The 120,241-nt window shown below is 37.7% G+C and overlaps 3 protein-coding genes and 1 pseudogene across 6 annotated transcripts in view; 3 read left to right on the plus strand and 1 right to left on the minus strand.

Moving 5' to 3' along the window:
- Positions 1 to 923, plus strand: part of LOC117399736 (melanocortin receptor 4-like) — a 2,925-nt gene extending 2,002 nt beyond the window's left edge. For both annotated transcript variants that reach the window (XM_033999093.3, XM_033999094.3), the window contains exon 2: positions 1 to 923. This exon is cut by the window's left edge. The gene's annotated coding sequence lies outside the window, so the exon portion shown is untranslated.
- A 6,007-nt stretch (positions 924 to 6,930) lies between these two features.
- LOC131737024 (uncharacterized protein K02A2.6-like) lies at positions 6,931 to 11,006 on the plus strand (annotated as a pseudogene).
- Positions 11,007 to 51,908: 40,902 nt separating this feature from the next.
- Positions 51,909 to 66,994, minus strand: LOC117399899 (UPF0489 protein C5orf22 homolog). 2 transcript variants are annotated; one of them, XM_059023099.1, is made up of 9 exons: positions 66,880 to 66,994; positions 66,159 to 66,304; positions 65,261 to 65,410; positions 64,338 to 64,821; positions 61,492 to 61,554; positions 55,528 to 55,649; positions 53,003 to 53,069; positions 52,659 to 52,798; positions 51,909 to 52,353 (listed from the first exon to the last, which is right to left on the minus strand). In XM_059023099.1, the coding sequence occupies exons 2-9, from the start codon at positions 66,242 to 66,244 to the stop codon at positions 52,209 to 52,211; spliced, it is 1,257 nt and encodes a 418-aa protein (XP_058879082.1). In that variant the 5' UTR covers positions 66,245 to 66,304; positions 66,880 to 66,994; the 3' UTR covers positions 51,909 to 52,208. The 2 variants fall into 2 exon arrangements, with proteins under 2 accessions (XP_058879082.1, XP_033855224.3); XM_033999333.3 differs by lacking the exon at positions 66,880 to 66,994 and adding an exon at positions 66,734 to 66,871.
- Positions 66,995 to 67,074: 80 nt separating this feature from the next.
- On the plus strand, positions 67,075 to 118,294 carry LOC117399785 (ribonuclease 3-like). Of its 2 annotated transcripts, XM_059023097.1 has the most exons (32): positions 67,075 to 67,251; positions 68,080 to 68,913; positions 69,188 to 69,268; positions 69,465 to 69,699; positions 69,971 to 70,112; positions 70,226 to 70,386; positions 71,110 to 71,190; positions 71,562 to 71,648; positions 71,765 to 71,851; positions 72,746 to 72,817; positions 73,221 to 73,302; positions 74,018 to 74,092; positions 75,203 to 75,372; positions 78,513 to 78,637; positions 78,859 to 78,958; positions 83,700 to 83,807; positions 84,370 to 84,477; positions 87,478 to 87,616; positions 88,062 to 88,122; positions 92,606 to 92,665; positions 96,071 to 96,170; positions 96,510 to 96,612; positions 102,810 to 102,880; positions 103,670 to 103,714; positions 104,774 to 104,931; positions 106,812 to 106,917; positions 109,707 to 109,848; positions 111,369 to 111,451; positions 112,197 to 112,300; positions 112,976 to 113,068; positions 113,668 to 113,714; positions 116,520 to 118,294. In XM_059023097.1, the coding sequence occupies exons 2-32, from the start codon at positions 68,087 to 68,089 to the stop codon at positions 116,648 to 116,650; spliced, it is 3,984 nt and encodes a 1,327-aa protein (XP_058879080.1). In that variant the 5' UTR covers positions 67,075 to 67,251; positions 68,080 to 68,086; the 3' UTR covers positions 116,651 to 118,294. The 2 variants fall into 2 exon arrangements, with proteins under 2 accessions (XP_058879080.1, XP_058879081.1); XM_059023098.1 differs by lacking the exon at positions 103,670 to 103,714.
- The last annotated feature ends 1,947 nt before the right edge of the window (positions 118,295 to 120,241 follow it).

A 120,241-nucleotide genomic window follows, 5' to 3' on the forward strand; every position in this document is an offset into this window, starting at 1 on the left:
TCAACGTTAATATGTACTGTTGTTTATTTGAAAGATCTGTATATATATTTATTTTTTGTGCCATAATTATTTATATTAAATACATTTCTATCACTTGTCTATTTGAAAGGGTAAAGAAGAAAACAATAGATCCATGCAAAAGAAATGACACTCTTTACTATTTTCAGTAACACTGTAATGTAACAGTAATTCAGATGCAATTATGTATGAATTAAATTCAGATGTTTTAATATGTAAGCCCTTGTTTATGCTACATTTACGATATTTAATCAAATAAGACCAGAGGGTCCCAATGTAAAATTGGTGAAATGTGACCCCACAAAAAAAATTGGTCTGTCTTTCTATCAAGAACAAATTACCTGTACCATACTGTAAATTTATTATGGGAGGGCAACTTGCCCACTGGAAAATACACACAGTTACCATAAATATTAATAAAGCATGTGTAAATGATGCTATTACAGTTTATATTGTGGCTTGCTCTATATTGCCTTAATAATACTTTAACGTTAAATTGTAATACCATGACCGTTATTTAACTTACGAATACTAAGAGGAACTGCCAATTCATGTTTATGTTTCTGTTAACACTTTACATTAAGTGTCTCTAATTACTGTGTATTTACATAATATTTACTCAGTAAATACTTACACATAATTACAATGACATTATGTACAGTTAGAATGTACTTCATGTGTGCATCTTTTTACACAATATATGTAAGTACACAATTGTATAAAACAAGCTAGCCGGATATGTAAAAAACTCTCTTTAATTGCTATAGGTACATTTTAAATGTATTGTTACCAGTTAAATATGCATGATGTTTATGTCTGTAACTACAATTCTGGAACTGTTGATACAAACTGCTGTACATTGCAAGTATTACATAGGTTACAAAAATGCTCATGGTGTCAATATATTTTGCACAAATAAACAAATACAAAAAATATGTCGTTTATGTTTAATCACAAACAAATGTGTGGTAATTGATTTGATTTTTCAGGTGTCCATAGCAAAATATAAGGCAACTGTAAATATGCTGGAGTCAATTCAACAGTTGCTTGTAGCTCAGCCTTGTTCTTCTGTGTCCCAGGTTATTTTAGATAGGGGATCAGAGGTGAGCTGCAGGGTACAGGGTGCCACGTAAAAAAAATCAATACCACACAACTGGGTGTGCAAATATGGTCTCTCTCTGCACGTTAGGATTGTTGAACTCTAGGTGTACACACTCTGTAATGCGGTATTGATTTTATTACATAGCATCTCCTACCCTGCTTGTCTCATTTGGTGCACAAATTAGGCAATAGATCCCTTATCTCCCACCCACTTATTCACACACAAGACAATGCTGAGGTTGTGGTTTAAATTAGGTGGCTACTTACAAAGCATGACTTGTCACCCAAAAAGTCACCAAATGCATACATACCAATATGACAATTAATTAATTTCTACATCATGTTATTATTATTATTATTATTATTATTATTATTATTATTATTATTATTATTATTATTATTATTAATTTCTTAGCAGACACCCTTATCCAGGGCAACTTACAATTGTTACAATATATCACATTACACACATCATACATTAATTCACATACAATTACCCATTTATACATTTGGGTTTGTACTGGAGCAATTTAGATAAAGTACATTGCTCAAGGGTACAGCAGCAGTGTCCCTCACCTGGGATTGAACCCACAACCCTCTGGGCAAGAGGGTCCAGAGCCTTAATCATTACTCCACACTGCTGCCCTAGAAATGTTGATGAATATGTACCAGTCTTGATCACAGTTTTGTCATCTGTATGTTTTATAAATTTCAATTCAGTACATTTCAATCTAAAATAAAATCCCATATTTTAATACACATGTAAAACTATGCAGGTAATTGCAATACACAAAGTGGGGATTCATTGCCACTTAACAGACTACAGATAATAACCATATTTCAAACTACTGTACAAAGAACTGCTGTACCTATTTCCTATAGATTTTACTTTTTACGTTTGTAAGTAATTGTCAGTAGCTCTTTATTATCTTTAGTTAGTTATAGCTTTATTTTTTACTTCTGTTGTCCTACATGCTGTACATCTTTGTGCATAATCAGGAAGGTACTATCGCTTTCTGATAAAAAAAAAAGTGGTGCAGCTATCATTATTTCAGCTAATGGTGCTGTTAATGCTAAAGTGCTTTGCTCAAGTTTACATTTTTGAAAGCCTTTTTCTTGTTTCATATTTGAAGATGTGGAGTGCCATCTTGTTTGAGCACTTCTAGAGTTTTTGCTGCAAATACAAAAAGTAAAAGTCTGCATGCATGCCTACCACAGCGCAGGCTCCATGCAATACAAAGAGGACTAAATAATATTAAGATTGTTAAACAAAACTGTAGATTGCTATTAACATAAATTACATTTTTGTAACAAATATTCAAAAACATTATTAAGGGGTACAAAATAAAAGTGGCCAACCCCCGTGCTCACATATTAATACACATTGTATCTGCACGTGAAATGATTGTGCAATTCTCATGCCTAAATACAACTATATATTTTAAATCACTCGTGCGCCACAGCCCCATTATATCCTGTGCACCAATATATACCGACAATATGTGAATGTATAAGTGTGTAAGTGTCTTGTGTTTCCTAATGCTGGCCGCCTGTAAATATTCCCTAAGTAACCAGGTGCTGCTACTTGATAATTATATATATATAGTAAAACAATAGGTGCATCCTACCTGTGCTGAAATGGAATAAAGGTACCATACTGTATAGCCTGTCTGCTAGTCTAGGGTATCACAGATTTCCATTTTGCTAATTATTCGGCAGTGTGGACCACAGGGCAATGCCGAGCAATGAGTACAAACAAATACTCGTAACGAGTAGGCCATTAATATGTGCAAAAATGAACTGAATCAGCTCCTGGCTCCAATAGGGCAGTAATGACTGTCAAGCTCAAAATAGAGAACCATTCGGGGGTAGGGGGTGGGGGGGTTCTATGAGCTACACCTCAATGCTCCATTACACAGCAAATTCCTACATACATCCACATTGAAAACAGCATTTCATAAAGATATACCTGTACTTTCCAAAAACATAAGTTACCAGTATTCAAAACGTTCATATTAGGTTTATTTAGGGATTTTAGCCTTTTTAGTGCAACAGAGCATTTTACTGTGGTATCTTTTCTTCATCGTAACCAGTTGGTACTTGGCTGAAAATTACACAGTATAGATTCTCTTTTATGTGTGTTTGTTTTGACAGAATACTGAAACAATGTGATACGTTGCAACTACCCCTGCAGGTCATTAACTGCCAGTAAAGGACCTCCACGTCAGTCAACACAGTCAAATAAATATGTGTTCCAGAGTCGTGCTCTGAGGTGACTGCTACCACTGAAAAAAGAGATGAGAAACAAGACAGATAATACAAAATAAGGGGCACTGAATTCTCGCTCATTTGTTATGCCTAGAAACAAAATACAGTGGTCTCTGCATATAGGAAAACCTCCTAAGAAAACCCTTCGCCTAAGGGAACACCCTTGTGATGAAACTGATTTTTCCCATTGTAAATGCTCTGGCTAAAGGAACAGGAACTTCGTTTAAAAGAACACCTTTTTGGCACTGATAGCGATTTGTTCACAACAGACATCGTACTGTTTTGTAACCTGATAACTCGTCATCATCAGACTTAAATTAAAATGGTTTATTCAGTCTTTTCAAAAGCTACTTGTCATCGTGGGAGTGTCTTGCGGCACACTGATTGGTTTATTAAATCTATCCAGAACCTCCATCTTATCATTGACTTTTGTATTCTGATTTCCACGAGAGCACCTCATTGCAACAAAATGACATGTAAACAAATGGCAAAATGCGGCGCTGTTTCTTTTACTATAAAAAGTTGGAAATTGTTTGAGCTCTTGAAAAAAAAACTTGAATCAGACACAAGTCACAGAGCAATTAAGTGTTTTCCGTTCTGGTGAGTTGCTTCACCATTCTGTTAAAAAATGTGCATGTCTTGTATATTTTGCTGCATTTTTTAATGTGTGTAGAGGTGCTGTGTTAATTTAGTTTGACAGTTAGTTTATTAACGTTAGTTTGTCTGTTACTTTATTATTACAGTTCATTAACATTCATTTGCCTATTATGTTTTACTTATTCAGTTCATTTCATATGTTGATGCACGTGTGTCATGACAAGTAATACATATTTATTTATTTATTGATTCATATTGTGTCTGGTGGCTAACTCCGTCTCGAGAACACTTCGGCTATAAGAACACTTCACTTGCTTCTCGAGGGGTGTTCTCTTAGCCGGAGAGTACTGTAATGTTCTTAGCAGCTTGGCAAAGTAAGCTACATACAGTAAGTGCAGTTATGTTTCATAATTGTTCAAGTGTTTACTCTACACAGCTATTCTCAAATGTGCAGATGGACATACCATGAATTACCTTCAAGTAATTGTGTCCCATGTAAATAGTAATTCCTGTGTGGAGACTGCCATAATGGCTACTGAATTCGGTAACATACTGTATAAAGAGTAAGGCTGCCACCTTGTAAATGAGTAAATGCCTCTGTTTAGTTTACTTGTAATAAACATTTAGAAAATCCACAAACTATAAACTAACATTAAGCAGCAGACAAGTCTGTATCATTTCATCCCTGATGTATGTTTCTATTATGCTGGAATCGCATACTGACGAAATGGCATTCCGTTTCATTATAAAACAATCTAGCTTTTTATGCGCAAAGACTGGCTGTAGATGTATTTTTCTTTACATACTTCAGCACTTCTTGCCAAATGAATACTGCCCTGTGGCATGTAAATTGCCTTGCTTGTTTATCACAAGGCATTGTCAACATTTAAAAATATTTGTTTAACTACTTTGTGGAACAAAGGATAAGTGAAGTTCAAAGAGTTGTTGTTTCAAATGGCCATCGCTAATAATAAACAATAAAAAAGCAAGCCCGCTTGTTATAAACCTAAAGCAGCTTTATTTCCAAAATAATATTTGTTTATTTTTATTCTTAGTTTGCTTGAGTAAGCTACCAGTAGATTTGCTGAATGTGAAACTTAACCGGCAGCTTGCAAGTGCTTCATAGATTACATAAAAGTGGCCTCCAGCAATGCTTTAATCAAGGGGCGAAGACAAATACAGCATACAGTACCATGCTCTTTATTATCTTTAATGGTCTTCCCCAGATGTGTCTGTTTTAATTTCAATAATTTAGTGATCTTCATTATAATATACTGATTTAAGCCATCTTTTTATACATTTATGACTGAATGTAATAATATAATTCAATCCTGTCATCAAATTCTGGCATTGTTGATACACTGCTTCTTACTTAAGTGTTGCCAGTTTCTGTTACATGTGGGGCAAAACACTTGACGCGCTGTTTAAAAGTATTTTTTTTCACAGTCAAATGGGTTTAACCCTTTGCGGTCCATTGTCGGACTGGGTCCGACATTGCAATTATTCCTCACAGGTCCTTTGTCGGACTGGGTCCGACATCATTATAGCAACGCAATAAACGGGTGTTTAGTCGTTTTTTCTCCGGAAAAAGCCGAGAAAACCATTAAATTGCCGAGTGGGAGCGACAGGAGCCGAGACAAGTCGGAAAAAAAAAAAAAAAAGGCGTATTTCATGAATAGTCATACATGGTATCAGGTATCAGATAATGGGCGTCCATAGTAAACAAGCTGGCTAAGTGCGTCAGCGCACTGAGACTATCATGGACATTTGCAGAGCTTTTTTCAGATGTTATAATAATAAAATAATGACACTGATCGCATTATTGAGGAGTTTGGTGATAAAACGAGTAATCCGGAGATGATCGATCGGTATGTACGACTATTATTATTATTATTATTTATTTCTTACATAGCTGAACGCTATAGCAAACAAAAGGCTGGGGCGGGGCTGGAGATGCCTAGTGTGTGCTTTGTTGATATGCAGGGCCATTTAAACCCGTTTGACTGTGAAAAAAAATACTTTTAAACAGCGCGTATAAAATTAACTGCGCGTGTGAAAATTAATTAGACCTGGCGTGCCTGACGCGCGATTAATAAATGGACCGCAAAGGGTTAAAAGGCCCTGCATATCAACAAAGCACTCACTAGGCATCTCCAGCCCCACCCCACCCTTTCGTTCGCTATCGCTTTCACATATGCTAAGAAATAAATAATAATAATAATAATAATAGTCATACATACCGATCAATCATCTCCTGATCACTCGTTTTATCACCAAACTCCTCAATAATGCAATCCAAGTCATTATTTTATTACTATAACATCTCAAAAAAGCTCTGCAAATGTCCGTGATAGTCTCTGTGTGCTGATGCAGTATCAGCCAGCTTGTTCCCTTATGACCGCCCATATGGGATGCCAGGGGCAGGTATGACTATTCATGAGATACGCCTTTTATTTATTTTTATTTTTTTTTATCGCTTGTCTCGGCTCCTGTCGCTCCCACTCGGCCATTGAATGGTTTTCTCGGCTTTTTCCGTAGAAAAAACGACTAGAAACCTGTTTTTTGCGTTTTTTTGATGATGTCGGACAGGGTCCGACAATGGACCGGATAGGAATAATTGCATTTTCGGACCAGGTCTGACAATGGACCACAAAGGGTTAATGCCAAAACAGCTAAAATGCATCAGAACAGTAGATGTTCATTGTAGTAACGTGGTCTATTCAATGTTTAGGCGGGCTACAGAGGCCCTGAGTAGAGGTCCTGATAGAAAAACATTAGTGGGGTCCTGGGATAGAGATACAATATATACTGTTACATAAATTGTAAGCATCATCCGTGAAGTGAGGCAAGAAAGCAACAGGAATAATAAAGTAGTTTGTGAACCTTTGGGGTGAGTCATACATGTGCGTGTGTTGTATTAAAATACAGACGGTCATGACATTGGCGATGAGGATCACAATTAATACCACTAAAATAAATAAGAAGCAAATAAACTGGAGAATATGGCGACTTCTCGAGCCTGAGGCAGAACAATGGCTGCAGTATGTTGAGCGCCTGGGGTATTATTTTGAATCAAACGAAATAACAGATGAAACAACAAAGAGAGCTATTTTCTTAAGTGTATGCGGCAGTAAAGTTTATGCTCTTTTGCGCGATTTAATTCAGCCCCGCAAACCGACAGACTTAATGTTTGTACAGCTAACAAGTACACTTACAAATCACTTTAATCCAAAAGCCAGCACAATTGTACAGCGTTTTAAATTTCACTGTAAAATCAGACAAGATGGACAAACAGTGTCAGCGTTTGTAGCAGAACTACGGAGACTCACTGAATTCTGTTCCTTTGGTCCATCGCTGGATGATATGATAAGGGACAGACTGGTGTGTGGAATAAATGAAGACCGAATCCAGCGCCATTTACTTGCTGAACCTGATCTAACTTTACAATGAGCTGTGGAGTTAGCAACAGCCATGGAAACGGCGGCTAAGGATGCTTTGGAGTTACAGCAACAATTAAAGCCGGAGCAGACACTCAACATAATCCAGTCTCCTACAGAAAAAACTTCAGGTACACTTCACTGTTTTCGATGTGGATGGAAAACATAGGCCTGATGCATGCAGATTTACTGATGCAGTTTGTCACTTCTGCCACAAGAGGGGGCACTGGGCCCGAAAATGCAGACAAAGAGTAAAGGGCACATTTGCAAGATCACAATTTAAAGTAAAAAAGGAGGCTAGTGGATCAAATTACCTGGAAGAGAGTGGAAGTGAAATTGAAGAGGCCTATACCCTATACCACATGCAAGGAAAAAAAGTTGATCCATACAGAGTTATAATGGAATTAAATGGACATTCAGTAGAAATGGAAGTGGATACAGGTGCTTCCTCCACTATCTTAACCCTCTGCAGTCCATTTATTAAGTGCGTGTCAGGCGCGTCAGGTCCAATTTATTTTCACACGCGCAGTTTAAAAGTATTTTTTTTCCACAGACAAACGGGTTTAAAAGGCCCTGCATATCAACAAAGCTCTCACTAGGCATCTCCAGCCCCGCCCCACCCTTTCGTTCACTATCGCTTTCACATATGCTAAGAAATAAATAATAATAATAATAATAGTCGTACATACCGATCAATCATCTCCTGATCACTCGTTTTATCACCAAACTCCTCAATAATGCGATCCAAGTCATTATTTTATTACTATAACATCTCAAAAAAGCTCTGCAAATGTCTGTGCGCTGATGCAGTATCAGCCAGCTTGTTTCCTTATGGCCACCCCTATCTGATCCCAGGGGCAAGTATGACTATTCATGAGATATGCCCTTTTTATTTGTTTATTTATTTTTTTTCGGCTTGTCTTGGCTCCTGTCGCTCCCACTCGGCCATTGAATTGTTTTCTCGGCTTCTTCCAGAGAAAAAACGTCTAGAAACCCGTTTTTTGCGTTTTTTTGATGATGTCGGACAGGGTCCGATATTGGACCGGATAGGAATAATTGCAATGTCGGACCAGGTCCGACATAGGACCGCAAAGGGTTAAGTGAACATACCTATAGAAGTTTAGGATTAGGAGATCTGGAGAATAGTGGGTTGAACTTGCGAACATATACAGGAGCCCAAGTCCCAGTGCTGGGAATGTTAGTCACGAGAGTGAAATACCAAGGCCAAGAAAAACAGTTACCAGTGCTGGTAGTGAAGGGAAAAGGACCCAATCTTCTTGGCCGCGACTGGCTACAAGACATGAGGTTGAATTGGAGGGCCATATTTAAACTGGAGGCTGAGAAGCCCCCAAAACTTCATTCAATCCTGGAAAAATATCCTCAGGTATTTAAGGAGGGCCTAGGCACACTAGCAGGAACCAGAGCAAACATTTATGTTGAGTCTGGAGTACAGCTGAAGTATTTTAAACCCAGGCCCTTGCCTTATGCTCTAAGGGACAAGGTGGAGGCAGAGCTGCAGAGATTAGAAAAGGAAGACATAATTGAACCAGTGTCTTTTTCTGAGTGGGCGGCACCAATTGTCCCTGTGGTCAAACAAGATAAAACTATTCGATTATGCGGAGATTACAAAGTAACTGTCAACCAAGTTTCTAAATTGGACAATTACCCAATTCCAAAAACTGAAGACTTGTTGGCAGTGTTAGGGGGAAGCCAAAAATTCACAAAACTGGATATGTCTCAAGCATATCAGCAACTGGTACTGGATGAAGGTTCAAGGAAATTCACCACAATTAATACTCACAAGGGCTTGTATCAATATACGAGGCTGCCTTATGGAGTATCTTCGGCCCCAGGCATTTTCCAGCTTACAATGGAAAACCTGTTGCAGGGCATTCCACAGGTGGTGGTTCGTATTGATGACATCCTATTTACAGGGGTGGATGATGCAAGTCATATGTATAACCTGGAGAAGGTTCTACATAGACTGTCGACAGCAGGTTTGCGTTTGCGTTTGAACAAATGCTGTTTTCTAGCACCTGAAGTAGTTTACCTTGGATACAGAATTGATCAAAAAGGGGTTCATCCTGTCGCAGACAAAGTTGCAGTCATCAAAGTGGCTCCCAGACCGACTAATCAGACACAATTAAGAGCATATCTAGGCATGCTCAACTATTACCATAAATTTTTACCAAATGTGTCTACCATTCTAGAACCACTCCATAATTTGCTACGTAAGGAAACTGCATGGAAGTGGGGCAAACAAGAGGAACAGGCATTCCAAAACTCCAAAGCATGCCTCCATTCTGACCAGTTGTTGGTTCATTATGACGCGGCCAAGGATTTGTATTTATCCTGTGATGCTTCACCGTATGGAGTGGGGGCCGTCTTGTCACACAGATTGAAAGGTGACTCAGAAAGACCCATTGGATATGTGTCTCGCTCACTGACGACAGCAGAGGAGGTATTTCCAGCTGGAAAAAGAAGGCTTGGCAATCATCTTTGGGCTTAAAAAATTCCACCAGTACCTGTATGGGAAGCGTTTTACCATAATTACAGACCACAAGCCTTTATTGGGTCTATTCAATCAGAGCAAAGGCACCCCACAGCTGGCAGCCGCCCGCATTCAAAGGTGGGCGTTAGCAGCCTACGAGTACACGGTCTCCTACAAAGGAGGGTCAAAACATGCAAATGCAGATGCCCTAAGCCGGCTTCCTTTACCTGAAATGCCACAGTCCACACCTCAAATTGGAGACATGATATTGTTGATGGAACACCTGGAAGGAACAAGTGCAGCAAATTAAGACTTGGACACGCCAAGATCTGGTCCTTTCACGGATTCATCAGTTTTCACTACATGGATGGCCCCAAACTTGTTCAGATCCTTCTCTGCGTCCATTTTTCATATGCAGAGAGGAACTTAGTGTGGAGGATGGGTGCGTTCTGTGGGGTAGCAGAGTAATTATTCCCCCACAAGGCAGACAGTGGATGGTGGAGGAGCTACATGAGGCTCATCCGGGGATCTCCCGCATGAAGGCACTGGCTCGAAGTTACGTATGGTGGCCAAACATGGACACGGACCTTGAAGCAGCAGTTAAGAAATGCCATCTTTGCCAGCTGAACAAAGCAACTCCTGCTGAAGCGCCACTGCATCCATGGGAATGGCCAAAGCAGCCTTGGATGAGACTCCATTTGGATTTTCTCGGACCTTTCATGGGTAAGATGTTCCTCATATTAATAGATGCCCATTCGAAGTGGATAGAAGTTTACACCATGCCATCCATCACTTCTACACTGACCATAGAGAAACTGCGGAACAGTTTTGCGACACATGGATTGCCAGCCAATTTGAAACATTCCTCAGGAAAAATGGGATCAAGCATGTGAAGACATCTCCTTACCATCCTGCCTCAAACGGCTTGAATGAAGAAAATAACAGGGGTGAGTCTAGAAACAAAGATTGCATGATTCCTTCTAATGTACAGAACAACCCCTCAGACTAATACAGACATTAGCCCAGCTCAATTATTAATGGGACGCCAACTGAGAACACATCTAGACCTAATACATCCCTGTCTTTTTCCCTGAAACAAGCACAGCAAAAGGACCTGCATGATACTCATGCTTGAGAGCGGAAGCTAGAGGAGGCAGATCAAGTCTATGTGTGTGGTTTTCAAACATACGAAAACAAGTGGATCTCAGGAACACTATTGACAAAAACAGGGCCAGTGTCATGGGAAGTCCGGACCGAGGATGGTCGGATCATAAGAAGACACCAAGATCATGTGCGCTTACGCTTGGATGGAAAAGTCCCGGCCATACCACGGGGGCCAGAGCCACAGGAAGACTTCGCTCCCAGGGCAGCCATGGAGGAGTGTAGCATTGAAGCACCCATAGAGCAATGCAACAATGAAGAGGTTCCTCGATCCAGTCTTAGTGACACCGAATCAGAAGTTTGTCCGCGTTATCCTGCTAGAGATAGGAAGGCACCTGCATATTTCAAAGACTGTGTCGTAAAAGGGGCAGAATAATCTCCTTAAGGTGTCTGGAGTATGGGGTAGTCTACCCCCATGTTCCTAGTTAAGGGTTCACACTAGTGTAACAACTGGTAGAGTTTGTTAAGTTGATAAACAGTTGTTGGTGATTCCACTTTGTTATAGGTTCAGATGTAGATTAAGATTTTGGGACTAAGAGTGGAGGAGATGTTCAGGCGAGCTACAGAGGCCCTGAGTAGAGGTCCTGACAGAAAAACATTAGTGGGGTCCTGGGATAGAGATACAATATATACTGTTACGTAAATTGTAAGCATCACCCGTGAAGTGAGGCAAGAAAGCAACAGGAATAATAAAGTAGTTTGTGAACCTTTGGGGTGAGTCATACATGTGCGTGTGTTGTATTAAAATACAGACGGTCATAACATTCATAATTATAAAATGGTATTTTTTGGAATGATTAAGTGCATGTGTTAGGATGTCTCATACAAAACAAAACAAAACAATAAAATTCAAAGTTATAGTTAGTTTATTTTGATATATAGCCTATACTAAATAAAGTCTACAATTGTTAAAGCCTCTAATGATAATCGTGCATAATTAATGACAACAAAATGTTAAATTATATTGTAGCCTATTCAAAAATTGTATAAGTCAATACTAGGAAAGTGACATAGTATGTGAAGGAGGTGAAGAAAGAGATGTATCCACTCCTTCCTAACATGAAGCAGCTATAGTAATTGCAGATATCAGTATGTAGTTAAAAATGTATAAACCGGTTTTGTTTAGGTTGACTGTTATGAGCGATAACCTGCAAACCTGTTTGAGTTCAGCTGATGCGCTGAGAAGAGGATGGAAGACTAGTGTTGAGAATAGATGCACGGCATCAGAGGGAAAAATAAAGGTGCAGAATGTGATTATTGTAGTGGGAAAACAGTCATGCCAAACATTACCTTTATATACCAGTGTGTATAGAGCATTTAAGTTAGCAGTTTTCATTTACAGAAAAATAACACATTCAAACTGCACTAAAAAAATGCAATAAAAAAGTAAATAACTAATTATCGACAAAAATACATGAAAACTTAATTAAGCAATAATAATAATAATAAAGTTCTGAACAAGGACACTTTCATATTTTGTTTTTTTTTTACCTTCCAGCAAGTCCCGATACAGTACACTTTATTTTGCTTGCCTTGAATAAATATTATATTTTTATGCAATTACACATTTATTGAAATTCAGTTACATGATAACAGCATGTAATAGCCAATAGCTATGCAACTGGCAGTTGTAACACATGCACATTACAACATCTCAGTATTATTAAAAACTTAATAAGCTATGTTTTTCATATTTGTTTTTCAATGTTTTTAATATTAGTTGGGGCTGGAAATTACCACTATAAATATTAATAAATATATTCAAATATGAAATATGAAACAACATTTCAGTCGTCCTGTTGCAAAAGGATACACACAAGCACCATTTGCATATTATTTCACCTTTTCAATACATGGGTAATTGCTTATCTAATAAAATAAAGCAGGTCTCTTTTTAAATTAAATTTATATCTATCTTCCAAGGAATAATTAACTTAAAAAAGACCAGACACTTGTCAGGATTTGTAAATGTAAAAGAAACAAAGCCATCAGCTAAAATAGACAGTAATTAGAAAAATAATGAAGATGAAATTCTATCTTATTTAGTAAACTACAGTTATCTGCTCAGAAAGATAAACAGAGCCAATGATTAATACAAATGTGTCCTGTGCAGTTTTTTTTATTGTTTTGTTTTGTTTTGTTTTAATTTGCACTAATATATTGTAATAATCTTCAAAAGGCGAAGTGTACATTTCAAAGTATTTTATGCTTCATGGATACAAAGTGTATCTGGATTAATGTTATTTGCTTAGTATTTATGGAAGCAAATAAATCCCAAAATAAATATTATGTATCTGGGGATTTTGTAGCCAGTAATGAGAAGACAACATTGATAAGAACGTATTCAGTGTAAAAATGAATGAATGAATGAATGAATTTATAGAACCATTGATATGTTAAGTATGCATGTTTAATTTGCATTTTAAGTGCTTATTAATATACAGATAATTTCCCTAAGCTGAGAAAAAATTCAAACAAGCAGATACTGTTTACATTTTCATTGATTATTTGCTATTTTGATAGTGTGAGTAGTTTGCTACTCATCTACAGAACTTCTTCACAGGCTAAAACATGAGGGATCTACCACATTTTTTTGTTTTGTTTTCACATACTACATGTTTAAACAGTAATAACAAGCTATGGACAGTGTTTTGATTTTATAAACAACATACATGTATGTAACTGGACAGTCTGTATATTAAGACATGTATTTTGTAGGTCCCCTATATACTGTTTTACTTCCATGTTTCACAATCTAGATTCTAATGACATGAAACTCAAAACAGGTACTTCTGCAGTAGTATGTGTATTGCTGCGAGTCGGACTGTGCGCTCGCTGTGGCGCCATCTTGTGGACTTTCCGGGGGAGACGGCACAACAAGCCTTGGCTGGCCCAGCAGCTGAAAACCTCATGTAAATAGTAGCTGCAAGCTGCATAGTTACATTTGTTTCCATGTGTGCTGTAAGTGAGTTTGGTGGCTGTTTGTGTGTGAGTCACCTTGATTGATTGTGTAAGTCTGTGATTGTCTTGTGAAGAGGTCAATCTCCCTTTATGTTGCGGTTAGCAACATTACTTTAAAGGGGCAGGGCCTGCCTGAGAGACTCTGGACAGATTGTAAGGCTGAGGACTGCTGCTTAATAAAGAGCTGATTCTTTGAGCCGCATGGTTTGGCTATTCTTCATAGACCCAGTAGATGGTGTCTTTGTCAGGATTGCTACAGTAAGTTTTAGCAAAATTACAGAAAACGGTTTCTGAGAAATGCTGTAAAATGTAAATTAACAAAAAGTGCTTTACGCTTGCGCTGGATTGTGCCATCCCTTTCATGTTGTGATTTTGAGCTGGGTGCTTGCGGGTTTCCGTTAGCGCTGACCAATGAAGCAAAAGTAGGAGTCAGAAGCCAGTCACAAATCAGGAGCTACTGACATTGACTTTAAGAATACATCAGCCCTAGCGTTTGTCTTTGCTGTGATTTTGATGAACAATATGTTGCTCTTTGTTGCCATAGCACCATTTGTTAATGCAGTATAGAAATATTTACATTCATTTAATAATTGAGGCATATGTGTCTGCAGGGTTTCATTATATTTATAAACATTACTTCCAGCCTTTGCAATATAGAGTTTATTTAAGATTTGGAAAGTGGCTTCATTAACTTAAGAGCTGCTGTGAAAAATAAAGTGTTTGTGTTTAAATGCATAGCACTACACCTCATAATTTCTGACAGAAAGCAGAAAACAAATTGGCAAATAACTCTTATTTTATTTAATGTACAATTAAAATCAGGACAAATACAGTAAAATAATCATTCTCTGATACCCTTCTTTAAATCCCAGCTCCCCGCTTATGAATTCCGATTCCTGATTGCCAATTGCTAGGCTCTAACTTCCACGCGGTATAATACTACATTTCCCATTGTTTTGCACTTAACCTTTTCCTCAACTATGACTGAATCATAAATTGCACCAAAAGCACCATGGAACTAGAATGAGTAACTGTCACAAAGACGGCCGGAGTGGGTGGCGTCAGACCAGAAGCAGGAAATAAACAGAGACTTGGGGTTTTGGTGAAGCTGAGCGCGTGATCGCGCTTAGCATATAATAATTAATTGACAGAACAGAAAATAAAAGGTTTGAACACAAAACAGGACACGGCACTTACGCCAAAATAAACAGATAAACAAAACGAACAGACACTTAACAAACGGTGCACGGAGACAAACAAACACGGTGAGTACAAAACACTTCTTCTTCTTCTTCTTCTTCTTCTTCTTCTTCTTATTATTATTATTTTACTTCACTTTACGTTCTCCTTCTCTCTCACTCGTTCTCCACTCTCGAACACCCAACCCCGAGTGAATGAAAAATGTGTCTATATATACTGTTGTGCTGGGATTCAATTACTAATTAATTATTCACTTGAATCCCAGCACGTGAATGAATTACGTGCAACCCCGTGCTCACATATTACATACTTTAAATGCACGTGAAGTGATTTGTGCCATCCTCGTGCCTAAATACAAATCTACATTTTTAAATACACGTGAAACACAGACCCGTTTATATCCCGTGTACCCATCTCTATACACCAACATTAACACACGCAACATACAACACATAACACACACATGCACACAGGGGCGGGTCACATTGCCACAGTAACATATAGTGTAGAACTCTAATCAGTATTTTTTTAATTACCTGATGGCAGATTTCCAAAAGACCTGCCTTCTGCAGAGTTAGCCAAGCAAATCCTTTCATGCATTTTCAATTTAGAAACCATTAATTCAATTCCAGCCATCAAAGCACTACTTGAAATAACGCCATCTTGTTTTCAAAAGTAGCTTTGAGAGTGGGCCTTCACCTGCAAACTAAAGAGGAATCAAGATTTACCTGCTCACCAAAATAGAAGCAACCTGTCATTCAAATACTGCTACCTTGTCAGTGGAGGAGAGTGACACTCGGGTTAGTTTTTTTCTGAAATGAATAGTGACAATAAGCTATTTGAATTATATAAACATTTGCCAATTATTAGTATTAATATTATAGGTATGTTTTCTAGACCTCTGGTGTAAAAGATAAAGTGTAGTCTACGACAGTTATTATAATGTTGTTGCCCTAATAAAAACGCGGTCTGTTTTATTTCTTGTTGCAGCAATGCAGAAAGATACTTTTATGGATGTCTTTCAGAGTTCACTGATAAGTTAATAATCCAATCATGTGTTTGTAAGTTATTGTTCTGTTATTACAGTGTGTGGCGGGGTACACCCCGCCCCTGTGCGTATTTTGTTTCTTTCGTATTTGTGTTGTTATTATTTAAAATGTGTGTATGTATTTGTGCATGGCTGTTTTAGGTCGACAGGGAAGGACATTGCATTCCCTGCCAAAGCAGTTCGCGTGCAGACTGTGCCTGGGCCTGATTGAATGATTTAACAATCAATCGAGCGCAGGCACAGCTGTATAAAAGAGGCACAGATCGCTCACTAGGGGAGAGGGATTGTTTAGAGGTGGAACTAGGGAACGATAGAGAGATAAAATAGTAACAATTGCTACTCGTGCTGGCTTTACACTAGCATGCTACTTGTTTTGTTCTGTCTTTGTGTTGGTTTATTTTGGCCACCGTGACGTTTTGTTTGGTGTTTTGTTTTGTTTAAATCTTTTGTTTTAATAATAAATATGCGCACTAGCACGTCACCCACAGTATTGTTGTCAATCTCTTCCTGGTCTGACATCACTGCAAAGCTATCCGTGACACAGTGACATTACCATATAAAATGAATGAATTAATGTTTTAATAGTTTCTAAAAATACAAAAACGAAGAGTGTCTAAAACCGATAGGCCATTGAGTTCATTCATCACCTATTAACAGCCAGGGTTTGTATTTTAACTGGTGTCACCAGGAAATACAAGTATATAGTACACTGCAGCATGTGACACCAGGCAGCATAGCAATCTACACAACTGCTCTCTGTAAAAAAAATAGCTTGGGGGAACTCTCCAATGAGAATAAAGTTGCAGCTACTGACTTTTGTCAGGGTGCACCATTCTGCTACCTGACCAGAAAGAATGAAGATGATAATTCCAGAACTGCATTTTAAGATTGAAAACAAAGCCACCAAGCTTCTGGATAGACTGGAGTTGCCCTAATCAGTTCATAATTCCGAAAAAAGTACTGAAAGTTATTTCAAGTGATCCAGGAAGATAGGAAACATCACAGCCAGGTCAAATAGCTCTTACAGGTATTCTTATAACTTATATGGACATGCTATTAAATGACTTAAGCAATATAAAAGAAGAAACTGACTCTTCAGCATTTCTATTATTTTTTTAGAAAACATATACAGGTGCACTCCACTTATAATGGATCCTGTTAGAATGGAGTTCCGTTTACAACGTATTGAAGAGGAATGTCCCTACCAAACAACATTGGCTTTAATGGGGAATTACTCTGGTTAAAACAGACTCGTTTATAACGTATATACTGTTTAATACGTACAGTTTTCATGTTCCATAGGCATGTCGTTTAATACGTGCAGTTTAATATACACGGTACCGTTTTTCCTTTTTTAATTAGGTACAGTTTTCATGTTCTACAGGCAGGTCTTTTGCATTTAATACGTACAGTTTAATGCATACAATACAGTTTTATTAGGTACAGTTTTCTTGTTCCACAGGTTCCACAGGTAAATGACAGTCAAAGGCGGCATTTGTGACATGCGCAGGAAAAACAGTTGCTGTTTAATCTTAGTCAATTTTTTTTGTAGGCACAGACATTGCACTGTTTAAAACGTATAACGTATACAATTTTAATTACATTTAGTGAAAATATAAATTTGCTACTACTTATTACATTGCTATTATTACAATGTGTGCCGCCCACAGGTGCGTGTTTTGTATAAATAATATTATTATTATTATTATTATTTATTTCTTAGCAGACGCCCTTATCCAGGGCGACTTACAATCGTAAGCAAAAACATTTCAAGCGTTACAATACAAGTAATACAATAAGAGCAAGAAATACAATAACTTTTGTTCAAGTAAAGTACAAGTTTGACAAACCACAATTCAATAATACAGCAGGTAATAGTGATAGTTACATCAGGATATGATTAAATAGTGATAGTTACATCAGGATGTGATTAAATACAAAGTACTACAGGTTAAAAACTTGGCAGATTACAGTATTCTGAAGTACAGGATTAAATGCAGTAAAATAGGGGCTGATAAGAGCAAAATAAAGCACATTTACATGAAGGGTGATAGTGTCCCAGGATACAAACAGAGGAGTTCTACAGGTGCTCTTTGAAGAGGTGAGTCTTAAGGAGGCGCCGGAATGTGGTCAGGGACTGGGCAGTACTCCCGTTCATTGGCAGTTAAGCTTTTTTGTATTGTTTATATTTAAGATACCGTACTTATGTTCGCAGTTACATACGGAATTGTGTTTACTACGTACTTCGTTTATAAAGTACCGATTCCCATTATTAATACTGTCTTTCACAACAGAGAGTAATCTCTTATTTCAGGCTTTATTTGTTCCATATTTGCAACGGTGTGATGAATGAATTAAAATTAAAGTGCAGCCAGTAATATGCTTTGAACATTACTTCTGAAGTGAAGTGACCTGTGAACGTAAACAATAACAGATCACCTGAAAGTAAGGCAAGACAACTTTATTATTATTATTTTTTTAAAAATGACACATAAGTTTCAGTACTGTACTAAACTAGACGTTATACTGAAAGAAAAGCTAAACAGCTACTTTACCTGCAGTGTAGAGTTTTATATTTGTGCCTTGTAGCATTTAATAATGTCAGCTGTTATGAAATGTCAATACTAGATGTCAGTACTAGAAATTGAGTTCAAATATATGGCTTAACACTTTTGTTTCTGCATACCTACAAAGCTGTGCTATTGGGAAATCAAAAATGTTGGTATTAAATGTACATGTAACATATTCATACTCCTAAGACTTGAGAGAACAAATAGGCTGTGAGCCATGACTTAAACTTAGCCAGAGAATCAGCATTTCTGATGATTCCTGGCAAAGCATTCCAGGGAGCCTGGAGCATGGTGCGATAAACTCCTAGTGTGATGTACCTAGACACTGGTAAAACCAGTAGCCGAGTGGCAAGTGGCAAGGTTTATATGGATGGAGCAGTTCTGATAGATGTGTAGGTCCAAGATCAACAACTTCAAATGTAAGACCAGCATCAAACACTACTCCCAGATTCCTAATTGTAGTAGATGTATAAACAGGGCTTTTATCATTTTTTTTGTTATAACCTACTGGCAGAGTGTAGAGTGTACCATGAAAACTAATATCCACAGAAACAGACTAATTGGATTGAATTGATTCAAGGGACATTGCAATCAAAGAGTTTATTTTGTAGCCCATGCTGACGCAGGTACTGGTTAATAAATGTCTTAATAATAATAAAAAAGAGATTTTACGAAATGTTACCACCAAATTACTAAACCAGTTTAAAGCCAAAAAGGCACCTTTACTAAAACCTGGTTTTGAATGCACATGCAAGTACTGTATTTGCCCAGGCATTTTATTTTCTCAATCTTCTCTTTACCTGGGCAGTTATTTAGAGAAGAGTGTCTATTTGAGAGGAGGCTCTAATGGCCACTGTGAAATCATCAATGCAGCACCAATTGTGGTATATAAATACATGGATGAAGGCTATATTTGCATCCTGAGGTATTGGAAAAAAAGGCATAATACCACAGTAGTGAAGTCAAAAAGTGATAATTCCTCTAGATGAAAATATACTTGAACTTTGACCCATTCGACTCCTCGAGACCATCCCTTCCAATTCAAACAATTTAATCACTCGACAACACCCACAGTACAGAAATGTTCATTAATGATCAACAAAATGAGAATACATTAAAACAAATGATGTAAAGCTGGTACATTCGTATCTCAGAGAAACTGGAGAGGAACGGGAAATTAAAACAAGGGAATCATCCAAATAAAGCTGAAGCACTAACGGATGACGACTTAGAATGTCTATACAGCACTGAAACATTACGTTTAGAAAACCCAACTGTACTGCTGAACAGGCCCGGCAGCAGCATGAACGCTGTGGGGTTAAGATGCTCGCTTGTGGTGTGTGGGGTCGCCAGTTCATGCCCAGCCTCCGTCCTGTTACACATACATCATTAATGCTGCTAATTGTTGGTTTAAATTCCTTTTTCAATTATCATTATTTGGTTATTTTAATTGCTGCCTACATTAAATTGCATCTACATTATACACTGCTGTTTATAAATAATGGAATTTTGATGAATAAACCCAAGCAGTATAAATAAAACATCAATCTCTTTCTCCGATCCATACTCTCTCTTCTAAGCTAACAGCTTTCACAGCAGCATTCCCTGCTGTTCAAAACTCCTGCTTACTTTAGTGATGCACAGCACAGCAGCAGAGTGTCACCCTAAACAAATCTGAAAAGACAACCATTGCATCTGAAAAGACAACCATTGCAAACAACACAAGTCAAAAAGGAAGTTAGAAAGGCCAAGAGAGAGATAGAATATTGCTAAGGGGCCTAAAACCAATTCCAAAATGTTTTTCCAATATTATAACAGCAAGAGAACATTCAAAGAGGAGGTTAAATGTCTAAGAGACACAAATGGCAAAATCATAGACGAAGAAAAAAAAATAGCAAATATATTAAATGATTACTTTTCATAGGTTTTTACAAAGGAGGACACGGACAACATGCCCCACATGTCGACCTGTTCCTATCCAGTTTTAAATAACTTTAGCATAACAGAGGCAGAAGTGTTAAAGGGGCTAGGAGCTCTTAAAATAAACAAATCCCCTGGGCCGGATGAGATCCTCCCAATAGTACTAAGAAATGAAAGAAGTTATTTACAAACTGCTAACCAAGATCATGCAACAGTCTCTTGACCACAGGGGTTGTACCGACAGACTGGAAAATTGCAAACGTAATACCGATCCACAAAAAGGGAGACAAAACCGAACCAGGTAACTACAGACCAATAAGCCTGACTTCTCTTATATGTAAACTTATGGAAACTATAATAAAATCTAAAATGGAAAATTACCTATATGGTAACAATATCCTAGGAGACAGTCAGCATGGTTTTTGGAAAGGGAGATTGTGTCTAACTAACCTGCTTGACTTTTTTGAGGATGCAACATTGACAATGGATAATTGCAAAGCATACGACATGGTTTATTTAGATTTCCAAAAAGCTTTTGACAAAGTCCCACATAAAAGATTAATTCTCAAACTGAATGCAGTAGGGATTAGGGAGTGGTTAACATGTAGAAATCAGAAAGTACTGATTAGAGGAGAAACCTCAAAATGGAGCGAGGTAACCAGTGGTGTACCACAGGGATCAGTATTAGGTCCTCTGCTATTCCTAATCTACATTAATGATTTAGATTCCGGTATATTAAGCAAACTTGTTAAATTTGCAGATGACACAAAAATAGGAGGAGTGGCAAACACTGCTGCAGCAGCAAAGGTCATTCAAAATGATCTAGACAGCATTCAGAACTGGGCAGACACATGGCAAATGACATTTAATAGAGAAAAGTGTAAAGTATTGCATGCAGGCAATAAAAATGTGCATTATAAATATCATATGGGAGATACTGAAATTGAAGAAGGGAACTATGAAAAAGACCTAGGAGTTTATGTTGACTCAGAAATTTCTTCATCTAGACAATGTGGAGAAGCTATAAAAAAGGTCAACAAGATGCTTGGATATATTGTGAGAAGTGTTGAATTTAAATCAAGGGAAGTAATGTTAAAACATTACAATGCATTAGTAAGACCTCACCTAGAATATTGTGTACAGTTCTGGTCACCTTGTTACAAAAGGATATTGCTGCTCTAGAAAGAGTGCAAATAAGAGCAACCAGAATTATCCCAGGTTTAAAAGGCATGCTGTATGCAGACAGGCTAAAAGAATTGAATCTATTCAGTCTTGAACAAAGAAGACTATGCGGCGATCTGATTCAAACATTCAAAATCCTAAAATGTATAGACAATGTCAACACGGGACTTTTTTGACCTGAAAAAAGAAACAAGGACAAGGGGTCACAAATGGAGATTAGAGAAAGGGGCATTCAGGACAGAAAATAGGAGGCACTTTTTTACACAGAGAATTGTGAGGGTCTGGAACCAGCTCCCCAGTAATGTTGTTGAAGCTGACATCCTGGGATCCTTCAAGAAGCTGCTTGATGAGATTCTGGGATCAATAAGCTACTAACAACCAAACGAGCAAGATGGGCTGAATGGCCTCTTCTCATTTGTAAACTTTCTTATGTTCTTATGTTCTTATTGGTGTCACTAACAAAATACTTCCCCAGGCTCTGGCACCCCCATTTCCTTCAGTTTACTGATTGTTTTATATACCAATTTGTTTTTTTATTAATAACTTTTTAATCTAAAGCAAAGACGTACAAGATTATTACTGTGGTTACTGGCTAAAAAATAGAGGACATTAAGACATTAAAACCTTTCCCAAATTATTTATTTTTATATGTATTATTATTATTTTATTAAAATGCACAAAAATAAATCCAGTTGTTCTTTTTAAAGTGCTTGTGGTCTATTCATAAAGGATTAACGGCTGTCGTAAGGGGAAAACAGGAGCACATGATCGGATTTCAACCGTAGCCACTTAAGGACCATTGAGGGCAGCAGTGTGGAGTAGTGGTTGGGGCTCTGGACTCTTGACCGGAGGGTTGTGGGTTCAATCCCCGGGGGGGGGGGATAGTACAAACCCAACTGTATTAATGGGTAATTGTATGTAAAAAAATAATGTAATTGTATGTAAAAATAATGTGATATTTTGTAACAATTGTAAGTCGCCCTGGATAAGGGCGTCTGCTAAGAAATAAATGATAATTGCTATTCATATTTGAAACTAATTGAGATAAAGGTTAATGAATACCTCATTAGCATAAATCATAAACCTGAGTGGCAGCAAAATGCTGTTGGCAACAAGGTGTTATTGAACGCTTGGTGCGGGCAAGTCTAAACTAACGACAGCTTCATTTAAAAATGTCTGGTGATCACCATTGTCAAAACAAGTAATCTGAACATTTAAAAAAAGGTCCTCCCCCCATTCTTTTTTAAATAAACCACACAAATATGTTTTACAAATATTGTAGTATTAGACTGCTGTGCACTGTTATACAATTTGCTGTCCCTGAGATTAACACTGCCTAATATTTTGAAAAATGAAGTCATACCGTATACATGGTGATACTACATCTGTGTTACCCCACAGAACATAACATAACAGTGCCAACAGTAGCACCTGCTCCAGCAGATGCGAATAGACAAAGTCGTGCAGAAAGAAATTGTTTAATAAATGTATTCTTACATAGTTAATACTAATGGCATGTATTGGGCAGTATTTATTTTTTATTTTTTTAATTTAGTCATCGCCAATGACCAGGATTCCAAATATCATATTTAAATGCCACTGTGTTGTATGTTTAAAATGGCCATCCAATTAACATTACTTTGTCCTATATTTACTCACTATAGCAGCTTTTCTCAAATGCAGCCACCAAAGGACTTTGTACGGCCACAGCAGACCCCTACACCCCCTGGTACATCTCAGCAGCCCCTGTCGTAATTCACTTTCAATTGCATCTGTATTCCAAAAGTGGACGCACTACATGGCTCTCATTCAGTTAAAGCCCAATAGCATTGCTGTTGTCACAGTTTGAGCTTGCATTTTGATTCCACGTACTAGTGGTGTACACATGTCATTATTTTATTTGTTGCTCGTGGCTTACATGCTGTATTTCTCTATCTTGCTAGGAGTCGTCTCTTACTGGTTTACATCATCCCTATGCTTCGTTTTACTAAACTCAACTAGCATGTATTATATGTAATACGCGGGAACAGACTTTCAGGAGCGGGTGTGCGCTGTACTCCACAAACCATCCCATATTCAGGAGCATCATCCAGCATTCCCTACTGCAGCTGCCTCCCACATTCTACATTAATAATTCATCTCCCTCAGTTGTAAAAGGGGGGAATGGGCAGTTATGATAAACTGCAGGTTCAAAATGTAATGTTTAGGACAGACTCAGTGAATAACGTTCTTTTCATTTCAAATATCTTCAGTGTGGTAATACAGTATGGGCCTTTTGGTTTTGTATTGAATCTCTCTTAACCATGCAGGTCCACTTAAGATTCCCCTTGTATGTTTATATGCCCTTGTACTGCAATGTCTTTCATGTGCCTCATCTCTTAATTCTACACATGACATACCCAGGGAGTCTAGACTTAACAAGAAGGAAATCAAAGACTCCTTGTATCTTACAGTACATATTCATTCAGGCAACCTTCCAGAACCTGTGAGTGAGTCAGCCATCTATATATATAACAGCTGCATTAATGAGAAGAGCTGCTGAATACATTCAGTTACTGTTGCACAATAAACTAACAAGATGTGTTCTTGCCTGAATGACAGGCTTCCTGTGGGTCCTGTGAGCTGTGCGTGTTTTGCAAGAATTCCCATTCATTCAAGATTCCCATTGTCCATGCAGGACCTTGTTTTTAATAATATTTTTTAGTAATACTGTACGTGCCTCATATGAACGTGCCTCATATTGACCCAGTTACCTTTGTGCTACCATCCCCCTCTTAAATTGTCCAAAGCAACTTCTGGTAGTTAAGGACTTCAGACCCCTTAGATACTAAATATAATCATATACAATTTTAATTATAATTAGGGCTTCTGATTTTCAGTTTTAACCGACAAAACCCGATAAAACACCCCCGATACAAAAAAAATTAAATCGGTTTATAGCCAATAAACACCAGAAAACACCAGAAAAACTGTACAAATGATAAATCTATTCACGTTGACTTTACCCTGTTCCCATTAAAAAAAATAAAACCTATTACAATAATAATAATAAATACATTTTCCAGTGCTGCTGGGCAATGTCCCGCCTTCCTGACTTGTATCTATCATTGATTTGTTCTGAATATTTTAAACCCGTCCCAACTACTTAGTGACAGCACATTCCTACATTTCTATTGCAGACTCCGCTTGTGAGATTTAAAACGAGATTACAATCAGGATGGAGGCTTGCTAGCAGGATTTAAAGCTGTATTACAGTTAAGATACAGAGGATTTAAAACAGAATTGTGGTGAAATGTACAAAAATGCCTACACACAAAAACCCGTTCGTTGTGGAAGACAGCAAAGGAAAGAAGGTACAACTTAAGTGTGCAATTACTGTCGAGTTACTATACATATTGTGACAGAAAAAAAAAACCGCTCAAGCATTTTGGAAATTAACCAAAAACACTAATTTCATACAGTATATCAAAAACGAAAGCCCCGTAAAAAAAAACATAAAACTTGAAAACAGCTAAAAATAAGCACCGAAAAACAGAAACCCTAATTATAATCAATTTTATTGGATTTCTTTTTATTAAAGTTCTACCTGTTAAGGCCCAGACACAAGTACCAAATTCAGCCATATTGTAAGATCTGAAATTGGGAAACAGAGTGGTTGTGTTGGATCTTGACAACAAAGGACCACATATGAAAATAATAATAATGAATTGGCTCAAATATTCAAGAATATGCCACATACAGTAATTGCAGACATCAGTGTGCATTATAATGTAGTGAGCAGCTTTGTTCACATTGATTGCCAAGAGTTCAGCTGTTGCACATAGAAGAGACACAGGCAGCATAAATGAAATAACAGTGCTAATTTGTGATTGTGACCTTCACCGACAAGCAAAATAATATTAAACAGAAAATGTAGGAATCATGCTTCTGCATACATATCTATAACTATTTAAAACACTAGTCTCCTATTGCCAGTATAAATGACCTTACCGCTTAAAAGCACAAATATTATCTTCATATTGAGTGTTTTACTTGCAAATGTGTTGTGTATCTGTATTTATAACAAAGGAATCAGACAATTATAAGATGTGCATTAAAAGGATGACTTATTTTATTTTAAGACTGATGGTTAATGACAATGTTTGCAATGGTTGGACGACTTCAAAGAAGAAAGCAAGAGCTTTATTTTTTCTACATAAATTAATAAATATATGCATCAATGTGTATTCATACATACAACAATTGCACATCTTTTTCTACAGGGGTTGTTTCTGGTTGATTCCATGAAGTGAATTATAATAAGAACATGCTTGCTATATGCCAATAATTATGCCATATCATAAATATAGCTGAATTCTAATAAGGTTGTTGTTGTGGCCCACTTGAATTATAAGCAGTTTTGTTTGAAACCATAATTAAAAGAAATATTACTTGACAACCTGCTCAGTGACTTAAAACTGGAGTGTTTACAGTGGTATTCAATATATGCTTACTCCATTTGTCAAGGGGAAAAACAAAACAAAAAAGATTGCTACAATAAAGCAAACTTCCCTTTGTAATTATTATGCTTTTAAAGTGGTTGAGCAGATTTTTATCTGGAAAGTCCAGGAAAACAGGAAAAATAAATAAAAGAATAATTTTGTAATATAAACAAAATTAAATGAGAGAATGAAAATGAATGGAATTGCACAGTTAAAGACAAAGAAAAATGCTACCCCTTACAAATTAGTTTCATCATGTAACCATGTTTTTAAAACAAATTGTCATATTTTATTACCCCCAGCAATAACATGACCCTCGCAGTTTCAGCGCATTTATGTGCAGGGCTGTCCAGAGGCCCGACCAGGACCCGCGGACTCCTCTGCCTGCCCAGACTGCACCCCAACCCGAGTTGGATGCATCTGTCATCACCACCTGACGACATGACAGGTAGGCTCGCATTGTAAGGGAGTCCAGCCGGAGATCCAAGTAAACTTTACTCTGCACCAGTATTAATTGGCTTTTGACATCGTTGAGGGTGAGACCCAGTCTCGCCAGGTGCTCCGTCATGATTGCCATGTGGGCCACTGCTCCTCCTTCCTGCAACTGGGATCAGATCAACCAGTCGTCCAGGTAGTTCAACACCCTGGTCCCTTTCAGCCGCAAGGGGGCTAGGATGGCATCCATGCACTTTGAGAACGTGCGGGGGGCTAAGGAGAGGCCAAATGGCAGCATGGAAAACTCGAAGACGCTTCCCTGAAAGGCGAAGCACAGATATTTCCTGTGCGTGGGATGAATAGGGACGTGAAAATACGTGTCCTTTAAGTCAACAGTGGTAAACCAGTCGCCCGGCCGGACAGACTGGAAGATGTGACGGTGTTTGACAATTTGGAACCTCCTCTCCTCAAGAACTAGAAGTTTGAGGTGTCTCAGGTCTAGCGAAGACCACTGTCCTTTTTTGGCACCAGAAAATAACTTGAGTAGAAACCCTCCTCTTGAGAGGTGGGTTCTACGAGGCGAATGGCTTATTTGAGAAGTAATGTATTTACTTCTTGCCTGAGGGCCAAGATCTGGAGAGGGTCACTCACGGATGTAACTGATCCCTCAAAAGGGATGAGGGCCCACACGGAACTACAGCAAGTAACTGGTGTGTACGGTGGCGAGCACCCAAGAGTCTGAGGTGCAGTTGCATCAGTATTGTAGATGGTGTTGTGAGAAGGGGTGAGTCTGAGGCCGCAAGCCTTCGGGGCCCTGCTGTGCTGCTGAGGCTGGGGTGGAGGCTGCCTAGGGTGGCGTTGGAACTGCCTCCCGGAGCACTGTTGCGCTGGGACCCCACATGCAGCATTTCCCTGTCCTTGCGTTCAGCCCCTGTTATTAGCTGCAGTGGAAGCCTGAAGGCGATGCCTCAGGTCGCCACACAGCACAGTGGGGATCGGAACCGCGTGGGTCACAATTTGTGTCACAGGCGGATGCCAAAGTCTCATCCTCTCCTGCACCGGAGCATGTGAAGGGAGCATCGAGGCCACCTGTCAGGATGCCTCCCGTTCTTGGTGGGAGCGTTGCAGGATCTCCTCCACTGCTGGCCCGAATGTATGTCCAGGGGAGATAGGCGCATCCAGCAAAACAGACTTGTCTGTATTCGAGACCATTATAATGCCTGCCAGGCTTTGGCCCAGGGCTTGCCCTTGGAAGCCTGATATTTGTAGCAGTGTGCCTGAAACCAAGCGCAGCTCAGGAGCTATTGGTACAGGGTGTGGCGCCGATTGCAAAATGCCATCCAGGCAGGGTTTGAGGAGACCTGTCGTGTTGGCCAGGTGCGTAATTTGTGCTTCAGCTGCATACACCTTTTTAAGGCGGGCCTCTGTTATCCTGTATTGGCCGTTAGGGCATGCAGGGTCCTTAGACAAACCTGCTACCGGAGGGGCTAGACCCAGCGCACCTTCCAAGGAAGCCAGCGTCGCTGCATGCTTTGAGACATTCTGCGCTGAGGCCTGTTGGTGCCAAGAAGACTGTATCTCCTCCAGAAAATCCAGAAACACCGGGAAGATCTGGGGGGTTGAAGCCAGTGGCATTCTGAAAACAGCAGCGCTGTTCAGGCGTTGCCTTCCGGGGAACCTGGAGGAATTTGGGGCTCGCTCCGTAAGCGCCAGCACTGAGCTTGAGGGAGGGGTAGTACCAGTCTCTGAGGTAACCTCAGAGCTGGGGCCTGTCTCCTGGGTCAATTCTTGAACCTCTGTCTCTTCCTGTGGGAAGGAGTAACCATCCCAGGACACCACAATTGAAATCGCATCCTGTTCCTCCTCGCTCATAGCCATGTCTTGCTCTGAGATGTCCGGGGCGTGAGGGTGGGGTCGATCCCGGGGCAGGTGCCAGAGGCGGAGCTGGGGTCAGGTCAAGGGAAAGAGCCTGCTGCTTGACCAGGTACTCCAGAACCTGAGCCATCGAACTATTCATTTCAGAGATGTCCTTTGCCTGCCTCGAGTGTCTCGCTCGCTTACTGCTCTTTGAAGGAGACTTTGAGCGGCTGCAAGGTTGGAGTCTGCACGCAGGGTATGCACGATGCATCTGAGCAGTAAGGGTGCCTAAGCACCAATGCACTGAGGCCCTGGGGTACCGAGGGCACTGCAGCACAGACCGTCCAAGCACCAAGGCTCTGGGGCACTGAGGGCGCCGAAGCACTGAGGCACCAAGGGCACCGAGGGTACTGATGCAGGTAGCGTTTTAGCACCGAGGATGCCGAAGAGTACCGAGGCTCTGGGGCACCGAGGCGCTGAGGTACCAATGCACCGAGGGCACCGATTCAGAGAGCCTCCAAGCACCGAGGCTCTGGAGCACCGAGGCGCTAAAGCACCGAGGCACCAAGGCTCTAAGGCACTGAGGCACCAAGGGCACCGATGCAGGGAGTGTCTAAGGACCAAGGGCGCCGAAGCACTGAGGGTACTGGGCCGGGTGTCAAGTCTGGACTGCATGCAGTCACACAACTGGGGCAGCGCGTAGCTTGTAGTGGTGTGGCGCACTGCTTACAGACAGTACCAGTTTAGACCACGCACAGTCACACAACTGGAGCAGCCCGTAGCCCCAACGCACCGAGTTGGGTAGGTCAATGTATACATGGAATCTACTCGACAGAGAGGCTGGAATCAGGCCCAGTGGAGGAAGCACATGTTGTTGTTGTTTTTTTTTTAAAACTACAAAGCACTGAAAGACAGCACACACTCACACACACAGCAGAAGCTGAAGTGTAGGGTGTTTTTTTTTGGGGCCGTGCGCACAGATTGGGTGGGCCGAGTCAGCCTAGCGGTGTCGACTCAACAGCGGACGAGCCGAGACCTGGTGGAGGAATACACGTGTCTCTTTTCTCTCTTTTTTTTAAAACCACAGATACCGTCAAATTATTAGTAAATGATATCACATCATATATGCCACTGGAGCCTATCAACCTAAAAAAATAATTTAAAAAAAACATTGTTTACCACTTTGTAATATTTAATTGGGCAGACTCCACTTTCTGTGCTCTTTTTAAACAATCCTGTGATTGTGACCGGTATTTGTTTGACCCCATTGCCGTAGTAACCAAATGCACAACATTGATGCCAGACCGTGTACAGCTACTGTGGCGCTGCTTCTACTTGATCAAAGTATAAAATGAACAGGGGAGGTGGAGAGTAATGTAATATACTGTAAGGAAAATAAAATCCATATTTTTCACGGTAGGCAGTCAAATGCACGATTTCTGTGAAATTCGTGATATCGTGAATTTTCCGGGGACCTGCATGTAAGGCTAGTATGATCTGTGCTCAATCTGTATCTAGTTATTACCTCCTCCTCACACAGCTCTAGAAACATCTGCCTGGTCCAAAATACTGTTAGTACTGTTTAGTGAATGAGGCCCTGTGTATGGTACTTGAAAAGTGAACATTCTAAGCCCTTTTTCTGAGCTTTTAAATGACAGCAAAATCAGTGCTATTACTAATGTTGTACTAGTCCCCAGTCAAATTCTATGACTAACCACACATTGTCCTGTGTAAGATAGCGGGTTGTGAGAGATAGCAGGGAGGGGGTTAAAACCTCCCTGCGAGAGAAATGCACCTTTTTGTATTGTTTTGCTTTTTCAGTTAATCAGTTTTGTTAATTGTTTTATTGTTTAGTTTAATTGTTTAATTGTTTTATTATTAATTATCATCCGCACCTAGGCGTTATTGGGGGAATTAGATCCAGGTGCGGGGTTTAAAAGGAGAGCAGTCAGTCTGCTCGAGGCTGCTGAGTAGAAGGAGGCAGAAGAGGTGCTCTGTCTCCGAGTAGCCAGAGAAAGAAAAAAAGTAAGTGCGGTGTCAAACCTGTGGTTTTGTAAGGACGGGAAAACAGCTTAGCTGTCCCGTGTTAGGCAGTGTGTTCCTGAAAGTTGAGTTAGTGCTCCAAGAGGAGTTAGGTGTTTATTTTGATTTTGTATTTGTTTGATTTTTGTGTTTATTAAAATATAGCGCGTCAGCGCTTGAAAAATCCACTTCTGTTGTGCTGGGTCGTGTTTTTAAAGGGGCAACGAACCCGAGTGAGTGCCGCTCGTTTACACCTGCTAGTACAGGTTTTATCAATGATAAATATTTTAGACCTCCATTATTTTGTTATAACACATATCATCCTTATGGTACAGCTATAAAAATTGAACTAAATTTAGAACCAGAATTGCTTCATTATTTTAGGATGAAAATGTGATGACTCTGAGGGAACAATTTGTGCATAAAAAAAATAATAATTTGCAGACACATTTTATGTGGCTCGGGAAGGAGTTAACATTAAAATATCACATTCGATGTTGCTGTTCATATGTACTTTTACATAGAGCATTTTTAACAGTATTGTGCCTTTTTACATATTCAGACATCTGTCACTTCATTCAGGCAATAACAAGGCAAGTGAAAAGAAAAATAAGCATTTAAGTAAACTATGCAGGTCATAAAGTTTCAATAATAGTGTAAGAGGGTTCGAAAGAAATACAGACCAGGCGGGGGTGAAATGCAAGCAAGCCACCTTACACGAACATGGCAAGTTTATTTTAAACAAAACAAATGGAAGTATCAATGCGCAGCTAACTCATAACAAGACTAAACCTGTCTCCCACAAATTCTGTTTTCTCCCCTCACTCACTCTGACATCACGTCACTGGTCAAAGTTCACTTTTCATTCCACACCGCAGATTCCCCACACTCAAGCAAATAACACTAACAATGTAAATTTAGACTAACCACGTAAATTTGTTTCAGTGGCACTTTCTATTCACATCAAATAAACTATCTACCAACCAAACTAAATAATGAAAAATAAATCTCACAATAGATTAAAATAAACCCCCTCCTAATTCTAATGCTGCTTTATGTTCATGAAGGGCTAATGAATAATGGACCATATTGAAAGCCTTCCTATTCAGTGTAAACAAAATTTTTTAAAAATCTTACATTCAGAGATCAGAAGTTAAAATTACCTTATGTACTTAGATTTATACATAATTCAAACATTGTAAGAGACAGAAGCAATATCATTTGTAATGTTAAGGTTTTATTTCTGTATACTGGTAATGCGTTGAAAAGGAGAAGGGCCATTGAAGGCACAAAGTGAGACTGGAATAGGGATGTACTGTAGTCCACTGAAGAGCTTTTTTTCAGAGCATTAGATATTCATTACAGAAACGAAATTGGCATGCAATTACTGACCCCATCTCCAGACCTGGACAGCCATGTGGAAAACTGACTGTAGTTAGAGATGATTTAGAAATCTTATTATGATGAAAGGCTGGTTGGTAACTCGCTGCCCATCACATCAAAACCACTTCCTATCAGGTACTAAATCATGCTGCATGTGTGACTACAGTAATTTACGCCAGCCTACTCAACACTTTGAAGAGGCAAGAGAATTTTTATTGTGAAACAACAGTTAATGAAAAAAAAAAAAAAACCTGAAATGTCTTGGTTAGATAAGTATTCACCCCCCCGAGTCAATACTTGGTAGAACCACCTTTGGCAGCAATAACAGCTGTGAGTCTTCTTGGCAAAATTGTTCAAGCTCTTTTTCCTGTATTTAGCTCCATACTTTTTGCCCTCTACCCTGACAAGCTTCCCGGTCCCTGCCGATGAAAAACATCCCCACAGCATGACGCTGCCACCACCATGCTTCACAGTAGGGACAGTAGGGATGGTGTTACCTGGGTGATGTGCTGTGTTGGTTTATGCAGTGAGTATAGTGTTTTTTTTTTAATTTTGTATTTCTCATAACGTTGAGGGCAGAGCAATTTTTTTAGGGTCAAACCCACAAATTGATCCGTGAGCTCTCTTTATTTCAGGCCAATTCATGAAGGAAAAATTCATGAAGGCATGTTGTAGTTTTTGCATTATAACAACTCTAAATTCAAATGTGTAACACTTGTTGCTCCCTCTGTGAGCTGACAGCAGTCACGTTAACAACTCTTCTTCTAATGTATTTACTTTGTGATGAATTTGAGAGCTCTGTACTTTTTGAATAAAGGTGCTGTTTCTTTGCTATTCAGCACCTTTCTATGGTTCATTCTAGTTACCCTGGTTTGAGTCATTTCTCCATTTACTGTATATTTCAATTGAATAGATTTGTGCCTGCTTTCAACTTATTTGCTGTTTATTAATCTATTACAATTATTTTGAAATGTTTCAAATGCAGTTTGTTTGGACCCATATGTAGGTGGTTTATGGAAGGACTCTGAATTAAATAGTAAGCCACTCTTATAATTGCATGCCTCAGATGTGCACACCCTTGAGTAGTTTATAATGAATACACTGTAATGGACAAAAATTAACTGAACAACATATTGGATTTATTATAAAAAATAAATACAAAAAATGATATAACAAAGGGAAGCAATCACACTGGTACTATATTGTATGTTGGTGTTCCCTAAGGCTCAGTCTTGCCCTGTTACTTTAATCAAATCTCTGTGACAGCTTTCATTCAACCCAGCAAGTTCTCCAGAATCACTAGTGTGAAGCATTTGGAGCTTTAGGCCACAGCATCCGTTGCAGATAATAGAATAACAACACAAATAAAGGGTTTGTTTAACTCTTTAGTTGCTTAAGTATTTTTAAAACAAGGAAAATGTAATTCGCTAACTTATCTCACACAAGCACACAAAATAAATGTAACCACAAAAATGTAATACTCTTACCACTGCATTTTCATTGAGCAATTTTGTCATGGATAGGTGAACATTAGAAGCAGGACAGCTCGCAAGACTTGCATACCGCAGGCATTTTCATGTTGTCATTTCTCAGAGGCATGCCTAATCGAATGCCATCAGCTCCTGTATAGCAAAAAGCTATTGATTATGTAAGCCTGGTAACTGAGTTGTGTCCTTCCTGTCAGTACTTTTATTAAAAGCAAGTGAGAAAGCAATATAATGCTTTCCCAACTTGACAAGCTGCTCTTGCAATCTGGGCAACAGCAATCCATCATCTCTTTCCACATCTATGTTTCTTGAAACACTTTAAAGAGAGTGCCAGAAGCTCAGACACAGCCTAACTTAATTGTGCTTCGGTTTCACATGCCACTAAACACATCTGTTTTCATTTCTATTACACTGATACAGTTTACCTTTCATTTATATTTTCATCTCAGTGTAAATTACACTTTTCCTGACATGTATGTATGTATTATTATTTATTATTATTATTTATTTAGCAGACGCCTTTATCCAAGGCGACTTACAGAGACTAGGGTGTGTGAACTATGCATCAGCTGCAGAATCACTTACTATTACGTCTCACCCGAAAGACGGAGCACAAGGAGGTTAAGTGACTTGCTCAAGGTCACACAATGAGTCAGTGGCTGAGGTGGGATTTGAACCGGGGACCTCCTGGTTACAAGCCCTTTTCTTTAACCACTGGACCACACAGCCTCCTTGTATGTATGTATGAACTGCATATATGTATTAATTTTATTTACTGTATTTCAAGAGAAAATGATTTCATTATTTAGTCACTGTCTATAGGAAACACATACAATTGCAGGGGCAATATTTAGCCCATTAAATTAAACAATATGGTAATTTAACCCAACTCATGTGGAATATTGACACGCGTTTTCAACAAGAATTAGGGGTGATTTAGTAGCTTGTTCACTGTTGCAGTGTTGTGGACGATGCCTCTAATTACATTTCAAACCACATGCTCACTCCAGTAAGCTAGCTGTCTATCAGACTCCTGGCCCCAATGTTGAAATTAGTTTTGGTTCACATTCCTATATCACTGGTTAATGTGGTCTCCACCCCCAATGGATAAGGTGTGAAGGATGTCTTAATGGTCCCATTAAGAGCAATGTGCATATACTGATTTTACATGTAATAGACATTAACTTTGGGGACTAATTACAGTAGGGAAGAAATCAAGTAAAATCAGGTAAGTAAAAGGTATTATTTCAGTGAAATGAGAACAAAAACACCAAAGGGATATTACAGAAAAAAAACTGTGCTGCAGTGGTTAATTATACTTATAGGGTACTTATAGGGTACTATATCTACTTTGGGGGTCTTGTGTTATATGGCCATCAACACTCATTATTACCTGGTACTGAATTCATGTTTGTGAAGTATATTATTTATACTGTCATGTTGAAGTATTTAGGGTTTGTATTGACTGGAAATCATTTCCGATGATGAGTGGGGGTTGTATACGAGATGGAGTGGGGTATAGGGGGAGGGAGGTTCAAGGTTTCTGTTTGTATTGATGAGTTGTGCTGATGTGTGTTTACATGCTTTTGAATTTGAGAGAGAGAGAGAGAGAGAGAGAGAGAGAGAGAGAGAGAGAGAGAGATATGAGTGGGCAAAAAACATAAGCACAAAAAGTATCACTAAAATGTATGAAGCTGGTAGGCCTCTGTCATAATGACTAACATTGTCACTTTGGAGGCTTCCTAAAAGCTGTAACAATACTGTGAAAATATAAGCAAGCCAACCTGCAAAACAAGGTAAATAAAACAGGAGTATATCTGTATGTAACTGGGGTGTACTGTTACTGTGTGAGTATCCGCTGAGAGACGAGAGAGACACAGAGGTTTTGTATTTGAAATGCCGCTCAGGCATCCAGGTTTAATTGGTAATCACAGAGACAGTTGCAGTGATACGTAGCCGCCACTAGGGTACCAGCAATGATAGACCTAGTGCGAAAGGAAACACACACACGTGTATATAATGCAACACAAAACAACTAGAAAACAAAAGGTGGCCAAGCTCAGGCCGTACACTACTCCCACTAAAAGGGAAGTCCTGCATCAGGAACCTTCTCCCTACAAAAACTAAATAAACTGGTGTGGGTTTAAAATTCCCCTAATTTAATCTCTACCATAAACATATGATCCTGGTTAAACACTTGGTGATTGTGTTGTAGCTCACCCTGGTTCCACATCCAGTGGCGAGGATTATTTTCCTTACGTCCAGGCTTGTCGAAGCACCAGACAAAGAACAGCACAGAACAGAGACAGGTGACCAGGGTTATTTGATTATCAATTATTCAATTGACACATGGCCGCCTGCTGCACATGCTATTTCAATTAGACAGGGAGAGGAGTCTAACTTCCCAGCCCTGCCACATCTAATCAAACAAAAATACTTTTTATTCACAAATTTCCACCGATACACACTATTTACAGGGCAGGCCTCAGCCCTGCCACACTATGCTGTAGGCTATTCCTCATGAATTCTATCAGCAAATTCAGCAACTGAGGGTTACTCTCTGTGGACGTTAATTACTTTCTTGTTTGAAAATTTAGGTGATTATCCGAGACGGATCACAAAATATGTGTGTAAATTATTTTTGTATCCCTAATCAGAGTGTGCAGCGTTTCTCCGGTCCCATGTGTGAATAAACATAAGCAACAACGACACCTTTCATCAATGACACAGTTACTGTTCAACCCACAGCAGCCGGCTTATCAATATACAAAAAACTATTTCAAGTATGTGGCTGGGCATTTGTCTCAAAAACTTGTTTTGTCCTGTCAGATTGCTTTTCTCAGATGATGGATGGTTTGCAAAGTATACACAAATAAGCTAGAAGAAGGGAATTCATTTTGTATTACTTTGAACTGTATAGTATGATTGCTTTAATGTGGCATAGATAGAGACCATCACATTCAATGGATTTTATTTGTCAATTGTACTTCTAACCTGAATTAAATATGTACTGCATTGTATGTTGTGCAGGATTGAAAGCAGATCATCAGAATGCTGAAAAACATGATATGCAACACATACAAATAATACACTTGGCAACTGTCTGCAGACAATTACTTAGATACATGTGTAATTTATACAGATGAGTACAAACAAAGCAGTATTACATGTAAACTCTGCTGTACGCCAGTGCCAATTAATGGTGTCCTTATAACAAGGGGTGGTCATGTTCAAATCTACATAGTGAATAGATGTGCAAGGCATGGAAAATCAATGCAATAACTGTATTAACTACAATCACTTTACAGGCCCTTTCACATGTGTGTTTTTCTATGTTTGGTGAGAATTGACAGGAAGTTTGATTAGTTTGAAGGTATTTATGAAACATCCAAAATAACCTGGTTCACACCAAACCAATAAAAATGACAGGACGATGTAAAATCAATCATACTTCAAATTATCTCAAAGTATTGTACCTGCATTAAATTTTGTTTACTAGTGGGGTTGCCTAAGCTTGCTTCCACCAAGCAATGTAGAAGGGCTTACACAAGTTACTGTACTTAAAGGGTATATAAGGACCTATTTATTTTATTGTGTTACATATTCCCATGTGTTGCTACAACTGTTTACGTAAGGTGTGTGTATTGTTTAATTTTTTTTTATTTTTTTTTACATTTTGACCAGTTTTTAAACTTTTAAATTGCATTCCGTGCCTCAAGATGGCTAATGTACCCGCATGGACAAAATGTAAAAAAAAAAAAAATTAAAACAATACACACACCTTACGTAAACAGTTGTAGCAACACATGGGAGCATGTTACACAATAAAATAAAAAGGTCCTTATGTACCCTTTAACATGATAGGGCCAGACTTTATATTCAACAACAGATGAACATTTTCAAAGCAACCACGTAAATTATTCCGGTACTACAAGTAACACACATAACGATTAAATAATTTCAACAACTAATATAATAATGTGGCAGGATGGCTTTGTGGTGATGTCACAAACCAGGAAGAGACAGACACAGTACTGTGGGTTGAAGGGCTGAGCCCATATTTATTATAAATGAAAGGTTTGAACACAAACAAAACACTTTACAAAAATGATGGCCAAAACAAATAGACAAAATACAGTGAACAAACACATAAGTACCATAAATCCAGCACGAGTAGCAATTGTAGTTATATACATTTCCTCTCTCTCTTTCTCTTGTTCTTACTCCCTGAACACCCAATCCCGGTCAGCAAAAGCTGCTGGTTTTTATATCGTCGCCGAGGGATTAACTGTCCATCAGTTACCTAGTTTATCCCTTGACCCCATTCTGCATGGATTTTCTCATATATGTGGCCGACAGCCAATTTGTCAATAAATCATTAGCTGCCGACCACGCATTCTCACGAGATGTAGTCTGGCAGAGACTAGAAACAAACATCATCTCTGCCAAACTATATTAAATTCTAACAATTAAACACACATAAAAAGTACATTTAAATAATAATAATAATAATAATAATAATAATAATAATAATAATAATAATAATAATAATCAATCTATATTTTATATAGCGCCTTTCATAGTGGACCACCATCACAAAGCGCTATACACAAATACAAAATAAATAAAATACACACGGGCATGGTGTACCCCATCACAAATAATAATAAGAAATCTAATGTGATTCAGTTACTTTGGTATTTAACGATTAAATAATTTCAACAGCCGGGGAGCTACGTGCCCAGGTCGGTCTGCTCGCCCTCAGACACTGCAGGAGGCACTGAAGTTGGCAGAAGAGAGGGAGAATGTATGGACTCCATCTGTTTCCTTGTTCATCTGTTCATTCAGTTGAGGTGAAAGTCTTGCTTCTGATCCCTTCTTTTCCAAGGCAGGTAGGAGGACTGGTTCAGGTCTCCAGTATTTAGCATTGCATGTATGCTGAATCAGTTCTGACTGGCCCCAGTAATGTATTGCAATTTCATCTGTATTCTCCCTACACGTTATACATTCTAGGCTTTTAGCTGCTGCCCATTTTATATGATTTTTGCACTTGACAGTTGCCCTCACTATTTCTTTTCTGTCAGGGATATGGATCGGTTCTCCTGGGTTAATTCTTGTATGAGCATGGTACCATTTAGGAAAACATGCTGTACAATCTCCCTTCTTAACTGTGCCCTTTCTTTTCTAATATCTGTGACAATCACAATCTATTTGTCTCGGAGAGGCCCGCATCTTGCTAGAATATATTACCCTTAGCCCAAACCTATATGAATCTCCCACAGGACAGTACTTCTCCATCTCAATCCATTCACACAAGTGTATCACTCTAGGTACTCCATGAGCCATTTTAACCCTTTGCAGTCCATTTATTAAGTGTGCGTCAGGCGCGTCAGGTCCAATTTATATTCACACGCGCAGTTAATTTTAGACGCGCTGTTTAAAAGTATTTTTTTTCCACAGTCAAACAGGTTTAAAAGGCCCTGCATATCAACAAAGCACTCACTAGGCATCTCCAGCCCCGCCCCACCCTTTCGTTCGCTATCGCTTTCACATATGCTAAGAAATAAATAATGATAATAATAATAGTCGTACATACCGATCAATCATCTCCTGATCACTCGTTTTATCACCAAACTCCTCAATAATGCAATCCAAGTCATTATTTTATTACTATAACATCTCAAAAAAGCTCTGCAAATGTCTGTGATATTCTCTGTGCGCTGATTCAGTAACAGCCAGCTTGTTTCCTTATGACAGCCCCTATGTAATGCCGTTTTTTTTTTATTTTTATTTTTTTATCGGCTTGTCTCGGCTCCTGTCGCTCCCACTCAGCCATTGAATGGTTTTCTCGGCTTTTTCCGGAGAAAAAATGACTAGAAACCTGTTTTTTGCGTTTTTTTGATGATGTCGGACAGGGTCCGACAATGGACCGCAAAGGGTTAATGCTCTTAACATAATGTTGGCTCACTTCTATGTCTCCAGAATGTCACACTTTAGAACCGTAACCACAGTCAGTTGTATATTTACCACATCTGGCCAGGCCTAAGGATCTTAACTAGCTCCGTGACATCCCCATGATCCAACTCTCCTGTTCCTACTCGACACGTATGCCAGCAATGAAGGGGTCATAGCAGGGCGCGGACGGAGAGCGGGTAGTGGCTTATTTCAGCTGGTCCCTGAACAAGACAGAGCTGTGGTACTGCGTCACCCAATAGGTTGCTTGCAGTAGTGCCGGCGGTCCACCATTTCCATCACTAACTGTGTGAATTGCCCTTCCTCACATACACGCATGGCTGCTGTAATTTCGGGAACCAGAGGGGCAGGTAGCGTTAGACTGAGCAGCTACAGCCCTTCAATTACCAAATCCAGCACAGAGCCGGGACTCACCACAACAACGTAGACGCACTGTCCCATCGCCGCTGTACTGAGGAAGACTGCAGCCACTGCCAAAAGCGGGAGATCTGGGAGGAAGAGCTGGTTGCGACCGAGCAGAGAGGAGGTAGGGGTTGAGAACTGCTGGAGGAACACCAGAGGCCACTGTGGGACAGTATAGCCCTGTCATCACCAGCGACAAAGGCACTGTGGGCACAGTGGAGCAGTCATCAGGGACGGGGTACTACGGCAGCGGTGGAAGGAGCCAGCAGACTGGGAGGTGAGGTGGCAGGTCGTGGTGCCACACTCACTACAGACGGTGGTACTATACGCTCATCATGGCATGCTGGGTACAGGACACTTTGGGATCACCAAAACACTCAAGCGGTTCAAAAAGGCATTCTACTGGGGCCACTGCCGTCAGTATACAGCGTTTTTTCAGCAGGCGCCGTGATGAATGTGTCGCATGCCTTACTGCAGAATTTTCTAGCCAGGGAGCCCATGGGACAGATCAGGATCAATATCCTGGGCCCCTTTACACAGGCTGATTGGGGGAACCCCAATTGTGGTAGCTTTGGACTACTTCACGAAGTGGCCAAAGGTGTATGCAATCCTGGATCAAGAAGCGGAGACAGTGGTAGAAGTACTGCTGTTTTGGATATCACAGGAGCTGCACTCAGACCAGGGGCTCACATTTGAGTCCTGGGTCTTTGTGGAGATGTGCTGTTGCCTTGAGTTACAGAAGACCCGCACCACTCCACTGCACCCCCAGAGCAACAGGCTAATGGAGTGGTTTAACCGGACCCTCTCCGCCCAGTTGGCTATTGTCACCGCTAGCCACCAGAAAGACTGATATGTATTACCTGGTCCTGTTAGTCTGTGTCTGAGGGGGGATAAAAAGGGGTGCACCAGGTGTGCAGATTTAAGAGAGTTGGACATTGTGTGCTGTGAGCTGTGTTACTTGCTATGAACCTGTTGCTGCAAATAAAGAGCCTGCCAGCTATTGAACCGTGCGTGCTCTGCTGTCTACTTTTTTCCAATAGCAATTTCACCCTCCGCTACAATATGAAAGTTCCCTGGGGATAGGCAGTCCTTCATACCAAGGCTATATTTTTGTACCCCTTACAACTTGCTCTTTTACACACAGTACCATAATCTTGGTACTTACATGCTTCGTTTATTTAATGGTAGTTGTATAAATGAGGTTTATTACAGCCTAATATAAATAATATTGGTTTAAAGATGTATTTTAATGTTGCTAATATAAACGTAAGTATACTAATCTAATCATCCTTGGTCTACCAAAAACTTGCAGATACCTGTACACACAAAATGGATAAAGATAGCTTTTAAATAGCTACACTGCAAAAACATTTTGAACGATGATACTAGATAGAGATATAATTTATGAAGTAGCAAGTTATTTCACCAAAGCCTTTAAAAATCATGTATAAAAATATATTATTCTGTTCTGTAGTCAGGCTGTCCTAAACTGAAATACAGTGATCCATAAATAAGATGCCAGACCATTGGATTTGAAAATTAAGCTGGTGGGTTTTGATACCAGGTATGGCTGTACATCAGATGCATTGCCTGAGCTATGCCCCGACACATGAGTCGAACGTAATTTATTGGAACCTGCAGAGAACTGACTTGACAGATGTTGCTCACTGCCTGACTGAAATGTTTGTTGACTGAGCACTGGGGTAATATTTATGCTTGACCTTTCTATATCACAGACACAAGCTTCCAATAGCAATATCTGAATAGTGTATAAAATGTAAATATGGTTAATGTACTAATGACCACTACTACAGTAGATAGAAGTGTACTGTAGTGTTAATGTAGCTGATCTGAATCAATACTAACAATTAAGTGGCAAAGTCTATAAAACAATTAACAGGTTTCATGATGTTTCGAAGAATACGGATACGTTCCTCTAAAAGGTGAGTGATTTATTGCGGTATTTAGGGCACTAACATATTGTCCTCCCCCTTAAGAAATAACCTGAGGAATTACCAATAACAAGTACACATTAAACAATACGTTGTTACCCCAACAGCACTTTTAATGGCTGCAAATTTGTATGAATTTTAATAGAATTTTGTAGGTAGGAGTAACATACCTTGTTTTCTAGCTATTTTCTCATGAATTTTCTGATCATACAAGTTTCAGTTTGTTAAAATTGAAGAGGAGATCTTTTTTTTGTCGAAAGTTACATGTGGGGTCCCCCAGGATTTGATTCTTGGCCCAATTCTATTTTCTCTTTATATGCTCCTCTTGGGTAATATTATTCATAGACATAGAGTTAATTTTCACTGCTATGTTGATGATACTCAGCTTTACCTGTCCCGCAAGCAGGGTGATGGATCTGCTGCTAAAATTTTGAATACTTGTCTTGCTGACATCAAAAAGGGATGTTTAAAAACATCCTAATCCTAAATTCAGACAAAACAGTGATGATATTGGGACCTTAGAAACAATACAAGAGTATATACTCGTCAGTGTTGTGCTTTACAGTCTTTGTACATATTTTAGAACAGAAATAAAAAATGTAGGTGTCATTTTTGACTCAGACCTTTCATTTGAGGCACACATTAAAAATGTTGCAATTTTTTTTTTCATTTAAGAAACATTGCCAGATTGAGAGGTATTTTTTCCAGACAGGATGCTGAGAGATGTATGCATGCTTTAATATCATCAATAATTGATTATTATAATGGTCTTTTAATTGGTATTGGTAGCAATGTGATATCTCGTCTGCAACTTGTACAAAATGCTGCTGCACAAGTTTTAACTGGGACTAAGAGACAAGACCATGTCACTCCTGTGCTGTGCTGGCATCCCTACACTGGCTGCTTGTCCAATTTCGGATAGATTTTAAGGTGCTGTTATTAACCTGTAAGGCTCTAAATGGCCTTGCTCCACCTTACCTTAAATATCTTTTAGCACCATATGTCCCCAATCAGCCACTCTGATCTGAGGATGCCAGGTTACTTTCTATACCCATTATTCAGAAAAAAACAGGTGTAAATGTTTCAGCTATATTGCACTGAAATTATGTAACGACCTGCCCAGTACTATAAGGGAAGCTCCCTTGGTTGATGTTTTTAAATCTCGATTAAAAACACATTTTTATACCTGGTATATCCAGTTATCCAAAATGATATTCTCTCGTCTCTATATGGCATATTTTACTATTTAGCATTATTTTACAGTTTTATTTATTTTAAATACTTTTAACTATTTTAAGGGTAGTGTTAATGTTGTCAATACCATTATTGTTATTAGATATATATCATCATCATCATCATCATTATCGTCTTCAGCCTTTTTCAATCCACTGCTGGATGAAGAGCTCCAGTGTGTTTCCTAATTTCACCTTGCCATCTTCCTGGAGGTCTTCTTCTTGGTCGTTTTATATCTCTTGGGATTCAGTCTAGTATCTCTTTGGTCCAGCAACGGTCTGTTCTTCTTGCTACATGTCCGGCCCACTGTCATTTCAGTTTTCAGTTTTTTTGCTCTTATCCATTCCTTCCTTTTCCTGTCTTCTTGTTATTCACAGCATGCATCTTTACATACTCGTTTGTAATGTTTGAGTCATTTTTGCATTGAGGGTCCAGTTAGTTAGTTAGCACTGGCAGCATGTATTGGTCCTTCTTCCAACTGGGGGTGGTGGCCATAACTCACAATGCCGGCGTGGCCGGTTGGTGAGTGCCCCTTCCACTTTGGCCAAGTATGTTACTCAAGCTTTCACAGCATGGTTGAACCTGCCAGACTGATGCACAATAAAAACGCAGCAGTCTAAGTTTTACATCAATGGGCACTTGGTGATAAATCTCTCTTCTGACCTGTGAGGGCTTTGTACAGTGCCTTGCGAAAGTATTCGGCCCCCTTGAACTTTGCGACCTTTTGCCACATTTCAGGCTTCAAACATAAAGATATGAAACTGTAATTTTTTGTGAAGAATCAACAACAAGTGGGACACAATCATGAAGTGGAACGAAATTTATTGGATATTTCAAACTTTTTTAACAAATAAAAAACTGAAAAATTGGGCGTGCAAAATTATTCAGCCCCCTTAAGTTAATACTTTGTAGCGCCACCTTTTGCTGCGATTACAGCTGTAAGTCGCTTGGGGTATGTCTCTATCAGTTTTGCACATCGAGAGACTGAAATTTTTGCCCATTCCTCCTTGCAAAACAGCTCGAGCTCAGTGAGGTTGGATGGAGAGCATTTGTGAACAGCAGTTTTCAGTTCTTTCCACAGATTCTCGATTGGATTCAGGTCTGGACTTTGACTTGGCCATTCTAACATCTGGATATGTTTATTTGTGAACCATTCCATTGTAGATTTTGCTTTATGTTTTGGATCATTGTCTTGTTGGAAGACAAATCTCCGTCCCAGTCTCAGGTCTTTTGCAGACTCCATCAGGTTTTCTTCCAGAATGGTCCTGTATTTGGCTCCATCCATCTTCCCATCAATTTTAACCATCTTCCCTGTCCCTGCTGAAGAAAAGCAGGCCCAAACCATGATGCTGCCACCACCATGTTTGACAGTGGGGATGGTGTGTTCAGGGTGATGAGCTGTGTTGCTTTTACGCCAAACATAACGTTTTGCATTGTTGCCAAAAAGTTCGATTTTGGTTTCATCTGACCAGAGCACCTTCTTCCACATGTTTGGTGTGTCTCCCAGGTGGCTTGTTGCAAACTGTAAACGACACTTTTTATGGATATCTTTAAGAAATGGCTTTCTTCTTGCCACTCTTCCATAAAGGCCAGATTTGTGCAGTATACGACTGATTGTTGTCCTATGGACAGAGTCTCCCACCTCAGCTGTAGATCTCTGCAGTTCATCCAGAGTGATCATGGGCCTCTTGGCTGCATCTCTGATCAGTCTTCTCCTTGTATGAGCTGAAAGTTTAGAGGGACGGCCAGGTCTTGGTAGATTTGCAGTGGTCTGATACTCCTTCCATTTCAATATTATCGCTTGCACAGTGCTCCTTGGGATGTTTAAAGCTTGGGAAATCTTTTTGTATCCAAATCCGGCTTTAAACTTCTCCACAACAGTATCTCGGACCTGCCTGGTGTGTTCCTTGTTCTTCATGATGCTCTCTGCGCTTTAAACGGACCTCTGAGACTATCACAGTGCAGGTGCATTTATACAGAGACTTGATTACACACAGGTGGATTCTATTTATCATCATTAGTCATTTAGGTCAACATTGGATCATTCAGAGATCCTCACTGAACTTCTGGAGAGAGTTTGCTGCACTGAAAGTAAAGGGGCTGAATAATTTTGCACGCCCAATTTTTCAGTTTTTTATTTGTTAAAAAAGTTTGAAATATCCAATAAATTTCGTTCCACTTCATGATTGTGTCCCACTTGTTGTTGATTCTTCACAAAAAATTACAGTTTCATATCTTTATGTTTGAAGCCTGAAATGTGGCAAAAGGTCGCAAAGTTCAAGGGGGCCGAATACTTTCGCAAGGCACTGTATAAAGGGAACAGAGTGCCCTGGACTGGATGGCCTGACAATTAATTCCCAGGGTTAGGTGGAAGTTGGCCATCTAGAAAGGGGACGGAGCTACAGTACACCAAGTCATCGCCCAGAGGCAAAGCAATGTGGCAACCGTGGATTGGAGGAGAAACGTCTGCAGTCGCTAATCAAGGGGGCGTGACTGAAGGTACAAATAGGGGACAGAAATACAGTGATTCTTGGTGGTAAATCTTACTCCCGACCTGTGAGGGCACTAAGTAGTGAGAACAGAGTACCTTGGACGGCTAACACGGTCTGGAGCTGTCGCCAAGGGCCAGTGTTTATTATTTAGGACTGCAAAGCTGTTATTATTTACCCTGTGCACTACACATTGCTGTGTATTGCCGGGGATCATTATTTGGCCACCAGACCTGGATTGTTAAAAATAAAATACTTCCAACTGGATTACAGATCTGTCTGCTAATTACACACCGCATCACTCCTGCACCTGTACACTGCAAACCACTTTGCCACAGGGACGTAGCTAGGTGATCTGTTCCTTTGTTATAGTTAAGGTCGAACCGCTAAAAGACGAGTAAAAAGTAAGTCTGTTTGTTATTTATTAGACAGCTAACATGATCCAGAGCTGTCACTACAGGCCAGCACTGCACTATTGTTCACAGATAAATTGTATTTGTATTGTGTGTGTTTAAATACTGTTTCGGGACTGAACCTGTGTTTATTTAACTGAGCAGTACACATCGTTGGGTACTGCCAGTCCACCATTTATTGTTTACTGTTGTCATCAGACTATTGGATTACAAATTAAAACCACCATTTCACCAGTACTTTGCTGTCTGTCGTTTCTTGAACACTACATCACCTCTACACCTGCACACTGCAACCCACTTTGCCACAGGCACATACATAATGTTATTTACATTTTAAATAGTGAGCAGATAGGTTTGTTGATTGTTTGAGTAGTATTGTTCCTTGGGCTATCAAAATACTGAGCTCAAGTCATATGATTTCATAAAAACACCAGGTGCTCAATGTTTGGTATTTGAGTTGAGTTACATTTGCCAAAATGAGTTAACAATCTGTATAAATAGCCATTCGAAAAGGCATGACTTTAATTAACGCAAGAACAAAGATACAACCATGCCCCACTTGAGTAATAAAGATCGCCTGGTTGCTATCGGCATGATTGAAGGCAGCCTGTCTGTGAGAGAAGTTGTCTGTAGAATGAGATGTTCTGCTTGAACAATCAGCAGACTAGTCCAGAGAAACCAGGAAACTGGCTCTGTGAGGGACAGGCCACGTCCTGGAAGGCAGAGGGTCACCACACTGGCTCTGGACCGTTATGCTGACTGTTGCGTTGTTCGAGCCAACCAGTGGGGTGGTGGAAGTGTGATGATATGGGGAAAAATCTCCTTTAACACAAGAAAGCCTTTGGTGCTGATTGAGGGCAACCTTACTACTCAGCGATACATTGACAAAGTTCTTGAGGCAGTTTTTCCATTCTTGCAAACTAATCCGATTTTCCAGCAGGACAATGTAAGACCACACAGTGCTAGGATTACAATTGCACGACTTCAAGAAAACAATGTTGAGGTCTTGCTGTGGCCAGCTTTTTCTCCTGACCTGAGTCCAATAAAAGATCTGTGGGACCAAATCATCAGTACCATCCACAGGAGACAACCGCGACCAGCCAACCTTCGCCAGCTGGCTGCAGCTGCACAGAAAGAGTGGCGGAACATCCCACAGCAGTCTATCCAGAGGCTGATCAGGTCTATGCGTCAACGCTGCCAGGATTGTGTTAATGCTCAGGGAGGTCATACCCGATACTAACTTTGTAATGTTTTCATTTTGACAGTGTGTCACATTTCATACTGAAAATGTATCATGATTCTTTGATCTCTATTTTTGTTCACATTTTCTGTGATTTTGTTTGATATCTATATTTGAAATATTTGATAAAATCCATTAGAGTGTTGCGTTTCTTTTGTGCATCAGTGTGTATATATATATATATATATTTTTTTTCTCTGTGTGAAGCGCTTTGTGGTGGCCCTCGTTAAAGGTACTATACAAAAACAAAGATTGATTGATTGACAAAATGGCCACAGATTTGTTATGAAAAGAGAACAACACAGGAATAACAGGTATTCAATTGGAATTTGAGAAATGTCAATTATTAAATTATATTGACACCAGGAAGTCAGCTTTCTCTGTTCACAAAATTAACTCTACATGAGTCGAATATATAATAAACAGGGATAATAAAAAATAAGACCAGGACATCCTTCACCATTCTCAACAACTGTGAATTTCAGTAGGTGGCACCCAACATGATATGACATGATATGTTATGAAAGTTTCTGATGGCAGCACCATACATAGACAGCTTTTACCATGTTGCTGATGTTGCTATGCAACCGGTAAGACTATTTGAAAGGTTATGCCTTAGAGTAGTTTCTTAAATAACAAGTAAATGGTTCATTTTAATAATTAATATACATTGTTATCTCTAACACAGACATTTTAAATGTTTTTATTGCATGTGGCCTCTCTGCTCTCAGGCACTTCCTACTTTGTCAGCCAGGGTTGTATAACAGTCAGCAGTAACCAACAAAGAAAAGCCTACATACTAATGAGCTGGTTTTAGACGGAGTCACAAAGTGCAAATAGGAGTAAATACATAAATGACTCAAAGTGATGTCGTCTTAAGCGGCAATGGGGCTTTGTGCTTTCCCCTTGCCACTTAAAACACTGCCTCAGGTCTTCACTAACAATCCAATTTCAAAGCCTTCTTTCAGGAGCACTGATAAAACATAACCCTTGTATAGCAACACATGGTACCTGAATAAGACTAAGGAAATTAATAGTCGAGTGGCTTCTCATTGTCCCAGTAATAACAATCATCCATCCATTATCTATAACCACTTAATCCTATAAAGGGTTGCGGTGAGCCGGAGCCTAACTCAGTAGACATAGGTTGCAAGGCGGGACTACACCCAGGACGGGATGCCAGTCGGTCGCTGGGCAACTAAGAGAGTCAAATCCACCTAGGGAGGAAACCGGAGTACCCAGAGAAAACCCACACGAACACGGGGAGAACATGCAAACCACACAGACAGACCCGAGGCCGGAATCAAACCCAGGACCCTGGAGCTGTGAGGCAGCAACGCTAACCACCACACCACCCAATAATAATAATAATAATAATAATAATAATAATAATAATAATACATCTAAATTTATGTAAACCAGAATCTTTGATGCATTTTAGTCATTCTACTATATGGGAAAAAAAGTAATGGTTCCTCTGTATGGCAGATGCTACCAGGAATACACAAAAAGACCAGCCAGACAGAAGCCAACATACTAAAAGGATACCATTGTGTTGCAATTCCAAAGCTATATTGCAGTAGCTCAATTTGTTGATCAACCATTTGAAAGTATCTTTGAGGTTCAGTTTTGCCTGGCTATTTTCTAGCTTTTTAAAAACTGTGATAAATGTTCTAGAGGAGTACTTCTTCAACTAAAAGGTGGCTGTTCTGTCATTATATATATAGACCCTCTGTCGCTTGCAGCAGGCAAGGACCCTCAGGCGGCGGATCCGGGCAGACAGGCGGAGGCGCTGGGCAGTCAGGTGGCTGCTCCGTACAGTCAGGGACAGGGACAGCACCCAACTTCGTGCCCGACCTTCCTGCAGACGAAGCACCAACACCGGTCCTCTAGGTCCTCCCATCTGCCATCCCACCAGATCCGGGAAAGGTAGGGGTTCCAGTCGCTCCAATGCTCCATCTCATTCTCCAGCTGCGCTCTCTGGCGCCCAGGCGGTCAGCACCTCCCTCTCCGACGCTGGAAGCGGCACCAGTTCCCTCGCATGTCGGCGAGAATGGCCGCCCCTCCTCCTCTTTTGCTTCGGGGCAGGCGGTACCTCCTTGTGCCTGAACTCCCCACAGGCAAGGCACTAGCCTTGATCCTCACGGCCACCGAGGGGGCCTTCCAGGTTGCCATCCCACTGGGTCCGGGATGGGTCGGGGTTGCAGTAAATCCACTGGTCCATCTCTCCTCACGGCTCCTGCTTGATGCTGAGGTTTTGATCTTTATCCCGCTACTGACACCAATGTAGCGTTTCACAGGCAACCAGAAAAAAGGAGAGACTGACACACTTGTTTCTCGTTCCAATAGCTTCTTTATTCAGCACTCAGTCACACACACAGCTCCCTGTCAGCTACTCCGGTACCATGGCAACCACAACACAACAACAACAACAACAACAACAGGGCTTCGCAGCACCTTTTATAACCCCAGCCCCCCCCCCCCCCCCCCCCGCTACTTTATTCAACCTTACACATCGCATTGGTCCTCAGCCGCACACTTCGGGCCAATGGGCACACACTGAACACGTGAACACACAGTGTCTCACAGACAGGACCAATCACAGGGGAGACACAGACCATGCACTACACGACTGATACAGAGGGAAGGGCCAATCACAGGGGAGACAAAGAACATGTCCCTGCGTGCAGGCTAGGGTCACACAGCAACAGAAACAGAGTTAAACAACGGCGGGAAATACAGAGGGGGAAGGGAACACAATTACAAACAATGGGAATGACATAAGACACACACAGCACGTAACACAGATCGTTACAATATAATACAAATATTTTTTAGTGTTCTCCAACAAGATCCCTCTACAGCTCCTATTTTCAACAATCCACCTCTGCTTTTGCCAGACATTTTAACACAAATGACCACACTGCAGAAGACATCATAATTTGTGGGATAAATCACTGCTATGGTATAAATGAAGCCAGGAAGCAAAAAGAACGCAAATTCATTTTCAAATTAGGCACTTTAGAACCTCTTGGAATGAACATTCTATTCTTAAGTCATCATGACATCATTCTCCGGAACTTTCCTTTGGAAAGACAACCTGTTTATAACAACAGCTTGTTTACAGCACTGGATTTTCCTCCAGCTGAAGAAGGACTTGTAGTCCAAAATGTTCTGATATAAGATTTTTGTTTTATCAATTATTCACATTTTTGTGTACTGTAGGTATGTTACCTTTTTCTTTTTGATTTTGCACCGTTTGGTACACAGCCATTTTGGCATAGTTTAGCGGGCCAAGCAATTAAAGCAGTGGAGATTAGCAGGGCTGCAAGAACAATTAAACATTCTATCAGAATCAAAAAAATTATAACTACAAAATAAAAATAATGATGGCAACACCCCCCGTTGAGACACCGGTTTGCTTCAGACCCCTTGCAACTATAGAATTATTTCAAATGTGATAAATGTCCTAAGGATATGTTACTGACAAAAGGCATTCACACAAAATTAACAGGCTATATCTGGCGGTGTACTAACTGCGACTGCCAATCTAAAAACTCTGTATTATATAAGTTACTTTGAGAATACTCACTTAAATCCAGGTTGCATTGTGCAAATTGACGAGATTGTCATCGTACGGGCCAAATACAGACACGGTTGCAACCTGGGAAAGCCTGACAGATGGGTATTCGGCATTTACTAACCCGATATCCAGCTTGGATACCTCAACTTTGTTGAGCGTAGGAATACGCTGACCCTCCTACCCATCATCACCAAGGATTGGAGTGAGACTGGAGTGAGACTGGGCTCTGAAATACATAGCGATCTGGAAATCTGGAAATCCATACATTCACAAAACAGTAAATCACTCAGAGCACTTTACTGACCCCACACTAACAACGTGGAGAATTACTGGGCCAGACCAAAAAAACAGTTCAAAACAATGCAGGGAACAATGGAAGAAATGATTCTGTCATACCTTGATGAATTTATGTGGCGAGAAACATCTCAGAAGTATTTTCTAATATCCTACATCATATAGCAGTCCGCACAGCTGAGCAGGGGGCGGGCCCAGCAGGTGGAGCTGGCGAAGGAGGGGAAGGAAGGGACGAAGGACAGCCATGGACAGAAAAAGCAGCAAAATAACCCAAAGGCTCTTTTCAGAGCCATCCAAATATTTCTAAAATGAGCAACAACAAAAAAATAAAGCTTTACCATGATTATGAAACTCGATTCCCATCCAGCGGTTGCCGATGAGGCAGATGCAAGTAGTTTTGTGGGGCTTAATAATCACCACGAAATCTTGTATCAGCTTCACTGGCAACAGCTGGATGAAAATCGAGTTTGAAATATGGTTTTATCCCGCAGAAAGGGATGGAGCCGTCAAAATTCTCAGTTAGGAACTGTTGGTTTGAAAATGTATTTGAAAATGTGCATCAACATTCTCAGATCGGAACGGGTGAAGTCTGATTTTCCTGGCCAGCTAAACTACATATATATATATATATATATATATATATATATACACACACACACACACACACACACACACACACACACACACAGTATATACTATTTTGATCTAAATCAAAACACTTTTATTATTATATTTTCAGCAAATAAAACAATGTAGTACCAATAAGCAACTTTTACATAAATGATTAGTAAAGACTGAAAAAAAAACACAAAAAAGTTCAGTCATGCACGTGTGGTACGCTCCAAGCTGCACTAGAATTTAAAAACATTATTTATGCTGGAATCCAACCCAGATAAACTGGCTTAAAGGATACTAAAACAGTTACTAGGCAACACAGCCTTTAGTTAGTGAAAAGTAAATCCCTGAACTTGCACCAAAGCTTAAACCAGCTAGCATATCAGTTCGGTTTATCATGATGAGGATTTAGATGACTCAGGTTCGGATGAATATTCTAAATGAATATCCAGAGTGCCGTACATTGACTTGAGCATGCCAAGAACCCTGCTTTGAATGTAGTTCACTTGTTCTGTGGGGCAATAGTCATCCATACTAGACCTGAAAAATAAAATCATATTTTATAAAACAAGCACAATGTATTCCAAACTCACAAAAAAAATAAAATAATCTGCAAAGCAAAAAAATAAAAAATAATAATTTTAAAATTAAAATTAAAGTATAAAAAAACAAAGATAAATCCCTGATTGGTATTGTCTGTCAGAACTAAAAGGGACATACCATTTATATACCCTTCACCAGCAACATGTGTTACAAACCAAAACATAAAATACTTTAAAAGACGTACCTAAAAACAGTAATGAAAATCAATACAATTATATATATGCCAGTAAGGATGCCATTACCTTGAAACAGTAACCAGTGTTGGTTTTGGCAAATCCCTCAGTATGACATTTATAGCCTGTATTAATCCATCAATCTCTTCATTTGTACTAAGGTGATGTGGTAGTTCTGAATAATCACAGGTCAGACCTGCTTGGTGAACCTAAAAGGAAACCACACAAAATACGTTTCTAATGCAAGTACTGTAACATTGTAGAGATTATTATTAGCACAGAATATTTTAAAAGGTACTCAGTATAATCCAGGGGGTAACTTGAAATATGTAAAGTGCATGTGCATAAGAATCCCCTTAATTATTAATTTTTCTCTTCCAATAAGCCCGCAACACAAACTTTTTCAGGCTCACCATTTCATAGTCAGGGGTGTCCATTCTGCTTCGAAGACTGTGTACCAGCTCAGTAAGAGGCTTCATTCTGCAAATGACATCAACAGCATGTTACACACAGACTGGCTTCAAAAGTTCATAAAATAACTTCTAAAGGTTAAAAGGAACCTCTGCTTCATTTATTGCACAATACACATGCTGTTATCTAACAGTGTTGCAGTTGTACTGAGGTCTGAATCTACGTATATTTAGAAAGTTCACTATTGTTCATGTGGCAAGCCTTGCTGATGCTTAGAAAGTGAAATGTCAACAACATTTCACTTAAATAGTGTTCTTCAAGACAAGCCCCTCCCAGAGCCCTTCAAAATCCAAAAAGGTTTAAAGCATTAGAAAACAAACACAATAGAACTGTTAAAATGCTTTGATCAGCTATAGAGACCTGAGCTCATAATACTGTAATTCACGTGCATAAATCTAGCATCAAAATAAATCACTTCATTGCTATCAATGTTGATAAAGTTTTAAATTAAATTATATTTCTAAATTCTATTGGCTGAACGTTTTAAAAGGGGTTATATGGATGATATAATGCATATATATATATATATATATATATATATATATATATATATATATATATATATATATATATATATATATATGAAAGGTGGCAGTCACTATAGAAACTCTACTGTAGGTGTGCATGCATGCATTACATTGGTTATATATTTTTTTCTGTTATCAAAGTAGTCATTGTTGCTGACAGAAAGAACACAACTGTACTAGTGGAAGTACATATAACTTATATAAAAAACAACTTTTTCAACACTGTAAAGAGGTTTAGGAAAAAGAAGATTGCTAGTGTAGCCTAGGAAAAAAAGAACTCCCCTCAACACAGCAGACCAATTAACCAGCCCCTGTCTTGCTTATGTCCCTTTATTACTGTATGCACCTATATATCCCTGTATGACACTGCAACTAAGACCCCAATGAACAACAGGTAGGCAAGCGCTGAAAAGGCATTGCTCTTGAAATTTTAAATGTGCCACTTAAAAGAAAAATGTTTTTTTTTTTTAATATGATCAGATACAAAAAAAAAATTGGGTCATAAAATAATAATGAAATTAAAAAGCATTGGGTACCAGGTACCAGTATATGTATTAGAAATAGAAATGTCTTAATATAGACCTTTATACTGGGGCTTGTTAATTAACACTTTGGGGCTGATGTAAGGCTAAGGCATAATGCAAACAATTGCGGTTGCAAAATCCAAATAGCCTAGCAGCCAGGCAATTATTGTGCACTTCGGCCTACATAAGCTTAAGAGCAATACAAATTACTCAACATGCACATATAATGAGCTGCAATCATGATGAGGGTCGCAATGAGCGCTGCCTGTGCGGCAGCCTACTTAGCAGCTGCACTTACAGCCCAGAGGTGAGGTGAGTTAGGAGTACAGAGAGCAGTAGGTGCTGTATGAGATTTGTGGAGCACAAAAATCAAACCAAACAAAAAAATGTCAGAAGAATGGCAGCAAAGTCCTCTTGGCACAAAGAAAATAAAATATACGTTTTCTGAGGAGGAACGGAGAGTCCTTACCACTGAGGCCACTCAGCATGAAATTTAGTTATTTGGAAAAGCCTCAGCCAACATCAGTTATGCTACCAAAGGTCCTATGGTCCTCTATAGTGGAGAAAGTCAATGCTGTCAGTGTTACCAGGATGACAGTAAACCAGGTGATGAAAAGGTGGCAGGAACTGCGTGAACAAATACGAAACTCGCAATGCAGCACAGGCATGCAGCAGGAACAGGAGGAGGGCCTCCAGCCACATCACAGATGACACTGCTGGAGAGGCAAGCTCTATTTTAGGATGAATGAGATATTAGCTTTACAACTACATTTGGCAGTCAGGAAGGAACTTTATTTTTCTACAATTATGATGTCATCGTACCATCATTGTTCTATAGTTTTCTAGATTTTGGAAATGCATGTTCCAAGTGTTATGTGTCTGGAGAAGGTAGGCCAGTGCCAGTCTGAGTTAATGTTAGATACATTTTGTTTTAACTTGAAGATCCTATTACAGAAGCAATGATACCGATGGAATGAGGAGGGGTAGTCAGAAAAAAGTACATTAATAGTATGTAGTTAAAAAGAAACACATGGAATTAGTAGTATAGGCACAGCTTTAGCACAGCACATTAACATGTGTTACACTACAATGGAATCTTAAGGGAAACATTTAACAAATAGACTACATTTCACCATCCTCAGAGATGACAAGTAGAATGCCATTTTTTTTGTAAACACATCCATCATCTCTCCCATTTTACATACAGTAATTATTCAAAACATAACAAATCTGGAAGAAGACATGGATGGTCAAGGTGGAACTTGATATTTTGATATGAGTAGAAAACATCACGGTAGAAGAGACCAAGCCATTTTATATACACATTTCGAATGGGGGCAAGGCCTATTGTTCTTTGTCGATGGACAAAGAGAACAACTGAGACTCAAAATATACTTTAAAATAAATTAAATTAACCCAGGGTTAGCAGCCCATCTCTGGAGTGTTTCCTCACTGTCATCTTCAACAAAGTCTGCAAAAGCTGCCTCCAGGTCTTCCAGCTGATGTACTCGGTTCTCCACACAGTCCAACAAAGCCTCCTACGCACCAGACAGAGAGACACAAGTTTTTGTAAAGCACTGATAAAAGGGTGGATTGTGGGTACAGGTAGTGAAGTAAAGGGGCATTCTGTAATAGAAGAGTAACACACAAACAGATGTTTATTAGGAACTAGAACCAGATTTTGAATTAACATGTACCCAGACCATGCATATGATGCAGAGTGAACGTTCAGAGTTCTTTTCACATTTAAATATTCCTTCTAGTTGAAACTTAGATTTGACAAAAGGTAAACAGACTTTTAAAATTGAAAGGACGACGGTTTAAACACATTGTAATCATATCTCTCCTAACTTGACTTGAAGAGAATTACATTTTCCAGAGAACATTGTTACATTGGAGATTTTTTGAACCCCAGTAGAACAGAATGACTTGTTCTTTTTTGTTAATACTTTATAAGACCACCTCTCCTCTTTATATAAATGTTTATTTAAAGCTTATTTAGTATGAAAAAGCATCTGAATATGGCGCCACCCGCACCTGTAGGTGCTACACTGAACTTATTTAATAGAGGTAAACTCTGCACAGACCTGCACTGTGCTACACCCTTGCACTACTTTTGTTAAACTCAATTGATAGGGCGGTGTGACAAGAATGGCTGAGTGGGTGACGTCAGACCAGAAGACAGGAACACAAACGACAGAGAGATGTGGAGTTTGGTGGAGCTGAGCGAATGCTTTCGCTCAGCATTTAATGAATAAACAGACAGAAAATAAACGTTTGTAACAAAACACAAAAAACAGGACACGGCACTTGCGCCAAAATAAACAGACATACAAAACGACTAACCACTAAACAGACGGTGCAGGACAGACGAACAAACACGGTGAGTGAAAACACTTATCTTTACGATTTTAACTTTACTTTTACTTTATAATACCCTCCGTCTCCTAACCCGTTCTCCACTCACCGAACACCAACCCCCAGTGAGTGAAAACATGCAGCTTTTATGCAGTTGTGCCGAGATTCGATTGCTAGTCAATCATTCAATTGGAATCTCGGTACAACTGCACGTGAATTAATTAAAGTGCAATTCCCCGTGCTCACATATTACTTTTTACTTGCACGTGATGTGATGTGCCATCCCCGTGCCTAAATACAAATATACAATTTACACACACGTGAAACACAGACCGCTTATATCCCGTGTACCAATGCCTATACACCAACATTTACACACAACACGTAACATATAACACACACAGGGGGGGCACTTTGCCACAGGCGGATAGAGGTTCTGTTGGCTTTGTAAATTGAATACTATGAAAAGTATTAAAATACTCAAAGCATGATTTAATTATTCAACAACAAGACCTTAAATTGAGCAGTAGTTTATAGCTTTCATAAATTGTTAGTCAGAGCCCTTTCTATAGTCCACAGGGAGTACATCAGTGATTGCTTGCGTCAACACTGCAGTACTTCTGAAGGAAGTTCTACTATACACTGAATGTGCCTGACATTAAATATTACTATCTCCCTGGGATGTCAATCTCAACCCTTTACTATTAGTAAAGCACACAAAGAAGGAATATGAAACAGGCCTGTGAGGAACACATGAGAAATTAGAAAAAAATCAAAGCATCCCCTGTACATTTTACAACCACCCACACTGTTTGATTTGCAACATGTGTCTGATGTAATCACAAGCGAGACCCTACTGCACAGTGTTGCATACAAAAATGCTAGAAAATATGAAGTTCTACAGTTAGAAAACATCCTATTAATGTTTTACTGGTGAAAAGTTATTTTCCAAAAATAAAACCTGAAAAACAAATAAAACTTAAAAAAAAAAAATATTAGATTTATTTTATAGAAGTATGGTCAAGGGCAAAGAGATTAAACACATTCACCAAAGATGTGAAACAAATAGTACTAACAATTTATTTGGTAGTGGTTTGAAGTTTGTTAGCATATGTATATACATACATACATACATATGTTAAGTGTGAAACCTGGTGGTCTGGCGAGTCTAGTTTTGCCTGGGCCAGTTATCTAGTTTCTTCAAGGGCTTTTGGGAGAATCCCAAAGTTACCACTTTTTTTCCCGCACTCGCCCGCGTCCAGTCGGGCGAATCTAGATCGGCCCAGAACTTGAAAAAGACGAATGGACGAAACACATTTTTTCAACAGTTTTCACTGAATTTTGGGGAAAGCCTGGGCGAGTCTAATATCGTCCAACGCTTCAGAATCGATGCTGGGCCAATCTAGTTTTGCCTATGGCAATTATTTATAGCGCGTATGGAGGAGCGAGACTTTGACTTTTAACTTTTTGGGAGAGAGAACTAATAAAAAGTTATAACTGCTATTAAAACCAGCCCTGGTGTCCTCCCTTTTCAACACCGGTGCTGGAAACGCAGCACACAGTCACTACATTGTTGTCAGAAGTGGCGGCGAGGCAGATTCCCCCTCAAGCACTTGGAAGCTGGCAGGGGAGAGTGTAGAAATGCAAAACTAGACTCGACCAAATAACTGGCATAGGCAAAACTAGACTGGCCCAAATTAATGGCATGGGCGAAGCAGATTTGCTCAGCATTGATTCTGAAGTGTTGGACAAAACTAGACTCGCCCGGGCTAACTCCAAAATTCAGTGAAAACTGTTGAAAAAACAGTCGTCTTTTTCAAGTTCTGGGCCAGTCTAGACTCGCCTGATTGGACGCGGGCGAGTGCCAAAAAAAAAGGCAACTTTGGTATTCGCCCAGAAGCCCTTGGCGAAACTAGATTGGCCCAGGCAAAACTAGGCTTGCCAGACCACCAGGTTTCGCCCTTAACATTATATACAGTATATATATATATATATACAGTATATATATATATATATATATATATATATATATATATATATATACACACACACACACACACACACACAATATATTATATATATATATATATATATATATATATATATATATATATATATATATAATACACACACACACATATATATATATATATATAATTCCGGCGCTACAAAAGTGTTCGAAAAACTTTTCAAGCAGAGTGCTTCATCATGTGACAACTGCATATAAAAATCATCTCCAGTGGACAGCCACAGCGAAGATGAAAAAACAAGACAGTAACTGTTAAAGTCAAGTCCATATCCACACAGAGTTCTCAATAATAAAAGCAGTAGTCTTTATTTCATATATATAAAACTTCACAGCAAATATCGCTAACACGTTTCGACCCATAAGTCTTCTTCAGAGCATAGAGAAGAAAGGAAAGTACATAACCCTTAAATAGTCATTCTTCATTTCAGGATACAGAGGATGTGCTGCTTTCATCTGCTAGTGATCGTGAACAAACTGATCAAAGTGATGTGGAAAGTGGACATACTTCTTTTTTTTTTTTTAGATACTACCAGAAACCAAAGCAGAACAACCCTAGATCACAGGAAAAGCAGAGCACCATACCTAAGAAGACCAGGAGGAGCAAGAGGGGGAAGAGAAGGAGTGATGGAACTAAGGCGCTCCCAGAGCCAGCGAAAGAAAAATTGGCAGTCATAAACATATCGGACACACCTTTGACTCCTCCACAGGTATCTGTTTTAAATCGAGGTCTTTCATAAGTAACGTTAATGTTTTGGGTCTTCAGGTAGATTGTGTTAAGTTTACACACCAATTACATTAAAAAAATATTTTAACTTGTCGAAATCTGTCATTGACTTTGATATGCGAAATGAAAAGAAAAGAACACTGTTCAAAAAATCTAATTTTCATCTAAATATGAATCTGAATTCTTGTATTGTGAGATTGTCTAATTTAGTGAATCGAGATCTAGATGTATCAAAATAACAAATTGATCAATTTGTTAATTATATTAATTCAGTTAATGTTAATTTACAATTTCAATGTGAATCAGATATGATAAATACATTTTTTGGATTTAGAAATCTATAAAGATGAAACCAATACTTTACAAACTACTGTATTTACGAAATCAACCGACCGTAATTCGTTGCTTCTTGCAAAAAGTCAAGATCAACGTCACTTCATTAAAAATATGCCAAAGGGTTTATTTTTACATGCAAGAAGGAATTGCAGTACAGAATCGCAATTTGCAGTAAATCAGATGAAATGCACTCTAAATTTAAATCTAGAGGACAGGATGATGATATTTTGAAGGAAGCAATGCAGAAAGCTAAATGTTTTGATTGTAATTCTTTACTGAAAAAGAGAACACAGAGTACTAAGAATGATAAAACCATTTGTTTCTCGAGTGAATTTAATAATCTAATGATGTGAAGAGAATACTTTTGAAACACTGGCATGTTTCTTTAAGAGAAAAATATAATACAAGATAGTTAAAGGTTTTGTTAATTGCAACACTACTGGTGTCATGTATATGTTGACATGCCCTTGTGGGCTGGTATATGTTAGTCAGACAAAAATAGCTTTAAAGTTATGTGTTGCCAAACACAAAGCAGCTATTAATATTCTATTACTAAACACTACAAAAAAGCAGGACATGGATCTTCTCCACACTCACTACGGTTTGTGGGTGTGGAGAAGGTTAATGTACCCGCTCGTGTTGGAAGTTTAGTAAAGCGCCTATTGCAGAGAGAGGCATATTGGATACTGGCATTACAAACATTAGGACCACTTGGACTCAATGAGGAACTGAATTTGTGTCCCTTGATATGAAATGTAGGTTTAAAGACTAGATTGGATATATTATTATGGATCATATATTTATGTTTGATTGTTTCATTAACTTTGTGATTGCTGCTGCTGCCGTTATTTTATTATTTATTTGTTAATTGACGATTACTGCGATATACCTGTGTGTCTAATTGAAATGTGATCTGCTTAATGTTTCCTTTTGTTCACCTGAAATGAAGAATGACTATTTAAGGGGTTATGTACTTTCCTTTCTTTTCAATGCTCTGAAGAAGACCTATGGGTCGAAACGTGTTAGCTGTGATGTTTTAAAGATATGAAATAAAGATTATTTTTAATTGCCAAACGTGTGCCTGTTATGTACTGTATAGGTTGTATGCTACATACAAGGTGCACAGTAGACTCAGTAATAGTATTCTACACAGTACACTGTGGGGTTTGTAATGCAGTAGGTCAGTACATAATAGGGGCACAACATACAACAGCTATGCATGATACTAAAAATGTGTACAAAGGTTATGGCAATCAAACTTCTAAATGTGCATGCAAGTCTCTGAAGTAAATTATTGTCAGTAGAAATATGTAAAAACCCCAGGAGTGTCCTATTTATGCAACAGCTTGAGGGAGAAACCTTTTTTTTCTTTTTTATAAAACAAATGTATACATGTACAGCATATAACTATGAAAGTGAGGGTAACATTTTGTATCATGTGCAGTCTTTTATATTCAGGCCATCATAGTTAGGGTATCAAAGATAAAATGAAACTGGGGACTAGACCCTATAGAAGTACTGTATGTGCCTAATTCTAGGGGTAATTAGTTGCACTGGTCCTGTGTTTCCAGTCATATGTAGAGCTATATCTTGCTCGGCTGGGGGTGTCGCAATTGAGAGGGTGCTTTGGGTCTCACTCAAGAGCTGCGCCCCTGTGGGTCGATTTAAGATTGAGCACTATAGGTTTCAGTCAAGAGGCAAGGAGTTGGAGATGGAGCAAATGCAGCAGGAAACAAATACCATCTAGCTGCATCCTGCTAGTGAAGGAACCAGGCCTGCTCTGTAGCTGAACTGTAAAATACTTTGTGGCCTCTTGAGATGTGAAACAATGTCCTGGGTTAGGCACCTCCACCCCCCCAGACACCACCCCATAAACATTACAATACAGTACATAGTGGAACACATATTAAAGTAGCAGTACACAGTACAATACCTCGTCTGGATCTTCAGTAGGTTTTCTGAAACTGTAAAGCTCTTGCAGAATAGTATATTCCTCCTGAAAATAAAGATATTTGAACTTGTAATAAATCTGCTTCATCATTAACAGTTTTCTAAATAGCTATAATAGCTGGGCAGTTTTAAGGAGCTTGTCATTCACTGGGAACACCAAGTGCATCTGCACTAAAACACTAAAACACTCAAACACTCATAGGAAAACAACAGAACTAAAGAGTGTATTAAATCAGAAGGTTATCTGTGCTCCTATTTTTCTGGATTACATGTGGTAAAATAATGGTGAATATAAATAAAGAGAAGAGAGCATTTGTTATAAAATGAATGTACAGTCAGAATTAACAGTCTTCATTAAATAATTCTGCACCAGTTTTTCATTCATGTTTATTATGCCCTTGGTGATGGGAATATAGTGGAGTCACCCAAACCTACAGTAATACATACATATGTCACACTTACAGTACACACTTTATATATATATATATTGTATAGGGGTGTAACAATTCACTGTGTACCAATGCTATTTCATCGTATTGAAATAGAGGTATGTATGGTTTGTATCATGATAGAAACCATATTGTGATACACAACAAGATATTTCTTGAATAATGGAAATTTAAAAATGTGTTTTACAGTTGGTATTAGCAGTTGATTTTCTTATGCCATTAATGATCATTAGTATTACAGTACCACATTACCACCTTACTAAGCATCACACCACAACCCTAACCCCTTCCCCTCTCTCCATCCCCATTTTCTAATTTTCCACCAAAATTCAATTGGGGTGTGAATTCACACTGTACATGTCATCCATGCCATTATTTGCTTTACTGAGTAATTGTGATGAACTGCACTAAATTACCAAGTATAGCATTATGAATAACCTTTTCCATCAACATCATTTTGGATTGAAATCATCAGAAAACATTATAGAGTACACAGAGCGGTGACCATGACTACTGACAGTCACTGTTCATTGCTATATATCATTCCACTGAGTAGCATTCAAATTCAACACAGTATTGATTTTGATGAGCATCAAGCCTCTTGTCCACTGCCCAGACTATCAACAGTTCTGAATCCAATCAAGCCTTTCGGTATGGAGATGAAGAGACTAGTAAAAATAAGGCTCAGTCTTCCAGCAATGAGCAGTGAACAGATCCTTTCAGAATAAAGCAGACCTGTGCAAAAAGGGTTGTATCTGCTTCAACAAGCTATGATGATTACAAAGGAAGTCCAAACAAATTTTAATGAATATACAGGCCACTGAATAGGCTTCATATGAACTTTTCTTTTCTAAATGTGTTATTGTGTTTTAAATTTAGGACCAGTGGTAAAGCTGTGTATTGTCACTGGTATGAGGCATTTAATTAAGTAACAGTACATTCACACAGCTAAATTAATCATTTAGTATCAGGTGTTAATAATGTCAATAATAGAATTTATGCAATAATTAATATTAGACTGAATAAAGAAAATAAATGGCAAATTGGAAAACTGACAAGCAAGATGAGCCTGAAACTACTACTGTGTTCACCATTAATAGTCACACCAGTAATCCACTCCAAATTTCAGTTAATAACAAGACTTTTGATTTGGAATCCTTCTCATTTTAAGTACAGTAAAATCGTTTTATGCAACTGTATTACAACCTACTGTCCAATTACAGTACAACTTCTGCTCATTAGCCAAGATGCCTGAAAAAGCAAAGATGGCTTCATGATGCAACGTGACCCTATAATGCAGTAATATATTTTTTATATTTGGGTTAAATCACCCAGTGGTTTTGGATGGGTTACTGCAGGAAAATGAAATACACAAACTATAGGCTACAACTATCAAACCATGGAGAGATCATTAAACTAAACCACCTATCTCTTAAACTTCTTTGAAAGGGAGTGTGAATTTGATTTGTGACAAGGTCAGGCTTGCTCTCAGATCCATAAATGCTTGAAAAAAGCAAACACCCAACTGATTAAATCAATACAGGTATCCTCTACACTGCGGGAAGACAAACCAGGCAGGATTAATAAAAGAATTGTGACAGCATGTAATGCTTTTGTTTTTATTTCTGTAATAGTTAATAGTTAATCTGGTTTAAAAAAAGGGGGGAGAGAGAAAAGACTTACCAAAACAGAGAAGTCCTAATCACAGAATGAATTATAGACTGCCCCCACTACATCAGTGTTTAAATGTCTGGTGAAAGTTGTACCAATATCAATATGCAATGACTATCAATCTTTATTTTCATAATGTACAATAGTGACTTTTTCTTTTAACACTTTGGTTGCATTTTGAATTGGAAGACAGCTGTCAAAACAGAGGTGTGACATTGCAACCATATTTATAATTCATTATTGCTTGTTCTTTGTTGGGGAAAAAAAACAAAGCAGAAACTCTCAACACATTAGCCAATACACTCAAGGATATATGTTAACCAGAGTAAAAAAAAAAAGGGGGGGGGGGGGGTACTATACAGTTATATGATGGACTAATTGACAAACCCTGATACATTCTGAGATGGTGACCCAGGGATATTCTGGATATTTACTGATAATTTGATAGGAATTAACAGAGAGCAAACCACGTATGCTTATTTCCCACAAATCAGCCCCCCCCCCCCCCCAAAAAAAATAGCTGGATTCAAATTCTGAACTCACTAGTGGAAAGCAAAAATCTTTCATGTTTACAAAATGCAATTTCCTGATTTGTTTCTTGTGATGCAGAACCCACTACTGTATAATCTCAGTGCTGTGAATACCTACTGTACAGTATGCATATCTTCTGTAGATTGTGTACGTATGTGTGCAAAACAAAATGTATTACCTGCGTGTACATTTCCTTGAAGGGATTTTTACAAGAAAAGAAATCCAGATCAATGTCAAGTATATATGCATCAGTTTGCTGTAGGACTGTGAGGATCTTTTTCACAGCATCAGTTGTTTGGCTCCTTTCATTTTCTGAACAACTGCCTGCAGATGACTCATTGCTTGCCTTTGAGTAGCTGCCAGGGCAGTTGCTACTATCTGTGGATTTGCTGCCCCCTGCTGTTTCTGTCCTGCAATTTGCAATACTGGAGCCTTCTGTCTCTCCTTTTTTCTCACAGGAAACTGCAGTGTTTTCTGTATCACCAGCTTGCTGCAATTTGACCCTTTTAGCTGCACATTCCTCAGATATTTCTTCCTGCTTCCTCTGGTTTTCCACTGAATTTACTTGGATTACATCCAATTGGAAAGGCTTCTTATTTTCTAAGTGACCCTCTGGTACATAAAGTCCATCACTTAAAAAGTAATCATCTGTACTGGTAACCCTGAAATAAAAACATTGAAAAATCAGATGGTGCTTTTGAGTACTGGATTGAAGCTGTTTTAGTACAAGCACAGCGCACATACTATCAGGCATCCCTGAAAAGATAATCACCTAATGGAATCGAATACGACACCATCTCTTTAAGCTAACATTGCATGAGCACATTCATGGTGAATAATCTTGCCTTATGTCTTTTTGACAGACCAAGGAAAGATTTATTTTTTTGTTTTACCTTTGAGTAATGAAATTACCAAGTTATCCAACAACAAATAGCCTCATTTTATTTGTCAAATAAGAAATTGTTCAACAGTAGCAGCTTTTATAAGTTTGTGAATGCTGCGTGATAAACTATTACAATAACTTAACAAAACAATTAATAAATTCCTCCAAGTACAAAAAGCTTCTTTGTGAAATCAAAGTGCATTTTCAGGTCAAGGTACCTGATGGTTGTGGTGGATGAGTCTTTCCCCACAAAGATTTTGTGTTCACCCTCTGCAATCTGTTGAGCCCAGTATGGATGAAGCCACACCACATTTGATAAATGCCCAGCATAAACCACAGGCATGATCCAGTTCTCAATACTTAGCTCACTGTGAAAAAAAAGACTGTTAAAAAAACAAAACATAAAATCATGCAAGAACAAAATAGAGTACACTGTTTTTAAAACATTTAGTGTAGTCTGATTATCTCTTTTTCACATTCATTCATGAATTATAATTGCAAATCCAGGGACTAAGAAGACTGTCCAATCCATGTCTGCTCAACCTAGAGCTCCTGCAAGTACTAAATAAAAAGGGACCTCTACAGGAGAGCTATGCAATTCCTCCAAGTTTTAGGTTTAGTTTTGTTTTTTGTTTTTTTCCCCCTTTGCCTGCAATGTGAATATTTACAAAAGTTGTACATAGAAAGATTTCTATAGAACATTTTGTCCAAATTATAAAGTGTATCATAATCTTGTAATTTACTGAGTCTGTCTGTCTGTCTGTCTGTATGGTACAATTACATTTAACATATCTAGAAAATCGGCAGTTATTGTGAAACTTTGTCAAGACATTATTTTGCAAAAACGATAGTGTCTGAATCTGGGAGAACATGAAACGCATTTGTCCAAATACTTTTCATGTTTTTAGAAAAGGTATAAACAACTCAAGACATGTGATACCAATAGGTAAGAAATGTAGTAAATTGAGCATATTTCAATACATGCCTTTGTGAATATAATCCTCACTTTCTTAACTGTAATACAGAGTTAATTATTTCATTTATATTAACTATCAGAAATTGCTGTTGCAACATGTAATACTTAACTTACAATATGTAATTTACAGCAAACATTACCTAAATAATTCCTCTTTGTCAAACACAGTATCAGCAGGCATGTTAACAGGAATAAGTAGATCTGGGTGTGAATCTAAATGAACCATTGCTATGTTACGAATGGGTAAATGTCTTGATCCAATTGCACGATAGATGTAAGGTAAAACCTGAAAAAAAAAATCACAGAAAAAAAAAACACGTTAAGCATGCAAGACATTGTGCATGACACTATTTGATTGCGTGTTGCAAATTATCATTAAAATAATCAAAAAGAATCACAGCGAGCATGACAAAAAAAAAAATCTCTGTGTTATGTGGATAACGAAAAACATATGGCAAAAGATTTGTGACAATGGGAATAATAAGTATTCCAAAGCTTTTTGAGATGTATTCTGTCATATCAATCCATTTCTAACTGTAGCTTTGTGAACAACTTAACATCATATGCTGTACAGTCGTCCAAGATACACAAAATACTTTGTGTACAGTTTGCAAATTTGTTAACAAAAGTTGAATTCAAATATTTTAACATAGCCTTTTTACAGTACTTGACTCATAATTGATAATATTAAAGTAACTTTGCTAATATTACTTACATCATGATGGTCTTCCACTACCCAAACGGGCATATCTTTATAGACCCGCATATAAGTTGTCGAGGAGTTCATAATTACAGACTATTAAATTAGTGACAGTTTTTATGACTATGTCTGCTAAGAAATAAATAATAATAATGACTCACAATTTTCTACGCTTTGTTTGAGGAAACTTTTACTAGCAGCACACGCATTTATTACACATGATTGGCTTTTCTTTAGCAGTTTATGTCTGTGATTGGTTAAAGTGAGTCCGTGCATTTTATGCAGACCTCCAGAAACAAACAACCAAAGTTAAATATGCCCTGCTCCATTAAATGAAACTATACCAATCATAGACACACTCCAAAAAACGAAGGGCCAATAGGAGCATGAAGGGCGGGATTTCTACTCTGCGTTTCCTGTTTAGGTAGAATGCAGTGACTGCGGCCGGTTTGCAGTTTTTAGATTTATATTACTTCAGTGTTTTACTGTTACGTCAGATACAGTTCTCGACGAGACTTTCTTCATTTTCAACGGTAAGGATTAGTTTTACAGCATTTTTTTTCTAGTTCACTGCCATCAATCAGCAAACACGTGTTTTTTTGTTTTTAAGCAAAAGATGTCAAATTAGTAACCAGTTACGCTTCTGTAGGAAAACGTACGTGCGTACGTACGTGTGTGTGTGTGTGTGTGTGTATGTGTGTATATATGTATGTATGTATGTATGTAATGTAATCTCACACACTTAGGGTGAGACGTAAAACAGAGGTCCTATTGTAAGTGATTGCAGCAGCAGTTGTGAGACAGGGTTCTTCTGGTTTTCGTTTCAACCGAGCTCTCTGTTACTTAATTGTACCAATTATCTGAAATTAGTCAAGATTAACATGTATCCCAGATCTTTAGCTATTGATAATGCAAAGACACCTATAAAACCCGCAGGATTTGGGGCTCTCCAGGATTGGATAAAAGCGTCTGCTAAATGACAAAATAATAATTGCTCGTTTTATTGTTCATGTTTGTTCAAACGAAATAACATTTTTTGACAAACACAGTCGTAGCACAATCCACATTTTTGCGGAGCCTGCTGCAACCTAATATGTTTTTTTTGTATTGGTGGATTGGATCATTTTGTTTTTTAAATATAGTTTATTCTACTTTCACAATCATTGGACGCTTGTAAATGAGACATTGAACTGGACTTGTGGAGTTAGGTATTCAAGTACCAGAAAGACCAATTGAAGTTATGCATGTGTGCAATACAGTTAACAGTAAAAATGCAACCAGAACAAGGTGGAATTTGGAAAAAATGAAATAGTAATTGATATGTAATTGATTAATTAAATTATATGTTTTTGTCTTTTAAGAAATATAATGTCATTTCATCCTGGCCGAGGTTGTCCCCGTGGAAGGGGTGCATCTGGACAGCGTGGAACACCTCATAATTACAGGCCACAGAATCTCAGACCAATTGCACCTCCGCAGCCCATGCCTCCTTTTCTTTATGATCCACAAGCTGCTCCCTCCCCTGGCTATTCTAACTCTGGTAGTGCAGGTTACATGCCTCCCAGGCCTGATTTTATACCTTATCCACCACCAATGCCCCCACTGGGACAGAATTCTACAAACCAGTGCCCATTGAGACCCCCGTTTCCTAACCCTCCAGTTAGGCAAGCCTTCCCAGGGCCCCCTAACTTTCCTCCCCCTCCAATTCTAAACCCTACCAACAACTCCTTGTCTGGATCAGCTTCTTCAGGTCAAAGCTCCTATCATTACATGATGCCTCCTCCACCATTACCACACACCCCTGTTCCACCCTCCATGCCACAGCAAATGAGCTACCAGCCACCTTATTCCATTAACTATTCCCAGCCGCCCTTTCCTCCACCCAATTTTAATGCCGGATATCAACAGCACTCCAGCTCTTTCAACACTGATCAGTTCAGACATGCAAGTCAGTACAAAGCTGAGAAGTCGCAGAGTGAGCGAAGGTCGCCAGAAAGAAACCGGCGCCCTGAGGAGACCAGGCACAAGGGGTACAGCTATGGAAGCCATGGTGACAGGCACAGGATGGACTGTTCCGGAGAACGACGGGATCGTGGAAGGAGCCCAGACAGGAGGAGGCAGGAAAGTAGCCGTCACAGATCAGACTATGACAGAGGCAGAACACCACCTCGCCACAGAAGTCGGGAGCGAAGCAGGTATCGCTCAGTTATATACAGTTTCCTCACATTGCTATTGCTGTCTGTTGGAAGTGCATACTTCCAGCAGCCTACTGTTGGGATCCAGTAATTAGCGATCTCTGTAGCAAGCCTGAGAGGAAGACACTGGTTGCGGTTATTTTTATGTAGTTTTAGTATGTTTTAAAGAAGCTATCATTTAATATCTTAGTTTTTTTTATAGCTGTGGCAGACATTTATGTTCACCTATGTTCGTTCTTTCTTTCTTTCTTTCTTTCTTTCTTACTAACTAAAGGGAAAGGCATCGACACAGGGAGAGCAGACGGTCTGTGTCTTGTGAAAGGCAACACAGAAAAGACTACAAGAGACCAAGGAGGTGAGACTTGTTATTTTAATAAGAATTTAAAGATGAAAAAATAGCTAGAAAAGGAAAAGTGTTTTCACTCTCTTCTGATGACCAAACCCTGTATTTGCTGCGCTAAGGCTTGCATGACTGCACCATTGTGCAGTCTCTGATCATACACCCTACAGTATGTGAAATGCTTACTGTTTTGTTTTGTTTATTTTTGTAGTCGTTCGAGCAGTCGGGACAGGAAGCGACCTCGTTGGGAAGAGGAGAAGGAGAGGAGGCCAGAGAGCCAGGGCTCAAGTAGAGATAAGAATTACTCTTCTGTGAAAAACAAAGAACCAGAAAATAATCAAGTAGAAAGAGCTGATGATCGAGAAGAGGAAGAGCTTCTTAAGCCGGTGTGGATTCGCTGTACCCATGCTGAGAATTACTACTCGAATGACCCTATGGATCAAGTGGTATGTAAAAGAACAATTTCCGTTCATAGTTTAACCCTGTTTGACCACCTTTAATGTTAACAAGTCAGGTCAAGTTATACAAAATTGGTGATAACTTATAACCCCCCCCCCCCCCCCCCCCCTTTTGTATGACATTTCTTCACATATACACTTTTGTACATGTTTACAAACCATTCTATATGATTTAACATTCCCCTTAGATTATACCCTGATTTGGTTCACACAAACTCCCATTTATAGTCGTATATGTTAACTTATTTTTAATTTTCAGGGTGACTCTACCATTGTTGGCACAAGTAAACTGCGAGATCTGTATGACAGATTTGAAGAGGAGTTGGTGAAGAGACAAGAGCGAGCCAAAGCATCAAGACCTCAATGGGAACCACCAAAAACCAAATTAGATGATGATCTAGGTACCTGTTTTATGCTACTGTCTGTATAACATTTCAAGTAAAGTTACTTTCTTTCCCAGATAAGGTGGTCGGATCTCGGTAAGGAAAACGTGACACTGTGTATCTACCCTTAGATGAGAGTTCAAGTGACTCTGAATGCGAGTCGGATGGAGGAAGCAGCTGCAGCAGCAGTAGTTCAGACTCGGACGTCTTCGATGTCATTGCGGAAATCAAACGCAAAAAGGCACACCCGGACCGCCTGCAGGAGGAACTCTGGTACAATGATCGTGGCCAGGTCTGCAAATCTCTTACTCTTGTTAGTACATTAAGGGTGGAAATGCATTTTATCCAAAAGGAACTGTGGTACAGAGAGCTGGCCAGCATTTATTAATTTGTAAAGTTGTTTCAACAGTTGCCGCATTTTCGTAATTTAACTATGCATTACCTACTCCTTGGTCATTATGTGACAAACTTAAAATGTACAATTGCAGCTTTATTAGACCAGCGATTCAAAATCTCTTGCTCAGATACATTCTGAGATACAGCAGTTTGACCATGGTTGATCAGAGTCAGTGACTCTGATCTAAAGTTTTCCAATAAAAAGCTCCTCAAATAAAGAGTTTTGTTAAAATCTGTAATGGAATAACATATTTTTAGCTTAAACCCAGCGTGGATAGCGACATGGAATCATTGGCAGAGTGGAGTACAGTAATTTGTTTAGCCAGAAGGCAGAAGTTTTGCAATGAGCAGATACAAACTGCTACTGCAGTCCTTTTAACACTAAGTCTTCAGCATTCCAATCTTCCAGTTAGGAAAACATGTCCTTGATTTATAATATGTTTTCTTTTTTAAAATCTGTCAAATTAATTTACTAAGGGGTTCGTTTCATCAACCTATACCCATATCGAGTACTGGTATCAAATGTGAGGTTTTTGTTTTTTTCTATTTATTAGGCTGTGTGTAATACTGCAGGTAATGTACTTATTATATCAAATTATCTTGTGTTAATATTTCATAGATGAATGATGGGCCATTGTGCAAGTGCAGTGCCAAAGCCAGGCGGACTGGAATCCGACACAGCATTTATCCAGGGGAAGAGGTGAGAAGAATGTCTTACTATTAGATCAAATAGTCTCTCTTTAGCTTTCTAAAAGCAGACGTACGCAAGTGCCCATGATGAGCTGCACATGTAGTATCTTTGTCCGAAAAGCTTCATAGTTCCCTGGTTGAACCAGCTGTAATTATTAATGTTGTTACTGTATAGTGTAACTGGTTGCTATTTTTGCAGTGATCCTTTTATAAATCAGAGGAAAACAAAATGTTTTTTTTTTTTTTTCCTGGTTACCTTAAAGATTCTAAGATGACAACTGACTGTAATTCATAATAAGTAAACAGTAACAATGCAGTGACTATTGCAGCATGCAGTTTCTAAACAAAACAATATTTATTTATTTCTTTGATCTTTCCTAGCATGTTAAAGCGTGTCGTCTAATGACAAACAATGCAGGAAGACTGTACCACTACAGAATTACAGTGTCCCCACCTACCAACTTCTTAGTAAGTCAATGTTGGCAATTTATTTCTGGCAATAGATGCATTGTTGCACTATATACATATTTCTGAATATTTAAAGCCATATATTTAAATGTTGTTCAAAAACACTGTCTTTGTAGACTGACCGACCTACTGTAATAGAATATGATGATCATGAGTACATCTTTGAAGGATTCTCTTTGTTTTCACACACTCCGCTTACTAATGTAAGTATTAATAACTTATTGTGATATCTTATCGTCATTAATGCTGAGAAATGTGGCAAGTGCTTCTCGTAAGACAAACAGGACAGAACTTAATGTATGAAGAAAAAATCAACAAAAAAACCCCCCAAAAATAATTGCAGCTTTTAAAGGACCCCAGTGGCTCGCCGACAGTAATAAAATAACTGCCGTTTGGTGTACAATCTGAGCCACATGAGCAAGGTTTGAATCCTGCTTGTGTCAAGTTACTGATCTTGGCTGACCAGGAGTGCTGGTACTGGTCAGTCTCCTGACATGTCTTGAAGTATGAAACTTATGACCACATTAATGGAAATGGCTGAAGTATTTAAAACACAGATTTTATTGTGTAGACGGATACTTGAAAGTAACTGGAATGGTGTACAATTCCTTATTGGAAGATTCCACTGGTCTCTTTATTTTCTAACAAAAATAACTAGGGGGCTTGCTGAAGTGAAAAGCACTGTGAGATGTTGGGTCCACCTTTGAAAAGTGAAGACAGAAAATCCATCAATGCAGAGGCATGACCACAACTGCAAATTGGGTGATGAATACAGAAAGTGTTTAAATAAAGGGAGTTTAACATTATGACATTAGCATCTTAACAGGAATGGCTGGGATCACACAAATTATGAAATGATAATGCATACAGTTGAAACAGGGCATGCTAGTGGAAACAGATTAACAGGTCAAAACGAGGTATTGTCTGATCATTTGTGGTTTATAAATTGGATGAAGGGTGCATAATAAATAGGCGTTCTTTTCAGACGCTTAGCTTGAAAAGGTCCTACTAATTTAAATGTATTCCTCTGTGGTCCAGTTACTTAGAGCAGGAGATTTTGGAGCATATTTTTAACTTTGCCATCTGTATGATTTCAGATTCCATTATGCAGAGTGATCCGTTTTAACATAGATTACACCATTCATTTTATTGAAGAAATGGCACCAGAGGTCAGTATTATTTATTTGTTATCATTTATTGTTATTGTCCTAGTTTCTTAACAAGCCATAGTATGGTATCTGCTGTTTGACTGAATGATAGTTCCTGTTAAAAAGGAGATAGACTTAGACTGAACATCAGTTTTTTTAGTTAAATCTCTAAAGTATTACATTAGAATTAGTATCTGAAGACTGAAAATGCAGTACCTGTTCTCAGACCAGGAACATCACAGCCAATCTACAGGTATACACCTTAAACTGATCTCAGAAACACAATGTAAATATTTTAGTAGTTGTGCACAAGTCAGCAAATGTTTTGTGCCCCAACACTTGTTAGAGAGGAGTCGACTTTATATGCAATCGGAAAATTAATTGCTAAAAGATTTAATGCTGTATTTTATTATTATAATTGCAGAATTACTGTGTAAAAGGACTGGAGCTGTTTTCATCTTATTTATTTAAAGATATCTTGGAGCTGTACGACTGGAATCTTAAGGGTATTTTCTTTATTTATTCTGCATCATTTAAAAACATCCTTCATTTTAAAAATCTGGTTGATTAGCGATTCTTGTCTTTCTTTCTATGGCCATGTTTTAATGTGATTTTGGTTTGATATGACATGGTCAGTCATACCAAGGAGTGTCTTTATAATCATCACTGTGTCATCCGCCAGCGATGTTACTGCAACAACTTTACAACAAAATTACAAGAACCCTGTTGAAAAGCAGTTGGATCACAAGTTTCAAATTGGGTCTAATTTACCTTCACTTATTAGTCTTTGGCAATCTTTTAGCGGCAACTATCTCTAGGGTAAGACTTGCCGCTATTGCTGCTGGTAATGGCCATGCATTGTATTAAGTTAAAATAAATGCTTCTTTTAAATCCATCTTTTGTGCTGGTATACAAAACAAACAGCAAAACCAGGCCCCCAATTTGAATATGTACCTTATTGTTTCTGTTAAATGAGACATTGTCTCCATCTCCTGCTTGGAAGAAAACCTTTATTTGACAATGAATCAAAGATCATAAACAACATATTGTAAACTGCATCAGACTCTTCCCTCCTGTGGTACTAGCTGTGAAATTAAAGAAACGAGTGAAGGGTAATGTGTGATCTACTCTGTACACCAAAGGACCTTTAAACAACCCAACATGTAAATCAGCAGAAAGAATGTGATCTACAGTAACCATTCTTTTTTCATCTTTTTGTAGGGCCTGAAAGTGAGAATGATGCTTCCATTTGTCAAAAATTTCACTTTATGCCTCGTTTTGTTAGATTTCTTCCTGGTGAGTAATTATGCTGGTGTGTATTTCACAACATACACTCAGCACAGTGGTTATGGGGATACTATTGACACTTTGTGGTCTCACATAATAGGTGAGTGTTTTATAGTTAGTGGTCTTTATTTTTTTCTAACACACATACATTCATACATACATTCGTACATACATACATACATAGAAATTAAATTATCAAGATAAGCAGATCTGAATAAATGCGTAAGGCTGTCTGCAAAATGTGGCACCTGTAAATGGGACAATAACCAGGCATATTCATACAGGGCATTCATTATGAGGCATGAATAACTGTTTGGGTGGTAATGCCAACCCAGTAAGAAAATACAATAACTGATACTTTGTAAAGTAAATATCATAATTCTTTCATTATTTGCCTGCCTACGGTTGTGTTTATTTATTTTTGTAATTGTCAGATACATGCGCGATTGTATTTTTGATTATGGCTATCTGATATTACCAACAGGATATATGTGTTTATTCTTATTGTTGTATGCATTCATTTATAAACATGCTATAATTGTCAAGACTTCCTAGTAAATGAAAGTGTTACCGAACCCGCTGCAGTATTTACAAGAAACGCATTCATTTCCTTTGTATTTCAAGCAGTTTTTTTTTCAACATTTTCCTGATAGTTTTAATGTTTTGTTTTTTTTAATTGTTTTTTATTGACACATCATTGAAAATAAACAATATCATTACTTTTTTTATCAACTTTTACATTTGCTAGGAGAATTTTTTTTTGTCTAAACATACTAGTGTATCCAGATCATGCTCCCTTTTCCAACAATGCTGTTTGAAATGAATGTCTGAACGGAAAACCAGCTTGTTGTGGGGGGAGTGTGATCTGAATACGCTGTGATCCTTAGATGTTTTTTTTTTTTTTTCTCTCCTGGCAAACACTCCCTAGTAAATGCTGAGGAATGTATTGCCCAGTTGATTTATGACCCATGACATGTGATTAAAAAAGGGCAACATGGTACACAGCAAAGGTAACAGAATGTGTTTCATGTAAACTTTGCAGGGTGCGCTGTAACACCCTATTAGTATATTCTTGAAGGATATCGGTAGTAAAATAAAGTTGCATGTCTTTCGTTACAGACGGTGGGAAGGAGGTGCTGTCAATGCACCAGGTGCTCCTGTACATGCTGCACAGCAACAAACCGCTGGTTCCTGAAGAAGAGATTGCCAACATGCTGCAATGGGAGGAGTTGGAGTGGCAGAAATATGCAGAGGAATGTAAAGGAATGATTGTCACCAGTCCTGGCATGGTAAGATCTGTTAAGTTTACTGTACTTTGTGGTGTCTCCAGGGGTGTAGTGCTGCGGGTCTGCAGGGAGCGCCGACCCCTCACTTCTTGGGCAGGGAGAGCACCGCTTTGTACTTCACGTGTACAATATTTAACTGTTTTGCTCCTATTAATATATGGAGATATACATGTGTATAACCCATACAAATAAGCAAAGAACACAATAACCGTAAGAAACCCTTGAGAGATAAATAATGAAACAGTTTGAATACAGCATGCCTGGTCTAGAATAATGAGTAAGAGAAGTGAAGGGAACCTGTATGGACACTGTGCTAAGGTGTCAGCGTTTTACAATTAGATGTAATAATTGGAACAGTTCTTATTTTTAGACCCATATATAAGAAAGCATGTAGATAAAATAAGCTAAACATTTATTTAAAAGATAACTCCATCACAACAAACAAACAAAGGGTACCTGTGTGTGGCCTTGCACAGCTTTTTTTGCAAATAGATGTACTTCTGTTTCAAAACCTCAGTCTCATTCGCTCTTAACACTTGAACCGCTGAGATTTCGGACTACATACAACCGCCGCACCCGCAAAATGTGCAGCTCCATTTTAAAACGTCTTCGATATGAAAATGAAAAAAAAAACAATCGGATACAACTTAATATTTTTATTTATGAACATCATACATAACATTTTCAGAGCAGAAACACCGTATTTACATTGAAAATTAAACTTTGTATTTATTTTTTTCAAAGGGCACTTATACATAAACATGAAAAACTGTAATAAAATAAACTTTACGCAATAAACTTCTGTGTAAACAGGTGTAGAAAGCTGTATGCACATAAAAAATTATAAAACATAAATAACTAGTTATAAAAATAGCATAAAACAAAAATATAACATAACTTATGCAATGTGAAAATGCTTTGAGTGAAACAGTTCAAAGGCTCTGTCTGTCTGTTCAGAGTTCTATTACAGCTTTCTATTATTATTATTTATTTCTTAGCAGACACCCTTATCCAGGGCGACTAAATACAATCTACGCAGAAAATACACTTTTCAACTGTACAAGTGCATTTGCCACAGACTTGCCTTTTCACAACGGGTGCAGACATCAAAAGTTCTGTTTTTATTACATTTAGCAACCTGGCATTGTCTTTTATTCCGTGTGCCGGTGGGTGCAGCACTGGCTGAAGGTTGAGGGGCATTTGCCAGCCGGCTTTCGTGTCTCTTATCAAAATGTTTCTGCCGTAGCTCCAGGGCTAGCTGCAAAATGAAGTCCCTCCGGGAGATTGTGTTCCCAGTGCACTCCTGAGCTTAGAATAAGCACATTTTTAATTTTTTTTACAACTGTAAGTAGCGTAGCTATATCACACTATATTGTGATTCAATGTGTATATTTTGTGACAAATGCTAATAATAATAATAATAATAATAATAATAATAATAATAATAATAATAATATATATGATGTGTAGAAGGACTTTCATTAGTGTTTCAGCACTCGACAGGAGTATGTAATATGTTCTTTCACAATGACTTTGATTTTATTACAAAGCCCAGGCTAAATTGTCAGCTATATTGTATTGATTGACTGGCGGTTGAAGAAGCAAGTGCTTATAACATATTCATTTTTATGATTCTGCAGCTGAAACACCATATGGGTATTTAATTCAAATATTCAGTAACACTTAAGAACGGACATGCACGAGATATTCAAATACGCAGAGATATTTAAATTTGAATTGCAAAAGCCGGTCAAAAAGCGGCTATGGCGGTGCTAGTGTTAAGCGGCTGCAATAGGACAGTGAGAGGAGCTGATTCTGGACCAAACCATTCAATATACAAGAAGGGGGAGTGTTACACATAGGATTAATAATAATAATGACTGTTTAAATCGTGTTGTGAAAATATATATTATGTTTGTTTGTTTATTTATTTATTTATTTATTTATCTATCTATCTTTAATATAAATAGCCTATAAATGCCTTGCATGTACTATTGCTTTACAATAATACCTCAATATCTGATTGTCTGAATTTGTAATGAATTGGTACACTCGTTAGCCCTTTCAAATACAGTAACTACTAGAGTGATAAACTGTGGTTCTGTTGAATGTATGGGGAAATGGGGACGGCAGGGGGACGTGGTAGGGGTGAGAGAGCGGGGCGGGGCGGATAATATGGAACCCTCAATTCTAAATATAGCACTACACCACTGGGTGTATCTATTCTCTATTAAAAGTAAACCATGCAAGTTAATCGCAGTGTACTGGTTAAATCACAATGCAGGAATTTAAAACTTTTGTTGAGCTAAAAAAAAAAAAAAAAAAAAGGTTGTAAACAGTATCTAGCTAGTAAGTCAGTCTACAAAAAACTTCTCATGCAATTATCAGAATATTTATTTGGCAGGAAATTGCTGGAGCTTGGTGCATTGTGGGCTTTGCAGATATACCAATACTTGTGTGGCAAGAAATATATATGTACAGGCTATTTCTGCATGAAACAATGCTAGGTTGTTTAATACTTGAATAGAATGTCATTGCGTTAATAAGCAGTTTCATCATATTACAAAAACAAATTCGAGAAATGATATACTGCACACTGTTAGTTGATAGTTTTATTGATTTTGCAAATGTTTATTAATAGTAAACTGAATGGAGGAGATTGTACTTTGTACTTTTATAGGTGGCAGCCATACTGCTTCACATTTAAACATGTTTTCTTTAGTAGGACAAGTGGAATCTATGCCATTTTCATAGAAATTCAAATTCTTTTTATCCTAAGATAAAACAATATGGAAAATATGCAATGTATGCTTAAATCATCTTATAGCTCTCATGATTCTTGGCATCCAGATTAGAAGCACGTTGTAATTTCATATTGTGATTTATAATTGTACTGCAAACAGCCATTCTATCATTTATGTCTTTGCCTGGTATTTTACAAAAGATGTGCAAGTCATTTATGAATGTTAATCAATGAGTTTCTAGAACGTATGTGGTATCTGGTACTTGTACTAGATTCACGAAGACATACTTACTTAAAAGCATAATATATAGCAAGTGTTCTTCATGTTCATGTTCACAGTTTTCACAAGCCTTTGTGAACAGCTTATCTGGTTTTGAGTTTCGAAAGTTACATTTTGCAGAAACCCAGCTCTGTTCGAATTGACCAATTGGACCGGGAGCAGTTTAACCCAGATGTCATTACCTTTCCTATAATTGTGCACTTTGGGATAAGACCAGCGCAACTGAGCTATGCCGGCGACCCACAGTAAGATTTTCTTTTTCTTCCTGGAACCTTTTGATTTATTTTTTTCCTTTTAGAAGAAGCATACCCATACGAACTACATACTGTTACAGTAATGAGTTAGTCATACTGGTATTTAATTTATTTTGTATACAAAATGTAGTTTATATACAAAATAAATATTGCAGTAATATAAGGCATCTTCTACTTTCACAGTTTATTTTGATAACAATATTGTGTTTAAGGTACCAGAAGTTATGGAAGAGCTATGTGAAACTACGCCATCTGCTGGCCAACAGTCCAAAAGTCAGACAAGTGGACAAACAGAAGCTAACACAAAGAGAGGTATTTAACAAGATGAATCAGGCAGCTCACATGAGTTTTTTGTTAATGTATACATTTTTAATCTGTAGGTTACATTGTTCTAATAAGCCCACTGTGTAGTAACAATTTAGCAATTTTTATATCAGTAGGTAAGAACATGGGGCAGCAGTGTGGAGTAGTGGTTAGGGCTCTGGACTCTTGACCGGAGGGTTGTGGGTTCAATCCCCAGTGGGGGACACTGCTATTGTACCCTTGAGCAAGGTACTTTACCTAGATTGCTCCAGTAAAAACCCAACTGTATAAATGGGTAATTGTATGTAAAAATAATGTGATATATGTATAATGTGATATCTTGTAACAATTGTAAGTCGCCCTGGATAAGGGCGTCTGCTAAGAAATAAATAATAATAATAATAATAATAATAATAATAATAATAACATGTAGAAGTGATCTTTAAAATGAGCTGTTTATCCAGAGAAAGTAGGAGTCCCCCATATACGGAAGAAGTGTTTCAGTCTTTGGTGCCCTGGAGAAGGGTGGAGGACTGTCAGTTACTCATTTGACCTATTGGGTAAAGAAAAAAAAAAATACCAAAAAAAGCTATTTCACTTGTAAATCAGACACATGCTCATCAATAGGCTGTATTCATGGAAGTTATAATCCAAAACTGAACTTAAAATGTACAGTACAATTGTTTCAATACTATAGTGTTTGCAGATCAGATTGTTTTACCTTATGGATGAGCAAGCAGGTCAGGAATGTCAATACACAGGTACAGCCAGAGGTCCAGATAAGCTGTGTACCTGCTGTTTTTACGCATTAAAAATTACGAAATACACACTAAATACGTACTAAATTTTTATTTAATGCGTAAAAATGTGCATAGCAATTTTGCTGCACAGATTGTCTGCCTCCCCTAAAACTTCTGCTAACAACTACATCTCCCAGAATACAATGCATTCAGTTACTAGGAAACTATACACAAGAAAAACCAACCCAACAAACATTATCCAATCTCTGGCCAGCCCTGATGATGTCTTTGCAGCCAATCAGAACCTTGTAGAACTGTGGTTGTACAGTAGTTCAAAGTAACATTGCAGGCTCTTTTTTAATGCCTACCCCATTACCATTAAAGATTGTACAGTATTTGTCGAGATAACTCATGACTTCAAGGTAATGTTACATTTTACCTCCTGAAAATACATTTTACTCTCTGTGTTAAAATTAGAGGGCACATTACTCTCAGACCCAAAACCTTATCTTGAGCACTGACTACAACACTAATATTGAACCATGTAGCGTAGTATCTACTTTTAACATGTTTGTTGTGACTACAATCCACTCCCCCTGGAGCCAGGACACAAAGAAAATCATAAATCCACAAGCACTTGGATTTTTCAAAGCCCTCTTTAACGTAGTACATCTGCTTGATCATGGAGCTGTTTTATATTTCTAACACAGGCTATATTTCCATTGCAGTGGATTTATTCGCTAAAAGTTTACGGATTAAAAAAAAATATGCGACAAGCTCAATGGAAATGGGTATAATTCGCAAAAACGTGTACATTTATTAGAACTTTTAAAAACCCTAGACCTTAGGGTTTTAGGAAAATCGATATTTTCAGAAAATGCTAATTAAGGTGCCTTAATGCGCATAACTTTAAATTGAAATAATTTTATTCACATAAAATAAGCGAATCCCCCAAAGTGCACTGCAGCTCCTAAGGAAGTTCCTTACTGGGAGGAAAAAATGGCGACTAACAGTAACAGGTGCAACTGGGAGACTGCATATTCTGCACAGCTAGCCAGCTTATACAGAGCGATAGCGATTCTCTTTTCTGTTGGTATAGGTGATCTTGGGCTGAACTGTTCTGGAGCAATATACGGGACAAGTTTAGTGCACAGTTCGTTAAAAGCTTCCCTGGTCATCCTGAAATGGGTACGCCAGCGTTGATCATTAAAATGATCTTGCACGATATTTTCCCAAAATATATTGCAACGCTTGTACACCCACTTTCGAGGTGGATTCCGTTTTGTGGTTGTGAGTAGTAACCGCTCCAAGTTATACAGCTGCCTTCTAGATCTTCTCTGTCTCATAACAATACTGATACTGCTGAAGCAAGCTGCAGTAACAGCATCAGTATTATTTGGCCTTGTTCACGAAAATCCTGAAATTTGAGTTTTTTCTGCTACAAACCATTTTGCTGCTGAAAAGTTGACCGCTGTAGAGAACACGTGCGCAATGGCTTTAATTCTCCAGTTTGAAAAGAATGTAGCCTATTTTAATATCTATACGTCACACGTCGTGAACACCACCAATCTTTCCTGTACAAATAAATTCCTTGCTTTTATGGCATGAATTTTATTAATATAAAAATGACTGATAAACTGATAAATGACTGATTAATGAATATTTTATTGTAAATATCTAAATAAAATTCAGTAATAAATGTAATTAATTACAAAGAAAATTCAGTACATTTACCATGTATAGCATTCTGCCTTTCCCCCTTTTTCTTTTGCAATCCCCGCAATTTAGAAGTATAGTGACATCAAACATTAGCCTACATAAAACGAAGTTTGAAACCCCCTTCGTAATGTTCTCTCTTGATTTTATACAAGCTGAAACAATTGCTCTGTATATAAAAATCAGTCAGATGATTAACTTCGTGTTTATTCCCTATTTATTAATAGAGAAAAAAATAAGGGGGGAAAAAGAAAGAAACATAATATGAAAAGTGTGTGCTTATTAAACATTTAACATTTCTCATAAATTACAAGAAGAGGTGAAAATGCTCCTGTAATTTATGAGAAAATAGTAGGCTACCCTTATAGTAGGCTATAACCAAAATATCAGTTAATTAAGATTCTTATGGGGTAAAACAAATCAAGCTGTAGGTAGCCTAACGTACTGAATTTTACAATTCAAAAAGTATAGTATTCAAGTACACCGGTCAAATATTATGGTTAGATTTTCACCTGAGAATACTTTCAGAATAATTATTTTTTTGTGAATAATAAACTGGTGGGAAGTGATGGTCAGTAGACTGCTGTTTAGTAAACTGGGGTTTTTTGCTAGAAGTGATACGTCATCGTATAAGTAAAATCACATATATTTGTAAAGTAAAATCAGGGAAAAGAGTGGAAACGGTCTGTCGCACTATTCTTCTAGCGTACTTCAGTTTTCGATGCGAATAATTTTAGCTCCGCCCACAACGTCTTCCCATCGGCCAGTTTGTCTGCTAGAAATTGATTTGAATGGAAACCCAATTTTAGGTTGATTATGCACATTACTTTTGCCAAATTTCAAATGCGCATAAGACGTTATTCGCTTTGATATCTTAATGGAAACATAGCCACAGTGAACGGCGAGAAAATGCACTGGGTCACGAGAGCCCTGAGGATTTATTATACAAAGTGCAATGAGCAAAGAAAGTTGGATTATAGTTTTCAGCTCCGAAAGATAGAACAAAACAATGAATACAGTTGTAAGTAATGTAAACACTTCTGGACAGGTGTAATGTGATGTAATTTACACATTTCAGGGATTTACTCATTGGTGATTGGGATTTTAATGTTTCTTTTGTTAAGCCTGCTATAAGACAGTAATCCAGGGTATAAATAGTTTTTGCTAATCTATATATAAGCAAGAAGCAGCAAATAAAATTTGTCTACGTTTTTTTCTTAAATTCACTTGTTTTTTAGTAATATAGTTAGTTCTGGGACAAAAACGGGATTTTCATGTTTGGATATTCACTCATAATTTAAATATTCATTTGGATATTTGTTCGTTTTTTCAAAATGTAATGAAAGCCATTATATTGCTCTGAACGCAGGCAGAGACAGCATAGCAGCAGGGGCACGGGGCCTGGCTGTAGCCCCTGTGTGTGTGCGCCTTTATTTTACAGCAAGACCTTACAATATGTAACATATATATAAAATAGAAACATATCCCAGGAGTAAAGAATACTTTGTGTAGGACTTGCTTTACCCCAGTGAATTAACTACAAAACAAAGGATGCCAAATAGCAGTTCAAGTTAAACGTTTTGTTTATTCCTGAAATAAATAATACATAAAGTTGACAACGCATTTTATTTATTTTCTTTTTTTTTCATTCCTTGCCATTGCCGTTTCTTCACAGTAAACAGTGGCCATCAACACAGAAAGTCGCAACAAAATATATATAATATATACAGTCTATATAAAAATCACTACACAACATTTTCAGGAAGTTGGGTACTGTTTAAGTGAGGCATTTCAGAATGACGTGCTTGCCTTTTTTTCAGTCCCATGAGATTATGGCTCTAAAGCAGCACGACACGTTTTTGTCCCAGATGGCTTTCCATAGAGGTTACTGGTGCACATGCATAATCTGGTTCGTTTACTTTTTGCTGTCTAAAACTTTTAAATAGAGGCTCAAGAGCGGCTGTGCTGATTCTGTGTTTTATATAATTAATATCACACAGAGCTCTTTTTCATTTGTCATATTTTGAAACTGTCGCGCAAATTCAGGTGAGACGGTAAACAAGTGCAAGGTATTTTTGTCATTTGTGTTTTTGAATTTTTGTAGAGAATAAATAATCTGATTTTTGTATCCAAATACATGTCAAAAAATGTTTGTTCGACTATTCAGATATTTGTCCCAGCACTAAATACAGTGTTTTTCTTGATTAATGTTCTTGCTGAACAGACTCACCAGCTGTTTGTAGATTTGATGGAGCATGATTATGAATATCTATTATTGATGATTCATGTTACAGGAAGCTCTTCAGAAGATCAGACAGAAAAACACCATGCGACGAGAGGTGACTGTGGAACTGAGTAGCCAGGGGTTCTGGAAAACAGGCATCCGATCTGATGTTTGCCAGGTACTCTGTGTGTCATTTAATTCCTCAACTTTATGGACCTAGAAAAGCTTTCCACTAATGTTAGCTGGATGTAATTAAGAGAAGAACTACAGTGAATCGCCTTGTCATTTCTTTAACCGTGATTGTGATTGGCTGAGGAAGTGGCAATGTTACGACTGTAAGAGAAAATAAAAAGTCTAAAATACATAGCATGTTTATAAAGTGAATTAGCATTGTCAGCTTGTGTGCTTATCCCCTGTGACTACTGAGGTTTTGACAGTTCTGATATCCTTTTAAGCCAAAAACAAACACCAATAAAGACCATCTTGAGTGTTACTTGTCTGGCATGTGCTGGGAAGAGTTTCTTAAAGTATACAGAGCATTTTATATTCATACTCCACGTAAAAGGTGGAGGCCCTAATCTTTCCTTATGAAAGTTTGCACAGCATTTATGCAAAGGCAAATTCTAGGAGTTGCAACAGAATAAAACTAGTGAACAATTGTTTGCATGAAGTCATTTTTCTGATGGTTTCTAGCTATATTGTTCTCTGAAATCTTTTTTTTTTATTTCTTTCCTCTACAGCATGCAATGATGTTACCGGTCCTTACACACCACATTCGCTACCATCAATGCCTTAAGGATTTGGACAAGTTGATCGGATATGTGTTCAAGGAACGCTGTCTTCTGCAGGTGAGAGGAGAGGAGAGGAGAGGGCATAATAAACCACTAACAACCTTGTGTTTCAAATGCAGCCTTCCCTTAGGGCTTTGTGTGCATAGTATGCACATGTGGTTACTTAACACGTCTTGTAGCGTGATGGTATCTACATGGGAGGGAGAAGGGTGAAAACTGAAATACTATAATATACTTAATATTTATAAATACATATATTGGCAGCATATAAAGAAGAAAAAAAGTACCTGTTAATGGTAGACCTCTACACGCCTTCATGTTATTTAAAGCTGGCAGCTTAAACAAATTGTGAAGTTGTAGCAGATTCCTTATGTAGGGCATCTACAGTCAACTGCTTCCATTAGGAATATGTTTAAGTACATCTCCTTTTCTTCAAAGAAGTTACACACCTTTTTAGTGCAAACTAAGTGTTGCACAGCTGTGGGAGCGATTTTTAGAAAGGTAAAGTTGCAGATAAAAGTATACAACACTTACTTATTGTATCATAATTTAAGTAAAGCTCTTGTTTTGTTTTGCCTTTCCCCTGTTCTTCTGTTCACTGTGTTTGCCTAATGAAGTTAAACTACCTTGGTTCTAGAACTTGAAGGACCGTACTCAGCCAGCTAATTATACATTTTAACAGCTTACCTCCTTGGTTTCAAAGATTTCTAATACTCTGTATCAGGCTTGCATAATCTTTTGAAAGCCCACTGGCATTTCTATAGTTCCTTACCGTCCTGTTTGGGATCCTTGTAAAATAAAAGGCATAATTTAAACTGTACAAGTTCAAAGACAATGTGTTTGCATTCTCAAGAGGATGTTCCCTTACAGCTGTTGCATCTAATAGGACATCTGAGAAGAAACAAAGCTTACTGATTTTCATGAAAGGTTTCATGTCTTTGACTACCTATGACATCCAAGGATTTAAATATGTCTCTAACCCAATCTCGTTTTCTTACTAAGGACATTCTTTTATACATCGCACAATTTCAATATCAACTAATTAAGGTTTCTTTGATGTTTTATAGAGGACTGTAAAACAATACTTACCCACCCACTCACTGTGAACGCCTTTTTTACATATGGCACTCGTAAAAAAAAAAAATACAAAAAAATTACAAAACATTCCATATAAGTGAAGAGTTCTGTTTTTTGTTTGTATTTTGGGATATTTGCTCCCCTCCAAACAAGTATATTATTGTAATTTTACAATTGAACTGGCCATAGATTTGCTTGATGGGTTCATTTCCTCCTTGCAGTAAGAATATTCTCAGATTCTATCTTTTGATTAATAGAAAGTAACAATATGTTTTCAAGGGAGATGTTCTTGGACTGCTGGGTCATTAGTTGCCTTTTTGGATTATTCAGGTCATACTTGTGGCCATCAGTATGATTATGATTCCCATAATTTTCAAAGTATAACATGCATCAATTGACATATTATTGAGGATGATGGAGGGATACGCGGAATGCATCAAAGCGTCTTATCTGTGATTTTTGTTTTACAAATTTGGTGCGTTTCCCGTGAACGTGCAAGAAGCACAGGAGTTGCGTGGATAGTTGTGTTCCTGTGTGCAACTTAAGCACATTGCTGATGTTTACAAGCAGATGACCCTGTTTCCTACGTGATCAGTCAAAGAAATGTCTTTGGATCAGTTAAACCTTTCTTTTGCAGTGGTTTGTGGGATACTAGAAGAGTAATGGCTGTTTTATTATTTAAATATTGGTTTCTTGAATTTCTTAATGTACAATCTAATACACTAGGCGATCTTTAAAATGCAAGGATTTTTTTTTTTGTATTTATTTATTTTTATTTATTTGTTTATTTATTATACCAGCAAAGTTAGGAAAACATTTTTTGAGAAAAGCTAGGTGGTATGAAAAAGGTATTTTATCTGATTCGATTATTCTAATTGTGAATCTGAACGAGCTTGTATTTTGAATTCTGCAACATATCAACATAGTACCATAGAAATGTATTGGCCCTTTCCAAATATATTAATGGCATTTTACTCTGTTTCAAATATGATAACACAAAATGGACAGTACAAAGCTCAATTTAACCAGATGTGTATTTATCATGAAATATTATTATTATTATTATTATTATTATTATTATTATTATTATTATTTATTTCTTAGCAGACGCCCTTATACATTATACAGATATCACATTATTTTTACATACAATTAGCAATCTAGGTAAAGTACCTTGCTCAAGGGTACAACAGCAGTGTCCCCCACTGGGGATTGAACCCACAACTCTCCGGTCAACAGTCCAGAGCCCTAACCACTACTCCACACTGCTGCCCAAATAGTAAATGCATACATTTTAAAAAAAGTCACATGAATGTTACCTGAAGCTGTGCAGGGACATTGAAATCTAGCCTTACTACTCATTTCAAAGAGGATGTTTGTTTTTAAGCTAAATATTTTTCAAACATCTAGTTCGCTGAACAAAATCTATGTGTTGCAGACTTTGAACTTGATCTGCTTTTTCTTGCACTAAGGTTAGTTTGTTGCTATGTGAAGTATGCAGAGGAATGTAGTGTTAAGAACTGATACCAGCTTTGGTAAAACAGTGCACGTTATCCATAGGAGTGTGTAATTCAACACACTCATTGCAAGACTGACCAAAAGTGTGTGGAATGCATCGGAACGCGTTTTACACTTGGTGCACAGCTATATCCGAAGTTACAGTATATTTAATAATTTATCATCATGTAGATTTCTGTTTAAGTCTAACATTATCGAACAATGGTAAGCCTAAATCATATCTTGCATGTCATTGGGATGCTGAAAATTCTTCTCTTTCATGCCTTTCATGACAGTAACATTTTTAATATAGTGGTTTGTATGAAGTTAATTGTGTGTGCATGGAGCAAATTAGGATTGCTGCTAACTATTTTGTTTATCTTCTGATATATGATATGGAGTTCTGCAAATGTGCTTCAGCACACAAGAACTAAAAAAGGATTCAATTTTTATAATCCCTTGCATATTCTTCTCTTACTGCAGCTGGCCATGACCCATCCAAGTCATCACTTGAATTTTGGCATGAACCCAGACCATGCCAGAAACTCTCTTTCAAACTGTGGTATTCGGCAGCCCAAGTATGGCGATAGAAAAGTCCATCACATGTACATGAGAAAAAAAGGTAAAAACTGAATGTAACAGATAAGGTGTTGTATTTTCTTTTTTGTTTTTAAAGTGACAAGGAATTGTTCTTGAGTGTCAGTTCAGCTTCCAATTATTTAAACTTGTTTAGTTATTTGTCCCTTAACATTAAACTATTACATTAAGTACAAAACTTCATATCCCATTGCTTAAATTAAGAGTATAGTATACCCACACACATAGAGTTTGCACTATTCTATAGGTTGTGCGTCCTCATGTTCTAATAAAATAAAGCGAGAATGTGTTTTAAGGAGTCATATGACTCCCATATGATATTTAACAAACTGTTGTTCAGCCTTGGTTGTCCCCCCCCACACACACCTGACTTTCTGGTGCCATGTGCTTCACAACTGTTGCTGAAATGATATATAGCATTTGATCTGTTTTGTGCGTTTTCAGCTTAATATGCTTTTTTCTATTTTTAGGTATAAACACATTAATAAATATAATGTCGCGGCTTGGCCAGGATGACCCATCACCTTCTAGGTAAGAAGTGTGCACATTCTGTACTATGATTACCCTGCTGCAGTTAACGCTAAATTAATGGTTACAGTGATTGTGAATTGGTACTATTGCCATAAATTGTGGTGTGCGCACAGAAACATTTTAAAGCTAATGTCCTTCAATACACGACATAAAAATACATGCATAATGTTTTACCTAATTAAAATAGAAGCATTGAAATGGTTTAAATATTTGAATAAACTATGAATATTACTGGCTGTTTCTGGAATGTACTCAGTTCACAAGTAACTTGCATAAACAATTTTGCTGATGTTTACATGCAGATGACCCCATTGCCTATTATTATGTACTAATGTATTTACTCATTTAGCAGACTATGGGATCCCTGTTGATATTTTCCATATCTGCCATGAGCTATTTAAGCAAGATTGTGGGGTACTGCAATACTGATGTTTTATTTTACTTTGTGCTGAAAGTTCAAGTTTACTAATGGATCTGTCCGTTCAAGTTCGGAAGTTGCATTTACATTTCATTACCAATAGCAACACTATTAGTTTAAACTAGCATGTTTGTACTTAGAAATATATTTTAAAAATATATAGTGCTACCCTGTTATAACGTGACCTGTTATAGTACGGAATCAGTTATTATAACACGGTAAGGTTGTGGCACACATTTCCCCCAAAGTGCAATTTGACTCGCAAACATTGGGTGAACGTTCCAGATAATCAGTACGAAGCATGGCAGACAGCAAAAAACTAGAATCTTTCTCTGTTAAAATGAAACTCAATGCAGTAGACAGAGTAAGAAAAGATGAAACTCAAGCAGCAGTTTCAAAAGATAAATGTTGCAGAATCTACATTGCGTGGATGGCTAAAAGAAGAAGATAAACTAAGAGATTTTCTTGTTAAGATTGACTCCAAAGAGGGCTTGTCTAGGAAAAAAAATGCTCTGTGCTAAAGAGTGAGACAAGCTGCTGTGTGAATGTGCTGCTGTGAGAGTGCAAGACTGTTTGTTGTTTTTGGTCTGGCCCAGGCTAACAGGGGCCTGGAATAATCGTCTCAGTAAACCGTGGATTTGATTACCTGCAAATTGTGTGCGTCACCTTCCTTCATTCTCCACGATACGCTACAATATTAAATCATTTCGGGAACAAAAATGCCAATATTCTTTATAAGGTGGAACACAAATAACGCGTCGTCCTAATTATGGACCCCGACAACTGCATTATAACGGAGTAGCACTGTGTGATATAATTTTTGTTTTGTTTTTTTGTTTTTTTGACTGCATAATTAAAAATAATTTAAAAAATATATATATGTGTGTGTGTGTGTGTGTGTATATGTATATATATATATATATATATATATATATATATATATACACAGACGTGCTCAAATTTGTTGGTACCCCTCCACAAAAAAAGAAGAACGCACAATTTTCTCTGAAATAACTTGAAACTGACAAAAGTAATTGGCATCCACCATTGTTTATTCCATATTTAATCGAAATCAGACTTTGCTTTTGATTTTTTTATTCAACATAATATTGTAAATAATAAAACAAATGAAAATGGCATGGACAAAAATGATGGGACCGCTAACCTAATATTTTCTTGCACAACCTTTAGAGGCAATCCCTGCAATCAAACGTTTTCTGTAGCTCTCAATGAGACTTCTGCACCTGTTAACAGGTAGTTTGGCCCACTCTTCCGGAGCAAACTACTCCAGCTGTCTCAGGTTTGATGGGTGCCTTCTCCAGACTACAAGTTTCAGCTCTTTCCATAGATGTTCGATAGGATTCAGATCAGGACTCATAGAAGGCCACTTCAGAATAGTCCAATGTTTTGTTCTCATCCATTCTTGGGTGCTTTTAGCTGTGTGTTTTGGGTCATTATCCTGTTGGAGGACCCATGACCTGCGACTGAGACAGAGCTTTCTGAAACTGGGCAGTACGTTTCGCTCCAGAATACCTTAATAGTCTTGAGATTTCATTGTGCCCTGCACAGATTCAAGGCACCCTGTGCCAGGCGCAGCAAAGCAGCCCCAAAACATAACCGAGCCTCCTCCATGTTTCACTGTAGGTATGGTGTTCTTTTCTTTGAAAGCTTCATTTTTTCGTCTGTGAACATAGAGCTGATGTGACTTGCCAAAAAGCTCCAGTTTTGACTCATCTGTCCAAAGGACATTCTCCCAGAAGGATTGTGGCTTGTCAATATGCATTTTAGCAAATTCCAGTCTGGCTTTTTATGTTTTTCTTTCAAAAGTGGAGTCCTCCTGGGTCTTCTTCCATGGAGCCCACTTTCGCTCAAAAAGCAACGGATGGTGCGATCAGAAACTGACGTACCTTCACCTTGGAGTTCAGCTTGTATCTCTTTGGCAGTTATCCTTGGTTCTTTTTCTACCATTCGCACTATCTTTCTGTTCAATCTGGGGTCGATTTTCCTCTTGCGGCCGCGCCCAGGGAGGTTGGCTACAGTTCCATGGACCTTAAACTTCTTAATAATATTTGCAACTGTTGTCACAGGAACATCAAGCTGCTTGGAGATGGTCTTGTAGCCTTTACCTTTACCATGCTTGTCTATTATTTTCTTTCTGATCTCCTCAGACAACTCTCTCCTTTGTTTTCTCTGGTCCATGTTCAGTGTGGTGCACACAATGATACCAAACAGCACAGTGACTGCTTTTCTCCATTTAAATAGGCTGAATGACTGATTACAAGATTGGAGACATGTGTGATACTAATTAAAGAAACTAATTAGTTTGAAATATCACTATAATCCAATTATTTATTATCTTTTCTAAGGGGTACCAACAAATGTGTCCAGGCCATTTTAGAATATCTTTGTAGAATAAGCAATAATTCATCTCTTTTCACAGCTTCTTTGCTTTATTCTATGACATACCAAAGGCATGCAAGTATACATGATAAAATAGCTTTTAATTTCATCACTTTTCAGGAGGAATGAAGCATTATTTCAATGAGCTGTAAGGGTACCAACAAATTTGAGCACATCTGTATATATATATATATATATATCACACACACACACACACATACATATACACACACACACAGGGGTGAAATTCTGCCAGTAATCACTTATTGTCATAAATTATGGTGCGCACACAGAAACATTGGGTACCGGGACTTAATTAATCTGCTTTTCATCCAACACGGATGCATTCCATCCACTCACACAGTCCACTAGCGCAACGTTTCTCAAATGTGCTTTCATTCAGCACAGTTCATGCTGCTTGCATTCTGTTTCCTCACACAGCTTCTGTTTCTGTTAGCTGCAAATGGCCACCATTAATGTCAGTATAATCGCTGCATGTTGATTGGGCGAGCTTTCGTTCTGATCAGATTTCATTTTTGGCATGCGTCACAAATCTCCGTCCATTTCACTTTGTGTCATTCGTTGATCAACGAGAGAAGACCTTAGCAGTGCAACGTGAAAACAGCGGTATGGAGTAATTATCATTGTGAAGTAATAATTATATTCTTTAGTGCGGCAAGGAAAGTATCTGAATATTCGAACGACCATTGCTGCACATGAATTTGAAAATCCACGTCCGTGTTCGCCATAAATTACATAGTTGATCAATATTAGAAATAATTATCATAACGCATTTTGCCATGAATGGATTTGCCACATTGCCAGAATATGCGTGAAATTTTCTAACATGGCAAGTGATGTGTGGGACAGTAGGGATTAACATTAAAAAAACAGTATCAACAAAGTGCTGCTTCAGATTTCGAGTCAGAATCAGGATACAGATGTAGGTGTGCTTCACGCTTTTCAAACACTGGCCCAACTTGCAAGGTACATGCATAGTGATCAATGCCCCTTTTGTGCATTGTTTTTATATCATTTTTTCATAGCACTTTTTTGTATACCATTTTTTATAACGTCATCCCTTTTTTTAGGATATGTTGAAACAAAACCCTCTCTACAGCAGTTACTGCATTGTGTAATATTTCTTCATGATTGTCATTTAAGGTTTAACTTAAGTGTTATATTACAGTACATGACTGAGTGATACATGCACAGGATCTAAAGCTTTCCGTATTTTCAGCTTCCTTGTTTTTTATGTTGAATTGGTTATAATTGATCCGTTATTTTGTATTTATAAATGTGTCGTGTACCAATATGTATACATTTGAAAAGTATTTATTTATTGTCACTCAAATTGTTTAAATTTTTTAATGTTTACACCCGGCTGTGTATACGAGTACCTGCACTTTTTTTGTTGAGAATTTCACCCATCTGTGTGTGTGTCTATATATATATATATATATATATATATATATATATATATATATATATATATATATATATATATATATATAAAAAATAAAATCTATATTAAAATATTTTTAATTATGCTATCTAACTTTAAGCTGTCTTACACTTTCTTTTTTACATGTTTAGTTTGAGGCTTTTTTCAAAATAGTGGTGGAAGCCAGCATAATGAATGTGGTTGTATCTTCATCATTGCAGAATAAATCATAATGAGCGCCTGGAGTTTCTTGGTGATGCTGTTGTGGAGTTCTTAACAAGGTAAGAAATAACAATACTGCAAGAACTTATGTTCTTATGTTCTTATTCTTACCTTTCCTTTCATTTTGTATTATTGGTTACTTTTATTTGTATTTTCATACTGCAGGGGTAGTTAATGTTACAGCGCTCTTGGTTCCCAGTAATTGGCATATGCATGTCAGCTGTTCCAGCCCTTTTTAAGAACAATGCTGCAATGGCAGACAAGTTGTTGAGCTTAAGTATTGAAGTTGCCCACACATACAAAAATTCCATTCATTAATTATCTTGTCTTCACAGAATTCTCATCTGGGTAACAAACAACAAATAAGAACAAGTTGGATTTATTTATTTATTTATTTATTTATTTATTTATTTATTTATGGTATTAAAAGGTATATTACTTTGTGTGGGGGATGCATATCTTGGGACAGTAGCTAGTCTCCATGTATAGGAACACCTCCTAAGAGAACACTTCGCGAGTAATATTATGTGCTTTCATTTCTCTTGAGTTGCTTCACCATTCTGTTAAATAATGTGCATGTCTTGTATAGTGCTGCTGCATTTTGTAACTTGTGTAGAGGTGCTGTGTTAATTTAGTTTGACAGTTAGTTTATTAACATTAAATTAACTCTAAGTAATGCCCATTATTTTTGCCTTTGCCATTGTGATAGACTGAAACACACCCGCCAGGTAATTTCATAGCACATAGCGATTTAAGCTTTTTGACCATGTTGTTTTGCTTTAGTTTGTCTGTTATTATTATTATTATTATTATTATTATTATTATTATTATTATTATTATAGTTTTATTAGCATACACTTGCATATTTTGCTTTTACTTATTCAGTTGATTTCATATGTTGATACATGTGCGTCATGACAAGTAATACATATGTATTTTTATTGATTCATATTGTGTGGGGGACGCAGAGAGTCAGTAAGGGGGGTGTGACTGTGATTAAAGAGGCAGTTCTGTAAAAGTTTTTCTTTTTTTTTTTTTTAAGGGTCGTACATTTTAAATAAATACATAAATTACAGCTAATTAGTCCAAGTTATTACCTTTCAGATGAGCCGTTGACGATCACTCTAGGACTTGTAGAACCAGAGAAATAATGTTTGAAGTGGCGAGTGTGAGTGCAACTGCAGTGAACAGAGCGGAAGTGACGGTTTCCATGTATGGGGCGCCAAGTGTAAAAATAAAGCAACAAAATGTATGCGAAGTAAGGGGGGCGGCATATAAAAAGTTTGTGCACCACGGCTGTACTGTACCAGTGAGTCAAAGTTAAAACGCTAAAAATAATATTAATATTCCTAGGATACAATTCTGTGAAATACACCGACATATTGCTTAATACAACAGTAATACACCAGCTAGACGAAAGCTTAGAAATCCATTTGGTATTTTTAGGATAAAATAAATTATCACAGATTAATATTACTCAAAGTTCCACTAGCAGCAAAGCAATATTGTGCTTTATTGATTTAGGCTACTGTTAGTTATGTAATAATGTAATCAGTTGTTTTTACAATAATAATTTTATCGGATCTACATTTTCATCATAAAAGGCATGATTGAGTAGCCACCAATGTTTCCAACATTTATACCTTCAGGTGTAGAGGTTATGTGAATCTTTTGGACTTGTACACTGGAATTAATCTCTTTAGGTAAACTAGTGCAGAAACATTTTATATTTAATATTTTAATAATAATAATCTTCTGCATACTTACACAGATGGGTTAATAGCCCCTTCTCTGGAACTAAAGGGTCTATAAGCAGTTAATGTTAAAGCAATGGTGATTTATTGTGCAGTAAATGAATGTACAATTAAAATGTATTCAAAAGTAAATTATAAATAGTAACACTTATAAACTTTTGTGAGGGAGCATTATTTTTGTCATTGAACACTATTTATTAACAGTTTGATGAAGGCCATCTGGCTGAAACATTGCTCTGTTTTTAAATTAGTTCTTTTTAAATAATAAAGAATGGAAATTCGATCTACGATTTTGTTATTGTGGTGTTGCATTGGCATCAATCGTGAACAGTGTTGGGATATTTGGGAGACTGATCCCAGAGAGTCGGTGTGCGATATAGGCTACTTGTTTTGGACTTCCACATTGACATTAGCAAGTATTTTTTTGTCAGTTTCACACAATAGTACATCTCCATCCCCCTACCCCACTCCTCATAAAAAAGGGTTGCCTCACAATGCAGTGAGTCTTATCTTGTCAAAAAAAAAAAGTTGTTGTTTTGAACTTCCTTTCTTTTTAAAACATCTTAATAAAAACTTAGATAGCCTTTAGTTCTAGCTGTAATTCCTAAGGGCTCCTTGAAATCCTTCAGACCTGCCTACGCGCTGCTGGATCCATGTCCATTGATGTGCTGATACTGATACTTATAAAAACGTCAATTGTCAGCCATTTTATTCCAACCATAAAACACCTTCAGAAATTTAGAAATAACTGTACCATGCCTGCAAAACATATGAAATGTGTATAGAGAATACAATGGGGTTTAGTGGGATATGCGTTGATCACAATTCCTTTTTCCTGGCTCATTAAATTCATGGTATGAGCCCCTCCAAGACCCTTCTCTCTGTGCCTCAGTCTGTGGTAATGCAATTCATCACTTTCACATTTCCTGTTCTTTAAAAATGGATAAGAAATAGAAAAGTAAATTATCAAAGCATTATCCCATATAGAATAATACATTTCCCTGCAAGAAGAATGAAAAGATTGTCCTTTTTACTGCTCTTGTAGAGATTAAAATGAAATGAGTAAAAGAAAAAAAAAGACCACCTCTATTTAATTCTTGACAAACTTGCTGCATGAATCGAATATCATTAACTGTAAATCCGTTGAATTATAATAGGCACTTTGATATACTTACCTTATATGGAGTAGGTTTTATGCGATTTCTCATTTGATAAGTCCAGTGATCAAAAAATGTACCACTTTATCAAAGTATCATTTTTAAAAGGTACCATACTGAACAGTAAATGTACTTTTTAGAATGAATATAGAACCTAATCATCGTTATGACAAACATTTGTTTTAGTTTGTATGTATTTATTTTTTTAACCATACATTTTATTTTCACTTGGACTCTGAAGTCTGCTTCTGATGCCACATCACTATAATAACATAAGCATGATCTCGATCAGAATTTTGGCCACTAAATCAGTTGAAAGGCCAGATAGTGGGAGACCAGGAAAATGAAGGGTATTCCTGGTGCATTGGGAAAAAAAAAATATATATATATATTAAAACCTGTCAAAAATAGTAATCATATAAATGGTACATGTAACATTGTAGAGCATAACAACTACCACCCCAGCTGCAGTAAAGAGATCATTTCTATTTCAAGGAGAAGCTGTGCCGCAATTAGTCTATCAACTATAAACATTTCTGTTTGATTTTTGCAGTGTCCACCTCTATTATTTGTTTCCAAGCCTTGAAGAAGGAGGCTTAGCTACGTATCGTACAGCTATTGTTCAGAATCAGCATCTTGCCATGCTAGCTAAGGTAGGTAAAGAATATAAGGTATCTTCTGAATGTGTATATATACAGAATGGAGTTGTGTAACAGAAAGCCACTATGAAAATACCACTTTGTAAATATTCTGAAAAGCGTGATGGCAAATTATTTTAGTTCACAATTCTTTCAAATACTACAGTACGCTTTGTTTTTCAGCTCCTTAGAGTAACTGTTGACCTTGAATGTTCTTGACATTTGCAATACCTCTGGGTAATACAATTTATTTGTAGTGAATTTACCACAAATTGTAATGCACTTAAACATATTTTGTAAAGATTTGACTGTGGCCTTAATTCTGACTTGGCCGCCTCATTTTTGTTTTTGTAGAAGCTGGAGCTGGACCGGTTCATGCTTTATGCACATGGACCTGATCTGTGCCGAGAGTCTGATCTGAGGCATGCTATGGCCAACTGCTTTGAAGCACTTATAGGTAATATTATGTGCTTTCATTTCTCAAAGCCTTAATAGATTTATATACAGTGCCTATAGAAAGTCTACACCCCCTTGAACTTTTTTCACATTTTGTTGTGTCAGTGCCTCAGAGTTTCATGCATTTAAATATTGATATTTTTCCATTTATCGACACACCATACTCCACAATGTTAAGGGGAAAAAAGTTTTTATTGAGAAAAAAATTATATATTAAAATTACAAAACGGAAAGATCATAATTGGATAAGTCTCCACCCCCCTGAGTTAATACTTGGTGGAAGCACCTTTGGCAGCAATTACAGCTGTGAGTCTGTTGGGATAGGTCTCTACCAACATTGCACACCTAGATTTGGCAATATTTGACCTTCTTTACAAAACTGTTTAAGCTCTGTCAAGGTCCTTGGGGAGCATTGATGGACAGCAATCTTCAAGTCATGCCACAAATTTCGATTGGATTTAGATCAGGGCTTTGACTGGGCCACTCAAGGACATTTACCTTTTTGTTCCTTAGCCACTCCAGTGTAGCTTTGGCTGTGTGCTTTGGGTCGTTGTCATGCTGAAAGGTGAACTTCCGTCCCAGTTTCAGCTTTCTTGCACAGGGCAGCAGGTTTTCCTCAAGGACTTCTCTGTACTTTGCTCCATTCATTTTCCCTTCTATCCTGGGCAGCAGTGTGGAGTAGTGGTTAGGGCTCTGGACTCTTGACTGGAGGGTTGTGGGTTCAATCCCAGGTGGGGACACTGCTGCTGTACCCTTGAGCAAGGTACTTTACCTAGATTGCTCCAGTCAAAACCCAACTGTATAAATGGGTAATTGTATGTAAAAATAATGTGATAACTTGTAACAATTGTAAGTCGCCCTGGGTAAGGGCGTCTGCTAAGAAATAAATAATAATAATAATCCTGACAAGTGCCCCAGTCCCCTACCGATGAGAACATGATGCTGCCACCACCATGCTTCACAGTAGGGATGGTGTTCTTTGGGTGATGCAAATGGGCATAATCATTTGTTATGAGATTCACTTAGATTATTCTGTTTGTGTAGGGCAATGTGTAAACTGAAAGTAACATTAACAATGCACAGGATCTAAAAAAAATAAATATTGTATTATAAAAATAAGCCATTGCCTAAAACTCATGTGTTAATCGGTACTCCAAACTTTGTAGTAAGCAGTACATAAAACACTGTTCTTGTAGTGAACATGTGTGTTGGAACAAAATGTCTGCATTGGAGTAAAGAGAATTGGGGTGAGCACATGGCTAGTTTACATGCAATAGTATTTTATGCACATATCCACATATCTTTTACTTTCATCAATACTTTTGCACTGCCGAATGATGCTGGTCATTTAAAAACCAACTGCCGGACGCTATTTAAAAACCAACTGCCGGACACTATTTAAAAACCAGCTGCCTGACGCTAGTTAACAGTTTAATGACCGGGATCGTGTTAACACGATCATGCTGAAATGGGCTTCTCGGATTTTGATCGTGTAAATACGGTAAAAAAAGCTCTTAGTTTTGATGACTTACAGTGCCACCGTACTTTGCAGTACAGGCTTGAAACACATATCATTGGATAGGGGAGGGACTGATGTTCACTTCCTGCTGAGAGGAGCATTTAGTGTCTAAAGGGTGGAGAAAGTTTTGGCAACATGGAGAGAAAAGACATCACAGCCCAGTTTTAGAGAAACTTGTAAGAAAGACATGGAAAAACACTGTAAATCTGATGTATTTGACATTTATATTAGAACATTTATTCTGTCATGTATTTATATATATATATATATATATATATATATACACATACACACACAATATTAGATTTGCGTGTGACTGTGTGTGTGTGTATATATATATATATATATATATATATATATATATATATATATATATATATATATATATATATATATATATAGCTCTGGAAAAAATTAAGAGACCACTGCAAATTTTTCTTAAATCAGCATCTCTACATGTATGGCAGCCATTCCATTCCACTGTCTGTTGAATTCCAACACAGGCACACCTCATTCTACTGAATGAGGTACTGATTAGGGGATCACCTGAACCAAATCTTATTTAACGAGGAAAAGTATAAAAACCACTCCTGTGGTCATCACTATCCTCTTGCAGTACGACCAGCTGGATGGCAAAACAGTGCTAGTAGTACCTCAAAAGTAATTGGAATCAAAAAATAACTATTGACCATGCCCAAAGAGTTGAAAAGGAAAGTTTTGAGTGAGGAAAAGAAGGGTTCAATTCTGGCTGTACTGGCAGAGGGATACAGTGAGCGTTGGGTTGCTTCCATCCTTAAAATTTCAAAGACGGCGGTTCATAAGAACAAGGTCAACCAGCACACATTGGGGACAACAAAGCTACAGACCGGCAGAGGGCGAAAATGACTCTCCACTGACCGGGATGACCGCCAACTCATTCGAATGTCACTCAGCAACCGTAGGATGACATCAAGTGACCTACAAAAAGAATGGCAAACGGCAGCTGGGGTGAAGTGCATGGCGAGGACGGTTCGAAACAGGCTCCTAGGGGCAGGGCTGAAGTCGTGCAAAGCTAGAAAAAAGCCCTTCATCAATGAGAAGCAAAGAAGAGCCAGGCTGAGGTTTGCAAAAGACCATAAGGATTGGACCGTAGAGGACTGGAGTAAGATCATCTTCTCTGATGAGTCCAATTTTCAGCTTTGCCCATCACCTGGTCGTCTAATGGTTAGACGGAGACCTGGAGAGGCCTACAAGCCACAGTGTCTCGCACCCACTGTGAACTGTGGTGGAGGATCGGTGATGATCTGGGGGTGCTTCAGCAAGGCTGGAATCGGGTAGATTTGTCTTTGTGAAGGACGCATGAATCAAGCCAAGTACAAGGTTGTCCTGGAAGAAAACTTGCTTCCTTCTGCTCTGACAATGTTCCCCAACTCTGAGGATTGGTTTTTCCAGCAGGACAATGCTCCATGCCACACAGCCAGGTCAATCAAGGAGTGGATGGAGGACCACCAGATCAAGACCCTGTCATGGCCAGCCCAATCTCCAGACCTGAACCCCATTGAAAACCTCTGGAATGTGATCAAGAGGAAGATGGATGGTCACAAGCCATCAAACAAAGCCGAGCTGCTTGAATTTTTGTGCCAAGAGTGGCATAAAGTCATCCAACATCAATGTGAAAGACTGGTGGAGAGCATGCCAAGACGCATGAAAGCTGTGCTTGAAAATCAGGGTGATTCCACCAAATATTGATTTCTGAACTCTTCCTAAGTTAAAACATTAGTATTGTGTTGTTTAAAAATGAATATGAACTTATTTTCTTTGCATTATTTGAGGTCTGACAACACTGCATCTTTTTTGTTATTTTGACCAGTTGTCATTTTCTGCAAATAAATGCTCTAAATGACAATATTTTTATTTGGAATTTGGGAGAAATGTTGTCAGTAGTTTATAGAATAAAACAAAAATGTTCATTTTAACCAAACACATACCTATAAATAGTAAAACCAGAGAAACTGATAATTTTGCAGTGGTCTCTTATTTTTTTCCAGAGTTGTGTGTGTATATATATATATATATATATATATATATATATATATATATATATATATATATATATATATATAAACAACATTTATAAATATCAAGAAACAAGTATATATAAGCAGATACTATTTCATGAACTAAATGTATCAGGTGCATTTTTTTTTCTTTCTTATTACTGATAATAATAGAATAAATAACTATTGTTATTTATAAATATTTATTTATTTTGAGAAAATAATAGAGGGTAGTGTCCATTTATTGCTTATAAAGACCGTGAGAATAAACATGTATTCTGTCATTGCAATCACTCAATGTCTTGCGATTTGCCCAAACATCAATATAGAATAGCACGTTTTTTTATATGTGTATCTCTTAGCAGAATACATAATTAAATACTTTACTTAAAAAAAAAAATAATAATAATAATAAAATACATTAAAATAAAACACAAAACCCCCCAGAAATATTGTGTTGAAAAAAAAAAAAGCGACAGGTTTGGATGGTTTCTGCAGTACTTAATAATGTTCCCCAGAGTGTTCTGAAAAAAGAACACCATTTCCAGGATGCTACTGTAAAAAATAGATTTTTAGTGAATCTTTTATAGGAAGAGAGTCGACCATAGACACAAAACGCATCACACTGAAAAATGCTTGGTCCTGAAAGGGTTAAAAGCCAACTGCCAGACTTTACTTAAAAACCAAACTACCAGACACCATTTAAAAACCAACTGCTAGACACCATTTAACAGTTGGGTTTTTACTGGAGCAATCTAGGTAAAGTACCTTGCTGAAGGGTACAACAGCAGTGTCCCCCACTGGGGATTGAACCCACAACCCTCCGGTCAAGAGTCCAGAGCCCTAACCACTACTCCACTCCAATAATAATAGATAGATAGATAATCTTAATAATGGACTGGAATGTAATTGAGGTCGGTATGCCATTGCAATATTGCAATTCAATATAAAAAAACTATCCATAAATGATACAGACTTATCAGTTGCTCCAGTGTTTTACAGTTCATGTTCTTAGTAGTAGAAAACATGGTATCTTTAATGGTGACCTACTGACACATGTAATATCTACACACCCATATGTTAATTACACATATAAAATACCTATGCATTAGTCCTGCATTATGCATTGTGTTGGAAGATGGCTCAAACACAGTCACTAAGAAAAAGTCTGCAATTTTTCAGAAAAAAATAATCCTCTGATAAGCCTTTGATTTTCATTTCTATCTAACATAAACTATTATCTCCTGTAGATGCTTTGTCCCTAATTTTTATGTACAGTTTATCTGTGGATTAAAGTTGTTTTCTATGAGCTACTGGGTAGCAGCTGGTAGTGCTTTGGATGCCATTCTAAGCTTTTCCTTTTAGAGAAGCCAGAATATAAAGGATTATCTCTGATGCATTAGATATTGGATTTTACAATGTGGTTTATTCACCGATGTGCGGGCAGAGCTATTTTATTAATTGCTATATGGGATGGTGTGCTTACTGATGTGCTTTTTCTTTCTTTTTTTTTTTTCTTAAGCTGGCGGGCGTAACAAAGCTGTTTTTAATGCAACCTTTTCAGTAATCAAATGCATATTCCACTTTCTTAAGTTGTGTATAATATGTTTGTTTTTACTTATTTTTCAGGTATTTTCAATTATGTATTCAAAATATGTTTTCTTACTTTAAACTGCAAATCCAGTTGTAACAAATCTTTCTGCAAATCCCTAGCTTATATAGGATTTCCTAAAATGTAACAGCAGTGATTTCTTTAAGAATATTAAGTGTTTGATAATCAGAAATGCATTCCTTCTGAGAACACTGCATACTGTGCAGTTGATATATATGTTGGGAAGCCCTGTAGGGCACGCATATCCCTGGCAACAAGCATGTGATGGAGCTGCTTGTACAAATGCTATTCTACCTGTGTTGCAACATGTGGGCTTTTTTATTATTTTTTTATTTTTTTAATCAAAGACCTCTGGGAGGCTGATTTAAGCAGCTTCACTGAAAGCTGTAACAAGGATAGAATGTTAATTAATTGATTGACTGCCCTTCTTTCCACACATGTTGCTTGCAATGAGTTTTATTTTGATGAATTTTTAAAACACACAACCTCTTTTTTGCACAGCAGAATGTAGGAATAAAGTACATGCACTAATCTGCATTGCAGTCTTTCATGGTTCATGGCTTTTTACTTTCTAAAACTCATAGCGTCTTAAGAACTACACATTTTTAACAAGCTTGGGGACTGTTTTATTGCTCTAAACAGAGTATCTTAATACCTACAACTCATAAACCTTCTGTATCACACACTTTTTTTCCCATTTAAGCTGCCATCTTCACATTTTCATTTTGTAAGCTCCTTAAGCAAAATCTAATGGCACCCTTCACTTTAACCTATGGCCAAATATGCACGTCATATTGGGGTAATGCTTTTATTTATTTACACTCTTTTCATCTTTCAAAAAAAGACCATATTGACACCCAACCTTTACCCTTTTAAGTCTTACTTGTCTGATACCTGAATGGTGCTGAGTTCATAACATTAAATAAATATGCAAACCTTGATGTGGCTTAACATCACTATCTGAGGAGATTTATTTGTGATTATTTCCACATGGTTGTCCTGATTTGTATGTATTTATCATTTATAAATAGGAGCAGTATACTTGGAGGGTGGTTTAGAGGAGGCCAGACAGCTGTTTGGACGTTTGCTGTTTAAGAATGAGGTGATTTTAATTTTTTATTCAATATTGACAATGTTAAAATGTTAAAGTGCCCTTCACTTGGAAGATGGATGGTGGACTTTGAGATATTCACCATCACATATTCCATACATAACTGTATTGCGTTAACATCTGCCCATCGATGGTACAGACCACATACTTTGAGAATCTGTCTTTACTGTATAGAGACAGTACATTTTGAGGTATTGTACGATTTTTCGCAGTTAAGTTTTATTTCCGGTAGTGTCCAGTAGAAATTATAGCCACTGAACAAATGGTTAGATTTATGTTTTGTGTATATGTTTAGCTAACCCACCCAGGAAGAAACATCATTTTTTCCACTTCTGTGACCTGTAATGATGTCCGAGTGTAATGCTATAAAAACCCTGTGGTAATTTACACTTATTATGCATTAGTACATTGTTAAGACTGTAGAGCACATCATGCTACTCTTGGGTGGGCTACAGTTTGAGTATGCATACGTTTTGCATATCCAATTACCCCTTGCTCTTTGAGAGTTTAGAATGGATAATTAACTTCCACTGTATCTGTACAAATAATGAAAAACCTTCCACCATGAATTGATTTGCCTTTGAAGGGAATGAAAAAGACTTGCTGCCATGACACTCTGTTTTATATTTCCCTTTAGTTGATCCCTTCACTCTGCTGAATTAACAATAAGCATACCCTGTATTAAAATCGACACAGTTTTATTTAGTGTTATTTTATCTACTGCAAGACAAGGTTTAAATGGCTCCCAGGAGTACTGAATGGTACTTTTACTATCCGCAGGACCTGCGGGAAGTATGGCTTAATTATCCGCAACATCCATTGCAAGTAGGTTTATTTTTTTTAATTCTTATTTTTGTGCTTCTGTATTCACAGTGGAAATCATTAAATTGCTTTTTTTTATTTTTTACTGTAGATTCCCTGCTTAAATGCTAATAGTATTCTAACCTGAGGACTAAAATCTACATCTAACTTTATTTAACTAACAGTATTGCATTTGCATCACTGCTGGCTTTTCAGTGATTTAAAAAAAGTGGAATTGCATCATTGTGCTGCAAATTCCAAAATCCTCATGATGGGGGTGCCTTGCACTACTGGTTGACTCACCTTCTACTTTCTGGCCTCTGTATGGAAGGACAGTCTTTGAATGTGATGAGCAAGTAAAGATGATCTTTTGCTAGGGATCAACTTGCTGTTCATGTCCTTATTACTTAACCAATGTCTAATTTGCCATTGTACTTAATGCCAAGACAGTTTTTAACTATGTATTCTCACATATAGCACATTTTTCTGCTTTCAAAATGTAAAATGCAGGGTCATGCTATTTATACTGCTGTTACATGGAGTTCACCAAAATGCATGCTGACAGGTGAAAACAATAACTGAGAGTAGATATTAGGCAGGCAGGAATGTAATTGAACCAGTATTGATTTTTTTAATTTCACCTAAAAGTTTGATCCTTAGCAGAAGCTGAGTATTATGAAAAAACAAAGTTAAAAACAAAGCAACGTTGTGGCCAGATGGTCTTCATCAGACTATAGTGAATAGAGAAAGCCCACAGCATTAAATATATTAACAATGTTGGGATATGTGGGGAAACTGAGCACTCAGGAGTGGAAATAATTGCATTATAAAATAGTCAGTGTGCGATATTAGCTACATGTTCTGGACTTTACAAATCAAAGAGCAATAGCCACATTATTGGTACACAAATAAGAGGTTTAAAGTATCCATTTCTGAAAATGAAGTACTGTTTTTTTTAAACTACATACTTTTTATGTACCTTTTTTAATATTATTCTTGACACTTGACAGAAGAGCAAGAATACAGCACATTATTGCTCAAATATTGCTGTATAGCTTTTATGTAAGTATTTGTCATTTAAAGGTGCAGGAGCCCAGCACTGATAGACAACTCGTTGAGACCTCTCCAGTCTTACAAAAGCTGACGGAATTTGAAGAAACAATTGGAGTGCTTTTTACCCATGTTCGTCTCTTGGCTCGCGCTTTCACATTGCGTACAGTGGGATTTAATCATCTGACGCTGTAAGTATGAATGTACACAAAACAGTGTAAAATCCCCTTCATTTAATTTAGTTAATTGTAATACCTCTTCTTAATATACACTATGTATCACATCCAAATGACATGTGCCAACTAGCAAAGCCAGTTGATTTTGAAGGAGAAGGACCTGAAATATATTCAGTATTTCAAATTTAGACACATTGTATATGTAGAATATAGTAGAGGGAGATATATAAGTTCATATCTATCCCATGAGAGGTGAGATTAACTGGTTTTAAAACGGTTTATTCTAATTGTGAATGGGGTGAAACCTGGCATTTTGGATGGCTCTTTCACATGAATATCAGGGTCTACACTAGCTCAAAAACCCTTCAATAGTCAGGAAAAAAATCCTGAATTTATCCAATTTCCTGAGTTTCTAATTTAAGGTTAAAACAACATGAAAATCAAGCTTGTTGTTTAGAGGAATGTATTTCACGTTATTAAGCCAATTTCATATTTATGAGACATTTTCTAGTTCTGAAAACATGATTTGAGGCAGTGCTGGGACAGCATGTCAGGGCAAGGATGTCTTCCATTAGCATTAATTAAATATTTATAAAATGGGTCTCTCTAAAGGGGAACAAAAAGCGAAAGTACTTCTTTTAGGCAACATGTGTTTTGTGTGTTAGAATTAATTTCATCACTGAAAGTATGCAGAGAACTAGCAGGATGAATATTTTAATCATTACTGTTTGACAAAATTTCTTCAGTGCTTCAAAAGGAAAATTAACCAAAATTTGCACACCTGCCATGACCTGGACAGTCCCCAGATCTTTATACAACCCAGCCTGCAGATGCCAGCATGGCTGCTATGAGATACAAATACATTGGCACTTCACCTGATCCCTTAAGTTGTGAATAAATTAGGAGTATGCATTTCTATTTGTATAAATCTGTATGAAGTTACCAGTATATTTTACTGAAGTGCAGATATTTCTCAACTTGTGTACTGCCATTTTATATCACCTTCATATATTAAACAAAACACTTTTATAGTTACCAGCATTTGTAATATCCACCTTAAACCTAAAATAAACAACATACCCATCATTTGGTTATTTAGCATATATGAACTAAACTGTATTATTTTGTTGGTTCTCTGTTTTCATGTCAATATCAGACAAGTGTATTTTTCATGCTAGTACTACTAGCCTCTCATTGGCGGTTTCAAGACCCTGGTGGCATTGCTCACAACATGCCTCTGCTTGAGCCGACTCAGGGGCAGATGTGTTCACAGTAGAACAAAAAACTGCCAAAGCCGTCGTAAAGCCACCCACTGGAGCAGGCCACTTTTGAGACGGCTGGAATTAGGACGGCTGCATCTACACAATGTTGTAAGAGCAAAGCCACCATAAAAGTGGCAAGTGTAAACGCCGTAAATGCCTCATTGTGTTGCAGCTGTCATTTGTCATAATTAATGCAGTTATGGTGACCAACCAGCTAGTATCAAATCTTTAAATGTTGATTTAATATTGTCACCATGGTGAAAAAACAAACAACCAGACTTTCACAAGTATACTTTAATACCATCCTATATTTATTATTATATTTAATACTTTATACTGTTGTCTATCATTACTTATAGTTGTAAGTGTAGATGGAGTGTAGTGTTTATTCACTCGCATTGGTGGTTATCCTCATTTCCTGGAACAAGCACACATTACCCAATTGAAGTTTATGGTTTATATTATGTTTGAAACCCTAGAGAGCATGTTTCTTTCAAAACCTATGTATTACCCTGCCATAGTTGTATAGAATTAGTTAAATTTATATTTTGACCCATTACTGTTATAGATCATCTGCAGTGTGATCCTTCATAAATTGAACCTGTTTTTTTTTTTTTTTTTTATTCTCTTTAGTGGCCACAATCAGAGGATGGAATTCTTGGGTGACTCAATAATGCAATTGGTTGCCACAGAGTACTTGTTCATCCATTTCCCAGACCATCATGAAGGGCATTTAACGGTAAGGGTTACAAATAACAGTGCACAATGAAACAAGAGCGTCTGAGACTTGTAAAAGAGCCATAAAGCAAACTAAACAGGACTCATTTTTTGTTTGTAAATGTATCTTCTTGTCTCATCAAGAATCCTATTTAAAAAAAAATAAATATATATACTTATATATATACAGTGCCTTGCAAAAGTATTCAGACCCCTGACCAATTTTCTCATATTACTGAATTACAAATGGTACATTGAAATTTCGTTCCATTTGATAATTTATTTTAAAACACTGAAACTCAAAATCAATTATTGTAAGGTGACATTGGTTTTATGTTGGGAAATATTTTTAAGAAAAATAAAAAACTGAAATATCTTGCTTGCATAAGTATTCAACCCCTGTGCTGTGGAAGCTCCCAGTTTACACCGATGAAAGAAATTGCCCTAACGAGGACACAATTACCTTACCATTGGCCTCCACCTGTGAACCATTAAAGTTGCTGTCACATTTTCTGGATAAAAACCCCACTGTTGAAGGATCATTGGTCAGGCTGTGAATCTGAAGGAAAATGAAGACCAAAGAGCATTCTACAGAAGTTAGAGATAAAGTAATACAAATGCATAGATTGGGGAAAGGGTACAAAATAATATCCAAGTGTTTGGATATCCCAGTAAGCACAGTTGGATCAATAATCAGGAAGTGGAAGCTGCATCACACCACCCAGGCACTGCCAAGAAAAGGCCGTCCCTCAAAACTCAGCGCTCAAACAAGAAGGAGACTTGTGAGAGAAGCCACAGAGAGGCCAACAATCACTTTGAAGGAGTGTGGCAATGTGCTCCGTCCCTGTGTGCGTTTCTATGTTGTATGTTGCTTGTGCTGTGTTGATTTTGGTGTATAGGCATTGGTACACGGGATATAAACGGGTCTGTGTTTCACGTGTGTTTAAAAATGTATAGTTGTATTTAGGCACGGGATTGCACATCACTTCACGTGCATTTAAAGTATTTGATATGTGAGCACGAGGTTGCACATAATTAATTCACGTGCTGGGATTCAAGTGAATAATTAATTAGTAATTGAATCCCAGCACAACAGTATATATAGATGCACGTTTGACTCACTCAGGGTTGTGTGTTCGGTGAGTGGAGAACGGGTGTGGAGAAGGAGTAACTAAAAAGTTAAAGAAAGTAAATATAAGTTATTTACTCACCGTGTTTGTGTGTCTGTCCGTGCACCGTTTAAGTGTTAGTCCGTTTTGTTTGTCTCTTTATTTTGGCGTAAAGTGCCATGTCCTGTCTTCTGTTTGTTTAAACCTTTTATTTATAATAAACCGCGCAACAGCGCTTTCATCATTTCACCTCATCTGTTCTCTGTGTATTCATTTCCTGGTTCTGACGTCACCACTCAGCTAGCCGTGTGACAAGGAACTACAGAGTTCAGTGGCTGGGAGTGGAGTAATGGTGCACCAGTCAACCATATCAAGAGCTCTGCATAACACTGGCCTGTATGGGAGGGTGGCAAGAAAGAAGCCGTTACTCAAAATGTACCATCTGAAAGCACGTCTGGAGTTTGCCAGAAAGCATGAGAGTGACCCAGCTGCAATGTGGGAAAAGGTTTTGTGGTCAGATGAGACCAAGATAGAGCTTTCTGGCCAAAGCTCAAAGCGCTATGTGTGGCGCAAACCTAACACTGCCCATGCCTCAAGACACACCATCCCTACAGTGAAGTGTGGTGGTGGCAGCATCATGCTGTGGGGATGCTTCTCATCAGCAGGGACTGGGCATCTTGTTAAAATTGAAGGAAGAACGGATGGAGCAAAATACAGGGAAATACTGCAAGAGAACCTGCTTCAGTCCGCTATAAAACTGAAGCTTGGGAGGAAATTCACCTTTCAGCAGGACAATGATCCCAAGCACAAGGCCAAAGCAACATTGGAGTGGCTCAAGAACAAAAAGGTGAATGTCCTACAGTGGCCCAGTCAAAGTCCTGATCTCAATCCCATTGAGAATCTGTGGCACTATTTGAAAATTGCCGTCCACAAGCGTCATCCAACCAACCTGAACAACCTGGAGCAAATCTGCCAAGAAGAATGGGCCAAAATCACTCCGACACTGTGTGCAAAGCTGGTACATACTTACCCCAAAAGACTTAAAGCTGTTATTGCAGCGAAAGGTGGCTCTACCAAATATTAATGTGTGGGGGTTGAATACTTATGCAAGCAAGATATTTCAGTTTTTTATTTTTCTTAAAAATATTTCCCAACATAAAACCAATGTCACCTTACAATAATTGATTTTGAGTTTCAGTGTTTTAAAATAAAATATCAAACAGAACGAAATTTCAATGTACCATTTGTAATTCAGTAATATGAGAGAATTGGTCAGGGGTCTGACTACTTTTGCAAGGCACTGTGTATATATATAATCTTCAGCTCTTTAATTAAATCATTCCATTCTCATTACATGCATTTCAAATCAGAATGCTCAGGCTTTGCAGACCTTAAGGAATTGATAAAGATTATATATGTATTAATTCAGCAAACAATATTATACTAAGCAGACACAAACATATAGTACTTTTTATTATTAAGCATAATGAGCTTATTCATGCTTATTAATTTGCTACTTCAGCTACTAGTATAAGTAATTTGAGATACTGACATAATGTGTTTTGTGTTATTAAAACCCTGGGGAAAATCTACCAGGACCCTTCACTGACAAAAGATGCCTGCTAGGATTGTGGTCATGTAACTGGCTAGAACGGTATGATTGACATCTTTTCAATGGTCTTCCTCTGACCTCTGTGTACAGTTGCTGCGAAGTTCATTGGTAAATAACAGGACCCAAGCCAAAGTTGCAGAAGAATTGGGCATGCAGGAGTTTGCAATCACAAATGACAAAACAAAGAGACCAGTGGCTCTAAGGACAAAGACTCTAGCAGATCTTTTAGAATGTAAGTAAAAAGTCTGTTAAAGTAAACCTATTGTAACTCCTTTCACAAATGAATTAACCGTTTCATTGCAAATGACAAGAGGTTCTCTGCATTTTCAAGTGTCTCCCAGTGTAGCATCATAAAAAAAGCATTATTTTTCTAGTCACATTATTCAAACTGGATTTTTAACAAATTATTGTGTAGTTAGTTTTACAATTGTGAATGCCATATGGAAGTGCTTACTGGTGAAATGTAAAAGCTTCATAGACTTAGAGCCTGTATTATAGTTTGAACATTTATAGTGTATGTATGTATGTATGTATGTATATGCATTCTTTTTCAATGAGTTTACTATACTTTAATAATAAAATGTCTTCAAAAAGGAGAGTTTGGAATGGAGTTACCATCATGCCCAGGCTTCAGAAGGAGCAGTTGGTTTACAAATGCTTGTTAGCAACATGGCACGAGGTTACAACCGAACACTGTGGTTCTGACCTCAATTGGCCCACAGCCAGAGCGATCTTGAAAACGCACCTCTGGTCCTGGTATTTTAAAATGAAATTACATTTTAATGGTGTCTATGAGGACACCTAGTTTAAGCCAGTCAAACAGAAGTACTTCAAAACTGTTACTGAATCATTGTGGGTGAGGGTCGTAAAATAGAGTGGAGATGGCGGGAATCTAAATTACATGGTCATTACATCGCATGGAAGGGCCACTTGGTTAAATATAGGAAGGCTCTGTCGTTGGCTAGCTCATCATATTATTCTAATTTTAATTGAAACAAATAAAAATAATCCTAGATTTCTTTTTGCTACCCTAGATAAAGTAATCAATCCTTCCCCTAATAGTCCTACCCTTGACATTGGCTCCTCTCACAGCTGCAATTACTTCTTGCATTTCTTTAAAAATAAAATACTAGACATCAGAAATTAGATTCCACAGACCCCTTATATTAAGGAGCACTCCGGCAGAATTGTACCCACTACACCTATTAAGGGTACTATGGGAGCTTTTACTTTGATTACCTTACAGGAACGGACAGAGCTAATTCAACATATGAGAGCTACTACATGTTCTCATGATCCTATTCCTACAAAACTATTAAGATGTTCTTGGTGTTATTAGTACCCACATCGAAAACATTTAAAATGGTTCACTTTTTCCTCTGGTATAGTTCCCTCAGCACTTAAGGTAGTTGTGGTGAATCCTATGCTTAAGAAACACAATTTGGACCTCAATAACTATAGGCCAATCTCCAACCTAACATTCTTAGATAAGGTTCTAGAGAGTTGTTACAATTCAATTACAAAAAATTCATTACAGTTTTCAAGTCAAGACTAAAAACGCACTTTTATAAAATGGCTTTCTTTCTTTTTTCTCTTTACCAAGTACTGTGTTGCACTGCGCTACCAGTACATGGATTCTCCTACTGTGTTTACCAGCAAATATAAATAGAATTACTGGTAGTTGTAGGAGTTTGATGTAAAGACCCAATCAAACTATTTGAAATAATGTGTTCATTTCTTTTATTTTCTAAGCTTTTATTGCTGCACTGTACATTGACAAGGACTTGGAGTATGTGCATACCTTCATGAATGTTTGTTTTTTCCCAAGGTTAAAGGTGAGTGGATCTCCTTTTTTCGGACTCTGTTTGACCGTTTACATTCTATTAATAAAATGAAAGCTCCATCTGCTCTTGGTGGTGGTAGTTTTTTTTTATTTTTTTTGCGTTCTGGTATTATGTACCATTATACTACTACAGTACTTCTAGTTTTGTGCTAAGTTTACATTACATGTAACATTGCATTTCCTTGTTTCAGGCTTAAAAGCATTTTAGCAGTTTACTCTTTCCTTTGGAAACTACAGCATGGGAATAGTAAACCAATTCTTTCAATGTCAATTTGTCAGAATTGATGGTAGATTCATGGGTTTTCCCACTTTTTTTTTACTGCAACCTGGTAACTTTTTAAAATATGTTTATGAAGCATGAGTTTCCTTTTTTTGTTGCAAACCTTTGATGTTGGCCAACCAAGCATAATTCTAAGTCTGCTGGTGAAAAAAAAAAAACAGCATTGCTCTTTGTAGGAAATTAATTGGAACTGACAGTTCTAGATTCAAAGTCCTCTTTTTATAACCAGGCTTCTTTTCTGTTAATGGAAGTGCTTTTAGTGGTCCCCTTGGAAAACAGAAATGTATAAAACTACAGCATCTGGGAGTCCCTGACCCTTTATTTATTTGGGTTGGAGTAGATTATTTTTCTTAAGTAGCTTGTGATGTAAAGTCACCATAAAGCCTTGGAGAAGAATGCATGTATTTATGTGCTACATGAAGGACATAAGCTTTTCAATGTATTTATGTTTCTCTAGGAGTTCATACTTAATCAGGACTGGAATGACCCCAAATCCCAGCTCCAACAGTGTTGTTTGACCCTCAGAACGGAAGGAAAGGAACCAGATATTCCACTTTACAAGTAATATATATTGTTTTGTTCCATACATGTATGTCATTTGGGTAATAATCAATAAAGGATTAAGTGATTTTGAAAAGATTTTTGCAGCACATTATGGTAGCAGTGTGACATGCCACAATGCCCTCTGTCAGGTTAAAGACACATCCAGAAGTCAAGATTAACTGGTAGAGGCATGATTTATGTGGTGTTCAGGGTGAGTTAAGCAGTCAGGGGAGCACAGGTTTGTGTTTTACCTGTGCCTAGTTGTAAATCTTCACTGGGGTTTCCCATGGATTAGGGAAGCAAAATTAGCACTGATTGTTCCATCTTGCTGTGGACCCGACTCAACAGGCGCCCACTGAGCTCAATCCAACGCCTTCCAGACTGGGGCCTTTTTTTATCCTCCAGGGGCCGGTAACTCATCTACATCTACATCTACTGTCGCGCTCCTAAGTGTAAAAGAGGCAATTGATTGTGAAAAAACTACATAGAACGGATTCCAGGGCTATTCTTTCCATGTCATATATATATATATATATATATATATATATATATGTGTGTGTATATAATAATAATATTATTATTATTATTATTATTATTATTATTATTATTATTATTATTATTGCTGCTTTTGGAAATACACATTTGACTCCAATCCGAAATCAAAGACAGTTGATGATTCTTTTGTATACCCAGGACTTTACAGACTGTGGGTCCATCACATGCTAGAACATACACTGTTGCGGTTTACTTTAAAGGCGAAAGGATTGGATGTGGGAAAGGACCAAGGTAATGATTTTTATTTCTAATTATTTTATCATTTTAAAGCATTTTACAAAGATGGTGAGTATTTTATATATAAACCCAAAGCAGAAAGAATGTCCAAGGAGAACAAACCTTTTATCATGTAAAACTGTTAGGAAGAATGTCAAGCAGAGAAATGTTTTGGCCAAATATTTCGTATTTAAGTCTCTACCTTGCCAGTAAAAAAAAAAAAAAAAAAAAAAAAAAAGTACATTTAGCTACAAATTAGGCCTGTAGGAGGTTACTACAATTTTTGGAAGATTTGCATCAAGATTTAAAGATAAAATATAATTGTATTCTTAAACTGAAAGTGTGTCAATATATTCTATAACAATCTACAACCACCATGAGCACATCTAGTACTTGATGTGTCATACCGGTATGTTATGAATATTTTATATTTCATTAAAGTGCAGTTATAATGTTCATTTTTCATTTGTGAATATACTAAAATTATGAAACCCAGGTTTTTTTTTTTGTTTGTTTTTTTTTGTTTTTTAACAAGTCTGGGCTTTCTGATGTTCAAATGTGTTTGTTTTAAATTTTAACAAGATTTTATGGTGGTATTTTCTTTTTTAAAACAGTATTCAGCAAGCAGAAATGGGAGCTGCAATGGATGCCCTTGAAAAATGTAAGTTGGTTGGTGAAAATAATCTCATTACACTTTAAATGTTGTTTTTCTTTTTTTGTAACATTCTCACTTACTTTTAAACATTTCCAGCTTCAATTTAACACTGCCCAAGGGAGCCAGCAACATTGCATGCCCTGCCAAATTGAATATTAAAATGTAGTGTAGTTGATATTCCACATCCACACACATTATTGGAGTCATCCAAGCCGCCTCTGTAACATTTTATGTCATTTTACCTTGTTCATTGTTTTATACATTTTAAATTGCTTGATTGTATTGGTGTTATCAGGCTTTTTTATAGATTGTATGTTTACTGTTATTCTGATAGGCAGCATTCTCTTGGTATACTAAATGAAATAACATCTGAGTGATATCCTGTTTTAGAAAGAAGTTGATTTTGTCACATTTTCACTCATTACAAATAATTGCATTACTGCTATAAAAATAAAAAAATACAATTGGCATGCTTTCCCATTAAACAAAGACCTTTTTATTTTTTTAACAATAATTCAACAAGATCTATCTCATCACAGAGTTCTTGTCAAATTGTATATCTGTCTCAATGGATGAGGTATGGGTGTAGCACCAGCATGTTAACGATATAGACACTCTGGAGACAATGCCAGTGTTTTTGTTTTTTCCTGCAGACAATTGCTGCCAGACAAGGGTTTAAAGTTAAACCTAAAAGGTCACCTTGATCGAACACTATGTGTATTATACATACAGTTCAGCTTGATAGAACACGATATGTGTATTATACATCCAGTTCAGTCTGGGCCTGAAATATAGGCCAATGTATCTGAATTCTGCTAAAACTCACTGAATTATAAATATGAATGGATTAGTGCTATTCCATCCTATCTTTTCAATTTATTTTTTTAAACCTCTGTAGAATTTGGCATTTTGCTCTCTTAAATCAGAGTGGCATCAGAACTTATTAACAGAAGGTTAAACAGTATTTAGTTTAACTGTATGACTAACTGCACTTATTAGATATAGTCAGATGATACTGTATAATTATTTTTGTGCTTCACTAAAACAAAGGTACTATGAAGGGCATAATCTGTATTGCCTTACTGTGGCACACATTTTCATGTACTTTTAGTACTTATTTCGTACCTAGAGTATTATAACGTGTTGCTCAGCCTGCAGAAATCTGCTACTGTTCTGTAAAATATAAAATGTATCGGTAGTAGCCAGAAGGTTACCAATCTTTTTGAACAAAGCAGGATCGGTTTCCTCATCAGGTCAACATACGATGTTCTCCTATCACCACAGAACCTAAAGGATCCCTCATGTTCTTTGTGTTCATCACCTGCAACATTAAGGCACATTTTGACAGGATGTAAGGTGGCTCTTAGCCAAGGACGGTTTACTTGGCGCCATGACAAGGTGCTGCGATGTTTGGCCTTAGCATTGGAAGACAAGTGTAACATGACCAATAAGTTGCCACCAGTTCCATCAAAACATTACACACAAGACAACATTTCTCCGCCCAGGAGAGCAACCGCCAAGAAAAGGTGTTAAAACCAAGCCTCACCCAGGACAACTGGAAGCTGCTGGAGACTGGGAAATGCTGGCAGATGTTGGTCAACAGCTTATTTTTCCACCTGAGATTGCCACCACTAACCTTCGACCTTGTGGTCTGGATCAGCACGCCTTGTTCACCTGGTAGAGTTAACAGTGCCATGGGAGGATGCTGTAGATGAGGCGTATGAGAGGAAGAAACTACGGTAGCCGCTGAAGGTGGAAGAGCGAGGATGGAGAGTCCGGGTTTTCCCAGTGGAGGTGGGTTGTCGAGGATTTGTGGCACACTCTACAACCCGGTTTCTCAGGCATCGGATTCAGTTGCCAAGAACTGCGTCGCACAGTGAAGAAGCAGCAGAGAGGAGCAGCAACTGGCTGTGGTTGAGACGGAAGGATTCTGGTTGGGGATCTCAAGCACAATAGAAAGAAAGAAACGCTGATGTACGGGTAAGTAAGCTGGGCTGAATTCAGTGGGGGACAGAAGGAGGTGATGCTGGGACACCAGAATCACCGTCAAGCCCACTTGAGGTGTTGTGGGCTAGTCGACGAAACACTAAGGATGGAAGGTGCCCACTTGAAGACCCCGGAGATGTACCGTACTTGGCTCAATCCAGACTGTTGTCATGCTGATGCACTGGGGAGACCACACTGTTGTTGATCCCCAGAGCCAGCATCGCAGCTGTTGTGTGTGTTGATGCGCTAGGGAGGCAAAATAAGCTGATCCCTGGAGCCAGCATTACACTTCAGCCATCAACACCAGGCAGAAGGATATCTACATCATCACATGGAAGGAAACGCAAATGGATGGAGACACAGATGGATCACATTAGTTTACTGTAAAGCTACGTCTTAGTTGGTGCTTATCTTGGCGAGAGCCAAGTTCAAATCCGCACGAAGTTTTAACATCTACTCTCATGTAATGGAAATCAATTATGAATCACATATAAGAAATCAACAAGTTAGTTTTGAATTTAGCATAATTCTATCATATCTTATCCTGTGTACCCTCCCATGCATAAAGCGAAACTTGTCATGTTACCTTATTCAAGATGTTAACTTGTTGTACTGCATTAATAGAGACTGAGAAATATTGACATGCATTCTACGTAAAGTGACTTTTTTTTTTTAATTGTTTTTGGTTGATAACTAAAATATATAATGAAACGTACTTTTCCTCCAAGCGCACTCAGAAGATGTAATGTGACCATCGTTCTGCACTACTTATTGTCGTATGCTCATATCTAACATATATATATATATATATATTTTTGCATGCAGATAACTTTCCCCAGATGGCTCACCAGAAGCGCTTCATTGAACGGAAATACAGACAGGAGCTAAAAGAAATGAGACGGGAACGAGAACAGCAAGAGAAAGAGTCTGATGAGACGGAAGAGGTCCGAAAGTAAAGCAGTGATATGAAGGGGGAGCAGAAGGGTTATGTACTTCTGCTGTTTTCTGCCACCTTGCCCCCAGGGAGAGCTAACATTCTTCTAATAACAGGTGGCAAGATGTAGAGGAGCCTTTCCTGGCAACAGAGAAGCATTAGGTGTGTTATAAATGGTTCAAATCATGTTGTTTTTTATCATTGTATTGTATATTTTGTCTTGTTTTTAATTTGTCTAAAACATATTCTTAGTTGTGTAACTAATTACTATTTTAAAAAGATCTGTACTTTTTATTTCTAAGTATCCACATTTGTAATACAATACTGTACACGTTTGTTTATATATTGTGCCTTTTAAAAAAAAATAAAAATAGTAAAATCTCCCGTTTACTTGAGATAGCAGTTCAGCTAATAAACATTGTGGACAGAGGAATGTGTATGCTTTGAGTGAAGTATCTGGAAGATACTAACCTGTTGTCATATAGTTGCTCTTAATTATGCACAGCTGTGATTAGCCCATGCAATAAATAGGACTATTTATTTTATAATACACATTATACCTACAATCAGTTGTCAATGTGAGCTCATCAGTATCTATTTTCTGAAATGCAGCCATCTGTCCCACATTTGGCTGCAATTTTGAAATGTTATCCTCTTTCCAATCTGATTAGCAGCCAAGTACTCAATTATAGATTATTTCCAATTAGACAATGTTATAATATTTTGTAATCTAGATCCCACCAGTGCATGATCATATCACATGTAGACTGCTATAGTTTGACTGTAAAGTTGTTATAAAAAGCTGTGCTTTCCTGGTAGGAAAAACACCAGCCAAATGTAGTATTTAGTCTTTGGTATGTACTGCACATTTGCAGCTATTTAGATAATATAAAATAAGTACCAATCTGTTTCAAGTCCTGTTGGTGCCTTGGGTTTGTGTTCAGTAATGCCTAGAAAAGGGGTAATGTTGTATTGTATTTAATCATTGTGAACCCTTGATATCATAAAAGATTTTCAACATTATGAACTTACAGTAAACCAACATTAATGTTAAACATGATCATTGTGTTAGTTTTATAATTTTAATTAAGCGATGGCAACAGCATCTAAGCATCATTTTTGTGATTTTGAATTTCGTTTCAGCTCACAATAACCCTGAAAAATAATTCCAAAGCAGACGTGGTTTGTGGTTCCTATTAGAAGGATGCTTGTTTCCAGTTGTTGACTGATGAATACATTTTTAATCCCAAAAATACAATATGCAATTATCATTGAACCTGAAGGATTATTTCAAGTTTCAGTTGCTAATTTAACACTAACTGTTGAACACATTGTTGTTAAAGAATTGCCATAATATTGCATGGTAGCTCTTTATTTTTAAATGTGTTAGGCTGGGCCATATACATATAAAAAGTGAAAACAGTGGGTGGTACAGGAGGGTTTTACCCTTTACATAAAACATTTCCAATACACATTTAGACAGCATGTTAAAGCAGTAACATAGGAATGCTAATAACCAAATACAAAACTTTCATTCAAGTGCAAAGGAACAGTCTCAACTTTTAATTTTTTACAAAACATCTGAGAATCCACATTGCTAACATTTGTGCCATTTCAAGATTGTCTAGGCTATTATCAAATAACAAACATATTTAGAGGAAATCTACAGACCGCCTGAAAACAGAAATCATTGTGTCTTCATGGAGTTTTAAAAACATCCAATATTACCACTCAACATAATTCAGAGCTGGATTCCCTTCATTACTGCAAAAGTAACGTTTTGGAATCTGAACGGTTTCCAAGGTGTTTGGTGGTAATGGTTTGATCCAGCTTTGTTTCTTCTTAGTTGTACCATGTACAAGGTTTTGACAAGTAAAATCCATTTGGCAAGTGAAAAAAAAAACAACCACGGGTACATTTTACTTTTACACACAATGCATGGTCTATTTGCTTAAACAGGATATTTACTGACAGAAATGCAGTATAGCGTCTCACATGCAGTTACTTGTTTGATTTTCATGATTGGTACACAAATATTAATAATCCTAGTGGCGATATTTAGATATACTGCTTTTTAGCTACATTTAATAGACCTCTGTATGTGTAAAATATTGAAAGTATAGTAATGTAATCAGGGTTTCTGTGTTTACTATTTCTTGTGACACTGATTAAAAAGCAGTATTTTCCTGGTTTGTAACATGGATGCAGCTTCATAATGCACTTCAGCATGCTGGAGGTCATTTTAGGTGTTTCATTTACAGTTCTATATCTATGTTGCACAAATCTGTAGGCCCTGCATTAAGCTAGGAAGTCATTTGCTAAACCTGAGAGAAGATGAATGGTCAGCAAAATCCAAGTTTGCAATGATAATATGGATGACAGACATTGTCTGGTGGAAGAAGAACATAATATTTAGAATGGCAGAAATGCATAATGTTTAGTAAGCTAGGACAAGTCTGTAATGAGCTTATGTCGGTATCATGAGCCTTTAGTCTCACAACAAATGATCAAATGTGGCATCGCCAGTCACTGCATTAAGCTTTGTTTACTTGTATTTAAAGGGATTGAAGGTCTACTTGGGTAGTTCAGCAAGCTATAACAAAAGTATCAACGGCAGGACACTGAAATCTGATGTGTACATCTGGGGCGCTTGATTAACTTGGAACAGGGAGTACCACCATAAAACTGGCATGCAATGCATTGTGTGTAAGGATGCTAGTCAGTTATGATCAGTTAGGTTTTTTATCAACCCTTTCTGCTGTTTTTGACATCCAATTGGTTTTCTGTAAAAACAGACTGAAAACTTCACCCAAGGGAACAGGACATAGCATTATTACACACATTGTTTTTTTTTTTATATGGTGACAAATAAGCTCAATGAAGCAATATTGCATCACTTATACCAATGTATTACACCAGGGGTTTTCAACCGGGGGTATGCGTACCCCTGGGGGAACTTCTAAGGGCCATAGGGGGTATGCAGGACAATTCAGAAATGCACAAATAAAATGAATGTAGAGAAAATAATGATCTTGAATTTTTTAACAGTATTATATATTCTCTAAAACACGGTGTATGCTTATTTAATCTTTGTTTAGCAGCTCAAAGTGAACCGCTAATGAAAAAAAAACAAAACAGAATCTACGTCCACATTTTCCACCCATACCGCATGCGTGATTTCGATTGCATGGATTTCCACTCATATATATATATATATATATATATATTCATATATATATATATATATATATATATATATATATATATATATATATATATATATGAATATATATATATATATATATATATATATATATATATATATATATATATATATATATATATGAGTATATATATAAAGCAGGCATCTGGCGATTGTGCCTATGGAGAGCGCTCTGTGCTGCTCATGATCTTTGCTGTTTTCAACTTGTCGTATCAGTGAAGCACAGTGTTTCTACGTTTTTTATAAATGCTCCGGTAAATATAAAAAAAATATTCATATCAATACTCATTTGACAGGTTTTGTTTATTACCGCAGCTGCATTTTATTAACAGCAATAGCGGCTGGTTGAATATGTTTTCGGTGTTTGATACATTTCTTACTTGCAAAAGA

The sequence above is a fragment of the Acipenser ruthenus genome, chromosome 4 (genome assembly GCF_902713425.1).
Source record: "Acipenser ruthenus chromosome 4, fAciRut3.2 maternal haplotype, whole genome shotgun sequence".
NCBI classification, from domain to species: Eukaryota; Metazoa; Chordata; class Actinopteri; order Acipenseriformes; family Acipenseridae; genus Acipenser; species Acipenser ruthenus.

Excerpts from the sequence above, each read along its gene's own strand:
- LOC117399899 (XM_033999333.3), bottom strand. The coding sequence starts at position 66,805 with ATGAACTCCTCGACAACTTATATGCGGGTCTATAAAGATATGCCCGTT. Across the intron at positions 66,305-66,733 it reads TAGTGGAAGACCATCATGAT|GTTTTACCTTACATCTATCG; the intron begins GTAAGTAATATT and ends TTTTTTTTTCAG. Across the intron at positions 61,555-64,337 it reads TCAAGGAAATGTACACGCAG|GAGGAATATACTATTCTGCA; the intron begins GTAATACATTTT and ends CTTTATTTTCAG.
- LOC117399785 (XM_059023097.1), top strand. The coding sequence starts at position 68,087 with ATGTCATTTCATCCTGGCCGAGGTTGTCCCCGTGGAAGGGGTGCATCT. Across the intron at positions 83,808-84,369 it reads TCCGATCTGATGTTTGCCAG|CATGCAATGATGTTACCGGT; the intron begins GTACTCTGTGTG and ends TTTCCTCTACAG. Across the intron at positions 96,613-102,809 it reads CTGCTTTGAAGCACTTATAG|GAGCAGTATACTTGGAGGGT; the intron begins GTAATATTATGT and ends ATTTATAAATAG.